Below are 140,286 nucleotides of genomic sequence, written 5' to 3'. Positions count from 1 at the left end.
AGCTGAGGCAGATCACTTGAACCCAGGAAGCAGAGGCTGTAGTGAGCCGAGATCATGTCACTGCACTCCAGTCTGGGCAACAAAGCGAGACTCCACGTCAAAAAAAAGACCAGCCTGGGCATCATAGTAAGATCCCATCTCTAAAACAAAAACATTAGCTGAGCATGGTAGTGCATGCCTGTAGGCCCAGCTGTTTGGGAGGCTGAGGTGGGAGGATCACTTGAGCCCAGGAGTTTGAGGCTGCAGTGAGCTATGATCACACCACTGCACTCCAGCCTGGCTGACAGAGACCCCATCTCTTAAAACATAAAAGAAAACAAAATAAAGAAAGCCTCCGCACCTTTCTCACTCTGGACAAAACCACTATTATGACCAGAAGGCAGCATCGCTGGGCAGCTATGACCTATATTTGAAATAAATTCTTAGAAAGGTTCCATTTGGAAGGGAGTGTAACCTGCATAGCACTTTTGGGGAGCAGCTTGGCAGACTGCATTAAAATGTGAAGTGCAGGCCGTGTACAGTGGCTCATGTCCGTAATCCCAGCACTTTGGAAGGCTGAGGCAGGTGGATCACTTGAAGTCAGGAGTTCGAGGCCAGCCTGGCCAACATGGTGAAACCCCATCTCTACTAAAAATACAAAAATTAGCCGGGCTTGGTGGTATGCGCTTGTAGTCCCAGCTACTCAGGAGGCTGAGACAGGAGAATCGCTTGAACCCGGGAGGCAGAGGTTGCAGTGAGCCAAGATTACACCACTGCACTCCAGCCTGGGCGAGGCGACAGTGTGACACTCTGTCTCAAAAAAAAAAAAAAAAAAAAGTGAAGTGCAGCCAGGTACAGTAGTTCACGCATGTAATCCCAGCACTTTGGGAGGCCAAAGTGGGAGGATTGCTTGAGCCCAAGGGTTCAAGACCAGCCTGGGCAACATAGCAAAACTCCGTCTCTACAAAAAAATATACAAAATTAGCCAAGCATGGTGGTGGTCACCTGTAGTCTTAGCTACTTGGGAGACTAAGGTGGGAGGATCCCCTGAGCCCTGGAGGTTGAGGCTGCAGGGAGCTATGATTGTACCACTGCACTCCAGCCTGGGCAACAGGGCAAGACCCTGTCTTAAAAAAAAAATAAATAAATAAATAAAGACACCAGTCATATTGGATTTAGGGCCCACCCTAATCCAATGTGACCTCACATTAACTTAACTGATTACATCTGCAAAGACCCTGTTTCCAAATAATTCGTTCAGGAGAACTGAGGGTCAGGACTTCAACATACATATATATATTTTTTTGAGACAAGAGTCGCTCTGTCACCCAGGCTGGAGTGCAGTGGCACAATCTCGTCTCACTGAAAGCTCCGTCTCCCAGGTTCACGCCATTCTCTTGCCTCAGCCTTCTGAGTAGCTGGGACTAGAGGCGCCCACCACCGCGCCTGACTAATTTTTTGTATTTTTGGTAGAGACGGGGTTTCACCGTGGTCTCAATCTCCTGACCTTGTGATCCACCCGCCTTGGCCTCCCAAAGTGCTGGGATTACAGGCATGAGCCACTGTGCCTGGCCAATATATATATTTTTTGAGACAATCGCGCTCTGTTGCCCAGGCCGGAGTGCAGTGGCATGATCTCCACTCACTGCAACCTCTGCCTCCTGGGTTCAAGTAATTCTTGTGCCTTAGCCTCCTGCACGCCACCACGCCCAGCTAATTTTTGTATTTTTGGTAGAGATGGAGTTTTACCATGTTGGCTAGGCTGGTCTCAAACTCCCGACCTCAAGCAATCTGCCCACCTCAGCCTCCCAAAATGCTGGGATTACAGGCATGAGTCACTACACTCAGCCTTCTGTTTTTTTGTTTTTTGTCTGTTTTTAATAGAGATAGGGTCTTGCTATGTTGCCCAGACCAACCTCAAACTCCTGGCCTCAAGCAATCCTCCTGCCTCAGCCTCTCGAAATTCAAATTATAGCCTGGAAACAGGCATAAGCCACCGCACCAGAATCAACATATCTTTTTTCGTTTTTTTTTTTTTTTTTTTCAAGACACAGTCTCACTCTGTCACCCAGGCTGGAGTGAAATGGTGCAATCTCAGCTCACTGCAACTTCTGCCTCCCGGGTTCAAGCGATTCTCTTGCCTCAGCCTCCTGAGTAGCTGAGACTACAGGCAAGTGCCACCACACCTGGCTAATTTTTGTATTTTTAATAGAGACGGGGTTTCGCCGCGTTGGCCAGGCTAGTCTCCAACTCCTGACCTCAGGTGATCAGCCTGCCTTGGCCTCCCAAAGTGCTGAGATTACAGGCATGAGCCACTGTGCCTGGTTGACAGCCCCATTTTACAGAGAGAAAACTGATACCCAGGTACATGGCTTCTCTGTGAGCAGATCACACAGCTGGTAAGAGGCAGAGCTGGTCTCAGTGGCTGCTGAGCCCTTACGTGTATGTGACATGAAACACAGATGGTCATTTATGTATTCCAACAACCTTGCAAGGCAGAAAATACCTTCATGTTATAGATGAGGAAACAGAGGCAAGGAGCGAGTAAGCAACTTGCCTGAGGTCAGGTGGGTGCCAGAGCAGGGACCTGAGCCTTGGGAACTGATCATGGGACCCTCTGGGGGACCACGGGCTCCATCTCCTGGGCGGTGGAGTGACGGTCTCTTTCAGCACAAATGTTCCACAGCCACAGGGAGAAACAGGGACTGCAGCCTACTCCCCCAGGACTGGGCAAGGGAGACGCCTTGACTGGTTAAGACCTTCTAGGTAGGCCAGGCGTGGTGGCTCACTCCTGTAATCCCAGCACTTTGAGAGGCTGAGGCGGGCAGATCACAAGGTCAGGAGTTCGAGACCAGCCTGGGCAACATGAGACCTCCATCTCAAAAAAAAAAGAAAAAAGACATTTCAGATGAGACTGCACATAGGCCCTGCTCTTGGCCCAGGCAGCAACTGCCATGCTCTGGGGACCTGAGTCAGCTTCTAGGTATTTCAGAGCCCGAGGATCCACCAGAGCCACTCTCACCGCACAGAGGGTTATTAATGAATGCTAATTAATATCTGTGTTCACAGAGCCAGCCAGGCCCCTTGGCCTGGAGCATCCACAGGAGGAAAGTACAAGAACCCCCGCACCCTGCCAAGCAGCAGGGACTCTTCAGACGCCCGAGGGCTGGTTTGCCCAGAGCCAGCTGGGAAGGACCATGGTGACCAGAAGGGGAAACTGAGGCACGGCTGAGCACCAACAGTCCTGGAGAGCTTTAAGAATGGTTGCCACAGTCCGGGCGCGGTGGCTCAAGCCTGTAATCCCAGCACTTTGGGAGGCCGAGACGGGTGGATCACGAGGTCAGGAGATCGAGACCATCCTGGCTAACACGGTGAAACCCCGTCTCTACTAAAAATACAAAAACTAGCCGGGCGAGGTGGCAGGCGCCTGTAGTCCCAGCTACTCGGGAGGCTGAGGCAGGAGAATGGCGTAAACCCGGGAGGCGGAGCTTGCAGTGAGCTGAGATCCGGCCACTGCACTCCAGTCCGGGCGGCAGAGCGAGACTCCACCTCAAAAAAAAAAAAAAAAAAAAAAAAAAAAGAATGGTTGCCATCTGAGGCCAGGCACAGTGGTTCACTGCCTGTAATCCCAGCACTTTGGGAGGCCAAGGCAGGCGGATCACTTGAGGTCAGGAGTTCGAGACTGTCAGGCCTCTGAGCCCAAGCTAAGACATCATATCCCCTGTGACCTGCACGTACACATCCAGATGGCCTGAAGCAACTGAAGAGCCACAAAAGAAGTGAAAATAGCCAGTTCCTGCCTTAACTGATGACATTCCACCATTGTGATTTGTTCCAGCCCAACTCTAACTGATCAATGTCTTTGTGACAATACACCCTCCCCGTCCTTGCGATAATGTACTTTGTGATATTCCCCCACCCTTATGAATGTACTTTGTACGATACACCCTCCCCACCCTTGAGAAGGTACATTGTAATATTCTCCCCGCCCACCTTGAGAATGTACTTTGTACAATCCACCCCCTGCCTGCAAAAAGATTGCTCCTGGCCCAGCACCGTGGCTCACGCCTGTAATTCCAGCACTTTGGGAGTCCGAGGCGGGTGGATCACGAGGTCAGGAGATGGAGACCATCCTGGCTAACACTGTGAAACCCCGTCTCTACCAAAAATACAAAAAATTAGGCGGGCGTGGTGGTGGGCGCCTGTAGTCCCAGCTACTCAGGAGGCTGAGGCAGGAGAATGGCGTGAACCTGGGAGGTGGAGCTTGCAGTGAGCCAAGATCACACCACTGCACTCCAGGAAAAAAAAATATTGCTCCAAACTCGACCGCCTATCCCAAACCTATAAGAACTAATGATAATCCCACCACCCTTTGCTGACTCTCTTTTCGGACTCAGCCCACCTGCACCCAGGTAATTTAAAAGCTTTATTGCTCACACAAAACTTGTTTGGTGGACTGTCTTCACATGGATGCGTGTGACAGAGACCAGCCTGGTCAACATGGTGAAACCCTGTGTCTACCAAAAATACAAAAATTAGCCAGGCATGGTGGCACACACCTCTAATCCCAGCTACTTGGGTGGCTGAGGCAGGAGAATCTCTTGAACCCGGGAGGCAGGAGGCAGAGGTTGCAGTGAGCTGAGACTGTACCACTGTACTCCAGTCTGGGCAACAGAGTGATACCCTGCTCCGTCCCCTCCCCACACAAGAACGGTTGCCATTTAAAAGGAACAAAGAAATGGGTGTTGGAGGCCCCAGAGCCATCAGCTTCCACAAGAGCTCTGGACCTCACCCCAGCCTCAGCTTCCTCATCAGTAAATGAGAACATGAATTTCTTTCCTTATATGTAGTAGGCATAAGAACTCATTAAGTATTTGTGCATGTGAAATGCTTTGCAGGTAATCAGTTTCCAATAGGTATTAACTCCCTTTCCCTGACTGTGCCTCAGTTTCCCTCTTGGGCATACAAGAAGCCGGCAGGGCTTTGAGGCTATCCTCTGGGAGGACTTCAGGCATGGTGCCTTGACTTAGACCTCGGGGCAAGTATGAAAAATCACTTCTGATTGGCCTCATTAATAACACAGTTGCTAATGTGGCAGTAACACAGTTCCTTAGCCCCTGATTAAAAACAGAAGTTTCCCCCACATTCGTGGAGACGGAGCAGAAGGGAAAACAAAGACAAGCACACTTGTGCCAGATAAATACAGATGCAAACACATGCACGGCAGATAAACACACACTGGCACACCAAATATACACACAGCCGGCTGCAGACATCCGGGTGGGCTCGCACAGCCCAAAGAGACCCCCAGGAAGAGCCGCCCCAAAAGGAAGAGAAACCGCTGTAGAGATGTCCTGCTGGACCCTGGCCACATCTGGGACCTGATCACTTCAGTATACTTGAACAGGAGACAGAAGTGGGGGAAATTAACATCCCTGGGAGTAGCCCTGAGCCAGAGATGGAATGAGTTGGTGGATAAATACCCCAGCTCCCTCCTCAGCAGATGCCTAATCCACAGTCTCCCAGAGATCCCTGGAGGGGTCAGGCTCCAGTTTTCCACAGTGACAACCTGTCTGATACCCCTTGTCATCTCTCTTCTCTCCTCCCCAGGTTTCCTGTGTTCATTTCCCAAATAAACCACTTGCCCTCCAACCCTGTATCAGGGTCTGTTTCTGACCTATATGTGTACCTCCCAGAAGTATATACAGCTATGGATCTCAATGAGGGTGACTCCGTCCCCCAGGAGACATTTGGCAATGTCTGAAGGTATTTCTGGCTGTAAAATTGGGGCAGGGGGCCGGACACAGTGACTCACACTTATAATCCCAACACTTGGGAAACTAAAGTGGGCAGATCACTTGAGGTGAGGAGTTTGAGACCAGCGTGGCCAACATGGGGAAAACCCCGTCTCTACCGAAAATACAAAAATTAACCAGGTGTGGTGGTGAGTGCCTGTAATCCCAGCTACTCTAGAGGCTGAGGTGGGGGAATCACATGAACCTGGGAGGCAGAGGTTGCAGTGAGCCAAGATCATTCCACCTCAGCCTGGGCAACAGAGTGAGACTCCATCTCAAAAAAAAAAAAAAAAAAATGGGGGCAGGGGTACTCCTGACATTTAGTAGGTCCAGTTCAGGGACGCTCAATGTCCTACAATTGAGTCCTACAATTGACTGGGCAAGGTGACTAAGGCCTGTGATCCCAGCACTTCAGGAAGTCAAGGCAGGAGGATCAGTTGAGGCCAGGAGTCCAAGGCCAGCCTGGGCAACATAGCAAGACCTCATCTCCCCTGCAAAAAAAAAAAAAAAAAAAAAATCCTACAAGGCACAGAACAGTCCACCAGAGCAAAAAATGATGTGGCCCCAAATGTCAAGAGTGCTGAGGTTGAAAAACCCTGGTCTACGGGAAGCCACTGGCCCCACGTGGAAACAGCTGAGTGCGCACACATTATTCAAATGCAGACACACAGTGGGTGCACCGGCAGCATTAGGCCACACACACCCACTGTGCACCAAGCGCTCGAACTAGGGAACCAGGATCATCCACTCCTGGTGTGTTTTCCTACCAGGATGTACAGACCACCAGAGGAGACCCCCAATTCCACCCTGCCCGGACCAGCTTTTTGTGCAACTAACTCACAGACTCCCTAGAAAGTGGTTCAATGACCATTAAACCCATTTTACAGACAACGCAACTGAGGCCCAGACAGGGGCAGTTTTTTGTTGTTGTTTTTGTTTTTGTTTTGAGACGGAGTCTTGCTCTGTTGCCCAGGCTGGAGTGCAGTGGCACCATCTCAGCTCACTGCAACCTCTGCCTCCTGGGTTGAAACGATTCTCATGCCTCAGCCTCCCAAGTAGCTATAGGCGTGTGCCACCACACCCAGCTAATTTTTGTATTTTTAGTAGAGACAGGATCACACATTTTGGCCAGGCTGTTCTCGAACTTCTGACCTTAAGTCATCCTTCCATCTCAGCCTCCCAAAGTGCTGGGATTACTGGCATGAGCCACTGTGCCCAGCCCAGACAGGAGAAGTTTATGAACCAGCTAGAAACACAGAGACCCCTGAGGCATGTGTAGACATGGTTTTGAAGGCAAAGAGGGCAGGATGAAGAGACCCTTCCCACCATCATCTCGGAGTTGAGATAAGGAGGGACAGAAAGGACTTTAGCTTCCCAGAGGAAATCCTGTATCACTTTGGGTAACTAGAAAATCCACTTTTGAAAAATGTTTTTAGGCTGGGCGAGGCAATGCTGGCCTGAAATCTCAGCACTGAATGAGCCTGAAGCAGGAGGATCTCTTGAGCCCGAGAGTTGGAGACCAGCCCGGGCAACATGGCAAGACTTCTCGTCTCTACAATAAATAAAATACAATTTTTTTGTTGTTGTTTGTTTGTTTTTTGAGACGACGTTTCACTCTTTTTGCCCAGACTGGAGTGCAATGGTGCGATCTCTGCTCACTGCAACCTCTGCCTCCCAGGTTCAAACGATTCTCCTGTCTCAGCCTCCCAAGTAACCGGGATTACAGGTACACGCCACCATGCCCAGCTAATTTTGTATTTTTAATAGAGACGGGGTTTCGCCATGTTGGTCAGGCTGGACTTGAAATTCTGACCTCCAGTAATTCACCTGCCTCAGCGTCCCAAAGTGCTGGGGTTATAGGCATGAGCCACCACGCCGGGCCAAATACAATGTTTTTTAAACATACATTGTTTTTTAAACATTGGCTGACTCTTGGCCAAGCATGGTGGCTCACGCCTGTAATCCCAGCACTTTGGGAAGCTGAGGTGGGCAGATCACTTGAGGTCAGGAGTTCAAGACCAGCCTGGTCAACATGGTGAAATGCCGTCTCTACTAAAAATACAAAAAATTAGCTGGGCATGGTGGCAGGTGCCTGTAATCCTAGCTACTCAGGAGTCTAAGGCAGGTGATCGCTTGAACCCAGGAGGCTGGAGGTTGCAGTGAGCCAAGATCTTGCCACTGTACTCCAGCCTGGGCGACAGAGCAAGACTCTGTCTCAAACAAACAAACAAAACGGGCTGACTCTGGACTCATACAGGCCTGGTGTCTCCAATCCCAGCCTTGCCATTTTCTGGCTCTATGAACCTGGGTCAGCCGCATCGCCTCCCTGAGCCTCAGTTTCCCCATCTGAAAAACGGGGATTCACCCATTCGCTGTTCTACAAATGTGCACCCAGGACCCACTGACACCAAACCCTGCGCACAGCTTTAACCTATATAAAGTTAAGGCAGAACACCAACATGCTAAGCGTGTTCACCCCTCCCCCAGGCATGGAGCTGCTGAACTAGTTTTGGGAATGGGGGAATCAGAGCATGCGTGGACAGAGGGAGGGAGCCCTAGCTGCCCGGACGCTGTAGCCCACCACCCCCACACTTCTCAGATCCCCTTCATTTGACCAAAAAAGCCCCTCTACCAGGACGTAGGACCCCAAGCAGGATCCCAGGGCTTGGCGTCCAAATCCAGGCCAGGAACTGACCTCAGCAGCCAGACAGGTGAGGGGGCTAAAGCTCGGGTTTTTCCACCTCCGCTTCCCGCCGCTGCAGCGCGGCGAGCGGGCGCCACCTGTGGGCCGCCAAGGGGAGGTGCGTGCGACTCCCGGGGAAGTGGATGGTCGCCCTCCTTTCTCCCCAGCCCGGGGGGCCCTGGAGCCCCCCAGGAGTTTCGGTAATAGCTCTCATCTCTTAAATTCTCCTCCACAACCCACTTTTCTCAGCTGCCGTTTCCCAGCTAGAACTCGTTGTCCACGTATTCATGCAACGTTTATTGAGCACCTACTCTGTATTGAGCAAACCTAGATCATTGCTCTAGGTGTAGAGTACACAGAAGACAGAATAGGGCTGGCTCAGGCCTGTAACTCCAGCCACTCAGGAATCTGAGGTGGGAGGATCATTTGAGCCCAGAAGATGGAGGCTGCAGTGAGTCATGATCGCACCATTGCACTCCAGCCTGGGCAACAGAGCAATAACCTGTCTCTAAAAGTAAAAAGAGGCCAGGCACGGTGGCTCACGCCTGTAATTCCAGCACTTTGGGAGGCCAAGGTGGGCGGATCACGAGGTCAGCAGTTCGATACCAGCATGGCCAATGGTGAAACCCCCTTTCTACTAAAAATACAAAAATTAGCCAGGCATGGTGGTGGGTGCCTGTAATCCCAGCTACTCAGGAGGCTGAGGCAGGAGAATTGCTTGAACCCAGGAGACGGAGGTTGCAGTGAGCAAAGATCATGCCACTGCACTCCAGCGTGGGCGACAGAGCAAGACTCCATCTGAAAAAGAAAAATAAAAGGAAACAAAACAGATAAACCTCCATGCGCTTCTGGAGCTTACAGTCCAAGGGAAGAGAGAAGAGAGAGGAGGAAGAGGACAACAGGCTGCAAGGTCATTGCTGATGGCAGTAAGTGTTCTGAAGGAGAAAGTATATACAGGGATGTCACTGAAGCACCCACTGTGGGTAGAGTGGGTGGAGTGGCCTCTGAGGAAGTGACGCTTGTCCTGAGGCTTGAGAAGAAAAAAGCCTCAGCCATGCCGAGTCTGGAGCCAGGATTTCTAGCAGAAGGTGCAGCCAGCGCAAAGCCCCTATGGCAGAAAGGAGCTTGGGTATTGGACAGTGGAAAAGGAGGTCACAGTAGCCAGAGACGGGAGATGGAGAAACAGGTGGGCTGCGATGTCAAGGCCTATTTTGGAGACAAATCTGACCTCTCACTCTCCCTGAGTCGTCACCTCCTAAAAGCCCGAGGGGAGAAGAAGGCTCACATTGAGCTAAAAGCCCTCCAACGCCACCAGCGGCACCGTCCTTGTGGTGTCGCCCACAGAAAGAAGCCCTGGCCCGTGCCCTGTCCCCCTGCCTACCCCGCCACTCTTCCAGGACTTTGCCTCTGACCATATTGACCCCAATTATGCAGTCAAGGTGCACGTGGTGGGCTCTGCTTGCAAAGTCCCCTTCTTACCCCCTGCCCATCTCCCTGGGAGACACAGGGAACCATACAATGTGCCTTTCAAGACCAATGCTTGCGCTGGGCGCGGTGGCTCACGCCTGTAATCCCAACACTTTGGGAGGCCGAGGTGGGCGGATCATCTGAGGTCAAGAGATCGAGACCAGCCTGGCCAACATGGTGAAACTCTATCTCTACTAAAACTACAAAAATTAGCCAGGCATGGTGGCAGGCACCTGTAATCCCAGCTACTCGGGAGGCTGAAGCAGGAGAATCGCTTGAACCCGGGGGGCACAGGTTGCAGTGAGCCGAGATTGTACCACTTCACACCAGCCTGGGTGAAAGAGCGAGACTCCGCCTCAAAAACAAACAAAGAAAAACAAAAAACAATGCTTAGCATTAGCCACCTTTATTTATTTATTTATTTATTTATTTATTTATTTATTTATTTATTTTTGAGACAGAGTCTCGCTCTGTTGCCCAGGCTGGAGTGCGGTGGCATGACCATGGCTCACTGCAGCCTCGACCACCCAGGCTGAAATTACCCACCCACCTCAGGCCAGGCGCAGTGGCTCACACCTGTAATCCCACTATTTTGGGAGGCCAAGGTGGGAGGATCACTTGAGGTCGGGAGTTCCAGACCAGCCTGGCCAACATGGAGAAACCCCATCTCTACTAAAAATACAAAAAAAATTAGCTGGGCTTGGTGGCACACACCTGTAGTCCCAGCTACTTGGGAGGTTGAGGCATTGCTTGAGAATTACTTGAACCTGGGAGGCAGAGAGTGCAGTGAGCTGAGATCATGCCACTGCACTCCAGCCTGGGTGACAGAGTGAAACTCTGTCAAAAAAAAAAAAGAAAGAAAAGAAAAGAAAAGGAAGAGGAGGGGAGGGGAAGGGAGGGGAGGGGAGTGAGGGGAGGAGGGGGAGGGATTCTCCCACCTCAGTAGCTGTGACTACAGGTGCTCACCACCATGCCTGACTAATTTAAATTTTTTTTTTTTCATAAAGACAGAGTCTCATTACGTTGCCCAGGCTGGTCTCAAACTCCTGGCCTCGAGTGATCCTCCCATCTCAGCCTCCCAAAGCACTGGGATTATAGCTCTTCAGTCTCTTGACACTAAAAGACAATAGACAGCCAAGGGTCTCCCACCCCTGTCGGCCTGGGGACTGCAGTGAGTGCCTCCACCGGAAAGTGTCCTTTGTCCTCTCTGAGCCTGCCAGTCCTCCCTGTGGTCATTCGTGAGGATAATCACATGCTTGGTATCGTCGCTTCCATTTGGAGCTGGGGGTGTCTCTACTTCAGCTCTGCCAGGCTGGAGAAAAATGGTCTTAAAGATGGACAGGGCTCGGTGACTCACACCTGTAATCCCAGCACTTTTGGGAGTCCGAGGGGGGCAGATCCCTTGAGGTTAGGAGTTCGAGACCAGCCTGGCCAACATGATGAAGCCCCAGCTCTACTAAAAATACAAAAAACAAAATTAGCTGGTCATGGTGGTGGGCACTTGTAATCCCAGCTAATTGGGAGGCTGAGGCAGGAGAATCACTTGAACCTGGGAGGTGGAGGTTGCAGTGAGCTCACATCATGCCATTGCACTCCAGCTTGGGCGACAAGAGGGAAACTCCGTCTCAAAAAAAAAAAAAAAAAAAGGTTGTTACCAGCCCCACAACAAACCCCAGCCCAGCCTGCGCCCTTTGCCTTTATACCCCCGAGAGCAAAGTCTCCCTGTGTGGCCTGACAACCCCAAAAGGGACTATGCAGGAAAGAGATCTGGTTTCTCGAACATTGCTCTTGGGATCCCTGCCTGGGGGTGGCCATGAGAGAGGCTGTGGGTCTCACTCAGCCCCAGGAGGGGAGCAGAGCCCTGTCCCCGACTCCCTGCTAGTGCAGAAGGGGTACACCCGGTCTCCACAGCCTGGCCTCAATTCTGGGGCTGCCTGGCTACTGGGGAGAGGGCAGAGTCTCTTGGAGCTTTTAATTAAGGTTTCAGAGGCACAGACTTAATTACTACTTTGTGAAGGGTTAATTACCCCTAATTGATTGGGAATCAGGCAATTTTTGTGCCTTCAGAGAATCAAAATATTTTCCCTTCCAGAAGTGCCCCCTCCATTTTGCTTTTTCTAATTTTCCTGCAAGGAGGGGCATGGTGGGCTGGGTAGGGTCTGGAGGATCGGAAACCACCAGTCTCCCCTCGGAGAACACACTTGCCAGGCCTGCCACAAGCAAGAGTGGGATTCAGAGGAGAAAGGTTCCTGGCCAGCTCAAGACAGGAAGACTTCCTGGAAGAGGTGGCCAAGGGTTGGTCTTAAGGACTCCAAGTCATCCTCCCAGGTAAGCCAAGGGCTGTTAGAATTCTGTCCCACCTAGAGGGTAGCAGGGCCTGGGGAAGCTGGAGCTGATGGTTTCGGGCATGGGAATGCTGCCTGGAGTCTCAGTTTCCTCACCTGTTAAATGGGGCCAAGGCTGCGATGAGCCAGGCAGAGTGAGCAGGAAATTGAAGGCTGCCTTTGGAGAGGAAATCCTGATGGCCACCGAGGAGACATCACTCATCTGCTGCTCATCCAGCTTGTTGCTCCTCTGCCTGGATTTGTAGTGATGTAAGCGTTAGAGCCTGTCCACTTCCCAGCCCACATCTCCCTGCCTTCCTCCTAACCACCTTGATGGGCTTTGAACAAACTGTACTGGTTCCCAACTCAGAGCCTGGAGTTCCCCCTGCCTGGGTCACTCTCCCCCTGATGATGCTGTGTCTGAGAAGCTTTTGTCCTGAAATGTCACCTCCTCCAGGGAGCATTCCCTGACCCCTGAACTACTCCTTCCTGGGAATTCTCCAGATTATCACACTTTTATCTCTCTCTTGTTCTATTTTTTTTTTTTTTTTTTTTTTTTTTTTTTTAGGTAGAGTCTTGCTCTGTCACCCAGGCTGGAGTGCAGTGGTGTGATCTAGGCTCAATGCAACCTCTGCCTCCCGGGTTCAAGTGATTCTCCCACCTCAGCCTCCCGAGTAGCTGGAATTACAGCTATGTAATTATGGTACACCACCATACCTAGCTAATTTTTTTATATTTTTAGTAGCGATGGGGGGGGGGGTTTCACCATGTTGGCCAGGCTGGTCTCGAACTCTTGACCTCAAGTGATCTGCCCACCTCGGCCTCCCAAAGTACTGGGATTACAGGCATGAGCCACTGCGCCCAGCCCTCGCTGTTTTTAGAGACAGGGTCTCACTCTGTTGCCCAGGCTGGAGTGCAGTGATGTGCTCATAGCTCACTACAGCCTTGAACTCCTGGCCTCAGGCGATCTTCCCAAGTAGCTGGGACTACAAGCATGCACCACCACATCTGATAATTTAAAAACAGTTTTTTGTAGCGATGGGGTCTTGTTATGTTACCCAGACTGGTCTCAAACTTCTGGCCTCAAAAGATCCTTCTGCCTCTGCCTCCCAAAGTACTGGGATTACAGGCATGAGCCACTGCCCCTGGCCACACTTATACCTCTCTTATGTAAATTGCCTTGTTTAGATCCTGGCTGGGTCTAAACAAGGGCCCAGTTTCCTCATCTGTGAAATGAGGGTGATGAGAACAGCCCCCTCAGAGTTTCAGACCTGACTGTGGTGGCCAGGGGTTCTGGTGAGTTGAGACCTTCTTCTACTGGCCAAGGAGTGGACTTGGGAGATTGTAGGCAAAGCTTTAAGACAGGAGGCCAGAGGCCGGAGCAGGGCAAGTAAGCAAGGCTCAGGTGATGGGTCAGTCAGAAGGGGTTAGAAGACTGATAATGGTGGCTCACGCTTGTAATCCCAGCACTTTGGGAGGCCAAGGCAGGCAGATCACTTGACGTCAGGAGTTCGAGACCAGCCCGGGCAACGTGGTGAAACTCCATCTCTACTAAAAATACGAAAATGAGAGGCTGGGCACAGTGGCTCATGCCTGTAATCCTAGCACTGCGGGAGGCTGAGGTGGGTGGATCAGGAGGTCAGCAGTTAGACCATCCTGGCCAATGTGGTAAAACCCTGTCTCTACTAAAAATACAAAAATTAGCTGGGCATGGTGGCATACACCTGTAGTCCCAGCTACTTGGGAGGCTGAGGCAGGAGAATCGCTTGAACCCAGGAGACAGAGGTTGCAGTGAACCTAGATTATGCCACTGGACTCTAAAAAGAAAAAGAAATTAGCTGGGCGTGGTGGTGGGCGCCTGTAGTCCCAGCTACTCAGGAGGCTGAGGCACAAGAATCGCATGAACCCAGGAGGTGGAGATTGCAGTGAGCAAAGATTGCACCACTGCACCCCAGCCTGGGTGACAGAGCGAGACTCTGTCTCAAAAAAAAAAAAAAAAAAAGGGCGAGGTTAGAGAGGAGGCAGACTTGGGAACAATGGGTATACTGCTATGACCTCGTTTTATAGATGGGGAAAGTGAGGCCCAGAGAGGTGAACTCACTTAGCAAGGGCACACAGCCCTCTAGTGGGGGAGCCATTATTCATTCCCACATTGGGCAGAGTCCCCCACACAGAGTGGGGGAGGGGTTAGCAGGGGAAGGCGGGGGAGGGAATGATGGTTGGAGAGCTGTTTGGCAGAAAGGTGAAATACAGTTTAAACTCAGCTGTGTTGGAGGAGATGGTGACTCTGCCAAGATAGAGTAGACATTAAATTAGAGATAGAGGCTAGGCGCGGTGGCTCACGCCTGTAATCTCAGCATTTTTGGAGGCTGAGGTGGGCCAATCACTTGAGGTCAGGAGTTTGAGACCAGCCTGGCCAACATGGCGAAACTCTGTCTCTACTAAAAATACAAAAATCAGCCAGGCATAGTGGTGGGTGCCTGTAATCCCAGCTACTCGGGAGGCTGAGGCAGGCAGATCAGTTGAGGTCAGGAGTTCGAGACCAGCCTGGCCAACATGGTGAAACCTCGTCTCTACTAAAAATACAAAAATTAGCTGGGCGTGGTGATGCACACTTGTAGTCCCAGCTTCTTGGGAGGCTGAGGCAGGAGAATGGCTTGAACCCAGGAGGTGGAGACTGTGGTGAGCTGAGGTTGTGCCACTGCACTCCAGCCTGGGTGACAGAGCAAGACTCTGTCTCAAAAAAATAAAAATAAATAAATAAATAAATAAAAATCTTCGGGAAAGGTGTTCCAGGCAGAGGGAACAGCGCATGCAAAGGCTGTGAGGCTGGACTGGGCCTGGCATATTTATTTGGGGAACAGTGAGGAAGCTGGTGTGGCTGGAGCCAAGTGAATGAGAGGAAGAGAGCTGGAGGTGACAGGGCAAATCACACAGCTAAGCCTTGTGGGCCTTGGGGAAGACTGGATTTTACTGGGGGAGGTGGGAGCCATAGAGGGTTCTGGGGGAGAGGAAGAGCTTGGTCTGAACAGATTCAGGTGTTTACAGGAAGAACAGATGGCCACACCAACAAAACAGCTGTCACAGATACAGGAAGAGATTTTATATCTCCCTGCGGTTGGTTTTGTTGCCTTTTCCCACGACTCACGGGGAGAGGCACCAGTGGGGCGAGGAGCTGGGAGGAGAGGCCACCCCAGAGTTCCCCGTCCCAGGAGTCAGGAAGCCCCCACCCCCACCATGTCCCAGGACACACTCGGGCAGGGCTGCCAGGAGTGTTGTGTTTTGCCCTCTCTAGCTGGGTGGAAATGGGGTGTGGCTGGGGTGGCCAGGAGGGAAGCTGGGTCCTGGAGAGGCAGGACCTGTGAAGGCATCAGAGAAGGGGGTGCCCCCTCTGAGAAGGCAAAAGGGTCTTGCTGTCTCCTTTCTCTATTTGAGTATCAAAGCTCTGCTCAAGCCCAAAGCTAAAGGGAAGGTCAAGGGTGTGGGGGCGTCAGGCTGTGGGTGGCTGGGTTTGGTCACAGTTGCGATTACACTGCCGATAAGGACCCTCGAGGCTGAACGTCAGCCCGGCCAGGGTTGGGCAACATCCTCTTTGGGAAGTGTCTTCTAGTTACGGTTTTCGCTTCTCCAGCCCTGCCCTGACCCTAGTGGGAGAATTACAGGCAGGGGAGCACACGCTGAATGCTCGCGTTACCAGAAACAGAAATCATCCCCTTTAAATTTTCCCAAGAATAGGATATACACATGTAAAAAATAATCATTAAAGAACTTAGACCCGGCCAGGCACGGTGGCTTATGCCTGTAAACCCAGCACTTTGCGAGGCTGAGGCGGGTGGATCACCTGAAGTCAGGAGTTCGAGACCGCCTGGCCAACATGGTGAAACGCCATCTCTACTAAAAATACAAAAAATTAGGCCGGGCGTGGTGGCTCACACCTGTAATCCTAGCACTTTGGGAGACCGAGGCAGGTGGATCACCTGAGGTCAGGAGTTCAAGACCAGCCTGGCCAACATGGCGAAACCCTGTCTCTACTAAAAATACAAAAATTAGCCAGGCGGCCGGGCGCAGTGGCTCAAGCCTGTAATCCCAGCACTTTGGGAGGCCAAGATGGGCGGATCACGAGGTCAGGAGATCGAGACCATCCTGGCTAACACAGTGAAACCCCGTCTCTACTAAAAATACAAAAAACTAGCCGGGCGAGGTGGCGGGCGCCTGTAGTCCCAGCTACTTGGGAGGCTGAGGCAGGAGAATGGCGTAAACCCGGGAGGCGGAGCTTGCAGTGAGCTGAGATCCGGCCACTGCACTCCAGTCCGGGCGACAGAGTGAGACTCCGCCTCAAAAAAAAAAAAAAAAAAAAATTAGCCAGGCTTGGTGGCGCATGCCTGTAATCCCAGCTACTTGGGAGGCTGAGGAAGGAGAATCACTTGAATGTGGGAGGCAGAGGTTGCAGTGAGCCAAGATTGAGCCACTGCACTCCACCCTGCGTGATGGGAGCAAGACTCCATCTCAAAAAAAAAAAAAAAAAAAAAAAAAAAAAAAAAAATTAGCCAGGCATAGTGGCAGGTACCTGTAATCCCAGCTACTCGGGAGGCTGAGGGAGAATCACTTAAACCCGGGAGGCAGAGGTTGCAGTGAGCCGAGGTCACATGCCATTGCACTCCAGCCTGGGCAACAAGAGCCAGACTCCATCTCACACACGCACACAAAAAAAGAACTTAGACCCTACCTCATAATCATACACAAAAAGTAACTAAATGAGGCCAGGCGAGGTGGGTCATACCTGTAATCCCAGCACTTTGAGAGACTCAGGTCGGGGGGTCACCTGAAGTCTGGAGTTTGAGACGAGCCTGGCCAACACGGCAAAACCCAGTCTTTTAGTCTCTACTAAAAATATTTTAAAAGTAGCCAGGCGTGGTGGCTCATGCCTATGATCCCAGCTACTCGGGAGGCTGAGGCCTGAGAATCAGTTTAACCGGGGAGGCAGAGGTTGCAATGAGCGGAGATTACACCACTGCACTCCAGTCTGGGCGACAGAGCAGACTCTGTCTTGGCCGGGCGCGGTGGCTCAAGCCTGTAATCCCAGCACTTTGGGAGGCCGAGACGGGCGGATCATGAGGTCAGGAGATCGAGACCATCCTGGCTAACACGGTGAAACCCCGTCTCTACTAAAAAATACAAAAAACTAGCCGGGCGAGGTGGCGGGCGCCTGTAGTCCCAGCTACTCGGGAGGCTGAGGCAGGAGAATGGCATGAACCCGAGAGGAGGAGCTTGCAGTGAGCTGAGATCCGGCCACTGCACTCCAGCCTGGGTGACAGAGCAAGACTCCGTCTCAAAAAAAAAAAAAAAAAAAACTCCGTCTCAGGAGTAAAAACAGAAAAAGAAATATTTGAGACCGTGGGTTAGGCAAAAGTTTCTTACCTATGTCACCAAAACCACAATCCGTAAAAGAAAAAAATAATGAGTGAATTGGACTTCATCAAAATGAAAACTTTTGCTCTTCAAAAAACATAAAGAAAATAAAAAGACAAGCCGCCAACTAGGAGGAAATATTTTCAAATCATTTTTCTGAAAGAATGTGTATCCAGAATATATAAAGAACTCTTAAAATAAAAACTCTTTATATAAGAATATATATGGAACTCAACAATAAGAAGGAAAAAAAATCCCAGTTTAAAAATGGGCAAAAGATTTGAACAGATGCTTCACCAAAGAGGACATTTAGATGGCAAATATGCATATGAAAAGACACTCAACATCATTAGTTGTCACAGAAATGCAAATTAAAACCACAAGGAGATACCACTTCATACATCTATTAGAAGAGCTAAGATTTATTTTTTATTTTTGAGACGGAGTCTCACTCTGTCACCCAGGCTGGAGTGCAGTGGTGCAATCATAGCTCAATGCAGCCTCCACCTCCTGGGTCAAGCAATCCTCCCACCTTAGCCTCCCAAGTCACTAGGACTACAGGTGGACACTGCCACACCTGGCTAAGTTGGGTTTTGGGGTTTCTTTTTTTTGAGACAGGGTCTATTTCTGTCGCACAGGCTGGAGTGCAATGGTGCGATCATTACTCATTGCAGCCTTGAATTCCTGGGATCAAGTGATCCTTCCGCCTCAGCCTCCCAAGTAGCTGGGAACCACAGGCATGCGCCAGTATGCCCGATTAATTTTTTGTTTGAGACAGAGTCTCGTTCTGTTGCCCAGCTGGAATGCAGTGGCACAATCTCAGCTCACTGTAACCTCAAGTGATCCTCCTGCCTCAGCCTACAGAGTAGCTGGGATTATAGGGATGTGCCACCACACCCAGCTTTTTTTTTTTTTTTTGTATTTTTAGTAGAGACTAGGTTTTGCCATGTTGGCTAGGTTGGTTGCGAGCTCCTGGCCTTAAGTGATCCGCCCATCTCAGCCTCCCAAGGTGCTGAGAATTTTTTTGTATTTTTTATAGAGATGAAGTTTTGCCATGTTGCCTAAGCTGGTCTCGAACTCCTGAGCACTTTCAAGTGATCCTCCTCCCTCAGTCACCCAAAGTGCTGGGATTACAGGCATGAGCCACCGTGCCTGGCCTCAAGTGAACTTTTTTTTGAGAGGGAGTTTCGCTCTTGTTGCCCAGGCTGGAGTGCAATGGCATGATCTCTGCTCACTGCAACCTCCGCCTCCCAGGTTCAAGCAATTCTCCTGCCTCAGCCTCCTGAGTAGCTGGGATTACAGGCATGCACCACCACGCCTGGCTAATTTTGTATTTTTAGTAGAGAAGGCATTTCTCCATGTTGGTCTGGCCGGTCTCAAACTTCCGACCTCAGGCTATCCTCCCGCCTCAGCCTCCCAGAGCACTGGGATTACAGGCATGAGCCACCATACCTGGCCCCAAGTAAAACTTTAAATCATCTTTTACGCGTAGCCTCTTCCTTTTTTTTTTTTTTTTTTTTTGAGACGGAGTCTCGCTCTGTCACCCAGGCTGGAGTGCAGTGGCACGACGTCGGCTCACTGCAAGCTCCGCCTCCCGGGTTCACGCCATTCTCCTGCCTCAGCCTCCCGAGTAGCTGAGACCACAGGCGCCCCCCACTGCGCCCGGCTAATTTTTTGTATTTTTTTTTTTTTTTTAGTAGAGATGGGGTTTCACCGTGATCTCGATCTCTTGACCTTGTGATCCGCCCGCCTCGGCCTCCCAAAGTGCTAGGATTACAGGCGTGAGCCACCGCACCCGGCCTATATGAAATTTCTAGAAAGGGCAGAGCTCTAGAGACAGAAAGCAGACCAGTGGTTACCTGGGGCTGAGGCTGGGAGTGAGGATGGATTGCGAATGTGGGGGTTGGGGGGGTAATCAAAGTGTTCTCAAACGCTGGATTGTAGTAATACTTGCACAACTAGGTGAGTTTACTAAAAGTCATCTAACTGTAGGTTTGTAATGGGCGAATTTAGGCTATATAAGTTATCCCTCAATAAGGCTATAAAAATGTTGCCTTAAAAATTCAGCTATGGGTTTGTCACCATCCAATCTATTGACTCAACAAGTCCCTACAGTGCCTGACCCTTTTCTGAGCCCTGGAGGCACAGCAGGAAATAAAACAGACAAAAATTATGGGGCTGACATTCTCATGGGGAGACAGACAGGGAGCAAGATCAATAATTAAAATCTAGCAGGGTGGGCTGCGTACGGTGCTCATGCCTGTAATCGCGGCGCTTTGGGAGGCTGAGGCAGACAGATCACTTGAGCTCAGGAGTTCATAACCAGCCTGGCCAACATGGTGAAACCCCATCTCTACTAAAAATACAAAAATTAGCTGATTGTGGTGGCTCATGCCTGTAATCCCAGCTACTTGGGAGGCTGAGGCAGGAGAATTGCTTGAACCCAGAAGGCAGAGGTTGCAGTGAGCCAAGATTGCACCACTGTACTCATCTGGTGACCGAGTGAGACTCCATCTCTTTTTTTTTTTTTTTTTTTGAGATGGAGTCTCGCTGTGTCGCCCAGGCTGGAGTGCAGTGGCGCAATCTCCAGACTGCAAGCTCCGCCTCCTGGGTTCACACCATTCTCCTGCCTCAGCCTCCCAAGTAGCTGGGACTACAGGCGCCCGCCACCTCGCCCGGCTAGTTTTTTGTATTTTTTAGTAGAGACGGGGTTTCACTGTGTTAGCCAGGAAGGTCTTGATCTCCTGACCTCGTGTTCCACCCGCCTCGGCCTCCCAAAGTGCTGGGATTACAGGCTTGAGCCACCGCGCCCGGCCGAGACTCCATCTCAAAAAAAAAAAAAAAAGAAAAGAAAAATCTAGGAGGGTGGTCAGGCGTGCTGACTCAGGCCTATAATCTCAGCACTTTGGGAAGCTGAGGCAGGATCGCTTGAGATCAGGAGTTTGTGACCAGTGTGGGCAATATAGCAAGACCTCTATCTCTACAAAAAATAAAATAAACAAAATTAGCCAAGTGTGATGGTGTGCACTTGTAGTCCCAGCTACTCGGGAGGCTGAGGCAGGAGGATCACTTGAACCCAGGAGGTTGAGGTTGCAGTGAGCCGAGATTGTACCACTGCACCCCAGCCTGAGCAACAGAGCAAGACCCTGTTTCAAAATAAAAAGAAAAAAGAGAAATAAAGAACTAATATTTACATCTCCTTAAAAGCAAACAAACAAATAAAAGATTTGGGCCAAGCACGGTGGGTCACACCTATAATCCCAGGACTTTGGGAGGCAAGGCGTGCAGATCACCTGAGGTCAGGATTTCGAGACCAGCCTGGCCAACATGGTGAAACCTCGTCTCCACTAAAAATACAAAAATTACCTGGGCGTGGTGGTGCGTGCCTGTAATCCCAGCTACTTGGGAGGCTGAGGCAGGAGAATCACTGGAAACCGAGAGGTGGAGGTTGCAGTGAGCCGAGGTTGTGCCACTGCACTCCAGCCTGGGTGACAGAGTGAGACTCCAGCTCAAAACAAAACAAACAAATAAAAAGACCTGAAGGGGGTGAGAGAAAGCCATGTGGGGATCTGGAGGAGGAGGTGGTGCCACAAGTGGAGAGGGAACTGCCCTGCAAAACCCTGAGGCAGGAGCTTGCCCAAAGGCAAGGAAGCTGGCATGGCTGAAGGGAATGAGCAAAGGGAAGAGAAGGAGGAGGTGAGGGCAGATAAGTGCTGAGCAGATCCTGCAGGACCCTGTGGGCCACAAGGAGGAATTTGGCTTTTGCACTGGGTGAGGTGGGAGCCCTGGAACGTCCTTAAGCAGAGGAGGGACGTGCCCTGACAGAAAAGCATGGAGGGGGCGAGCAAGGGCAGGAGCCAGGAGACCAGGGCAGAGGAGCCTGCACCAGGCCAAGGGGGAGTTGATGGGGCCAGACCAGGTAGGGGCCGTGGAGGAGGTGAAAAGTGGGTAGATGCTGGATAGATTTTGAAAATAGAGCCCTTGGGATTTGCTGATACGAGAGAGAGAGAGAGAGAGAAAGACAGAAAGGGACAGGGGCAGAGATAGAGGCCAGGCATGGTGGTTCACTCCTGTAATCCCAGTATTTTGCCGGGCAGAGGCAGGAGGGTCACTGAAGCCTGGGAGTTGAAGAGCAGCCTGGGCAACAAAGTGAGACCTGAGAAGGAGAAGAAAAAGAGGAAGAAAGAAAGGAAGGGAGAGAGGGAGGGAAGGGAAGAAGGAGAAAGAAAAGAAGGAGAGGCCGGGCGCGGTGGCTCAAGCCTGTAATCCCAGCACTTTGGGAGGCCTAGACGGGCGGATCACGAGGTCAGGAGATCAAGACCATCCTGACTAACACAGTGAAACCCCGTTTCTACTAAAAAAAAATACAAAAAACTAGCCGGGCGAGGTGGCGGGCGCCTGTAGTCCCAGCTACTCGGGAGGCTGAGGCAGGAGAATGGCGTTAACCTGGGAGGCGGAGCTTGCAGTGAGCTGAGATCCGGCCACTGCACTCCAGCCTGGGCGACAGAGCGAGACTCCATCTCCAAAAAAAAAAAAAAGAAAAAGAAAAGAAGGAGAGATAGAGATAGAGGAAAAAGAAAGAAGGATGTAGAAGAAAGAAAGGAGGGAGGGAAGTAAGGGAGGAAGGAGAAAGAAAGGAAGGAAGGAGAGATATAGAGGAAAGAAAGGATGGCAAAGAAAGCGAAAGCAAAAAAGGAAGGAAGGAAGGAAGACAGAGAAAGAAGAAAGAAAGACAAGAAAGAAGGAAGGAAACAGAGAGACATGGAGGACCCAAGTATTTTGCCGGAGTATCTGGGCCAATAGAAAGGAAACAAGGCTCAGAGAGGTCCAGGGAGTTGCCCTGGTGGTCCGGGGCCACAGTGGTCCTCATCCCCAGCGGAGATGTGTCCCCAGTCTAAGGCCGCTCAGAGCCAGGCACCTTCTCCCGCTGCCTCCCAATCCCCGCCCCACCCCCGGGCCCCTTTGTCCTCCTCTTGGTCTTATTTCCAGAATTTCTCCTCCCTAGGGAATCCACTCCATGTGCTTTTGATTCCTTTGTCCTGAACTCATGCGGCACGAGCACCCCCGAAGCCTTATGTGGAAAAATCTCCAGGCTCTGGGTGGGGAGGGGGTCACATTCCTCCTGGGGGTGCAGAGCAAAGTCGGCATCTCCAGGGCGCCCCAGTAGCAGGGAGGCATCCTCCCAGGCGAGGCCAGACCCGACGCTGCCCAACCAGGCTTTCTTTGGGGCTTGGCCGGCGCCCGACCGCAGCCCCGGCTCCAGCTGCCCTGCCCGCCCCAACCTCCCACACGTTTCCTCCTGGAAGCCCAGACCCGTGGGACTTGGCCTCCCCAGCGCGTTCCCTGCCTACTCAGCTCTGCAGCTCCTGTAGGCCTCCTGCCCGGGAGAGCACAGAGGGACCCGCTCACCTTAGCGGGACAGGCAGGGCATGGGCGTGGCCAGAGCCTCGGGCAGGCATCCCACGCTCGCTGGTGTCTCTCTCATCCGCTGGCCTCTGTACCCTCTCCTCTTCCCCACCCCCGCTCATGGACCCTCCTGCCTCTCCATCGCAAAGTCCCCAGAGGAGTCTCTTAATCACCTGCTTTTGACTGAATCCTGGCCACCTGGACCCTGCTCTAGCTACTGAGGAGATAAATTAACCAACACACTTAAAAGTTCACCTTCAGGCCGGGCACGGTGGCTCACGCCGGTAATTTCAGCACTCTGGGAGGCTGAGACGGACGGATCATTTGAGGTCAGGAGTTCAAGAGCAGCCTGGTCAACAAGGTGAAACCTCGTCTCTACTAAAAATACAAACAATTAGCTGGGCGTAGTGGCAGGTGCCTGTAATCCCAGCTACTGGGAGACTAAGGCAGGAGAATCGCTTGAACCTGGGAGGTGGAGATTGCAGTGAGCTGAGATTGTGCCACTGCACTCCAGCCTGGGCAACAAATAAAAATTAGCTGGGTGTGGTGGCATGTGCCTGTAGTTCCAGCTACAAGGGAGGCTGAGGTGGGAGGATTGATTGAGCCCAGGAATTCAAGGCTGCAGTGAGCCGTGACTGCACTGCTGCACTCCAGCCTGGGACTCAGCAGTAACAAAAAAGTGACAGAGCCAGGACTTGACCCCTGATCATTTTGTTCTTCAGCCTCTCATGGGAAAGACAGATGAGTTTTCGACCTTCCGGAGCCTTTGATCCAGAAGAGAGAGGCAGGAAATAGCAAATGGATAAGAATATGCCATTCGGTGACTAGGGCAATGAAGATTGCAAAAGACGGTGGCTGGGAAATGGGGCTTGTGTCGGGGGTCCCTGAGACCAACCTCAGGGTCAATGATTTGCTGAGATTGACAGATCTCAGAAAAGTGGTGTTACTCCCAGTTATGGTTTATTACAGTGAAAAGTACAGATGAAAACCAGCAAAGGGGCCAGGTGTGGTGAATCACGCCTGTAACCCCAGCACTTTGGGAGGCCCAGACAGGCGGATCATTTGACGGCACGAGTTCGAGACCAGCCTGACCAAAATGGTGAAGCCCCGTCTCTACTAAAAATACAAAAATTAACCAGGTGTGGTAGGGGGCCTGTAATTCCAGCTACTCGGGAGGCTGAGACAGGAGAATCACCTGAACCTGGGAGGCAGAGGTTGCAGCGAGCCAAGATCCTGCCATTGCACTCCAGTCGGCAACAAGACCAAAACTCCATCTCAAAAAAAAAAAAAAGAAAGAAAGAAAAATTAGAAATATTGAGGAGAAAATGTGAGACAAACAGGCTCCAAGACTCCTCCATGATTCCCACCTCCTGATGTCTGCACTCTGTGTGATATCCTGAGCTGGACCCAATAACTTGCTTCTAACAATAGACTAGGACAGTGTAGGCCAGGAGCAGTGGCTCATGCCCATAATCTCAGCACTTTGGGAGGCTGAGACAGAGGGATCACATGAGCCCAGGAGGTCGAGACCAGTTGGGGCAACATAGCAAGACCCCATCTCTATAAAAATTAAAGCACTAGCCAGGTATGGTGGTGCACACCTGTCGTTCCAGCTACTCGGGAGGCTGAGGTGGGAGGATTGGTTGTGCTCAAGAGGTCAAGGCTGCAGTGAGCTGTGACTGTGCCACTGCACTCCAGCCTGGGTGACAGAGTGAGACCTTGTCTCTTTCATATATATAGATATATGTATAATTTTTTTTGAGATGGAGTCTCACTCTATCGCCCAGGCTAGAATGCAGTGGTGTGATCTCAGCTCACTCCAACCTCTGCCTCCCAGGTTCAAGTGATTCTTGTGCCTCAGCCTCCCAAGTAGCTGGAATTACAGGCGTGCAGCATCACAACCGGCTAATTTTTTGTACTTTTAGTACAGACGGGGTTTCACCATGTTGGCCAGGCTGGTCTCGAACTCCTAGCCTCAAGCAGTCCACCTGCATTGGCTTCCCAAAGTGCTGGGATTATAGGCCTGAGCCACCGCGCCTGGCCGATGTGTGTGTGTGTGTGTGTGTGTGTGTGTGTGTGTGTGTGTGTGTGTGTGTATGTTACTATTTTATTCATCATGGTTTTGCATTAATCTTGACTTTTACAAAATATCACAATAAAATAATATTTATGAGTTCAGGACAAAGTTCTTGAGTTCTTTGACACCCCCTGAAATTTTGTTCCCAAGTCAAACATCCACCTTGCCTCATTCCAGCCCTAGAGCTTAATGATATGAGACCATCATCATGCGCAGGAGAGGACTGGATGAGTGACATCTACAGATTCTGCTGCCACATTGGACTCAAGAAAGGCTCAGTTCTACTGCAGTAACAAGCCGGGGGAAAAAATGAGCCAAGCATGGTGGCACACACCTGTAGTCCCAGCTACTTTAAGCCCCAAATCTCAAGAGCTTAAAACATCAGAGGTTTCACTTTTCACTCAGCCAGCATCTGGCATGTTGCCCGTTGCCAAGGCAGAAGAAAAAGAACATGTAGCACGCTCTGCAGCAGCTCTTCAAGCCTCTGCCCAGAAGTGACACGTGTCAAACCTGCTTACATGCCATTGGTCAGAGCAAGTCACGTGGCCACACAAGTGGGTGGAGCAATGCCTTCCTACCTTGTACCTGGAGGGAGAAAGGGCTGGAATATTGCTGAATGGCTCAGTGATCATAGCAGCGTCCCTGGGTGAGGTCCAGAGGCAGGTGGATGTCTGGAGGTAGACAGAGAGGTCCAGGTGGAGACATGTAAGAGGCTTTGGGATATAATTGGTATTGACTTCTTGGAGGGCCTGATCACCCGCTACTGTGGAGGAGACATGGGGGTCAGCTGCCAGGACCCACAGGATGGGATTCCTGCCCCAGTCTCCTCTGAGCCCTCTGGCCCTGGATTTTTTTTTTTTTTTTTTTGAGACAGGATCTCACCAAAGTACAGTGGTGTAACCATATAGTTCACTGCAGCCTCAACCTCCTGGGCTCAAGCAATCCTCCTGCCTCAGCCTCCCGAGTAGCTGAGACCATAGGCATGTGCCATCAGGCCTGGGTAATTTTTAAACATTTTTTGTAGAAACAAGGGTGGGGGCCAGTCTCGCTATGTTGCCTAGCTGGTCTCGAACTCCTGGCCTTAAGTGATCCTCCTGCCTCAGCCTGCCAAAGTGAGCCACTGTGCCTGTCCTTCAGCCTGTATAAAAGTTGTGGTGAAATGCACATGACATGAAATGTTCTGTCTTAACCATTTTAAGTGTACAGTTCAGTTACATTAAGAAAATTCTCAGGCCAGGCGTGGTGGTTCATGCCTGTAATCCCAGCATTTTGGGAGGCCAAAGTGGGCAGATTACTTGAGGTCAAGAGTTCAAGACCAGCCTGACCAATATGGTGAAACCCCGTCTCTCCTAGAAATACAAAAATTTGCCAGGCATGGTGGTGTGCGCCTGTAGTCCCAGCTACTCAGGAGGCTGAGACAGGAGAATCACTTAAACCCAGAAGACGGAGGTTGCAGTGAGCCAAGATCGAGCCACTGCACTCCGGCCTGGGCGACAAAGCAAGACTCCGTCTCAAAAAAAAAAAAAGAAAAGAAAATTCTCAGCCAGGCACAGTGGCTCATACCTGTAATCCCAGCACTTTGGGAGGCCGAGGTGGGCAGATCATCTGAGATTAGGAGTTTGAGACCAGCCTGGTCAACATAGTAAAACCCTGTCTCTACTAAAAATACAGAAATTAGCCAGGAGTGGTTGTGCGCGCCTGTAATCCCGGCTACTTGGGAGGCTGAGGCACGAGAATCGCTTGAATCCGGGAGGCGGAGGTTGCAGTGAGCAGAGATTGTGCCACTGCTCTGCAGCCTGGACAACAGAGTGAGACCCTGTCTCAAAACAAAACAAAAACCAGAAAAAACAAATTCTCATAGTTGCCACCGACACCATCATCCATCTCCAGAACTTTTTCATCTTTCAAAACTAAAAGTGTATCCATAAAACAACTCCCTGTTCCTCCTCCCTCCAGTTCCTGGAAACCACAATTCTACTTTCTGTTTCTATGAATTTGATGAGTTTAGTTACTTCCTGTAAATGTGATTGTACGGATTTGTTCTTTTGTGGCAAGCTTATTTCACTTAGCACCTCAAGGTGCATTCATGTTATATATACTAGAATTTCCTTCTTCTTTAAGGCTGAGTAATATTCCACTGCATAGATAGACCACATTTTGTTTATCCATTCATCTGTCATGGAAACTGGTTGCTTTCAACTTTTGGCTATTGTAACTAATGCTGCTGCGAACATAGGTGTGCAGATGTCTCTTTGAACCTTGCTTTCAATTCGGGTGTATATGCAGAAGTAGAATTGACAGATCATATGACAATTCTATGTTTAATTTTTTTTATCTTTTATTTTTTTGAGATGGAGTCTGGCTCTGTCACCCAGGCTGGAGTGCAGTGGTACGATCTCCACTCACTGCAACCTCCACCTCCCAGGTTCAAGTGATTCTCCTGCCTCGGCCTCCCGAACAGCTGGGACTACAGGCACCCGCCACCACGCCCGGCTAATTTTTGTATTTTTAGTGGAGATGGGGTTTCACCATGTTGGCCAGGCTGGTCTGGAACTCCTGACCTCAAATGATCCACCCACCTCAGCCTCTCAAAGTGCTGGGATTACAAGTGTGAGCCACCAGGCCTAGCCTCTATGTTTAAATTTTTTAGGACTCTCCATACTGTTTTCCACAGTGGCGGCACCATTTTACATTGTCACCACCAGCCCACAACGGTTTCAATTTTAAGGGGTTTTGTTTTGTTTTGTTTGTTTTTATTTTATTTTATTTTATTTTTTTGACAGGGTCTCACTCTGTTGCCCAGGCTGGAGTGCGATGGTACGATCATAGCTCACTGCAGCCTTGACCTTCTGGGATCAAGCGATCCTCTTGCCTTGGCCTCCCAAGTAGCTGGGACTACAGGTGCGTGCCACCATGCTCAGCTAATTTTTAAATATTTTTAGAAATGAAGTCTTCCTTTGTTGCCCAGGCTGGTCTTGAACTCCTGGGCCAAGTGATCCTCTCTCCTTGGCCTCCCAAAGCATTGGGATGACAGTTGTTAGCCACCATTCCTAACCTATTTTCTGTTTTTTGTTTTTGTTTTTGTTTTTCTTTTTTTGATAGTAGGCATCCTAATGGGTGTTAGGTACTATCTCACTGTGGTTTTTATTTGTTTATTCATTTATTTATAGAAATGGAGTCTTGCTATGTTGCCCAGGCTGGTCTCAAACTCCTGGCCTCAAGTGATCCTCCTACCTCGGCCTCCCAAAGTGCTGGAATTACAGGTGTGAACCACCGCACCTGGCCTGTGGTTTTGATTTGCATTTCCCTAATGACTGGTGACTTTGAGCATGTTTTCATAGGCCTATTGGTCATTTGTCTGGCCTGGAATTTTAACGAGTCTGTTTCAAAGGAAGCACAGAGTGTGGGTGTCAATCTTCTTGCCAATGTCAGGGCCGCCTGACCTCGTGGATGGCAGGCAGCCCTTGGGGTGCCCAGAGCTGGACAGAAGTTGGCATGAGAGGCTGTCGTGGGAGTGACAACTCCACTAGGGAAATGCCAGATTGCCACTGAACTTTGTCACTAAGACCCACACCAAAGGCCCCAGAAAGCCCCAGTGACACCTTCACCCCTAGATAGGAGGGTACCGACAGGAAATGCTCTCAGAAAAATGCTTCCTTGTACACTCAAAAATGCCTTTTGCCATCTGCCCAGAGGGGCCCCTCTCCCCCTGACTCACCGTAGCAGTGCGTGGAGGACAATTTTGGCTGCAATGACGTCACGCCCGCTGAGGGGAGTTGATCTGCAAGCCACAAACGTCATTCATTCCTCTCCACCTCCAGGATTTGGAACATCTCCCCGGACCACAGATTTTTCCTTCAATCAACTTGCTTTTCCTTTAAAAAAAAAAAAAAAAAAAAAAAAAACTTAAATGAATTTATTTGGGAAGGAACTTTTATGCCACCACCACAAAAGGAAACCAGGGCCATTTCCATAAGTAGAAAGCAACAGCAAAAGGACCTATATTGGTAGGGATGGGGGTGAAATTAAATTTGCTTCCTGCTGTCGCCTGGTTGAAGCCTCAGAGCTGGGTAGGGAGAGGGAGGTGCCCAGGTGTAAAATGTAATGAGTCGCTCACTCGCAGGACCCTGGGAGCCACAGTCTCACCCTCCCGTGAAGCTCTGGATCAAAGAGACTGCTCTTTTTGTTTTAAAAAAAATTGAAAAGACACAGAAAGGGAAAGAAATAGGCCAGGTGCAGTGGCTCACGTCTGTAATCCCAACAGTTTGGGAGGCAGAGGCGGGAGGATTGCTAGAGCTCAGGAGTCCAAGACCAGCCTGGGCAACACAATGAGACCCCCTGTCTCTATAAAAAAGTAAAGAAAAACAAAGTGGGGAAGGAAATTAAAAACCAAAAGCGACGACTGAAGTGTTTAGAGGTGTCAGAGATACAGCTGTGAAAAACTCAGACTTTTTTTTTTTTTTTTTTGAGACAGGGTTTCGCTCTGTCGCCCAAGCTGGAGAGCAGTGGCGCCGTCTTGGCTCACTGCAACCTCTCTGCCTCCCAGGTTCAAGCAATTGTCCTGCCTCAGCCTCTTGAGTAGCTGGGATTACAGGCATGCACCACCACGCCCGGCTAATTTTTGTATTTTTAGCAGAGACAGGGTTTCACCATGTTGGCCAGACTGGTCTCGAACGCCTGACCTCAAGTAACCCACCTACCTCAGCCTCCCAAAGTGCTGGGATTACAAGCATAAGCCACCATGCCTGGTCTATTTTATTTATGTATTTATTTTATTTTTTTGAGACAGAGTCTCACTGTCACCCTGGCTGCAGTGCAGTGGTGTGATTTCGGCTCACTGCCACCTCTGCTTCCCAGGCTCAAGCGATCCTTCCACCTTTACCTCCCAAGTTGCCGAGACTACAGGTGCACACTACCATGCCCAGCTAATTTTTGGAGTTTTTGTAGAGACGAGGTCTCGATATGTTGCCCAGGCCGGTCTCGAACTGCTAGACTCAAGCAATCTGCCTGCCTCGGTCTCCCAAAGTGCTGGGAATACAGGCATGAGCCACTGCACCCGGCCGTTTTTTTTTTTTTTTTTTTTTTTTTTTTTAATGGAGGTGAGGTTGACATGACATAAAATAGATCCTTTTAAAGTGCATGGTTCAGCGCCGTTTAGTATATTCACTGCATTGAGCAACCATCGCCTCTATCTAGTTCCAGAATGTTTTCAACACCGCAAAAGGAAACCCCGTCCTCATTACTAGTCATTCCTCATTCCTCCTCCCCAGCCCCTGGCAACTACCAATCTGCTTTCTGGCTATGAATTTGCCTGTTCTGGACATTTCATATAAATGGAATTGTGCCCTAGGTGACCTTCTGTGTCTGGTTTCTCTCACTCAGTATCATGTTTTCAAGGTTCATCCACGCTGTAGCCTGGATCAGAGCCTCATTCCTTTATATGGTTGAATTAAAAATCACTTTTTATGGTAATTGTGAACCTTGCTGCCATGAACATGGGTGTACAAGTATCTGTTTGAGGTCAGGCACAGTGGCTCATGCCTGGAATCCCAGCACTTTGGGAGGCTGAGGCAGGCAGATCATTTGAGGTCAGTAGTTTGAGACCAGTCTGACCAACATGGTGCAACCTTGTCTCCACTAAAATACAAAAATTAGCCGGGCATGGTGGTGGGTGCCTGTAATCCCGGCTACTCGGGAGGTTAAGGCAGGAAAATCACTTGAACCCAGGAGGTGGAGGTTGCAATGAGCTCTGAGCTCGCGCCACTGCACTCCAGCCTGGACAAGAGTGAGACTCCGTCTCAAAAAATAAAAATAAACATAAGTAGGCCGGGCGCGGTGGCTCAAGCCTGTAATCCCAGCACTTTGGGAGGCCGAGACGGGTGGATCACGAGGTCAGGAGATCGAGACCATCCTGCCTAACACCGTGAAACCCCATCTCTACTAAAAAATACAAAAAACTAGCCGGGCGAGGTGGCAGGCACCTGTAGTCTCAGCTACTCCGGAGGCTGAGGCAGGAGAATGGCGTAAACCCGGGAGGCGGAGCTTGCAGTGAGCTGAGATCCGGCCACTGCACTCCAGCCTGGGCGATAGAGCGAGACTCCATCTCAAATAAACAAACAAACAAACAAACAAACAAGTATCTGTTTGAGTGTCTGCCTTCAGTTTTCTCAGGTGTATACCCAGGAACAGAATGGCTGGATCACAGGGTCACTCTACACGTAATTTTTTGAGGAGCTGCAAACTTGAAAGAAGTGCAAGGGAGAGCTCCAGCCGAGGGACAGAGCCCTGGGGATGGACGGATTCTCACCAACGCTTTCCCGTCGCTTCTTTCCGGGACTGGCTGGGACCGGCAGCGCCATCCATGGCCCTATTTCTCGGGAACCCACAAACCCACAACAGAAGAGGCCCAGAGGCATGAGGAGGGGTTGACCCGGGTGGGCACCCGGCCTAAATAAGCCCCCTTCCTCCCCTGCCCTTCCCCACCCATCCAAAGTCAAGGGAAGGATTCTGAGACCTCCGTCCTCCCAGTGCCCCCCAGACGCCTGACCCCATCCTTATCGGGACATCGGCACCACCCAGCTCAGACGCCTTTGCAAAAGGGGAAGACACTGAGAGCTGCAAGAAAGTGACAAAAATGCCACCAAGTGTCACACAGCATTCCTAGCTGGGGCTTTTTGTTGGCTCCCACCAGTTCCCCACCCCCACAGCCACCCGCCCCCTCACCCGAGCTGTTCCCCTCCCCCACCCTACTCTCTCCTTTGCTTTCTCTAAAAGCTTCTCCTTAAAACCTTTAAACATTTTAAAATTCTTTTTTAAATATTTGTACAGAGCCTCAGGTTTATAGAATCCATGAAACAATGTAATTCTTGGGACCATGGGTCTATCCATGGTCAGCTTTATTTTACTTACTTATTTACTGAGACAGAGTCTCACTCTGTGGCCCAGGCTGGAGTGCAGTGGTGAGATCATAGCTCACTGCAACCTCAAACTCCCAGGCGCAGGAGATTCTCCCACCTCAGCCCCCTGAATAGCTGGAATTACAGGCACACGCCACAGCTCCTGGCTAATTTTTGCATTTTTTTTTTTGTAGAGACGGGGTTTTACCGTGTTGTCTAGGCTGGTCTCGAACTCCTGGGCTCAAGGGATTCTCCCGCCTCGGCCTCCCAAAGTGCTGAGATCGCAGGCATGAGCCACTCTCCCTGGCCCATTTTATCTTCCTTGATAGAAACTCTTTTCAGAATTCTGTTTTTGCTTTGGTCTCTGATAAAATCACATCTGCATATAACCACAAAACACCACATACCTGCGTTACATGACATTATGTTAAACAGCCATCATTTTGACTGGCCGCAGTGATTCATGCCCGTCTCTACTAAAAATACAAAAAAAAATTGCCTGGGCATGGTGGTGCGCGCCTGTAATCCCAGCTACTTGGGAAGCTGAGGCAGGAGAATGGCTTGAACCCGCGGGGCAGAGGTTGCAGCGAGCCGAGATTGTGCCACTGCACTCCAATCTGTTGACAGAGCAAGAGACTCTGTCTCAAAAAATAAGCCATCATTTTAGGAAACATTTACATGTGGAAACTTCTATGTGTATTGTTCACAATTTATGGGAATAAAGAATTTTACTTTGCAAAACACATATAAATTTAAAAATAAAGAGGAAGGAAGGCACATGCATGAGCCTCCCTGGTCACCAAGAACTGAGACATGACCTTGTTCCCATGCTCCCATGTTTATCTTGCTGATTACCACCACTCCAAATATTCTTTGCCCCTTGTATTCCTTTGCTCAGTTACTTAATTTTTTTTTTTTTTTTTAGACAGAGTCTTGCTCTGTCACCCAGGCTGGAGTGCAGTGGCATGATCACAGCTCACTGCTGCCTCGAATTCCTGGCCTCAAGCCATCCTCCCACTTTAGCCTCCTGAGTAGCTGGGACTACAGGTGCAAGTCACTACGCCTGGCAAATTTCTTTTTTGTATTTTTGGAGAGATAGGGGTCTCACTATGTTGCCCAGGAAGGTCTCAAACTCCTGGATTCAAGTGATCCTCCCACCTTGGCCTCCCCAAGTAGTTGGGATTATAGGCATGAGCCACTGCGCCTGGCCCAGCCTTGTTTATTTTTATTTATTTATTTTTATTTATTTATTATTTCTTTTTTTTTTTTGAGATGGAGTCTCGCTCTGTCGCTCAGGCTGGAGTGCAGTGGCGCGATCTCAGCTCACTGCAAGCTCCGCCTCCCGGATTCACGCCATTCTCCTGCCTCAGCCTCCCGAGTAGCTGGGACTACAGGTGCCCGCCACCATGCCTGGCTAATTTTTTGTATTTTTAGTAGAGACGGAGTTTCACCATGTTAGCCAGGATGGTCTCGATCTCCTGACCTCGTGATCTGCCAGTCTCGGCCTCCCAAAATGCTGGGATTACAGGCGTGAGCCACCACGCCCGGCTATTTTTTTTTTTTTTTTTGAGATGGAGTCTTGCTCTGTCATCCAGGCTGGAGTGCAGTGGTGCAACCTCAGCTCACTGCAACCTCTGCCTCCCAGGTTCAAGTGATTTTCTCACCTCAGCCTCCTAAGTAGCTGGGATTACAGGCGCCCGCCACTACACCTGGCTGATTTTTGTACTTTTAGTAGCAACGGGGTTTCACCATGTTGGCCAGGCTGGTCTTGAACTCCTGACCTCAGGTGATCCGCCCACCTCGGTCTCCCAAAGTGCTGGGATTACAGGAGTGAGCCGTGGAGCCCAGCCACCTTGTTTATTTTTCAAAGTCTTCTTGCATATGTTTGTATCCTGAAACCAAATCTCATTTTATTATCTTTGTGTCTGAGCTTTTTCACAAGGTGGCTTTTTCCTGTGGGACTTTGGAGACTTTTTCTGCTCAAGATTCTACTATGGAAACTGTCACACTGCAATTTAAGACTTTTCTTTCCCCCGACTTCATTCAGAAAGGGGCATGGCTAGGCATGGTGGTGTGTACCTGTAATCCCAGCATTTGGGGAGGCTGAGGTGGGCAGATCACTTGAAGGTCAGGAGATCGAGACCAGCCTGGCCAACATGGTGAAACCCCATCCCTACTAAAATTACAAAAATTAGCTGGATGTGGTGGCGCATGCCTGCAATCCCAGCTTCTAGGGAGGTTGAGGCAGGAGAATTGCTTGAACCCAGGAGGCGGAGGTTGCAGTGAGCCCAGATCGTGCCACTGCACTCTAGTTTGGGCAACAGAGCAAGACTCCATCCCCCCCCAAAAAAACTGCACACCCCTGGAGTTATTTTTTCACAGCTGTATAATATTCCAAGTACTTTATAAAGTTACCACTGAGGAAGTGCTAGGGTTTTATTAATGACTTAATGATCATCATGTTCATAGATTGCTTTGAAGGATTAATGATGCCCTTTTAAACATTTCACCCCTCTCTTCCTCCTTACTGCCCGAAATCTTGGTGATCTCTGGGAGGGGCCAAGACTGGGGACACTTTTGGGCCCAGCTGCCCATGAGGACCCCACTTCTGCTTTGGCCACTTCTGCTCAGCTATCCCCACGGTTGCTTATATACCGTCTATTTATAACCCCACCCCCCCACCCCACGTCACCTGCCCCCTGCCAGGGCAACCAGTGAACTCAGTGCCCATGGGGAAGGGGAAGTGGGTTACTAGGCGCTAGAGTTTGTTTGGGGTTTGGGGGTGCCTCTGCCGCTTCCTGAAGGGCTTCATTTCCTAGAAGCTGAGAACACTGAGCTGACAGATCAACCCCCCTTCCTTCCCGCAGCGAGTCATGGGGCGAAGAGGAAGAAGAAGAACCAGGTGCTAAGACCCCAAGGTGCAAACACACGCACTCCCCCTCAGCCTCGGAGTACGGGGCCTGGCTGCCTCGTCCCTCTGAGCCATCGCAGCCTCTCGCTTCTGCCCTCATTACGTTTGGGCTCCTCCTGGACTTCCCTTCGGCACCAGAGACCCCTGCAGCCCTGACCTCAGGAGACTGAGAGGCCTGGGTGGTCTCTGGGACGGCAGGGCGGGGGCGGGGGAAGGCACACATGTGCAGGACTGGCTCCTCCCCACTCTGCTCCAGGGCCGAGGCCCCAAATAGCTGGACTTCTATATTTAGAAGCTGGCTCAGCAACACCAGGGAACTATAAATACAGCCCAGATCAGTGCAGCCTCCAAAATCCCCAGGCCAGGCTGGGATGGGTAGGGAGCAACGAGTTAGGGAGATGTCAGTGGGGTCAGATGGGGTCTGCAGTGAGGGCCCCCTGAGCCAGGTGCACACTGACGGGCCAGGCTCCAGGGAACCCAGGTGTTCAGCCTGCTGGAGGAGACAAAGAGACCATAGTGGGACCTGCCCCGGGTGGGGGACCAGAGTTGGCCAGCGGGCTTCCCACCCTCTCCCCCGTTCTCTGGGGCTTCCTGGCGCAGGGACAGCTGTCTGGTCTCACAATAGCTGCGCCGCCCTCCTGGAGCCAGCTGCGGGGCTCATCCGCGTGGGGGCTGCCCGGCCCCTTCCTCTGCCATTGTCTCCCAGCCAGGGGGCATCCTGTTATGCCCCCTCCACCCGGAGACCCCATCTGACCCCCCGCCTCAGCCCAGGCTTGTGCGGGTGCTAGGCATGAGCTGGCGGCATAAGAAGCTGGGGAGTGGGGCGTTGGGGGTCTCTTGGTCTCCCTCCCCATTGCAGAGGGCAGCAAAGAGTTCACCCCGCTCTGAGATCAACCTAACCACCTCTCCTGTTGTTTACTGAGGGTCCACACCCAGCTGCACTCTACAATTCGTTCCCTCCAGTCTGGTCCTCACAGGCGCCTGGAGAAGTTCTGACCATTTCACAGATGGGGAAACTGAGGCCCAGAGAGGCCACATCACCTACCTGAGACCACGCAGCCCAAAAAGGAGCTCCGGGTGTAGTGGCTCACGCCTGTAATCCCAGCACTTTGGGAGGCTGAGGAGGCTGGATCACCTGAGGTCAGGAGTTTGAGACCAGCCTGGCCAATATGGTGAAACCCCATCTCTACTAAAAATACAAAAAAATTAGCCTGGTGCGGTGGCAGGTGCCTGTAATCCCAGCTTACCCAGGAGGTTGTGGCAGGAGCATCGCTTGAACCCGGGAGGCGGAGGTTGCGGTGAGCCGAGATGGCGCCACTGCACTCCAGCCTGGGCAACAAGAGCGAAACTCCGTCTCAAAAAAAAAAAAAGGAAAAAAAGTTAGCCAGGCATGGCAGCATGTGCCTGTAGTCCCAGCTACTTGGGAGGCTGAGGTGGGAGGGTGGCATGAGCCCAGAAGGTGCAGGCTGCCTCAAGCCGTAATTGTGCCACTGCGTTCCAGCCTGGGCAACAGAGGCCCTGTCTCTAAAATAATAATAATAAATTAGGCCAGGCACGGTGGCACACGCCTGTAATCCCAACAATTTGGGAGGCCGAGGCAGTCGGATCACCTGAGGTCGGGAGTTCGAGACCAGCCTGACCAACATGGAGAAATCCCATCTCTACTAAAAATACAAAAAAAAAAAAAAAAAAATTAGCCCAGTACGGTGGCAGGCGCCTATAATCCCAGCTTACTCAGGAGGTTGAGGCAGAAGAATTGCTTGAACCCGGGAGGTGGAGGTTGTGGTGAGCCAAGATTGCGCCATTGGACTCTAGCCTGGGCAACAAGAGCAAAACTCAGTCTCAAAAAAAAATTATACTAATATAATTATAATAATTATATTATAAATTAAAATAATTAAAATATAATAATTATATAATAATTATATTATTATTATTATTATTGGTTGGATAATCTTAGGTTGCTTCTTTTTTTTGTTTTGTTTTTAGTTGGAGTCTTGCTCTGTTGCCCAGGCTGGAGTGCAGTGGCGCGCTCTCACGATCTCAGCTCACTGCAATCTGTCTCCTGTGCTCAAGCAATTCTCCTGCCTCGGCCACCCAAGCAGCTGGGATTACAGGCAATCTTGGGTTACTTCTGAGCTGAGCAACCTGGGGCCAGTGGCCCGAAACCCCCAGGTGCCAGTTCCCCTTTTGACAGATGAGGACCATGTTCCCATCCCCCATCATTGCAGAACAAAAGTCATAAGGTTGTCCAGAAGCTGCAAAATAGGTCAGCCGGACTGAGACTTCAGGACAAAGAGAAGGTGGAGAAATATAGGCAGACACCCCGGCAGGGACTAGATCAGCAAGGCTGAAGGAGGCTTCCCTTAGCTGGGCGGCAGTGGAGTGGCAGGAGTACTAATTTGCATGGTTTACCATATGGGGCTCCACTCAGTACAGGCTCTGTGCTCCTGCTCTGCAGAGAACAAGACAAAAGTCACTCAAGGGGCTGAGAGCCTAATGCGGCTCGAGGGTAGATGGTTGCAAGGGAAGAAGGGAGAGGGTGAGAAGTACTGGAGAGACTCAAGAAAGCCTCTGGGCATGGTGACTCATGCCTGTAATCCCAGCGCTTTGGGAGGCTGAGGCGCGTGGATCATTTGAGGTCAGGAGTTCGAGACCAGCCTGGCCAACATGATGAAACTACTAAAAATACAAAAAACTATCCAGGCATGGTGGTACATGCCTGTAACCCCAGCTACTTGGGAGGCTGAGGCAGGAGAATCGCTTGAACCTGGAAGGCGGAGGCTGCAGTGAGCCAAGATCGTGCCACTGCACTCCAGCCTGGGCTACAGAGCAAGACCCTGTCTCAAAAAATAATAATAGGCCGGGCACGGTGGCTCACGCCTGTAATCCCAGCACTTTGGGAGGCCGAGATGGGCGGATCACGAGGTCAGGAGATTGAGACCATCCTGGCTAATACGGTGAAACCCCGTCTCTACTAAAAAATACAAAAAACTAGCCGGGCTAGGTGGCGGGCGCCTGTAGTCCCAGCTACTCGGGAGGCTGAGGCAGAAGAATGGCGTAAACCCGGGGGGCGGAGCTTGCAGTGAGCTGAGATCTGGCCACTGCACCCCAGCCTGGGCGAGAGAGTGAGACTCCGTCTCCAAAAATAATAATAATAATAATAATAATAATAATAATAATAATAAATAAAAATTTAAAAATGAGGACCTGGTTGTGCTCAACTGTAATCCCAGCTACTCGGGAGGCTGAGGTGGGAGGATCACTGGAGCCCAGCAGTTTGAGGCTGGAGTGAGCTATGATTATGCCATTGCACTCCAGCCTGGGCAACAGCTGTGACTCTGTCTCTAACATAAAGTACAATAAAATAAAATAATGTCAATGATCTCTATGAAGGGGTGTAGGGACAACCCCTGGCATCAGGAAGCGCCTCCTGCCTCCCTGAGATTCTGCAGACGCCAGCTGTCTGACCTACCCGTCTGACCTGCAGAGAAGGGACGTTGAGCCCTGGGGTTCTAGCTGGAGTTTCTGGCTTTCTGAGTAAAAAAAGGCAAAATCCCTCCAGAGCTGGTCTGGCCTCTCTCCTTCCAGCTTCTGCTGATGTTCATTCCCCTCCCCCACAGCCTGAGGCCACCCCCACAGGAGCCCGGGACAGGAAGGGGTAAATTCTTTTTTTTTTTTTTTGAGGAGGAGTCTCGCTCTGTCGCCCGGTCTGGAGTGCAGTGGCCAGATCTCAGCTCACTGCAAGCTCCGCCTCCCGGGTTTACGCCATTCTCCTGCCTCAGCCTCCCGAGTAGCTGGGACTACAGGCGCCCGCCACCTCACCCGGCTAGTTTTTTTTTTCGTATTTTTAGTAGAGACGGGGTTTCACCGTGTTAGCCAGGATGGTCTCGATCTCCTGACCTCGTGATCCGCCCGTCTCGGCCTCCCAAAGTGCTGGGATTACAGGCTTGAGCCACCGCGCCCGGCCAGGAAGGGGTAAATTCTAGGACTGGAGATGTTTGGTTACTCCCAGGACAATAGTTCTCTGACTTCAGTCATTAGTGACTTTTTTTTTCCCCATTGCTGCAATCTCCCCCTTTGAACAATTGAACTATATTTTCCTTAGCATTCATCACTTCTGCATCTTGAATTTATTCATGTAACAAGGAGACTTGATTTCGGCATCCTCATTGAAAATCCCTCCTCATTGCCCCAAATAGTAGGGAAACCTAAAAATAAATATGAATATAAGGAACAGAAAACCGAGTCCTTGAATTCTGGCTGGACACAGACGCCTGCTAAGCCTCAGGGCCACGGAGGCCCAAAGACATGTTAGCGCCCATAGAGACTCTCTCCTGGGCTCATCACAGGGACTCCGGGGCTGGGCTGCCCGCCTGTGGATCTTCTCAGCTGGGTCAGTCATTTGTGCCTCAGTTTCCTCCTCTGTCAAATGGGAATGACATCATTGCAGATGTTTTGAGGAGTAAATGAGTTAAAATAGATGTAAAACAACAACAACAACAAAACTTATGACCAGGTCTGGTGCAGACTAAGTGCTCTGTAAATAATAGCATTTTCGGCCGGGCGCGGTGGCTCAAGCCTGTAATCCCAGCACTTTGGGAGGCCGAGACGGGCGGATCATGAGGTCAGGAGATCGAGACCATCCTGGCTAACACAGTGAAACCCCATCTCTACTAAAAAAAAATACAAAAAACTAGCCGGGCGAGGTGGCGGGCGCCTGTAGTCCCAGCTACTCGGGAGGCTGAGGCAGGAGAATGGCATAAACCCGGGAGGCAGAGCTTGCAGTGAGCTGAGATCTGGCCACTGTGCTCCAGCCTGGGCGACAGAGCGAGACTCCATCTCCAAAAAAAAAAAAAAAAAAATAGCATTTTCTTGGCAGCATAGCAAGACCTCGTCTCAAAAAAAAAAAAAAAAAAAAAAAAACTTAAGAAAAAAACTAGCCAGGCATGATGGTGCACAGCTGTAGTCCCAGCTCCTCAGGAGGCTGAGGCAGGAGGATCCTTTGAGCCCTGGAGTTTGAGGCTGCAGTGAGCTGTGATAGTCCCACTGCACTCCAGCCTGGGTGACAGAGTAAGATCTCTTAAAAAATATATAACGTTTGTTTGTTTTTAGACATTTTCGCTCTTGTTGCCCAGGCTGGAGTGCAAGGGCAGGATCTCGGCTCACCACAACCTCCGCCTCCTGGGTTCTATCAATCCTCCTGCCTCAGCCTCCCGAGTAGCTGGGATTACAGGCATACACCACCACACCCGGCTAATTTTGTATTTTTAATAGAGACGGGGTTTCTCCATGTTGGTCGGGCTGGTCTCGAACTCCTGTCCTCAGGTGATCCGCCCACCTCAGCCTCCCAAAGTGCTGGGATTACAGGCGTGAGCCGCCACACCCAGCCAAAAAATAACATTTAAAAAAATTATTAGGTAGCTCGCGAGACAAGCTAATCATGTGATTTATCCAAAAAGGAAAGAACCTGCCTATCACATGATTCTCTGTTGATTAACGAAGTGCCCAGGGGCCTCTGAAATATAAGTTTCCCACAGGGGAAACTGACTTAGAAAGACCAGAAAGATCCGGGTGGGGGGGGGTCTGCTCTGTGCAGTGAAGCTTCTCTTCTTGGCGCTGCCTGGCATGGGAAGGGCCCTTCTTCCTTCCTGGTCTCCTCTGTGGACACTGTAATGCCTCAGTTTTCTTTCTTTCTGTCTTTTTGTTTTTGACACAGGATCTCACTCTATCACCCAAGCTGGAGTGCAGTGGCACCATCACAGCTCAAACTCCCCAGCTCAGGTGATCCTCCCTGCCGCAGCCTCCTGAGTAGTAGTAGCTGGGACCACAGATGTCTGCCACCAGCCTGGATAATTTTTTTTTTTTTTTTGTAGAAACAGAGTTTCGCCATGTTGCCCAGGCTGGTCTCAAACTCCTGAGCTCAAGCGATCCTCCTGCCTCGGCCTCCCAGAGTGCTGGGATCACAGGTGTGAGCCTCTGCACCTGGCCTGTTTCTTCATCTGGGAAATGGCAGGGGAAGGTTCTGCCAGCTGAGACACTGGCTCTGCCAACTCTGGTATGCCAAAGCGCTGGGCACAGGGCGAGCCCCACCAGCTTGGGCGCCCAGAGCTATTTCTGACAAGGCCCCTTTGCGCCTGCCCAGGGAAGAGCCAAGTGGCCCCAGGCTTGGGGCCTGCCGCCCAACCCGGCTGCCACACCTTCCCCTCCAGAGCAGCCAGCCCGAACACAGAGGCCAGAGGGTTCGTCAGAGCCACATGGTGGAAACTCCAGCGGAGGGTTTTTGAAGGCAGGTTGCACTTCATTCTTGCTGAGGGAGTGCAGTGTGTGTGTGTGTGTGTGTGTGTGTGTGTGTGTGTGTGTGTGTGTGTGTGTGTTTGCAGCGCCCCTGGGTCTGTGTTTTTATTGCACTTTCCTGCTGGTTTCCAGCTGCCCCGCCAGTTCCGGGGAGGGCTCTGGGCCAGCAGCTGTCCGCCCCACCTCCTTCATAAAGTCCTGGCCTCGGGACAGTCCGCACAGCTACCCAGGCTGAGGAGACGGGGCAGCCCGCAGAGCTGCCCAGCCTGGGGAGACAGGACAGACCTGTCCCACTCACTCTTTCCCCTGCCGCTCCTGCCGGCAGCTCGAACCATGGGAGGCCGCGTCTTTCTCGGTAAGTACTTCGGGGCCCCGCTGGGAGGGGCGAGGAAGCTCCAGCGGTACCCTTGGCTGCGTCTGAGAAACGGGAGGCGCCGCTGGTGGCTGTGGGGCCTGCGACGGAGGAAGCCACATGGTCAAGCAGGCACGCTCGGCACATGGGGAGAGGGGCTGGTTGTGCTTGGACACCCCCACACCCCGGCAGGAACTCCAGGGTGCGCTCGGAGCCTGCTACTCTGCCGGAGGTATCCTCAAGCTTTCTACTGGAGCCAATTTGGCATCTGCTCCCTAAGAGGGGAAACTGAGGCACGGGGGAAGGAAAGGGGCAAAAAGTGAGTGCTGGGACCCTGAGAGCCGCCGTGCTTAATGTAACGCATAGAAGGACATGGGCGGGGGTGGGGAAGCTAGAGGCCAGGACTTCTCCACTGCAGGGGACCCCCAATTTGTCCCTCGCAGTCTCAGCAGCAGGGGCAGCCCCAGAGTCCCCAGTTCTTGCTCCCCGCAGACCAGGCTGGGGCTCAGCTGTGGATCGAAAGAACTTTGGCTGGCTGTGGGTTTGAATTTGATTTTTGTTGTGACTTCCTGGGGACTCCCTTTCCCGCCCCACCCAAGGTGACTGTAACGGTTATCAGGGTAACTCGTTGCCTAAGCAACAGAGCAACAAAGAGAGTGAAGAAATGACATTTGGGGCAAAACCCAGAACTTCCCGGACCACAGGGACACAGCTTCCCTGGGCCAGCCCCAGGTGGCAGGTGTCAGCTCAGCACCCCGCCCTGGGCTCGAAAGCGAGAGACAAGAGCCCACCTTGGGGTTCTTGGAGGCACACCTGGTGGGGGCAGCTGCTAAGACCTGGCTTCCCAGTGGTTCCATGCCCTGGTTGTCTGTGTCACCTGGGCCAAGTCAGAGAGCCTCTGCGCCTCACTTTTCTCATCTATAAAATGGAGCACAACCCGTCTCCATCTTAGATTGTTTTAAGGGTTGAGTGAGTTAGGACACAAACTATTCCTGGTTCACAGTAAGAATCAGGTAAACAGCATTTTAAAAGTGTTGGCTGGGCACGGTGGCTCATGCCTGCAATCCCAGCACTTTGAGAGGCTGAGGTAGGTGGATCTCTTGAGCCCAGGGGTTGGAGACCAGCCTGGGCAACATATTGAGATGTTGTCTCTACCAAAAAAAAAATTTTTTTTTTTTTTGAGACAAAGTCTTGCTCTTGTCGCCCAGGCTGGAGTGCAATGGTGCAATCTCCGCTCACTGCAACCTCCGCCTCCTGGGTTTGAGCTATTCTCCTGCCTTGCGCCCCTACCCCGAGTAGCTGGGATTATAGGCACCTGCCACCATGCCCGGCTAGTTGTTTTTTTTTTTTTTTTTTTTTTTTTTCTGTATTTTTAGTAGAGACGGGGTTTCACCATGTTGGCCAGGCTGGTCTCAGACTCCTGACCTCAAGTGATGCACCCGCCTCGGCCTCCCAAAGTGCTGGGAGTACAGGCATGAGCCACCGTGCCCAGCCAAAAAAAAATGTGTTTAAATTAGTCGGGCTTGGTGGCATGTGCCTGTCCTAGTGAGCCCTAGTGGCTCAGGAGGCTGAGGTGGGAGGACCCAGACCCCTTGAGCCCAGGAGGTTGAGGCTGCAGTGAGCTATGTTTGCACCACTGCACTCCAGCCTGGGTGACAGAGCAAGATCCTATCTCGAAAAAAAATAAATAAATAAATAATAAGATCAGGTGCAATGGCTCACACCTGTAATCCCAGCACTTTGGGAGGCCAGGGCCAGCAGATCACCAGAGGTCAGGAGTTTGAGACCAGCCTGGCCAACATGGTGAAACTCTGTCTTTACTAAAAATACAAAAATTACCTGGGCATGGTGGCAGGCACCTATAATCCCAGCCAGTCGGGAGGCTGAGGCAGGAGAGTCACTTGAACCTGGGAGGTGAGGTGGAGGTTGCAGTGAGCCGAGATCACGCCACTACACTCCAGACTGGGCGACAGTGAGACCATGTCTCAAAATAAGTGAATAAAGAATAAATTATGATGATTATTAAATTATGGTAAGATGCTGGTAGGTCTGGGGAATTGTCTGGGAGTCCTTAGGAGGAAGCCTAAAGGAGGAGTGACTGCCCCGCCCCTCACCCCAGGATCTCTATGCAGGAAACTGACTGCTTAGGGCTCAGCCCAGAGAATGCAAACCAGATGAAACTCAAACCAGAACAGCAGCTTCTCTCCCGGCTTCTGTTTGGGCAACTTCCAAGGCCCCAGATGGAGGCAGCCAGGCCCTGTAGCCTCACGGTGGGAGTAGAGAACTCAGCCCATGCAGAGGGGATGGGGCACAATGGAACCCTGCCCAAGGCCCTGGGAACCTCAGTCCCTCAATTCCTCCTTCCCCAGCCTCTTCTGTTCATTGGATTCTTCCTGATCCTTTTCTGGGCTCCAGGCCTCAGTTTCTCTATCTGTGGAATGGGCATCAACACAGCCCCTGCCTCCTAGAGTGGTTTTGAGCTTTAAAGGAGTTACCTGGGGCTTTGGGAGTTGGAGATGAATCTGCCTAGATCCTGTCCTGCCAGGGGAGGTCATTTTGTGGTCTGTTCTGCAAAGAGGAACTGGGTTCTGGCTGAGGGAGGAACTAGCCAAGCCCTGTGGCCAGAGAGGAGGAAGAGGAGAATCCTGACAGAAGCGGGGAGCATGGGCTTGGGCAGCGGGGTTTAACCCAGCTGGAAGGAGTGTGGAGGTGGGAGTGGGGATCTCTGCCTTCCACCCACCTAAGGGGTACGAAATTTGAACACAGGGGCTGAGTGGTTAGGGGACCTCCAATCCGCACCCCAAACACCCGCCCTCTGAAGCTTTGCTCACAACAACAGACCCCAAAATTCCCCTGGGAGCTCCTCCAGGGTTGAATTGGGGCAAATGAGTGGTGAGTCATTCCTTCCCTTAGGCCCAGGAAGTGACTCATGCCCAGCCGTTGTCCTGGTCCCCATCCCTCTGCCCGACACCCCCCTTCAGGTCTCCCAGATTATTGGGGTCCCCAGGATTCCCAGATCGTCAGGGACTGGACGTCCCCTCCCAGCCCGCCGTGGGCCCCACCTGCTGCTCAGATCCCAACGCCCTCCCTTCCCCCCGCCCTTCCCTTCTGTTTCCATCCACCCTCCTTTCTCATGGTTTTCTCTCTTCCTTGCTGTTTCTCTCTCTGCCCCACTGTTCTCTCTGTCCCATCTCCTCCTGTTTCCTCTCCTGCTTTCTATGGGCCCCTTGTTTCTCCACCTCTCTCTTTCGCCATGTAATTTCTGTCTCTCTCCATCTCTCCGTGTCTCTGTCTCCTCTGTCTTCTCTTTCTCTAGCTGTCTTCTTGCTCCTGTGTCTCACTCTCTCTCTTTCTCCAGCTCTGTCTCCTTTCTCCTCTCTGTCCCTCTGTCTCTCTGTCTCTCTCTCTTTTTTCTTTTCTTTTTTCTTTCTTTCTTTCCTTTTTTTTTTTTCTTGAGAGTCTCTCTCTGTTGCCCAGGCGGGCATGCAGTGGCAGGATCTCAGCTCACTGCAACCTCTGCCTTCTGTGTTCAAGCGATTCTCCTGCCTCCACCTCCCCAGTAGCTGGGATTACAGGTGCGTGCCACCACGCCTGGCTAATTTTTTGTATTTTTAGTAGAGATGGGGTTTCAGTATCTCTGTTGGCCAGGCTGGTCTCACACTCCTGACCTCAGGTGATCCATCTGCCTCAGCCTCCCAAGGTACTGGGATTACAGGCGTGAACCACCATGCACAGCCCTCTCTCTCTGTCTTTCTGTCTCTCTCTCTCTCTGTGTCTCTGTCTCTCTTTCTGTGTCTCTCTTTCTTTCTGACTCTTTCTCTCCCTCTGTCTCTCTGTCTCTTTCTCTCTCCCTCTGTCTCTCTTCCTGTCTCTCTCTGTCTCTGTCTAATCTCTATTTTCTCTCCACCTCTGCTTCTTTGTCTCTATCTCTCTAATGAACAGCAAGGAGATCCCTAGGTCCCCATCTCTGAATCCCCTGGTGATCTGAGGAGGGTCCCCCAGGACATGGCTTGGGAGGGGGAACTCCCTGAGCGCTGGGAACCGCCACTCCATGTGCACCCCAACAGGCGGCCACAGTGTCTTCCTGTGGGAGGGCGCCCAGGGGGTGAAATATCACCACTGGGTCCCAGGACAGACCGCCAGGGCTGGTGGCGGTTGTGGGTGTGGTGTGTATGCACCTGTGTCCCTGGAGGAAGTGTGGAGGTCCAGGGCATCTTAGAGCCTGGGGGATCCAACGCCGTCATTTTTTTTTTTTTTTTTTTCTGAGACAGAGTCTTGCTCTGTCACACAGGCTGGAGTGCAGTGGCATGATCTCGGCTCACTGCAACCTCTCCCTCCCGGGTTCAAGTGATTCTCATGCCTCAGTCTTCCAAGTAGCTGGGATAACAGGCACCTGCCACCATGCCCAATTAATTTTTTGTATTTTTAGTAGAGAGGGGGTTTCACCATATTGGGCAGGCTGGTCTTGAACTCCCGACCTCAAGTGATCCGCCTGCCTCAGCCTCCCAAAGTGCTGGGATTACAGGCCTGAGCTACCATGCCCGACCACGTCTTCATTTTTACCAAAAGAAATGAAGATGGCAGGCCGGGCGCAGTGGCTTATGCCAGCACTTTGGCAGGCCAAGGCAGGCAGATCACGAGGTCAGGAGATGGAGACCATCCTGGTTAACATGGTGAAATCCTGTCTCTACTGAAAATACAAAAAGTTAGCTAGGCGTGGTGGCGGACGCCAGTAGTCCCAGCTACTCTGAAGGCTGAGGCAGGAGAATGGTGTGAACCCGGGAGGTGGAGCTTTCAGTGAGCTGAGATTGCACCCCTGCACTTCAGCCTGGGCGACAGAGCGAGATTCTGTCTAAAAAAACAAAAACAAAAAAGAGCCGGGCGCGGTGGCTCAAGCCTGTAATCCCAGCACTTTGGGAGGCGAAGACGGGCGGATCACAAGGTCAGGAGATCGAGACCATCCTGGCTAACATGGTGAAACCCCGTCTCTACTAAAAAAATACAAAAAAACTAGCCGGGCGAGGTGGTGGGCGCCTGTAGTCCCAGCTACTCCGGAGGCTGAGGCAGGAGAATGGCGTAAACCCTGGAGGCGGAGCTTGCAGTGAGCTGAGATCCGGCCACTGCACTCCAGCCTGGGCGACAGAGCGACACTCCGTCTCTAAAAAAAAAAAGAGGCCGGGCGCGGTGGCTCATGCCTATAATCCCAGCACTTTGGGAGGCTGAGGCCGGCAGATCACGAGGTCAGGAGATCGAGACCATCCTGGCTAACACGGTGAAACCCCGTCTCTACTAAAAATACAAAAAAATTAGCCGGGCGTGGTGGCAGGCGCCTGTAGTCCCAGCTACTCGGGAGGCTGAGACAGGAGAATGGTGTGAACCCAGGAGGCGGAGCTTGCAGTGAGCCTAGTTCCTACCACTGCACTCCAGCCTGGGCAACAGAGCAAGATTCTGTCTCAAAAAAAAAAAAAGAAAAGAAAAAAGAAATGAAGATAGCAGGCTGGGCGCGGTGGCTTACACCTGTAATCCCAGCATTTTCGGAGGCCAAGGCGGGAGGATCAGTTGAGGCCAGGAGTTCAAGACCAGCCTGGCCAACATGGTGAAACCCCATCTCTACAAAAATACAAAAAAATTAGCCAGGCTTGGTGGCGGGTGCTTGTAATCCCAGATACTCTGGAGGCTGAGGCGGAAGAATTGCTTGAACCCGGGAGGTGGAGGTTGCAGTGAGCCAGGATTGTGCCATTGCACTCCAACCTGGGAGATGGGAGACAGAGAGAGATTCTGTCTCAAAAAAAAAAAAAAAAAAAAAAAAAGAAGAAGAAGAAGAAATGAAGATGGCAGTAAATGCTCAGGCACACCAGACAGCAGTCATGTGGTTCATTCCCACACATACTACACTGGGGAGTGGGTGCCATCATCATCTCTGTTCTACAGAGGGAAACTGAGGCAGAGAGGCCCACTGTCTGGGATTTGAACTGTCTGTTTTCTTAGCCACTCCCCACACACCCCAGGTCAGAAGAGTGGCAGCTGGAGCTGAGACCCCCTCCAGGCTCATGGCCCTTCCCTACTTCTCAGTTCCTGAAACTCCACCCCCAAGCCGAGCTTGGGAGGCTGAGGTGGGAGGATTGCTTGAAGCCAGGAGTTCAAGATCAGCCTGGGCAACAGAGCAAGACTCTGTCTGTAAAATAATTTTTAAGCCGGGCGCGGTGGCTCAAGCCTGTAATCCCAGCACTTTGGGAGGCCGAGACGGGCGGATCACGAGGTCAGGAGATCGAGACCATCCTGGCTAACACGGTGAAACCCCGTCTCTACTAAAAAAAATACAAAAAACTAGCCGGGCATGGTGGCGGCGCCTGTAGTCCCAGCTACTGGGGAGGCTGAGGCAGGAGAATGGCGTAAACCCGGGAGGCGGAGCTTGCAGTGAGCCGAGATCCGGTCACTGGACTCCAGCCTGGGAGACAGTGAGACTCCACCTCAAAAAAAAAAAAAAAACTAGCCGGGCGACGAGGCGGGCGCCTGTAGTCCCAGCTACTCGGGAGGCTGAGACAGGAGAATGGCGTGAACCCGGGAGGCGGAGCTTGCAGTGAGCTGAGATCCGGCCACTGCACTCCAGCCTGGGCGGCAGAGCAAGACTCCGTCTCAAAAAAAAAAAAAATAATAATAATAATAATTTTTAAAATTATTTTTAGTCCAGGTGCGGTGGCTCATGCCTGTAATCCCAGCACTTGGGAGGCCGGGGCGGGGAGATCACAATGTCAGGGGATCAAGACCATCCTGGCTAACACAGTGAAACCCCATCTCTACTAAAAATACAAAAAATTAGCCATGTGTGGTGGTGGGTGCCTGTAGTCCCAGCTACTCGGGAGGCTGAGGCAGGAGAATGGCGTGAACCCAGGAGGTGGAGCTTGCAGTGAGCCGAGGTCATGCCACTTCACTCCAGCCTGGGCGACAGAGTGAGACTCAGTCTCAAAAAAAAAAAAAAAAAAGTATTTTTAATGTTTTGACCTGGCATGATAAATTATTTTAAAATTTTTGAGTCAGGAAATGTGGCTCATGCCTGTAATCCCAGCACTTTCAGAGGTTGAGGCAAGCAGATCACCTGAGGTCAGGAGTTTGAAACCAGCCTGGCCAATATGGTGAAACCCTGTCACTACTAAAAATACAAAAAATTGGCCAGGTGTGGTGGCGGGCACCTGTAATCCCAGCTACTTGGGAGGCTGAGGCAGGAGAATCACTTGAACCCAGGAGGTAGAGATTGCAGTGAGCCAAGGTCACACTATTGCACTTCAGCCTGGGCAACAGAGCAAGATTCTGTCTCAAAAAAAAAAAAAAAAAAAAAAATTTTTAGTGCACACCTGTGGTCCCAGCTACTTGGGAGGCTGAGGCAGGAGGATTGCTTGAGCCTAGGAATTGGAGACTGCAGTGAGCTATGATTGCACCACTGCACTCCAGCCTGGGTGACCAAGTGAGACCCTGTGTCAAAAACAAAAACAAAAACAATTAAAAAAAGCCCCTATGGGGCAGGGTGACAGACTCTTTGGCTTTGAGCATCCGAGTGGGACGTGACATCTGCCCACTCTGTTTGAACAACGGGCAGGATCTGAACCTGAGAGGGGTCAGCATCCTCCTTCCCCAAAATGCATCACCTTTACGCCTCCTTTCCCACCCTGGGATTCCCTCTGACCCCCTTTCCTTTCTCTGTTGCAGCATTCTGTGTCTGGCTGACTCTGCTGGGAGCCGAAACCCAGGACTCCAGGGGTGAGTCTGCTGGGAAGCAGAAAACACAGTCCACAGCCAGAGTCTGGGGAGGGCCCTGGACCCCCGCCCATCCCCCTTCATCCCAGAGAAAGAGAGGCCTCGTGCACGGGAAACTCAGCGCCCTGCCCCATCTCCCTCAGTGCCCCCTTTTTGTGTATCCCCTTGCCCCTCACCTTCTGACCATGCTCCCTGCTCTTGCAGACTGTGCCCGGTGGTGCCCTGAGAACTCCTCATGTGTCAGCGCCACCGCCTGTCGCTGCAATCCAGGGTTCAGCTCTTCATCTGAGATCTTCACCTCCCCCACGGAGATTTGTGACGGTACAGAGGCTTGAGGGCAGCGCAGGGTACATCCGAGATTATGAGGCATTGCCCAGTGCCAGTGGGGGACAGAGGTTGTTGTTAGGGGCCACAGCCTCACCTTCCAGACTATCATCATGGACAGAGAAAAGACAAAGAGGGCAGGCATGATGGCTCACACCTGTAATTCCAGCACTTTGGGAGGCTGAAGTGGTCAGATCGTTTGAGGCCAGGAGTTTGAGACCAGCCTGGGCAACATGGCGAGACCCTGTCTCTATGAAAAATACACAAAATAACCAGGCGTGGTGGCACACATCTGGAGTCCCAGCTACTTAGAAGACTGAGGCGGGAGGATTGTTTGAGCCCAAGGATTTGAGGCTACAGTGAGCTATGATTGCACCACTGCACTCTAGCCTGGGCAACAGAGTGAGATCCTGTCTCAGGGAAAGGAAAAGGGAGGGAGAGGGAGAGGAAGAGGGAGAGGGGAAGGGGGAGGGGTACGGGGAGGGGAAGGGAGAGGAAAGGAGGCAGGCAGGCAGGCAGGCAGGCAGGAAGGAAGGAAGGAAGGAAGGGAGGGAGATAGGCACGGCGGGGTGGCTCATGCCTATAATCCCAGCACTTTGGGAGGCCAAGGCGGGTGGATCACCTGAGGTCGGGAAGTTCGGAAGGTCGGGAGTTTGAGACCAGCCTGACCAACATGGAGAAACCTCGTCTCTACTAAAAATACAAAATTAGCCGGGCATGGTGGCACATGGGCTCATGCTTGTAATCCCAGCTACTCTGGGGGCTGAGGCAGGAGAATCGCTTGAACCCGGGAGGCAGAAGTTGCGGTGAGCCAAGATTGCACTATTGTGCTCTAGCCTGGGCAACAAGAGCGAAACTCTGTCTCAAAAAAAAAAAAAAAAAAAAGAGAAGAAAAGAAAAAGAGAGAGAGGGAGGGAGGGAAAGAAAGGGAGGGAGGGAGGAATGAAGGGGGAAATAAGGGAAAAATATGAAGGGGGAGAAGTAAGAAGTGAATAGGCATGGCTTTCTGGGGAGAGAGAAGCTGGGAGCTTAGGAAACTGGAGTCTGTGCCTCAGTTTACCCTTAAGACTGGGGAGGGGTACATTCTGGCTATGAGTTTTTTCTGCCTTTTTTTTTTTTTTTTTTTTTTTGAGACAGAGTCTCACTCTGTCTCCCAGGCTGGAGTGCAGTGACCCGATCTTGGCTCACTGCAACCTCCACCTCCCAGGTTCAAGCGATTCTCCTGGCTCAGCCTCCTGAGTAGCTGGGATTACAGGCATGTGCCACCACGCCCGGCTAATTTTGTATTTTTAGTAGAGACAGGGTTTCGCCATGTTGGCCAGGCTGGTCTCGAACTCCTGACCTCAGAGGATCCACCCACCTCAGCCTCCCAAAGTGCTGGGACTATAGGCGTGAGCCACTGCACCCGGCTGCCATGGGGTTTAAATTTCTACAAAAAGACTGGGGATGGGGATGTGGAGCTTCCTGTTCATCCCCCATCTCAGCTGTGTTCACTGTGTCCAAATCTAGGATGCCAGCCAAAGAACTGAGATCAAGGGTGGTCTTCAGGAATGGCTTGCTCCAGCTGCAGCACAGCCTGTGCAGTGCAACTTAGGATTCTTTCCAAAAGATACTAAGCAGCAGGCCCCATGCTGGGGAGTCAGGACGGGGGTCTCTGCCCTGACGGAACTCACATCTTTGGGAGGTGACTCCCTGTCCTGTTGTGTTCCAGACATCAATGAGTGTGCGTCACCGTCGAAAGTGTCTTGCGGAAAATTCTCGGACTGCAGGAACACGGAAGGGAGCTACCACTGCGTGTGCAACCCGGGGTATGAGCTTGTTTCTGGGGCAAAAACATTCAAGAATGAGAGTGAGAACACGTGTCAAGGTAAGAACCACCCCACATCCTCTGACTCTCCATCCGTGAGGTTTGGGGTCACCAGAGCCATTCTGGGAGCATCCAGTGAGCAGGGCCTTGGTTATAGGGTCAGTGCCTGGGGTCTGAGATGGGACAGGTGTGCATGTACCTACCCCACCACCCCAGAGAGGCAGAGTGATGTGAGGATTAAGGGCTGACTTTGGGACCAGCTGCCTGGGACAGATCCTGAAAACCAAGTGTATGACATTGGCCAGGATACTTATTCAGAAACTTCTGTCCACATGTGAGATGTGATAACATTATCATGCTTGTAATTCCAGTGCTTTGGGAGGCTGAGGCGGAAGGATCTCTTGAGGCCAGGAGTTCAAGACCAGCCCATAGCAATATAACAAGACCCCACCCCTATAAAAGGGGAGACCAAGGCAGGTAGATTGTTTGAGCCCAGGGGTTCCAGACCAACATAGGCAAGCAGGCGAAATCCTATCTCTACAAAAAATAACAACAAAAAAAATTAATTAATTAGCCAGGTGTAGTGGCCTGCGCCTGTAGTCCCAGCTACTCAGGAGGCTGAGGTGGGAGGGTTGCTTGAGCCTGGGAGGTCAATGCTGCAGTGAGCCATGATCAAGCCACTACACTCCAGCCTGAGTGACAGGGCAAGGTCCTGTCTCTAAAAAAAAAAAAGAAGAAAGAAAAAATCAAGCCAAAGCTTTCTTAGAGGCAGGATTTTAAAAAATTAAAAACATTCAATAAAAAAGAGGCCGGGCGCGGTGGTTCAAGCCTGTAATCCCAGCACTTCGGGAGGCCGAGACGGGCGAATCACGAGGTCAGGAGATCGAGACCATCCTGGCTAACACGGTGAAACCCCGTCTCTACTAAAAAAAAATACAAAAAACTAGCCAGGCGAGGTGGCGGGCGCCTGTAATCCCAGCTACTCGGGAGGCTGAGGCAGGAGAATGGCGTAAACCCGGGAGGCGGAGCTTTCAGTGAGCTGAGATCCGGCCACTGCACTCCAGCCTGGGTGACAGAGTGAGACTCTGTCTCAAAAAAAAAAAAAAAAAAGAACTGGCTGGGCACAGTGGCTCACGCCTGTAATCCCAACACTTTGGGAGGCTGAGGCTGGCGGATCACAAGGTCAGGAGTTTGAGACCAGCCTGACCAACATGATGAAACCCCCATCTCTACTAAAAATACAAAATTAGCCAGACGTGGTGGCGGGCACCTGTAATCCCAGCTGCCAGCTACTCGGGAGGCTGAGGCAGGAGAATCGCTTGAACTTGGGAGGCGGAGGTTGCAGTGAGCCGAGATCGTGCCACTGTACTCCAGCCTGGGCGACAGAGTGAGACTCTGTCTCAAAAAAAAAAAAAAAAAGATAGGTCAGGTGCCATGGCTCACGCCTGTAATCCCAACACTTTGGGAGGCCATGGTGGAAGGATCACTTCACTTGAGGCCAGGAGTTCAAGACCAGCCTGGGTAACATATCAAGACCCCATCTCTACAAAAACAAAAATATAGACAAGGGGAAGAAAGAGTCCTTATCTTTTATTTGTTTTGTTTGTTTGTTTTTGAGATGGAGTCTCACCCTGTCACCCAGGCTGGAGTGCAGTAGTGTGATCTTGGCTCACTGCAACCTCTGCCTCCTGGGTTCAAGTGATTCTCATGTCTTAACCTCTCAATTACCTGGGATTACAGGCGTGAGCCACCATGCCCAGGCTGAGTCCTTATCTTTTAAAGATTAAAAACAAAAGTAACTTTGACTTTTGTTAAATGTATGACCTTGGACAAGTTACTTTAACTTTGCACCTCAGTTTACCCATCTATAAAAGAGGAATAATGGGCCGGGCGCGGTGGCTCAAGCCTGTAATCCCAGCACTTTGGGAGGCCGAGACAGGTGGATCACGAGGTCAGGAGATTGAGACCATCCTGGCTAACACGGTGAAACCCCGTCTCTACTAAAAAATACAAAAAACTAGCCGGATGAGGTGGCAGGCGCCTGTAGTCCCAGCTACTTGGGAGGCTGAGGCAGAAGAATGGCGTAAACCCGGGAGGCGGAGCTTGCAGTGAGCTGAGATCCGGCCACTGCACTCCAGCCTGGGCGACAGAGCGAGACTCTGTCTCAAAAAAAAAAAAAAAAAAAAAAAAAAAGAGTAGTAATGGCATTTACTTACAAAAGTATTTAACAGGCTGGGCACAGTGGCTCACACTTGTAATCCTAGTACTCTGGGAGGCCGAGGCAGGTGGATCATCTGAGGTCTGGAGTTCAAGACCAGCCTGGCCAACATGGCGAAACCCCGTCTCTACTAAAAATACAAAAATTAGCTGGGTGTGGTGGTGCATGCCTGTAATCCCAGCTACTCAGGGGGCTAAGGCACGAGAATTGCTTGATCCTGAGAAGCAGAGGTTGCAGTGAGCCGAGGTCACAGCACTGCACTCCAGCTCAGGTGACAGAGCAAAACTCCATTTCAAAAAAAAAAAAAAATAGACTGGACGCAGTGGCTCACGCCTGTAATCCCAGCACTTTGGGAGGCTGAGGCGGGTGGATCACGAGGTCAGGAGATTGAGACCATCCTGGCTAACACAGTGAAACCCCATTTCTACTACAAATACAAAACATTAGCCGGGCGTGGTGGCGGGCGCCTGTAGTCCCAGCTACTCGGGAGGCTGAGTCAGGAGAATGACGTGAACCCAGGAGTGGAGGTTGCAGTGTGCCAATATTTTGCCACTGCACTCCAGCCTGGGCAACAGAGTGAGACTCCATCTGAAGAAAAAAAAAGCACTTAAAAGCTCCTGGCTTGCAGAATGTGCTCTATCAGCAATGGCTATTGGGGATTTTATTGTAATTCTGATCTGATGCACCCCCAGGATGGGTACTGTAGGGTGCGAGATCAGAGAGCAGCTGCAAGGCTCTAACCCTGCACAGAGACCACAGCTTTTGCTATGGTCTTGCTTGAGGCCATCGCTCAGGCCAGGAGAAACTGGAACTCCAGGCTTTGCCTCTTTTCCAGGGAAGCTGTTTGGGCAGGGGAGGGGCTTCCAGGATCCACAGGGGCAGATGGGAGCCAGCAGTGGGCAGCTGAGAGCAACAACCCATTCAAAGAGAGGGCGTTAGTGCAGGGTACCAAGATCAGGAAGAGGAGTGGCGCAGAGGTGGGAGGTGATGAGACTCAGACTGCAGAGAGAAGAAAGGGCCCGCAGCCCAGATCCCAGCTCCACCTCTCCTGCTCTACATTCAGGCAGAGTGCAGAGGGACGAATAGGGAGGTAAGGTGGGGGACAAGACAGAGATGCATGTACCTGGGACGTGAACCTGCATGGAGCCCAGCAGGAGGCTTCTGGCCACCACACTGCTAGTCCCCAGGGGCCCTTGCAAGTGGACTTCGTGTTGCCCCATATGCATGTGACTTGGCCAGAGGACAGAGTCTTCATGTGAATTGGAAAAAGATCCCCCTCTCCCAGTGGACACATTTGACAAACAAAGAGTGGACTGGTTTTCAGCCCCTGCTCATCTCACTGGCCCAATACCTTTGTGCAGTGAGCAACCTGCACAACTGTACTTGGCGATCATGGTTTCCTCCCAGGGTGCCCCGGCTAGGGGTGCTGCCCACCCGCTGCTATGAGCCCCCTGCATGGGATGGTGGTTGTGGTTATGGAGGAGGTGTGTTGCTGTGTTAGAAACAGGCCTGGGCTGAGAGAAGGGGACTCAGTCAGGCAGCTGGGCAGAGACGTGGACAGCAGGGCTGAGGTGATAGAGGGACCTCCACGGACATCAAGGCAGGTGATGGAGACAGCAACCTGCTGGTTTGGAGCAGGACCTATCACCAGAGGTTAGAAGCTCAGAGGGGCCTGAGCCCCCCCTTTAACCCTCGGCACTCCAGGCTTCACTATTGCATCTGAGGACACGTGCACCCAATGTCACAGCCCATGGGGCCTCTCACATCCGGGCCAGAGACCTGGGGTGGCTTGCTCCACTCCTCACCCCACTGTCTCCAGGCGTCTCAGGGCCATCCTAGATACCTGATCACCCATCTTTGTCCCAACCCTGAGACTCAGGAGCCTCCACAGGGGACCACATCGGAAGCTTGGAACATCCCCCTGCCCATCTGGCATCTTATTTGCATAAAACAAAAGGGGGCCGGCACTCAGGATATTTCATGGGCTCATGACATGGCGTGGGGTGGCGCATTCCAGTGCAGTATCCTTCCTTTCCGCCATCGCCGGGGACTGCCAGGATGAGACTTGCTGCCACTGGGGCTCACATGAGCTCAGCCACACCTGGAACCCCTCTGACATCCACTCCTACCATAATGAACCCCAAAACCCTGTCCAGAATCTCAGGAGGAGGGAATCTCAGCCAACAACCTTGCTTGGAGAAGATGCCTCCTGACCGTCTTCCTGGCCATGTCGCCCTCATCCATTTCCCCATTCAAGGCTCCACCTTCACCCACTCTGATAATTCCTGGGCCTAAACGCATCTCCAATGACCAAAGCTTGGGAGGATGCTGTGGCCAGGGGTGGGCAGGGTGACATGAACCCCACAAATGGATTCAGAGGGCCGGGTGCCGTGACTCATGCCTGGAATCCCAGCACTTTGGGAGGCTAAGGTGGAAGGATCACTTGAGGTCAGGAGTTCGAGAGCAGCCTGACCAACATGGTGCAACCCTGTCTCTACTAAAAATAGAAAAATTAGCTGGGCGCAGTGGTGGGCACCTGTAATCCCAGCTACTCGGGAGGCGGAGGCAGGGGAATTGCTTGAACCCGCGAGGCGGAGGTTGCAGTGAGCTGAGATCACATCACTGCACTCCAGCCTGGGCGACAGAGAGAGACACTGCCTCAAAAAAAAAAAAAAAAACAGAGGATTGGATGAAGGAAGCGGCTGCAGCCTGGACTAAATGGTAAGAGAGAGTGTCACTGGGGACCATCGCCCCAGGCCTGATCCTCTACTGAACCCAGTCCTGGTCTGGACCACTTGGGGACAGAGATGGAAGCTTGAACCCCATTCAGCAGGGCCCACAGGTCTCCGTCCCTGGTGGACTGACAAGGGATGAGAGGACAGATACATCTGCCACCCCTCACCCATTAGCACCTGTACCCTCTCCAGCCACAAGCCCCTGCTCACGGCCAGCTCTGCTCAGATATGGATTCTCACCACATCCTGCTATTTCCATACCCGTAGATCCCTTCCTGGGGATCAGAAAAAAGCATCTTTGTAGACTCCGGGCTGCTTGGCTGGACATCAGTCCCCACTGTCCACCCCAGCCTGGTGCCCACTGTCCAGGCAGCCCTAGCCTGTCCCGCACCATCTCTCACTCACCCCACCCCTGCCATTGCACTGCATCACGGGGGCCCTGGCTCAGGGAGGGGTCTTGGCCCATGCCCATGAAGCTGGGCTCTCAGAGCTAGTGTGGATGGGAGAGCACCGTCCTGCCAGGGCCACCAGGATTCTGAGAATTTGGCCAGTGAGCTGCCATCCTGGGGGAGTCAGGCCCAGAGCCACCGTTGGGAGCCAAGACGCGTCCTGTCCAGGCGCACGGCATGTCCCTTGCATTTGGTTCTCAGCAAGGCCCCACCCTGGCCTTTGCTCGGAATCCTCAGGCTGGGACACAGATGGCTGGGACACACCAGCTTGGAGCTGCCCAGAAAGGCAGAGCAGAAGGGAGGACTTGGCTGCTTCTGGCCACATCTGGACAACAGAGGGCCTGGGCCACCACCCTCACCATAGGATGCCTCTGTGTGGATTGGAAAAGGGAGGATACAGTGGTGCCTTCCAGATGCTTCCGTGCCAGGAAACATGGCGGACCCTCAGCCCTGAAAGCTACTCACAGCTATGGGCATCCTTCACCCTCTCCTTCCTCTTGCAGACGTGGACGAATGTCAGCAGAACCCAAGGCTCTGTAAAAGCTATGGCACCTGCGTCAACACCCTCGGCAGCTACACCTGCCAGTGTCTGCCTGGCTTCAAGTTCAAACCTGAGGACCCGAAGCTCTGCACAGGTAGAGGCCCCGGGAAGACGCTGTGAGGCTGGATGGGAGCTGGGGATGGAGCCGAGGCAGGTCCTGCAAAGCAGCCGAGGAGGAGGGAGAAGATCCGCAGGTTCCCACAAGGTCAAGGACCTGCTAAGCCCCTGCCTAAGGATTCACCTCCCAGGAAGTTCCCACCACACGGCAGGGAGGCGGCAGGGCCTCTGGGGCTCGGAGTGCCCTTGTGGGCCCCCAGACCTCACCCCTTCCTCGTCTGTCATGTGTGGGTGGAAGAAGGTGTCACTTCCAGTTCTGAGAAGGGGAACCTCCACTATGACCAGGGAGGGAGCTGATGAGAGGTTTTAGTTTTTAGTCATGGAAGTCCAGCTCCCATGACTCAGTTTCCCTTTTGCTTTCACCTCCTATAAACTGAGGACCATGGTCCCTGCTGTGCCCTTCTGGTAGGAAGATCATCATAAGATGCTTTGAAGGTGTAACTGAAGGTCACCAGGTGGTGACACGTGCAATAGTGGTCTTCAGTCCGGGGCAATGAAAAGACAGGGAAGTGGGTGCAGTGAGTGGAGGGCAGGCCTGGGCTGGTCAGGGACAGGGTTTGACCCTCTGGCTTTGTCCTCAGATGTGAATGAATGCACCTCCGGACAAAACCCATGCCACAGCTCCACCCACTGCCTCAACAACGTGGGCAGCTATCAGTGCCGCTGCCGCCCGGGCTGGCAACCGATTCCGGGCTCCCCCAATGGCCCAAACAATACCATCTGTGAAGGTCGAGAGCTCAGATCCCACGTTCCCAGAGACCCACAAACATCTAATCACATGTTCAACGGCACCCCACAAACCAAGCGGAACGAACGCTGGAGGCGCCCGGCTGTGCCAGGCGCTCGTTCTTCTGAGGCTAGATGAGAAAAGAGCAGGGGTCCCCGGGAAGGAGCTGGGGTACTGAGGGGGGAGGCTCAGGGGGACCCCAGGCAACAGCTGATGACTCACTGGAAGGAAGACGTTTCACCATATTCGTAACCTGCACATCTGCACGGGTCACACCTGCTATGCCCAGGCCTCTCCACGCTTCCATAACCCAGCGTCTGCCACTCCAAGGGGGGCACTAATGCCGGGAAGAACGAGCTGGGGGGACAGACAGGAGACAGGACCCTCTCTGGGCTCGGACAGGGCCTGACCCCCTTCTTCCTGTCCTCAGATGTGGACGAGTGCAGCTCCAGTCTGAATCAGTGTGACAGTTCCACCGTCTGCTTCAACACCGTGGGTTCATACACCTGCCGCTGCCGCCCAGGCTGGGAGCCCAAGCACGGAATCCAGAATAACCAAAAGGACACTGTCTGTGAAGGTACGACCTGACTCTAGAAGCTCCCCAACCCCCAACACACACACACAAACACTCTCCCGCCTAATGAGCCGCTTGTCTTGTTCCCTGCAGAGATGAATTTCCCCACCTGGACCCCGCCCCCTGGAGTCCACAGCCAGGTGAGTGGCCCCGGCAGGGACGAGGCGGCAGGAACTCCATCCACACAGCACTGCATCTGTCTCCTTGTCCTAAGCTTCCCACCCGCCGTCCAGGCTCTCTGACCCCCACATCTCTCTCTGCAGACACTTTCCCAATTCTTCAACAAAGTCCAGGACCTGGGCAGAGACTTCAAGACAAGCTCAGCCAATGTCACCATGCAGGTAAGGGCAGGACGCTGGGGGACCCTAAGATAGTGTAGAATCAGCTTGGGGAGGCTTCCATGTGGCCAGAGAGAGTGCCCAACCCAAGCAGGGGCCTCTAGTCAGAGACATACATGCGCATAAGATACACACACCACATACAGTATGTACACAAACATACGTACACCTGGACACGTGAAGACGCACGCACGCGCACACACACACACACACACCAGGTATAATGGCAACAGAGTGCAGCACTTAAGAACCTGGAGATGGGCCACAGGAGTTCAGATCCCCCCATTGCCACTTCTTGCTATGTGATCTCAGGCAAGTGAGCCGCCCTCTTTGGGCCTCGGTTTCCTCATCTGTTTTTGGGGTTGTGGTGGTTTTTTTTTGTTTTTGTTTGTTTGTGTGGTTTTTTTTTGGAGACAAGGTCTGGCTCTGTTGCCCATTCTGGAGGGCTGTGACACGATCATGGCTCCCTGCAGGCTCAATCTCCCTGGCTTAAGTGACCCTCCCACCTCAGCCTCCCAAGTAGCTGAGACCAAAGGCACGCACCACCATGCCTGGCTAATTTATTTATTTATTATTTATTTATTTAATATATTTATAGATGGGGGTCTTGCTATGTTGCCCAAGCTGGTCTCGAACCCCTGGGCTTAAGTGATCCTCCTGCCTCGGCCTCCCAACGTGCTAGGATCACAGGCATGAGCCACTGTGCGTGGCCTCATCTGCAACACAGGCATGAAAATAATGCCTCCTTCATATAGTCAGTGTGAAGGGTAAATAAACTAATAGCGGTAAGACTCAGAGAACAGTACCTGACACATGATAAGCTTTATAGAAAGGCTTTCCCGGCCAAGCACGGTGGCTCCCGCCTATAATCCCAGCACTTTGGGAGGCTGAGGCAGGCGGATCACCAAAGGTCAAGAGTTTAAGACCAGCCTGGACAACATGGTGAAACCCCATCTCTACCAAAAATACAAAAATTAGCTGGGTGTGGTGATGTGTACCTGTAATCCCAGCTACTCAGGAGGCTGAGGCAAGAGATTCGCTTAAACCTGGGATGGGAGGTTGCAGTGAGCCGAGATTGCACCACTGCACTCCAGTCAGGGCAACAAGAGTAAGACTTTGTCTTAAAAAAAAAAAAAAAAAAAGTTTTCCCATATGTGTTTAGCACCGTAGAAAAATGATGTGAGCCACCTAACATCATTTTAACTTTTCCAGTGGGTAGATTATTTATTTAGTTAGTTTTAGAGATACGGTCTTGCTTTGTCACCCAGGCTGGAGTGCAGTGGCACAATGACAGCTCACTCCATTCTCAACCTCCTGGGCTCAACCAATCCTCCCGCCTCAGTCTCCCAAGTTTTTTTTTTTTTTTTTTTTTTTTGAGACGGAGTCTCGCTCTGTCGCCCGGGCTGGAGTGCAGTGGCCGGATCTCAGCTCACTGCAAGCTCCGCCTCCCGGGTTTACGCCATTCTCCTGCCTCAGCCTCCCAAGTAGCTGGGACTACAGGCGCCCGCCACCTCGCCTGGCTAGTTTTTTGTATTTTTTAGTAGAGACGGGGTTTCACCATGTTAGCCAGGATGGTCTCGATCTCCTGACCTCGTGATCCGCCTGTCTCGGCCTCCAAAAGTGCTGGGATTACAGGCTTGAGCCACCGCGCCCGGCCAAGTCTCCCAAGTATTAAGAGCTGAGACTACAGGTGTGAGCCACTGTGCCTAATTTTTTCATTTTTTGTAGAGATGAGGGTCTTGCTCTGTTGCCCAAGCTGTTCTTGAATTCCTGGATTCAAGTGATCCTCCCACCTCAGCCTCCGAAAGTACTGGGAGTATAGGTGTGCACCACCATGCCTGTTGTCCAATAACTACACTTTATAAGGTAAAAATAAAGTTAAGATTGCAGGCCAGGCATGGTGGCTCAAGTCTGTAATCCCAGCACTTTGGGAGGCTGAGGCGGGCAGATCACCTGAGGTCAGGAGTTCAAGACCAGCCTGGCCAACATGGTGAAACTCCGTCTCTAAAATAACAAAAAAATTAGCCGGGCATGGTGGCGGGGACCTGTAGTCCCAGCTACTAGGGTGACTGAGGCAGGAGAATCACTTGAACCCGGGAGTTGGAGGTTGAAATGAGCCAAGATCGTGCCACTGCACTCCAACCTGGGAGACAGAGTGAGACTCAGTCTCAGATAAATAAACAAATAAAGTTAAGATTGCATTTAACCCAATAGATCCAACGTATTAACCACTTTAACATGGAATGATTTTTTGTTTTGTTTTGTTTTGTTTTTGAGACGGAGTTTCGCTCTGTTGCCTAGGCTGGAGTGCAGTGGCACCATCTCGGCTCACTGCAAGCTCCGCCTCCAAGGTTCATGCCATTCTCCCGCCTCAGCCTTCCAAGTAGCTGGGACTACAGGCGCCGCCCACCATGCCTGGCTACTTTTTTGTATTTTTAGTAGAGACGGGGTTTCACCATGTTAGCCAGGATGGTCTCGATCTCCTGACCTCGTGATCTGTCCGCCTCAGCCACCCCAAGTGCTGGGATTACAGGTGTGAGCCACTGCGCCCAACCAAAGTTACTGTTTTTGTTTTGCTTTGTTTTGTTTTGAGACAGAGTTTCGCTCTTGTTGCCCAGGCTGGAGTGCAATGGCATGATCTCGCCTCACGGAAACCTCCGCCTCCCGATTCAAGCAAGTCTCCTGCCTCAGCCTCCTGAGTAGCTGGAATTACAGGCATGCACCACCATGCCTGGCTAATTTTGTATTTTTAGTAGAGACGGGGTTTCTCCATGTTGGTCAGGTTGGTCTCGAACTCCCGAGCTCAGGTGATCCACCCGCCTTGGCCTCCCAAAGTGCTGGGATTACAGGTGTGAGCCACCATGCCTGGCCGGGAATTATTTTTTTTAAACCCTGAGATATTTTGTATTCTTTTTCTTAGAATAAGTCTTTGAAATCTGTTGTGTATTTTACACTTCAGAGCAGGTTCCGATGCATTAAAAGTGCTGGACAGAGTTAGAACACAGCCTGCCGGGGATGGTGGTGGCCACCTGTAATCCCAGCTACTGGGGAGGCAGGAGGATTCCTTGAGCCCAGGAGTGGAAGCCTGCAGTGAGCTAGGATTGCCCCACTGCACTCCAGACTGGGTGACACAGCAAGAGCCCATCTTTAAAAATAAAATAGGCCGGGCGCGGTGGCTCAAGCCTGTAATCCCAGCACTTTGGGAGGCCGAGACGGGCGGATCACGAGGTCAGGAGATCGAGACCATCCTGGCTAACACAGTGAAACCCCGTCTCTACTAAAAAATACAAAAAACTAGCCGGGCGTGGTGGCGGGCGCCTGTAGTCCCAGCTACTTGGGAGGCTGAGGCAGGAGAATGGCATGAACCCAGGAGGCCTAGCTTGCAGTGAGCTGATACCTGGCCACTGCACTCCAGCCTGGGCGACAGAGCAAGACTCCGTCTCAAAAAAAAAATAAATAAATAAATTAAAAATAAAAATAAAAATAAAAAATAAAATAAAAGGTTGAGTGTGGTGGCTCACGCCTGTAATTCCAACACTTTGGGAGGCCAAGGTGGGCAGATCTCTTGAGTCCAGGAGTTCGAGACCAGCCTGGGCAACATTGTGAAATCCATCTCTATAAAACAGTACAAAAATTGCCGGGCACAGTGGCTCACACCTGTACTCCCAGCACTTTGGGAGGCAGAGGCGGGTAGATCATCTGAGGTCAGGAGTTTGAGACCAGCCTGGCCAACATGGTGAAACCCCATCTCTACTAAAAATACAAAAATTAGCTGGGCATGGTGGTGGACACTTGTAATCCCCGCTACTCAGGAGGCTGAGGCAGGAGAATTGCTTGAACCCAGGAGGCGGAGGTTGCAGTGATCCGAGATCGCGCCATTACACTGCAGCCTGAGCAACAGGAGTGAAACTCCATCTCCAAAAAAAAAAAAAAAAAAATTACAAAAACTAGCCGGGTGTGGTGGCACGCTTCTGTAGTCCCAGCTACTCAGAAAGTTGAAGTGGGAGGATCGCTTGAGTCTGGGAGGCGGAGGTTGCAGTGAGCTATGATTATGCCACTGCACTCCAGCCTGGGAGACAGACCAAGACCCTGTCTCAGAAAAAGAAAAAAAAAGAACAGAAAATCAAAACAGAGCCTGGCAGGCAGGCTGTGCCCAACCAGTGTTAAGCACTGTGATTCATACATACATGGAGGCATATACTCAATCCACCACTTGTTTTCTGGTTACTGCATGAGCTCAGTGATTCCCTTGTGCCTGTGGGTCTCCAGGGTGTCCCCTGGTGGGCGGGGGGGTGAGATCCAGGTCCTTCAGGCAACTCCTGTGGTCCCATGCTCCAGCGATTCTGTCACCCGCCACCCCCTAGAACCTCATCAAATTGGTGGACGAACTGATGGAAGCTCCTGGGGACATAGAGGCCCTGGCCCCACCTGTCCGGCACCTCATAGCCACCCAACTGCTCTCAAACCTTGAAGATATCCTGAGAATCCTGGCCAAGACCCTGCCTGAAGGCCCCTTCACCTACCTTTCCCCTTCGAACACAGGTGAGACCTTGGCCTGCCCTGCCACAACCCTGGGCCCCACCTGGTACCTGGGGTCCCTAATCACTACTGCCCCTCTCCCCTCAGAGCTGACCCTGATGATCCAGAAGCAGGGGGACAAGAACGTCACTATGGGTCAGAGCAATGCACGCATGAAGCTGAATTGGGCTGTGGCAGCTGGAGCCAAGGACCCAGGTAGCAGCGGCCGTCTGGAGCGGGAGCCCGTGGGAGAGACATGGAGGAGCTGGGATGGGGCCAGGGTGAGGTTCAGAATATGGAACAACTGACTGGGCATGCCTGCAATCCCAGCATTTTGGGAGGCAGACGTGGGTAGATCGCTTGAGCTCAGAAGTTCAAGACCAGCCTGGGCAACATGGTGAAACCTGGTCTCTACAAAAAATACAAAAATAGCTGGGTGTGGTGGCCTGTGCCCGTAGTCCCAATTACTCGGGAGGCTGAAGTGAGAGGATCAATTGAGCCCGGGAAGTTAAGGCTGCTATGAGCTATGATCACGCCAAAGCATTCCAGCCTGGGCGACATAGTGAGACCTTGTCTAAAAAAAAAAAAAAAAAAAAAAAAAAAGGCCAGGCGCAGTGGCTCATGCCTGTAGTCCTAGCACTTTGGGAGGCTGAGGCAGGTGGATCACCCGAGGTCAGGAGTTCGAGACCAGCCTGGCCAAAATGGTGAAACCCTGTCTCTACTAAAAATACAAAAATTAGCTGGGCGTGGTGGCAGGTGCCTTTCATCCCAGCTACTCGGGAGGCTGAGGCAGAAGCATCGCTTGAACCTGGGGAGTGGAGGTTGCAGTAAGCTGAGATTGCGTCACTGCACTCCAGCCTGGGCGAAAGAGCGAAACTCCGTCTCAAAAAAAAAAATAAAAAAAGGAACAGCTAGAAACTGACTCATCGGGAGAGGCTCCTGGCGTCATCGTGGTGGGCTGGCTGAGCCTGAGTTGGGCCATCTTGGGAGGGAGGATAGAGCATGGGAGGAGGACAATAGGAGTAGGCAGCGAACGTGTCTGTTCCCCAGGCCCCGCCGTGGCGGGCATCCTCTCCATCCAGAACATGACGACATTGCTGGCCAATGCCTCCTTGAACCTGCATTCCAAGAAGCAAGCTGAGCTGGAGGAGATCTATGAAAGCAACATCCGTGGTGTCCGACTCAGACGCCTGTCGGCCGTCAACTCCGTCTTTCTAAGCCACAACAACACCAAGGAACTCAACTTCCCCATCCTGTTCGCCTTCTCCCACCTTGAGTCCTCCGGTGGGGAGGAGGGAAGAGACCCTCCTGCCAAGGTCTCTGCTCACTCTGCTCACTCTGCTCTTTCCTCAAAGATAACCCAGGGTCTTTGCATGTGCTGGGCCCCTCCCTGTAAAGCTCTTTCCCCATGTGACTCCGTTTTTTATGATTCCGGTCTTCTCATTTGGGCCTTCCCTGACCTCATTACTTATTTACTTATTTTATTTATTTTATTTTATTTTACTTTTTGTTTTGTTTTATTTTATTTTATTTTTTTGAGACAGAGTCTCACTCTGTCGTCCAGGCTGGAGTGCAGTGGCACGTTCTCGGCTTGCTGCAATCCCTGCCTCCCGGGTTCAAGCGATTCTCCTGCCTCAGCCTCCCGAGTAGCTGGGATTACAGGCATGTGCCACCACGCCTGGCTCATTTTGTATTTTTAGCAGAGACAGGGTTTCTGCATGTTGGTCAGTCTGGTCTCAAACTCCTGACCTCAGGTGATCCACCCGCCTCAGCCTCCCAAAGTGCTAGGATTACAGGCATGAGCCACCACGCCCGGCCTTTCTTTTCTTATTTATTTATATTTTTAGACAGGAGGGTCTCACTCTGTGGCCCAGGCTGGAGTGCAGTGGCGCGATTATAGCTCACTGCAACCTTGAACTCCTGGACTCAACCATTCCTCTGGCCTCAGAGTTTTGAGTAGCTAAGGCTACAGGCATGCACCACCACTCCCAGTTAACTTTTTTATTTTTGATAGAGACAGGGATCTCACTATGTTTCCCAGGATGGTCTAGAATTCCTGGGCTCCTCCCGCCTCAGCCTCCTGAGTAGCTGGGACTTTAAGTGTGCACTACTATGCCCAGTTAATTTAAAAAAAAAATATTTTTAATGGAGATGGAGGTCTCACTATGTTGCCAAAGCTGGTCTCGAACTCCTGGCCTCAAGCAATCCTCTCACCTTGGCCTTCCAAAGTGCTGGAATTACTTACAGGTGAGAGCCACCATGCGTGGCCACCTCCTAATGTACTATGTATGTTACTTATTCATTAGGTTTATGATATAATCTGCCTCTCCCACTTTTTTTTGTTGTTTTTGAAATGGAATTTCACTCTTGTCACCCAGGCTGGAGTGCAGTTGCTCAATCTTGGCTCACCGCAAACTCTACCTCCCAGGTTCAAGTGATTCTCCTGCCTGGGACTCCCGAGTAGCTGGGATTACAGGTGCTTGCCACCACGCGCAGCTAATTTTTGTATTTTTTAGTAAGAGACGGGGTTTTGCCATGTTGGCCAGGCTGGTCTCAAACTCCTGACCTCAGGTGATCCGCCCGCCTCGGCCTCCCAAAGTGTTGGGATTACAGGCATGAGCCACTTTGCCCGGCCACCTCTCCCACTCTTATGTCAACCTCACAAGGGTAGGTGCTTGTGTCTGCGGTGTTCACTGCGTGTCTCCAAACTGTTAGATTCAGTAGGTGCTCAGTCAATACTCATCTAGTAAACAAGCAGCCCTCTTGGGCTCAGCGCAAGCCCAGGACCTAAGAGTGAGCTCCAGGCCAACCTCTCTTGACCACCCCCGTCTGCCCACAGGACGTGATGCCTGGGCCATGGCAGGAGCTGATCTGTGCCTTCTGGAAGAGTGACAGCAACAGGGGAGGGCACTGGGCCACCGAAGGCTGCCAGGTGCTGGGCAGCAAGAACGGCAGCACCACCTGCCAATGCAGCCACCTGAGCAGCTTTGCGATCCTCATGGCTCATTATGACCTGGAGGTGAGCAGCTGGGGCCATCCTCAAGTGCCCACAGGTAACAAGGTCCAGCAGCAACCAGACAGGCAGCTAGTTCTCCATGGAGCCCTGCTGGTTGCTCAGATATGTCTGCATGGTTGCACAGCCCAGGTGTCCCCACATCATACCCCTCACATCCTCTTCCTTTGGCCTCTTCTCTACAACCCAGCAACTATACATTGGGTGCAACCAGTAGCTCCTCTGCCTGTCCATCCCGTACCAATTGTGAGATGTCAAGTAAAAGCTCCCCGTGTAGAGCATTCCAAGGGAGCACCACTTGCCCTTTTTATTTCAGACAGAGTCTTACTCTGTCATCCAGGCTGGAGTGCAGTGATGCAATCTCAGCTAGTGAGGTTCAAGGGATTCTCCTGCCTTAGCCTCCCGAGTAGCTGAGATTACAGGCGTGCACCACCATGCCTGAGTAATGTTTGTATTTTTAATAGAGACAGGGTTTCACCATGTTCCCCGGGCTAGTCTTGAACTACCGACCTCAGGTGATCCACCCGCCTTGGCCTCCCTAAGTGCTGGGATTACAGGTGTGAGCCACCATGCCGGCTTTTTACAATTTTTTTATTTTATTTTATTTTTTGAGACAGAGTCTTGCTCTGTCGCCCAGGCTGGAGTGCAGTGGTGTGATCTTGGCTCACTGCAACCTCTGCCTCCCATGTTCAAGCGATTCTCCTGCCTCAGCCTCCCAAGTAGCTGGGATTACAGGTGCACGCCACCATGCCCAGGTAATTTTTGTATTTTTAGTAGAGGCGGGGGTTTCACCATGTTGGGCAGGCTGGTCTTGAACTCCTGACCTCAGGTGATCCGCCCACCTCAGCCTCTCAAAGTGCTAGGATTACAGGCGTGAGCCACCGCACTCAGCCTGGAGCACCACTTTCTATATGTGACTTCAGTAGGATCCATAGTTAAGCTGGGCCTTGTCGAAAACTGCAATTAGGCGGAGAAGGGGGGCGCCTGTGGTCCAGGCCAAAGGCCCAGCAAGCACAAAAATGTGAAACTCCCCTGCCAGCTGGTAAGTGTGGCCAGATCTAGGAGGGACAAGGGAGGAGGTCAGAGAGGTGGGTCCGTCAGAGTGTTGGCGGAAAAGGGACCACAAAGAGGGCAGGAAGGCCTCAGGCCCTGAAGAAACCCTGAGCACCCGGTGCCACTCCTAGGACTGGAAGCTGACCCTGATCACCAGGATAGGACTGGCGCTGTCACTCTTCTGCCTGCTGCTGTGCATCCTCACCTTCCTGCTGGTGCGGCCCATCCAGGGCTCGCGCACCACCATACACCTGCATCTCTGCATCTGCCTCTTCGTGGGTTCCACCATCTTCCTGGCCGGCATCGAGAACGAAGGCGGCCAGGTGAGGTCCCACCCGGCTCCCACCTGAGCTCTGGGGTCAGGGAGGCCTGGGAGGGGTTATTCCCGCCCACTCCCGGGGCTCGGTCGGGTAGGCGGGCCCTGGAGTCATGAGGCCCCGCCCCTGCCCGGGATCTGGCCCCGCCCGCCGGGGGGGTCGGGTTCTCTTTAAAGGGTGCTGGCCTTGGAGCCGCCTGGCCATGCCCCGAGTCCCCGCTCGCTTCTATAAGCGTTGTTGGGGATGGGCCCTGGAGGGGAGCCTGGCCCGGCTCCAGACCCGCCCACCCTTCGGCTGTGGTCCCGCCCACTCTCGGGCCCTGACGTCGCCCCGCCCCTCCGTCCCCGCCCCGCAGGTGGGGCTGCGCTGCCGCCTGGTGGCCGGGCTGCTGCACTACTGCTTCCTGGCCGCCTTCTGCTGGATGAGCCTCGAGGGCCTGGAGCTCTACTTTCTTGTGGTGCGCGTCTTCCAGGGCCAGGGCCTGAGTACGCGCTGGCTCTGCCTGATCGGCTATGGCGTGCCCCTGCTCATCGTGGGCGTCTCGGCTGCCGTCTACAGCAAGGGCTACGGCCGCCCCAGATAGTGAGTGCAACGAGGTGGGGCAGGGGGAGGGCGGGGTGCTAGGCCAGGGGCTCACAAGCAGTGCCACGCACGATGTCCAGCTGCCCTCGGTTCTGCTTCTGGCTTCCTGGGGCACTGATGGGACCCCTCCCTTACCTCCCAGCTGCTGGCTGGACTTAGAGCAGGGCTTCCTCTGGAGCTTCCTGGGACCTGTGACCTTTATCATTTTGGTAAGTGCCCACTCCCCCTCCACCAAAGCCCAAGCACCATGGGCCCAGGCCCGCCTGGACCATCGCTCTTGCCCTCTAACCCACAATCTGCTCCCCGCCCAGTGCAATGCTGTCATTTTCGTGACTACCGTCTGGAAGCTCACTCAGAAGTTTTCTGAAATCAATCCAGACATGAAGAAATTAAAGAAGGCGAGGTGAGAGGAGGGGCTGGGAGGACTTGGAGGCAGGGCCGGGGTGAGGGGCATGAAGCTGGAGGTGATGTGGGGACCCACGCTGCAACCCCCCTCCCCACAGGGCACTGACCATCACGGCCATCGCGCAACTCTTCCTGTTGGGCTGCACCTGGGTCTTTGGCCTGTTCATCTTCGACAATCGGAGCTTGGTGCTGACCTATGTGTTCACCATTCTCAACTGCCTGCAGGGCGCCTTCCTCTACCTGCTGCACTGCCTGCTCAACAAGAAGGTGGGGGCCTGGGCACAGTGGCACACACCTGTCATCCTCCCACCTACTTGGGAGGCTGAGGGGGGAGGACTGCTTGAGTCCAGAAGTTCCAGACCAGCCTGGGCAACATAACCAGACGCTGTCTTTACAAAAAAATTCAAAGATAGCCAGGGTGAGGCCAGACAAGGCAGCTCACACCGGTAGTCCCAACACTTTGGGAGGCCGAGGTGGGCAGATCATCTGAGGTCAGGAGTTTAAGACCAGCCTTGGCCAACGTGGTGAAACCCCGTCTCTACTAAAAATACAAAAATTAGCCGGGCACGGTGGCACATGCCTGTAGTCCCAGCTACTTGGGAGGCTGAGGCAGGAGAATCACTTGAACTGGGAGGCGGCAGTTGCAGTGGGCCAAGATGGCACCATTGCACTCCAGCCTGGGTGACAGTGAGACTCATCTCAAAAAAAAAAGATAGCCGGGTGTGGTGGTGAATACCCATAACCTCAGCTTCTCAGGAGGCTGGGGCAAGAGGATCACTTGGGCCCAGGAGTTCAAGGTTGCAGTAAACTATGATAGTGCCACTGCACTCCAGCCCGGGAGACGGGCACCCGATCTCAAAAAAATAACCAAACAAAAAAAACACCAAGGTGGGGCTAAGGGCAGAGCATGGGGAGGAGCATGCACGGTCCCAGGGCCTGCTCCTGCCCTGACCGGGTGTCTGGGCCGGCAGGTTCGGGAGGAATACCGGAAGTGGGCCTGCCTAGTTGCCAGCGGAAGCAAGTACTCAGAATTCACCTCTACCACGTCTGGCACTGGCCACAATCAGACCCGGGTAAGGGGCTGCACCTAGGGCGGGTGTGTGGGCAGGAAGGCACCAGGGCTGGCAGTGCTCAGGCCTCACTGGGCTCTCCTCTCCAGGCCCTCAGGGCATCAGAGTCTGGCATATGAAAGCACATGGTTCATGGACGGTCCAGCAGCTCCTGTGGCTACAGCAGCTTTGTACACGAAGACCATCCATCCTCCCTTCGTCCACTGCTCTGCTCCCTCCACCCGCCCTCCCTAGGCCCCATGTGTGCCACCAGGAGGGTATGGCAGCTATAGTCTGGCACCAAAGCCCAGGACACCCAGCGGGGTGAAGCCGGAGCCACTGGTCCTGCTGCTGGCTGCCTCTCTCCTCCACCTTGTGACCCAGGGCAAGTACAGGGGCTGGCCCAGGGCTGCAGCGTGTTGCCCTGGCAGCTGGGGCCAGTACTCAGGACAGACTGAGGGCTCTTGTCCCAGCCTGGACTTTTCCTCTCATATCTGCTGCAGAACTGAAGAGACTAGGTGCTGGGGCTCAGCTTCCTTCTTAAGCTAAGACTGATGTCAGAGGCCCCATGGCAGGGCCCCTTGGGGCCACTGCCTGAGGCTCACGGTACAGAGGCCTGCCCTGCCTGCCCAGGCAGGAGGTTCTCACTGTTGTGAAGGTTGTGATGTTGTGTAATGTGTTTTTATCTGTTCAAACTTTTCAATGTTGACACTTAAAATTAAACACATGCATACAGAAGATGGCCTTGCCTGCTGGTGGTGATTCAGACGCCAGGCCCAGGGTGTCCGTCAAAGGCCGAGATGACCAAGAAACAGATGGTGTGGGAGCCAGGTTTCCGTAATAACAAGTTTATTCTCACACAATTTCTAGCTTCTCAACAGTGGCACCTGGAAAGGGGAGGTGAAGCTGCATGCGGGCGGCTCCGGGTGGGCAGCTCCGGGTGGGCGGTTCTGGACTGGCGGGGCACGTGGTGGTTACCGGCTCTGCTCAACTGTAAGACACAGGAAGCGGTGAACCGAAGGGCTGGGGTAGGAACCCTCTGCCCCAGCCCCCTGCCCTGCCCAAGGCACTTACTGTATGTGGATATGTCGATTTCCTCTGGAAGTTCTGCCACATTAACTTCAAACCGGTCCTGGACGTCATTGAGGATTTTGGCATCATTCTCGTCAGACACAAAAGTGATGGCTAGGCCTTTGGTGCCAAAGCGACCCGCCCGGGCCACCTGCAGGCAGACAGGATCAGGGTCAGGCCACAGATACCACCTCAGGACTTGAGGAAAAGCAGGGTTGGGGCCCCACCCCACCGCCAGGGGAAAGCAACATGCCCGTGAGGCCGCTCACCCGGTGCAAGTAGGTGTCCGAGTCCTCAGGCATGTCGTAGTTAAAGACGATGTTGACTCGCTCGATGTCCATCCCCCGGCCAAACAGATTGGTGGCCACCAGGATCCGCCGCTGGAAATCCTTGAACTGCTGATAGCGTGACAGGCTGGGGTGCAGGAGAAACAAGTGGAGGCCGTCAAACACTGGGCTCCTGGGTGGCGCTCCCTGCAGCCTTGGCGGGTGGCTCGCACTCACCGCTCCTCCTGGGCCATGCCCCGGTGGATGGCGATGGCCGGGAAGTTCTGCTCCACGAGGAGCTGGGCCAGGGCCATGCAGCGCTGCACTGACTTGACGAAGATTATCACCTGAGGGAAGGAGTGGCGGTCAGGGCCACATAGTCTGGCGGCCCAGCGACCTCCCGATGGTCCAGAGCCCCAGGATGGGCTGATGGAAGTGTCACCTGGTTAAACTCCAGCACGTCCAGGAGATCAAAGAGCTTGCGGTTCTTCTCACTGTCTTTGAGTTTGACGTAGTACTGCTGCAGGCCGTGCAGCGTGAGCTTGGTCTCGTCGTCCACAAACACCTCCATGGGCTGTGTGGGAAGGGAGGTGGGAGGGGCGGGCAGGGATCACCTCTGGGCATCTCGCCTGCCCAGAACCTTCCAGTGGGCGACTCCTTTGTGCGACGCTTCCCAGAGGGCCTCCTGCACTGGACCTCAGTAAACATCGCTCAAAACCTGGATGTAAGCTCTGGCCCGGCTCAGGTGTGGACCAAGCTTGACTCCCAGTTTGACAAGACCGAGGGGAGGAAAGGAGGCTCCGCCGGCTCCCAGCATCCCAGCATCCTCCGAGGCATGTGGGCTGTGCGGGTGTCCTGGGGCCCCAGGCTCCAGGCCCCTGGGGAAGGCCGAAGCTGCCACTCTCGCCTTACTCACATCCTGCATGAACTTCCTGCACACAGGCCGGATGTCCTTGCTCAGGGTGGCGCTGAACATCATGCACTGCTTCTCGTGTGGTGTCAGGCGGAAGATCTCCTGCACATCCCGCCGCATGTCTGGGTGGGGAGGGCAAGACATGTGTGGGCATGAGCGTCTGCCATGCAGGACCCCCACCCCAGACCAGACCCAGACCCCTCCCAACCTGTGCCAGGGAGCCAGTGGCACCGTGACGAGGGCAGAGTGAGCCGCGGGAGTGGCCAGTCCTGGTGCCTGAGGGGCTGGGGGGTGGCCAGCGAGCGCAGGCGCGGGAGGAGCTGCAATCCACTTACGCGCTGGCGCGGAGCAGCCGTGCCCGTGCGCCTCGAGACACGCTTCAGGGAGGGAAGCCTGAGGCAGAGACAGCCGCTGGGGTGAGAGCTGCAGCTGCCTCCCAGGACACAAGCCCATCTCCCACCGGCCCTGTCGAGGCTCACTGAGGGCAGGTGGGGCCTAGAACCAACCCAACAGGTGGCAGAAGCCTCACACTCCTAGAGGTATGTGCACGTGCCTTTACGTCCAGGAGGGACGGGGGCTTATTTGGATCCCGTGGTCCCATTTGGCTCGGGCTCAGAAACAGCACGTCCCTCTGCCGGCAGCAGAGCTTTCCCTAAGATCACCACAGGAGCCCGGCCTGCCAGCCACCCATGTGACCCACTCAAGAGTCTTCCGCCTGCTATGGGGCCCGCCTAGTTGCTGACTCTCCAGCTGAGGCTGCAAGGCAGATGACTCACCCAGCTGCTCCAGCATCTTGTCACACTCGTCCAGCACAAAGTGCTTCACATTCTTTAGGCTGAAGCTCCTGTTCCGCACGAGCGCCAGGATGCGGCCCGGGGTCCCCACCACGACATGGGGACAGTTCTTCTTCAACACTTCTTCATCCTTCTTGATGGAGAGACCCCCGAAGAACACAGACACCTACGGGGAGGAGGAGGAAGCTGCTCCATGCTGATACCCGGCCCAAGGCAGCCAACCAGCTCGGCCCCAGCAGCCCGAGGGCACCTAATACCCAACCCCAGCACCTGTGAACAGGAGGCCTCAGGAGACCAAGACAGGCCTGAGAGCCTACCGGGGCTCCACTCAAAGGAAGCCCCAGGCTGGGACCTGCACAGGCCCCTGGGAGCCATGCATAATTCATCAGGCTTTTAAGGAGCAAAAACCACCGCAAACCTCAAAGGCAGCTGCCCCTGCCAAGCTTGGTAAATGCTGGCTGGGCCAGAGCTGAGGCTAACAAAGCTGCAGAAACCAAGCGGCGCCTGACCAAGTCCAACCTGAGGGGCTCACCTTGACGCTGGGCATGTACTTGGAGAAGCGCTCATATTCCTTGCTGATCTGGAAGGCCAGCTCCCTCGTGTGGCACATGACCAGGACCGTCACCTGGGAAGTGGCACAAGAAAAGGGCCTTCAGGCAGTATCCTAAACCCCTCCCCCACCAGAGTCCACCCAACCCAGTCCGCCTCACACCACAGGCCATTTGAAGACCCAGTCCAAATGCCTCCCCTTCTCACGGCCCTTCTCTAACCCTCACTCCCTACACCCTCCCACAGTTACTGAAACCTGTCTCCCAACACCAGGACCCGCAACGAGAAACAGACAATGGCCCGCATAATGGTTAGACCTGGCCTGCCCGGGTGACGTGGGACCCAGCTCTTTAAGGATTTCCTGAATCTCCGCACTCAGGCGGCCTCAGCCCCGGTCTTCCCACCCATGCCACCAGACAGTGGACCACACCACAGCCCTCCACGGCACCTTCATCCATTAGGATGTGCTCTGAGATAACGAGGGCATGGGCGCCAATATGAGGCCCAAAGATGTGCACCCAGCCTGACTCAGGAGCAAGACACCAGAATTCACTGAAGTGTCTCCCCAGGATAGTGGCACACAGCAAGATAAAGGGAGAAGATAGCCAGGGCCTAACAGCAAGGACAGCAGTGACAGCTGGATTCAGGGCAACCCAACCTTCATAGATGGACACTCTCTAGATAGGTGGCAAAACAGCAGCAATGCCTCTGGGGCAAGGGGCAAACTGTGGGCACTTTCCAGTTATTTTGGCTTACTGGCAATTTCTGATTTTTGTTATAACTGATTACTCTATTTTTTGAGACAGAGTCTCCCTCTGTCACCCAGGCTGGAGTGCAGTGGTAGGATCATAGCACACTGCAGCCTCGACTTCCTGGCCTCAAGCGATCCCCCAGCCTCGGTTTCCCAAAGCGATGGGCTACCAAGTGTGAGCCACCTCACCTAGCCTACTCTACTTCGGCCGCCACAGGTAGGGTGGGGCTGGGAAGGGAGGAGCCCACCCACCTGTCCGTTAACAGGCTCAATCTGCTGTAGGGTGGCCAGCACGAAGACCGCCGTCTTGCCCATCCCGGACTTGGCCTGGCACAGGACGTCCATGCCCAGGATGGCCTGGGGAATGCACTCGTGCTGGACTGCAGGAGAAGCAGAGCGTGAGGGACGAGAACCTGGAGACACCCCCGTGCAGGCTGCTCACCAGTTGACCGGGGGGGCCCACAGTGAAGGCAATCAGAAGAGGCCAAGTCCGGACAAGGCCATAGACACCTGCCGGGCTAGGGTATCCGCCTGGTCAAAGCAGAGCACCCCAGGTGCTAAGAGCAGCCATAGGCCCCGCTGGGTGCAACTGATCTGAGGGGCGAGCAGGCCCCTCCCTCACCCACGTCACACTAGAGGCAGCACTGCTCCGGGCGGGCAGGGCTGGTCTTGTCTTGGTGAGGACCTGGGCAAGAGGATGACACCCAGAAGGCGTACCCTCAGATGGATGCTCAAAGCCACAGTCCACGATGGCCCGCAGGAGCTCTGGCTTCAGCAGAAAGTCCCGGAAGCCAGAGCTGTGGATGGAAACGTAGGATCCCTTGATGTCTTTCTTAGGGGGAGCTGGCGTGCTCTCTTGAGGAGCCTGGGGCTCTTCCTCTTCATCGTAATCCAAAAGATCGTTTTCCACATCCTGTTCTGCCATGATGCTGAGAAGAGAGAGAGGCAGGGTCCGGCGAGTGGGCACAGAAGGATGATGAAGCTTCATTCAAACGGCATTCTCTACCACCTCCTTCCATAAGCCAGCCCATCAGCTCCACCTGGGCTGCATCTCGTAGCTTCGCCCTGTCTTCACCTCCGCACCCCCAAGCCACCCCATCTCTCCCCCATGCCCCGCTTGCCACATCCACAGACAGAACACCCTCCACCTCCAAGGGCTTCCCATGGCTTGCAGAGTTAAAATCCCAACTCTCACCACAGGCCAGGCAATCCCCTTGGTTTGACCCCTGCCCACCTCATCCCACACCACCCTCAGCCTTGTTCAGCTGCTCAGACCCCTGGAGCTCCTGCCCCAAGCCTTTGAACCCGGTTGTCACCACCAGCAATGCTCGGCCCCCAGGTCTCTGCACAAATGCCTTCTTCTCCACACGCAAGCCTCAGCTCCAGTGAACCTCCTTGGGATACCTAGCCCAGAGAAGCCCCCTACCTATCACTCCCCAAGGAACCCACTGGGCTTGCATGGGGCAGAAGCCCAAAGACCCCAGGGTAGGCCTGCCAGGATGCTGGCGGGAACTGAGTTTGCAAGAGAGCAAGCAGTATCTGCCCAGCCCCAGCTTCTCCCCCTTTCTGTGGTCTGCACAGGGGAATAATTAAGTGCTCTCATGAAAGGCCTCCTATTGGGCCTGGGCCAATAAAAATAAAGCTGAGAAGATGGAAAATGGAATTAATACAAAGTCTGCCTACCTCTTTGCTTTATTAATCTAATGCATACCAAGTGCCTGCTAGGTGCAAGGGACCCAAACATGAGGACAATTGTCTTTCATCCTCCTCCCCTACCCCAGACTCCAGTGGGGGGTGGAGCAGAGGGCTGCAGCTGCTACAATTCTTCCTGAGGCTGGATGCTGAGGATCCTAAGCCACTTCTGGCCCCGCTGTCACTCAATCCCAGCCCAGAAACAGCAATTCCATTCTCTCAATGGCTGTTTTCTCTCTCTCAACATCCCTGTCCATGAGGCAGTGAATCCCACCCAAGTGAATCCCACCCAGAGGACCCAACTGGCCCTCTGGCCAGTTCTCACCTATGCCACCATGCTGGCCCCAATGTGCTATCACCTGTTTTTGGCGACGGAGTCTTGCTCTGTCACCCAGGCTACAGCACAGTGGCATCTCAGCTCACTGCAACCTCCGCCTCCAGGGTTCAAGAGATTCTCCTGCCTCAGCCTCCTGAGTAGCTGGGATTACAGGTGCTTGCCACCATGCCCAGATAATTTTTGTATTTTTAGTAGAGACAGGGTTTCACCATGTCAGTCAGGCTAGTCTCGAACTCCTGACCTCGTGATCCGCCCGCCTAGGCCTCCTAAAGTGCTGGGATTACAGGTGTGAGCCACTGCGCCTGGCCTTGTTATTATTTTTAATTAGAACAGCTTTACAGGCCAGGCACAGGGGCTCACGCTGTAATCTCAGCACTTTGAGAGACCAAGGTGGGCGGGTCACCTGAAGTCAGGAGTTCCAGACCAGCCTGACCAACATGGTGAAACCCCATCTCTACTAAAAATACAAAAATTTAGTCAGGTGTGGTGGCAGGCGCTTATAATCCCAGGTACTCGGGAAGCTGCTGCAGAAGAATCGCTTAAACCCGGGAGGCAGAGGTTGTGATGAGCCAAAATCATGCCACTTCACTCCAGCCTAAAAAAAAAAAAAAAAAACTTCACAGAGATATTTACATGCTATACAACTCACCACTTAAAGCAGACAATTCAGTGGTTTTTAGTGTAGAACAAACATGTGCAACTACTACCACACGTGCAATTTTAGAATACTTCATCACCTTGAAATAAAAGCTCCTGTACCCTTTACCCATCCATACCCTAAACACCCCACCCCAGCCCCGGGCAACCACTAATCTGCTTTCTGTTTCTCTGGATCTGCTTGTTGTTGTGGACGTTTCACATAAATGAAATCTTACAATGTGTGACATTCTGTGTCTGGCTTCTTCACTCAGCACAGTGTGCTCTAGCACATCATCAGCACTCCCTTTTTTTCTCCCCCTCTGAGACAAGGTCTTGCTCTGTTGCCCAGACTGGAGTGCAGTGGCCCAATCAAAGCTCACTTCAACCTCTGCCTCCTAGGCTCAATCAAGCGATCTTTCCACCTCAGCCTCCCTAGTAGCAGAAGCTACAGGCACCCGCCACCACTAATTTTTGTATTTGTAACAGAGATGGGGTTTCACCATGTTGCCCAGGCTGATCTCCAATTTCTGGGCTCAGGCAATCCACCCACCTTGGCCTTCCAAAGTGCTGGGATTACAGGTGTGAGCCACCACACCCGGCCTCATTTCTTTCCATGGTCACCTAATGTTCCATCTCATCAATATACATTTTGCTTAACCACTGTCAGCTGGACATGCAGAGGCCATCATCTCTTGGCTGAATTAAGCCAATAGCCTCCTCCCCGGTTTCCCTGTTGCCATCCCCCAGCCCCTCCCCAGAGCAGCCAGAAAGAACCTATCAAACTAAGTCACGGCCAGGCCCAGTGACTCACGCCTGTAATCCCAGCACTTTGGGAGGCCGAGGCGGGCGGATCACCTAAGGTCAGAAGTCCAGGACCAGCCTGACCAACATGGTGAAACCCCATCTCTACTAAAAATACCAAAAATTTGCCGGGTGTGGTGGCGGGCACCTGTAATTCCAGCTACCCGGGAGGCTGAGGCAGGAGAATCACTTGAACCTAGGAGGTAGAGGCTGCAGTGAGCCAAGATCACACCACTGCCCTCCAGCCTGGGTGACAGAGCAAGACTGCCTCAAAAAATAAATTTAAAAAAAAAAAAAAAAAAAAAAAGCCTGAGTACATCACTGCTCTGCTCAAAACTTTTAATGGGTTCCTTCCCACTGTGCTTAGAAAAAAACTCAAGTTTCCACACAGCCAGCCTACCAGGCACCTCCTGACCTGACTCCTCTATACTCAGACTCATCTCCCCCATTGCCCCTCACTCACCAGCCTTGCTACTGTCTCAAACACACCTCAGCACCTTTGCACTTGCTGTTCCTGCTGTCTGGGTCACAAATCCCCCACTTCTTTTGGGCCTCCTTTGCTCCAGAAAGGCATTTCCTTACAGCCCCAAATAAAACAGCACCGCTTCCAGTCAGCCCTGCCCTGTGAGAACAGCTAATAAGCACTCCATAGCATAGGCTGAATAAATGGAACTAGAATAAAGGAGTTCAGGCAGAGCTGAGCAGGTTTCTTTATCTGATCAAACAGGCAATCTGAAGGGGTCACTTCCCAGGCAGCAGGGAAAACATGAGCCAAGAAAGGTCAGTCCAAAAAGCACCAAAGCCTTTTGGGGTATGGAGAGTAGGACTAGCTGGCTGGCGTCCGGGCAGAAGAGAAAGCTGGAAGAGCTGGTCGGCCACAGGGCATGTTTTTTCTTTTTTTTCCTTTTTTTTTTTGGAGACAGGGTCTCGCTCTGTCACCCAGGCTGGAGTGCAGTGGTGCAATCATAGCTCACTGGAGCTTCGACCTCCCAGACCCAGTGAGTCTCCCACCTCAGCTTCCTGTGTAGCTGGGACTACAGGTGCATGCCACCACGCCTGGCTAATTTTTGTATTTTTAGTAGAGACAGGGTTTCACCATGTTTCCCAGGCTGGTCGTGAACTCCTGGACTCAAGCAAACCTCCTGCCTCTGCCTCCCAAAGTGCTGGGATTACAGGCATGAGCCACCCACCACGCCCAGCCTGGGCATGTGTACTTGCTAAGCAATAGGGAATTGCTAATTAGGTTGGAGCTGAGAGTCAATCAGGATCTGCCCAAGAGTACTGTAATTTACTCCACAGATGAGGGGGGAGGTTAAGACCAGCAGCAGGGAAAACCAGTCACCAAATGAAAGAGAAGTAACCAGGGTAGGGGCATGACGTAAGGAAAGAAAGGATGGGACATGCCACAAGACAGGAACATCCCCTGAGCAATCCATGGGTAAAGAAGAGCCACAGTCTATTCTGGGCTCCACATCTAGGTGGCCAAGAGATGCTGTATTTTAAGGAAATAAAGCAAAGTTGTTTTGTTGGTGGGGAAAGAAATTTGTGGCAGGCCGGGCATGGTGCTCACTTCTGTAATCCCAGCACTTTGAGAAGCCAGGGTGGGTGGATGGCTTGAGCCCAGGAGTTCGAGACCAACCTGGACAATAAGTCGAGACCCCGTCTATACAAAAACAATTTTTTAAAAAAATTAGCCGGGTGTGGTGGCATGGGCCTGTAGTCCCAGCTACTTGGAAGGCTGTGCTGGGGAGGAACGCTTGAGCCAGGAGGTCGAGGCTGCCCGTGATGGCGCCACGACATTCCAGCCTGGGTGACAGAGGAAGACCCTTTCTCAAGAAAAATAAACTTAAAAAAAGAAATTGGGGCCGGGAGTGGTGGCTCACGCTTGCAATCCCAGCACTTTGGGAGACGAAGCGGGCGTATCACTCGAGGTCAGGAATTAAGAGACAAGCCTGGCCAATATGGTGAAACCCGTCTCTACTACAAATACAAAAATTAGCCGGATGTGCTTGCTTGAACCCGGGAGACGGAGGTTGCAGTGAGCCGAGATAGTGCCACTGCACTCCAGCCTGGGCGACAGAGCGAGACTGTCTCAAAAAAAAAAAAAAAAGAGAGAGAGAAAGAGAGACAGAGAAACATAAATTGGGGCAATTTGAATCCGTTAAGACACAAAATTTTCAAGAAACCGGGCTGGACAGGATCTAAAACTCAAAACAGGATCCGGCGGGGTTTTCCCCGCCCAAAGTGGGTAGCCATGACCGCTGAGGCGCCAGAAGCGGATGAACTTGAAAGGTGACAGCAGGGAACTCACAACCCAGACACGCCACGTACACCCATTTACCCTCAAGTGTCCCCAGGCAGGCTTTCCACCCCGGAGTTTATTCCCACCTGGGGACTCCTATTTCCAAAACAAAGTCTTTTTTTTCTTTTTTTGAGGCAGAATCTCGCACTGGCACCCAGGCTGGAGTGCAGTGTCGCCATCTCGGCTCACTGTAACCTCTGCCTCCCGGGTTCAAGCGATTCTCGTGCTTCAGCCTCCCGCGTAGCTAGGACTACAGGCGCCCGCCACCACGCTCGGCTTTTTTTTTTTTGGTAGAGAAGGAGTTTCACCATGTTGGCCAGGCTTGTCTCGAACTCCTGACCTCAAGTGATCTGCCCTCCTTGGGTCTCTCCCAAAGTGCTGAGATTACAAGAGCCACCGCGCCCGGCCTTCCAAAAGAAAGTCTTATGTGCCCCAAATCTCAGAATCCCGAATCCCGTGAAAAGTAGACCAAGAAGAAAGTAAACTGGGAAAGGGGTCAAGTCCCTCGGACCCAAAGAAACCCCTGAAAACTGGAAGCTCCGACTTCTCCCACCCAGGCCCCAGACCCCAGCGTCACGCCCTCGTCCCTCTCCAAATGGCCTCAGGCCGCCGCGGGGTCTATTCGGACGGACTGACGAACTCCAAGTGGGACTCGGAGCGCCGTCGGCCATGACAGCCCCTCCCAGAAGCGGGCCCCGAGCCCCGCGCGCCAACGGCCGGCCCACCCCTAGCGCATGCGCCCCGGTCCCCAACGGCCAACACACAGCGCTCTAACACACCAACCGCCCCGCCCCCCCGGTCTCGCGACCCTTTCTCCTCCTCCCCTTAGCTCCCAACGTCTCCCCTAGTCCTCTCGCTCTCAGGTCAGACGTCCCCACACCGCTGCCCCGCGCCCGGGATCCGCCGCTCACCTGGCTCCCCGTTCTTCTCCGCGTGCTGCTAAGAGAGCCTTCTGACCGGTTTTCCGCCGGGCGCTCAGACACGAGCTGCTGCGCTTCCTGCCTCTTGCGTCGGGCTGCTGCTCTGCTCACTGGACCGCTGCCTTTTCATTCAAGAGAGGCTGAAGCAGTGATTGGGTCCTGTGGAAGGGACCGGGAGATTATTGGCGGAGACGGGAAGAAAGAGGGCCTGCCTTACGCCTCGCGTTCATTGGTCAATCTAAAAGTAGGCGCGCCCCAGTGAGCCGACAGACTGGGGCCGGCAGCGCGCGGTCTCGTGATCTGGGTGTGGTGCTCGGTGGGAGCCGCCATGTTTAGTACTGATAACTGAAGACCAGATGGTTGCCCCTTGGCGTGTGCCCCACCCTTTTCGAAGCGTGGCTTCTGCGCTGGGCGCTGAAACCGGAACTGTCCCAGTTGCTATCAATATGCGGCCTGGGGTCCTCCACAGTGGAGGCTCTGAAAAAGAATAGGGAGCGTGGAATGGTTCGAGTGGAGAGACCATTTTGCAGTATTTGGATTTCTATCACTCCATGATAGTTTTGTCTCCTTGAATTTCACATAAGTAGAAGCATGCAATAGATTGTCTTTTGTATCTGACTTTTGCTCAACAAAACTTTTTTTTTTTTTTTGAGACGGAGTCTGGCGCTGTCACCCAGGCTGGAGTGCAGTGGCGCAATCTCTGCTCACTGCAACCTCCGCCTCTCGAGTTCAAACAATTCTCCTGCCTCAGCTTCCTGAGTAGCTGGGACTGCAGGCGCCCGCCACCACACCTGGCTAATTTTCAGATTTTTAGTAGAGACGGGGTTTCGCCATATTGGCCAGGCTGGTCTCGAACTCTTGGCCTCATGTGATCTGCCCATCTCAGCCTCCCAAAGTGCTAGGATTACATCAGCCATTCTGCCTGGCCCCAACAAAGTGTTTTTGAGAATTGTCTGTGTTGTGGGGATATCAACAGCTCGTTTTTATTGCTGAGTGGTATTTCATTGTGTGGCTATACTGTAATGTAGCCAATATAGTTTCACCCACCTGTTCTTGGCTAACTGATTGTTTCCGGTCTTTGGCCACTGTTAATAAACTTGTACTGTAAGAGTATTTTGGGGAAGATAAATTTTCATTTCTTTTAAATACCTAGGAGTAGCATGGTGACATGGTCACTGAGCTTCATTAGATCCTGGCAGATTTATTTTCCTATCTTCCTCCCTCTCTCCCTCCACTTTCCTCTTTCCTGCTTCAGGGTGTGACTCTGTTACCTATCATGCCCAGCTAATTTTTAAAAATTTTGTAAAGGTAGGGTTTTGCAGGCCGAGCGTGGTGGCTGACACCTGTAATCCCAGCACTTTGGGGGGCCAAAGTGGATGGATTAGCTGAGGTCAGGAGTTTAAGACCACCCTGGCCAACATGGTGAAACCCCATCTCTACTAAAAACACAAAAATTAGCCGGGCGTGGTGGCGGGCGCCTGTAGTCCCAGTTACTTGGGAAGCTGAGGCAGGAGAATGGTGTGAACCCAGGAGGCGGAGCTTGCAGTGAGCCGAGATGGCGCCCCTGCACTCCAGCCTGGGTGACAGAGCAACACTCTGTCTCAAAAAAAAAAAAAAAAAAAAAAAAAAGCCAAGTAAAGAAAGAATCAGCCAGTTACCATGGCTCCCGCCTATAATCCCAGCACTTTGGGAGACCAAGGAGGGCAGTTCACTTGAGGTCAGGAGTTTGAGACCCGCCTAACCAATATGGAGAAACCCTGTCTGTACTGAAAATGCAAAAGTAGCCGGGCGTGGTGGCATATACCTGTAATCCCAGCTACTCGGGAGGCTGAGGCAGGAGAAATGCTTGAACCCGGGAGGTGGAGATTGCAGTGAGCCGAGATTGTGCCATTGCACTCCCGCCTGGGTGACAGAGCCAAGACTCCGTCTCAAAACAAAAAACAACAACAATAACTATTGGTTATTTGGGGCTACTCAGGAAGCTGAAGCAGAAAGATCGCTTGAGACCAGGAATTCCAGACCACCTTGGGCAACATAGCAAGACCCTATCTCAAAAAATAAAAAAAAAAAAAGATAAATTGTACGGACATTTTGTGTATCTTAAGTTTTTGCCACCCTCTTAAATTTTCCTACCAAAGGCCAGTGCGGTGACTCATGCCTGTAATCCCAGCACTTTGAGAGGCCGAGGTGGGCAGATCACCTGAGCTCAGGAGTTAGAGACCAGCATGGCCAATGTAGTGAAACCCCGTCTCTACCAAAACTACAAAAAATTAGCTGGGCATGGTGGCAGGCACCTGTAATCCCAGCTACTCGGGAGGCTGACGCAGGATAATCACTTGAACCCAGTAGGCGGAGGTTACCCTGAGCCGAGATCGCGGCCTTGCACTCCAGCCTAAGCAACAGAGTGAGACCCCATCTCAAAAAAAAAAAAAAAAAAAAAAAATTAGCCAGGCATGGTGGCACATGCCTGTAATCCCAGCTACTCTGGAAGCTGGGGCAGGAAAATCGCTTGAACCTGGGAGGTGGAGGTTGCAGTGAGCCAAGATCACGCCACTGCATTCCACCCTGGGCGACAGAGCAAGACTCAAGTTTCAAAAATGAAAAGCCGGGCGCAGTGACTCGTGCCTGTAATCCCAGCACTTTGGGAGGCCGAGGCAGGTGGATCACCTGAGGTCGGGAGTTCAAGACCAATCTGATCAACATGGAGAAACCCCTACTAAAAATACAAAATTAGCTGGGCATGGTGGCACATGCCTGTAATCCCAGCTACTCAGGAGGAGGCTGAGGCAGGAGAATCGCTTGAACCCAGGAGATGGAGGTTGAGGTGAGCTGGATCATGCCAGTGCACTCCAGCCTGGGCAACAAGAGCAAAACTCCGTCTCAAAAAATAATAATAAAAAGAAAAGAAAAGGAAAGGGAAGGGGAAGGGGAAGAAAGAAGAAAGAAGAAAGAAGGAGAAGGAGAAAAAGAAAAAATTAACCGGGTGTGGTGTTGCACACCTGTAGTTGCAGCTACTCAGTGGGGTGAGGTGGAGGGTGAGGTGGATGGATTATTTGAGCCCAGGAGCTCAAGACCACAGTTAGCTGTGATTGTGCCACTGCACTGCAGCCTGGGCAACAGAAGGAGACTCTGTCTCACACATACAAAAATAAAATAATATTAAAATTAAAAACATTTAATCCTTAAGTGAAGCGGATGACATGAGGGCATTAGCATATTTGTGGCCAGGTGTGTGAAGTAAAGCTCAGAGCACATTAATCCCAGGCCCAAGGTCACACAGCTGGCAGGGATCCAAGCCCAGGCCATCTCCCACTGTTGGAATGCACTGTGCAAAGGTGGAGAGAGAGACCAAGGCCAGGCAACTTGGAAGCCTGGGGAAAACCAGTCCCTAAGGAGAGAAGAAATGCCCCAGCAAAGCAGGTGGAGGCAATTTTGGAGTCTCATGGATTGTCTGTATTGAGTAATAGCAGAGACCATCAGGCTGCGAACAATGGCTCATGCCTGTAATCCCACCATTTTGGGAGGCTGAGGCGGGTAGATAACTTGAGGTCAGGAGTTCGAGACTAGCCTGGCCAACGTGGTGAACTCCTGTCTCTACTAAAAATATAAAAATTAACCAAGCATAGTGGCAGGCACCTGTAATCTCAGCTACTCGAGAGGCTGAGGCAGAAGAATTGCTTGAACCTGGGAGGCAGAGGTTGCAGCGAGCCGAAAGCGCGCCATCGCGCTCTAGGCTGGGCTACAGAGCAAGACTCCATCTCAAAAGTAAATAAATAAATAGAAGAGACTGTCAAACCCAGTTAAGTCCAGTTGAGAGGTCTGAGAAAACAGGAAAACACCTCCAGTTCACCTACCATCCATGGAGACAGGAGGAGCTTCTGTTTTCTTCTTCAACAAAATAAAAACAAATGTTAAATGCAGAACAGATCAGAGCCTCCTAACTTACACCCACAATCCAAGATTAACAAATGTTAACATTTGTCATATCGGCTTGATTCACTTCAGAATCGTTTAAGATATTTTTTTTAAATTATTTATTTTTTCGCTCTTTCCTGCACACGGAAAGATGTAAAAATTTTATTTTATTTTTATTATTTATTTATTTATTTTGAGATGGAATCTCACTCTGTCACCCAGGCTGGAGTGCAGTGGCACCATCTCGGCTAACTGCAACCTCCGCCTCCCAGATTCATGCAATTCTCCTGCCTCAGCCTCCTGAGTAGCTGGGACTACAGGCGAGTGCCACCATGTGCGGCTAGTTGGTTTTTTTTTTTTTTTTTTTTTGTATTTTTAGTAAGACAGGTTTTCACCATGTTGGTCAGGCTGGTCTCAAACTCCTGACCTCAGGTGATCCGCCTGCCTTGGCCTCTCAAAGTGCTGGGATTACAGGCGTGAGCTGCTGCACCCAGCCTGAAATATATTTTAAAAATTTTAAGCTTGCTTATCTGAATGTCTAAAAAGCAAAAGACTGGCCGGGCGCAGTGGCTCACGCCTGTAATCCCACAACTTTAGGAGGCTGAGGCAGGTGGATCACCTGAGATCAGGAGTTCTAGACCACTCTGGCCAAGATGGCGAAACCCTGTTTCTGCAAAAAACAAAAATTAGCTGGGCGTGGTGGTGTATGCCTGTAATCCCAGCTACTCGGGAGGCTGAGGCAGGAGAATGGTGTGAACCCGGGAGTCGGAGGTTGCAGTGAGCTGAGATCGTGCCACTGCACTCCAGCCTGGGCAACAGGGAGAGACTCTGTCTCAAAAAAAATAAATATAAAATAAAATAAAATAAATAAATAAAAATTAGCCAGGCATAGTGGTGCATGCCTGTAGTCACAGCTACTCAGAGGGCTGAGGTAGGAGGATCACTTGAGCCTGGAAAGCTGAGGCTGCAGTGAGCCATGATCTCACCTACTGCACTCCAGCTTGAAGAACAGTGAGACCCTGTCTCAAAGAAAAGAAAAGAAGAAAAACTATTGATACATGCTGGGCGCAGTGGCTCATATCTTTAATCACGGCACTTTGAGAGGCCAAGGCAGGCGGATCACCTGAGGTCAGGAGTTGGAGACCAGACTAGCCAATATGGCGAAACCCTGTCTCTACTAAAAATACAAAAATCAGTTGGGTGTGGTGGTGGATGCCAGCAGTCCCAGCTACTGGGAAGGCTGAGGCAGGAGAATCACTTGATCCTGGGAGGCGGAAGTTACAGTGAAATGAGGTCACCCCACTGCACTCCAGCCTGGATGAAAGAGTCTTGCTTGCAAGACTCCATCTCCAAAAAAAAAAATCAAGAAGGGAAAAAATTAATCTATGGTGATAGAGTCTATTTGAGGAGGTTGCCTGGGCAGGAGCAGAAGCAGTTCTGGCAAAGTGGCATGCCCCTGTAATGTCAGCCACTTGGGAGGCTGTGGCCGGAGGATCACTTAAGGCCAGGAATTCAAGACCAGCCTAGGCAACATAGTGAGACCTCATCTCTACAAAAAAGTAAAATAAAATAAAATAAAAATTAGCCAAGCACGGTGGCTGATACCTGTACTCCCAGCTACTCGGGAGGCTGAGGCAGGAGGATTGCTCAAGCCCAGGAGTTTGAGGCTCCAGTGCGCTATGATTGCACCACTGCACTCCAACCTGGGTGAAAGAGTGAGACCCAGTCTGTAAGATAAACAAATAAATAACACATGGTAATTAAAGTCAAAGTCACGGCCTAGTGTGGTGGCTCACGCCTGTAATGCGAGCACTTTGGGAGACCGAGGCAGGCAGATCACCTGAGGTTGGGAGTTTGAGACCAGCCTGACCAACATGGAGAAATCCCGTCTCTACTAAAAATAGAAAATTAGCCGGCCGTGGTGGCACATGCATGTAATCCCAGCTATTCGGGGGAGGCTGAGGCGGGAGAATCACTTGAACCCAGGAGGCGGAGGTTGCGATGAGCCACGATCATACTATTGCACTCCAGCCTGGGCAACAAGAACGAAACTCTGTCTCAAAAAAAAAAAAAAAAAAAAGGTTGAAGTCACTTGTGCTTCACTCCAATTCCTTTCCTTCCAGTACAGAAACAATGTCCTAAAGAAAAACAGTCGTACTGAGCAGTTACTGCACCCAACTTTACAAGAATTACAGTCATTGGGTCACATAATGACAGGGACATGTTGAGAAATGTCTCCTTAGGCAATCTTGTCATTGTATGAATGTCATGGAGTTTGACATAGTTTGGACGTTTGTCCCCTCCAGATCTCATGTTGAAATGTCCTTGAGCCCAGGAGGTTGGGGCTGCAGTGAGCCATGTTTGTGCCACTGCACTCCAGCCTGGGCGACAGAGTGAGACTGTCTCAAAAAAAAAAAAAAAAAAAAGGAAAGAGGCCAGGCGTGGTGGCTCACGCCTGTAATCCCAGCACTTTGGGAGGCCGAGGCGGGCGGATCACAAGGTCAGGAGATCGAGAGCATCCTGGCTGACACAGTGAAACCCTGTCTCTACTAAAAATACAAAAAATTAGCCAGGCGTGTTGGCGGGCGCCTGTAGTCCCAGCTACTCCAGAGGCTGAGGCAGGAGAATGGCGTGAATCTGGGAGGCAGAACTTGCAGTAAGCCAAGGTCGGTCACTGCACTTTAGCCTGGGCGACAGAGCAAGACTCGTTTAAAAAAAAAAAAAAGGCCGGGCGCGGCGGCTCGCGCCTGTAATCCCAGCTACTCAGGAGGCTGAGGCAGGAGAATCGCTTGAACCTGGAAGGCCGAGGCTGCAGTGAGCGGAGATCATGCCACTGCACTCCAGCCTAGGCGACAGAGCAAGACTGTCTCGAAAAAAAAAAAAAAAAAAGAAAGAGGGAAAAGAAAGAAAGAAGGAGAAGCAGGAAAGAAACAAAAGAAAGAGAAAGAAGAAAAGAAAGAATAAAAATAAAAAATAAAACCAAAAATAAAAGAAAGAAAGAAAAAAGAAAAAGAAAAAAGAATAAAACAGAAGAAAGAAAGAAAAGAAGGGAGGGAGGGAGGGAGGGAGATAGGAAGGAAAGAAGGAAGGAAGGAAAGAAAGAAGAAGGAAAGAAAGAGAAGAAGGAAGGGAGGGAGGGAGGGCAGGCGGGCCAGGCACGGTGGCTCATGCCTATAATCCCAGCACTTTGGGAGGCCGAGGTGGGCGGATCACCTGAGGTCGGGAGTTCAGGACTAGCCTGACCGACATGGAGAAACCCGGTCTCTACTAGAAAAAATACGAAATGAATGGGCGTGGTGGTGCATGACTGTAATCTCAGCTACTTGGGAGGCTGAGGAAGGAGAATCACTTCAACCCAGGGGGTGGAGGTTGCGGTGAGCCGAGATCGCGCCATTGCACTCCAACCTGGACAACAAGAGTGAAACTCTGCCTCCAAAAAAAAAAAAAGGGAGACGAAACGAAGGAAGGAAGGAACGCAGACAGGTGATCCACAGTGTTGGATGTGGGACCTAGTGGGAGGTCTTTTTGATCATGAGGGCAGATGCCTCATAAATGCCTTAGTGACATTTCCTTGATAGAGTGAGTTCTCCCTCTATTAGTTCATGAGACTCCTGATTGCTTAAAAGAGCACGGCACCGCTGTCCTCTCTCTGTCTGGCTTCCTTCTGGTCTCACCATGGAATGCCTGCTCCTCTTCCCCTTCAACTATGATTGGAAACTTTCCGAGGCCCTCCCAGAAACAAACGCTAGTGTCATGCTTCTGGTACAGTCTGCAGAACTGTGAGCCAAATGAACCTCTTTATAAATTACCCAGATTCAGGTATTCCTTTATAGCAATGCAAACTGACCTAGACAAGTGAACTTAGATAAACCTAGATGGGTCTGGGCATGGTGGTTCACTCCCAGCACTTTGGGAGGCCAAGGCGGGTGGATCACGAGGTCATGGGTTTGAGACCACCCTGGCGAATATGGTGAAACCCAGTCTCTACTAAAAATAAAAAAAATCAGCCGGGCATGGTGGTGCGCTCCTGTAATCCCAGCTACTTAGGAGGCTGAAGCAGGAGAATCACTTGAACCTGGGAGGTGGAGGTTGCAGTGAGTCGAGATCCTGCCATTGCACTCCAGCCTGGGCAACAGAGTGAGACTCCATCTAAAAAAAAAAAAAAAAAGAAGAAGAAGAAAAAAACCTAGATGGTATGGCTGCTACAATTATAGGAAGGCTACATGTGTACATGTAGGCTATGTGGTATAGCCCAGCAGTCACCAACCTTTTTGGCACCAGGGACCTGTCTGATGGAAGACAGTTTTTCCATGGACGTAAGGAGGGTGGATGGTTTTGGGATGAAACTGTTCCACCTCAGATCATCAGGCATTAGTTAGATTCTCAAAAGGAACGCGCAACCTAGATCCCTCACATGCACAGTCCACAATAGGGTTTGAGTTGCTATGAGAATCTAATGCTGTTGCTGATCTGACAGGAGGCAGAGCTCAGGCAGTAGGTAATGCTCACCCATCACTCACCTCCTGCTGTGTGGCCTGGTCCCTAACAGGGTCCCTGCACAGCATGTAACCATATGAATACTGCAGGCAATTGCAACACAATGCTAAGTATTTGTTCTGTTGTTTTTACCTTCATCTTCTTTGTGATGGTACAATGTTAGGTATTTGAATATCTATACATATCAAAACATAGAAAAGGTACTGGGTGCCGTGGCTCACACATGTAATCCCAGAACTTGGGAAGGCTGAGGCAGGAAGTTCAAGACTAGCTTGGGCAATGTGGTGAGACCTTATCTCTACCAAAAAAAAAAAAAACAAAAAAAAAAAAACAAAAAACTAAAAAGCTACTTCATATACATTTCCTTTCATTTCCTTCTTTTTTTTTTTTTTGAGACAGAGTTTCACTCTTGTTGCCCAGGTGGAGTGCAATGGCGCGATCGTGGCTGACTGCAACCACCACCTCCTGGAATCCTGAAGTGATTCTCCTGCCTCAGCCTGAGTAGCTGGGATTTCAGGCACCTGCCACCATGCCCGATTAATTTTTCTTTTTTTTTCAAACAGGGTCTGGGCTGGGCACAGCAGCTCACGCCTGTAATCCCAGCACTTTGGGAACCTGAGGAGGGTGAATCACCTGAGGTCAAGAGTTCAAGACCCGGGCCGGGCGCGGTGGCTCAAGCCTGTAATCCCAGCACTTTGGGAGGCCGAGACGGGCGGATCACAAGGTCAGGAGATCGAGACCACCCTGGCTAATACGGTGAAACCCCATCTCTACTAAAAACTACAAAAAACTAGCCGGGCGACGAGGCGGGCGCCTGTGGTCCCAGCTACTTGGGAGGCTGAGGCAGGAGAATGGTGTAAACCCGGGAGGCGGAGCTTGCAGTGAGCTGAGATCCGGCCACCGCACTCCAGCCTCGGCGACAGAGCCAGACTCTGTCTCAAAAAAAAATAAAAAAATAAAAAAAAAAATAAATAAAAGAGTTCAAGACCCGCCTGGCCAAATTGGAGAAACCCTCGTTTCTACTAAAACTACAAAAATTAGCTGGGCATGGTGGCAGGCACTTGTAATCTTAGTTACTCAGCTGTCTGAGGCAGAATAATCTTGTGAACCCGGGAGGTGGAGGCTGCAGTGAGCTGAGATCACACCACTGCACTTCAGCCTGGGCGACAGAGTGAGACTGTCTCAATAAATAAATAAATAACATAAATAAAAATTAAAAAAACAGTCTGGCTGTCACTTGGGCCATAGTGCCAGGTGAGATCTCAGCTTACTGTAATCTCCATCTCCTGGGCCCATTAATTTTTGTATATTTTGGAAGAAATGGGGTTTTGCCATGTTATCCAGGCTGGTCTGGAACTCCTGAGCTCAAGCAATCTTCCCGCCTCTGCCTCCCCAAAGTGCTAGGATTACAGGCATGAGCCACCCCGCCCAGCCTCCTTTACTTTATACATTTTTTCACTTTATATGTATATGTGTGTGTGTGTGTGTGTGTGTGTGATACAAATGGTATCAGACTGCATTATTTTGTTTCTTTCTTTCTTTTTATTAGTATTATTAAAAAATAACTAGAGGCTGGGCCCAGTGGCTCCTGCCTATAATCCCAGCACTGTGGGAGGCTGAGGCAGGTGGATCACTTGAGGTCAGGAGCTTGAGACCAGCCTGGCCAACGTGGTGAAACCCCGTCTCTACTAAAAACACAAAAAATTAGCCTGGCGTGGTGGCACACACCTGTAATCCCAGCTACTAGGGAGGCTGAGACAGGAGAATTGCTTAAACCTGGGAGGCAGAGGTTGCAATGAGCCAAGATCATGCCATTGCACTTCAGCCTGGGTGACAGAGCAAGATTTTGTCTCAACAATAATAATAATAACTAGAGATGAGATTCTCTCTATGCTGCCCGGGCTGGTCTGAACTCCTGTCCTCTGCAGTCCTCCCACCTGTGCCTCCCAAAGTACTGGGACTACAGGCCTGAGGCTTTATGCTTAGTCCTTTTTTTTTTTAAATTAATTAATTATTTATTTATTTTTTGAGACAGAGTCTTGCTCTGTCGCCCAGGCTGGAGTGCAGTAGCACTATCTCGGCTCACTGCAACCTCCACCTCCCAGGTTCAAGCAATTCTCGTGCCTCAGCCTCTCTAGCAGCTGGGACAACAGGCACCCACCACCACGCCCAACTAATTTTTATATTTTTAGTAGAGGCAGAGTTTCATCATATTGTCCAGGCTGCTCTCCAACTCCTGACATTGTGATCCTCCCATCTCAGCCTCCCAAAGTGCTGGGATTATAGGCGTGAGCCATTGTGCCTGGCCTTTTTTTTGTTTTGTATTTTTAGTAGAGACAGGGTTTCACCACGTTAGCCAGGACGATCTCAATCTCCTGGCCTCGTGATCCGCCTGCCTCAGCCTCCCAAAGTGCTGGGATTACAGGCATGAGCCACTGCGCCCAGCCCACCTTGCAACTTTCTAGCTTGTCTTTCCCAATTTGACTCCAGTACCTGCCCTTCACGGAAGCCTACACTGACTGCTTCCTCTGAAATGAGATGGCTACCCCCTCTGGCCTTTGCAGGTCTGGGATACCTTTCGCCTGATACCTCAAACTGCATCCACTCATTCCTTTCACAAAGACGGAAGTAGCACAGGCACTGTGCAATTTCAGGGAGGAGTAACATGCAAAATAATCAAACAGGGCCAAGGGCCGGAAATGACGTGGGTGTGGTCTGGGAAGATTCGCTCAGAAGATGTTACATTTAAACAGATAGCTAAATGAACAAAAGGGGCCAGCCTTGGAGAGATGTGATAGAAGGGCATTCCAGAACAGATAACAGCCTGTGCAAAGGCCATGTGGTTGGAAGTAAGGTGAGACAATTTGTTTTTGGCTTTTTTTGGAGATGGGAGGTTGTTTGCTTTTTTTGTTTCTTTGATCTTACTCTGTTGCCCAGGCTGGAATGCTGTGGCATGATTTTTTTTTTTTTTTTTTTTTTTTTTTTTTTTTGAGACGGAGTCTCGCTCTATCACCCAGGCCGGAGTGCATGGCACTATCTCGGCTCACCACAACCTCTGCCTCTCGGGTTCAAATAGTTCTCTGCCTTAGCCACCTAGGTAGCTGGGATTACAGGCACCCGCCACCATGCCCGGATAATTTTTGTATTTTTAGTAGAGATGGGGTTTCACCATCTTGGCCAGGCTGGTCTTAAACTCCTGACCTCGTGATCCACCCGCCTTGGCCTCCCAAAGTGCTGGGATAACAGGTGTCAGCCACCGCACCTGGCCTTTTTTTGTTGTTTTTTGAGATGGAGTCTCACTCTATTGCCCAGGCTGGGGTGCAATGGCATGATCTCAGCTCACTGCAACCTCTGCCTCCCAGGTTCGAGTGATTCTCCTGCCTCAGCCTCCCAAGTAGCTGGGATTACAGGTGAGACCACCACGCCCAGCTAATGTTTGTATTTTCCATAGAGACAGGGTTTCACTATGTGGGTCATGCTGATCTCGAACTCCTGACCTCATGACCCGCCTGCCTCAGCCTCCCAAAGTGCTGGGATTACAGGTGTGAGCCAATCGCTGGCCTTTTTTTTTTTTTTTTCCTGAGACAGAGTCTTGCTCTATTACCCAGACTGGAGTGCTGTGGCATGATCTCAGCTCACTGTAACCTCTGCCTCCCTAGTTCAAGTGATTCTCCTGCCTCAGCCTGCTGAGTAGCTGGCACCACGCCCAGCTAATTTTTTTTTTTTTTTACATGGAGTTTTACTCTTGTTGCCTAGGCTGGAGTGCAATGGCGCGATCTTGACTCACTGCAACCTCCATCTCCCAGGTTCAAGTGATTCTTCTGCCTTGGCCTCCCAAGTAGCTGGGATTACAGATGCCCACGACCACACCCAGCTAATTTTTTGTATTTAATAGAGATAGGTTTCACCATGTTGGTCAGGCTGGTCTTGAACTCACCTCAGGTGATCCACCTGCTTCTGCCTCTCAAAGTGCTGGGATTACAGGCACGCCCGGCCCAGTGGTGCAATCTTGGCTCACTGCAACCTCCACCTCTTGGGTTCAAGCAATTCTCGAGCCTCCGCCTCCCCAGTAGCTGGGATTATAGGCATCTGCCACCACAGCTGGCTAATTTTTTTTTTTTTTTTTTTTTTTTTGTATTTTCAGTAGAGATGGGGTTTCACCATGTTGGCCAGACTGGTCTCAAACTCCTGACCTAAGGTGATCCACCTGACCTAGCCTCCCAAAGTCCTGGGATTACAGACACGAGCCACTGCACCTGGCCAAGGTGAGACTATTTGAAGAACATAGTGAAGGCTAATGTTGCTGGATGGGGGTGAGGAGAGTGAAGTGTTTGGACAGGTAGGCAGAGAAGTCTGACAAGACCACCTTGTAGACCAGGTGAGGAGTATGAAGTTTTTCCTAAGTCCTCTAGGAAACCAGGGGCAGGCATGTTTTCTAGCAGGGAGAAGCAGGGATGGTGATGGTGTGATTTAGGATTTCCAAGGCCCCTGAGTGAATTAGAGAGGGGTAAGAACAGCTGCAAGGATGTGCCGGTGCAGTTATCATGTTTTGTTGAGATTGTACAATTAGTTTGTCTCGCCCCAACACTTTGTTTTTTTTAGTTTTGTTTTGTGTCCCAGGCTGGAGTACAGTAGCATGATCTTGGCTCATTGCAACCTCCGCCTCCTGGGTTCAAACGATCTCCTACCTCAGCCTCCTGAGTAGCTGGGATTACAGATGTGTGCCACCACACCCGGCTAATTTTTGTATTTTTAGTAGAGGCGGGGTTTTGCCATGTTGGCCAGGCTGGTCTCGAACTCCTGACCTCAGGTGATCCGCCTGCCTCGGCTTCCCAAAGTGCTGGGATTACAGGCGTGAGCCACTGTGCCTGGCAACCACCCCCCACTCCTTTTTTATTTTTAATATTTTTGAGATGGAGTCTTGCTTTGTTGCCCAGTCTGGAGTGCAGTGGTGGGATCTCGGCTCACTGCAACTTCTGCCTCCCACGTTCAAGCAATTCTGGTGCCTCAGCCTCCTTAGTAGCTGGGACTACAGGCATGAGCCACCATGCCAGGCTATGTCTCCCCACCCCCCTTTTTTTTGTTTGTTTTTTGAGACAGAGTCTCACTCTTGTTGCCCAGTCTGGAGTGCAATGGTGCAATCTTGGCTTGCTGCAACCTCTGCCTCCCAGATTCAAGTGATTCTCCTGCCTTAGCCTCCCGAGTAGCTGGGACTACAGGCGCTCACAACCATGCCTGGCTAATTTTTTTTTTTTTTTTTTTTTTTTTTTTTTTTTTTTGAGACGGAGTTTCGCTCTATTGCCCAGGCTGGAATGCAGTGGCGCAATTTCGGCTCACTGCAAGCTCCGCCTCCCGGGTTCACGCCATTCTCCTGCCTCAGCCTCCCAAGTAGCTGCGACTATAGGTGCCTGCCAACACGCCCGGCTAATTTTTTGTGTTTTAGTAGAGACAGGGTTTCACCGTGTTAGCTAGGATGGTCTCAATCTCCTGACCTCGTGATCCACCCGCCTCGGCCTCCCAAAGTGCTGGGATTACAGGCGTGAGCCACCACACCTGGCCCGGCTAATTTTTTTGTATTTTTAGTACAGATGGGGTTTCACCATGTTGGCCAGGCTGGTCTCAAACTCCTGATCTCAGGTGATCCACCCACCTTGGCCTTCCAAAGTGCTGGGATTACAGGCTTGAACCACCGCACCCGGCTACGTCTCCCCTTTTAAATTGCAAAGTGTGGCTAGATGTGGTGGCTCATACCTGTAATCCCAGCATTTTGGGAGGCCGAAGCGGGAGGATCACTTGAGGCCGGGAGCTGAAGACCATCCTGGGCAACACAATGAGACTTCATCTCTGCAAAAAAAAAAAAAAAAAAAAAAAAAAAAAAAAAAAAGAATTAGCCGGGCATGGTAGTGCATGCCTGCAGTCCCAACTACTCAGAGGACTGAGGTGGGAGGATCACTTGAACCTGGGAGGTTGAGGCTGCACTGCAGTGAGCTGTGATCTCACTCACTGCACTCCAGCCTGGGTGACAGAATGAGACTTTGTCTCAAAAAAAAAAAAAAAAAAAGCCTGAACTGCAACTTTATTTCCAGTGCCACCAAACTCCCCAGTGGGTCTCCATAAATAATCACTGAGTAAATGAATGCGCGAAGGGTGGAGCAAGAATTTGGCTGGTTTCCCCAGGTCCATCTGGGGAGGCAGCCTGGGACCTTGCAGGCGGGGAAGGGAAGGCCCATCCCTGTGCAAGGTGGTTCCAGACAACCCAATCCCTCGGCCCCCACAAAACCTCACTGGCTTGTCCTCCTCATCTGTAGAATGGGTGGGCTGGAGAACCGGAGGGAGCTACTTCGTCTCTCTTGGAAAAAGCCATAGACATCCTGGCTTGGTGATTCGAGTAAGGGGCTTCTCAGCTTACTCACTTGCAAAACTGGAGCAAGAACTAGTTTGGGCCAAGCATGATGGCTCATGCCTGTAATCCCAGCATTTCAGGAGCCCAATGCAGAATAATTGCTTGAGCCCAGGAGTTCAAGACCAGACTGGGCAATATTATGAGATCCAGTATCCACAAAGAAAAAAAAATTGAAAAAACTAACCAGACATGGTGGCGCACACCTGTGGTCCCAGCTACCTGGGAGGCTGAGGCAGGAGGATTGTTTAAGCCTGCAAGGTAGAAGCTGCAGTGAGCTGTGATGGTGCCATTGCACCCCCACCTGAGTGACGGAGTGAGACTCTGTCTCTAAATAAATAAATATCGGGCTAGGCGCGGTGGCTCGTGCCTGTAATCCCAGCACTTTGGGAGGCGGAAGTGGGCAGATCGCCTGAGGTCGGGAGTTTGAGACCAGCCTGACCAATATGGAGAAACCCCATCTCTACTAAAAATACAAAATTAGTCGGCTATGGTGGCGCATGCCTGTAATCCCAGGTACTCGGAAGGCTAAGGGTGGGAATTGCTTGAACCAGGGAGGCAGAAATTGTGGTGAGTCGAGATCATGCCATCACACTTCAGCCTGGGCAACAAGAGCGAAATTCTGTATAAATAAACAAACAAATAAATAAATATCAAATAACTAGCTTGCAAAGTTGTTTTTCTTTTTTGAGAGGGAGTCTTGCTCTGTCCCCCAGGCTGGAGTGCAGTGGCGCCATCTAGGCTCACTGCAAGCTCCGCTTTCCGGGTGCACGCCATTCTCCTGCCTCAGCCTCTGGGGTAGCTGGGACTACGGGCGCCCGCCACCACACCCGGCTAATTTTTTGTATTTTTAGTAGAGATGGGGTTTCACCATGTTAGCCAGGATGGTCCCGACCTCCTGACCTCATGATCCGCCCATCTGGGCCTCCCAAAGTGCTGGGATTACAGGCGTGAGCCACTGCACCCAGCCCGCAGAGTTCTTTTCTCTTTTCTTTTCTTCCCTTCCCTTCCCTCCCTCCCTTCCTCCGTCCCTCCCTCCGTCCCTCCCTCCCTTCCTTCCTGCCTTTCTGACAAAGTCTTGCTCTGTCACCCAGGGAGTAATGCAGTGGTGCGATCTTGGCTCACTGCAACCTCCGCCTACTGGGTTCATGCCATTCTCCTGCCTCAGCCTCCCAAGTAGCTGGGATTACAGGCACGCGCCACCACACTCAGCTAATTTTATATTTTTTAGTAGAGACAGGTTTCACCATATTGGCCAGGCTGGTCTCGAACTCCTGACCTCCAGTGATCCCCCCACCACCCACCGTGGCCTCCTAAAGGGCTAGGATTACAGGGGTGAGCCACTGCACCCACACATGTTTTTTCTTTCTTTTTTTTAGACAGGGTCTTGCTCTGTCACCCAGGCTGGAGTGCAGGAGCATCATGACTGCTCCCCACAGTGATGCATTCTCGGCCTCTTGAGCTCAAGCGATCCTCCTGCCTCAGCCTCCTGGTAGCTGGGACTACAGGCATGTGCTACCATGCCCGGCTGGATGGATTCTAGATCAGAATATTCTCCTCCTTCTCTCTTTCTGTTGTTAATATCCCCCAAAGAGTTGCTCAGAGGAAAAAATAAGAGAGAAAACATCGCGCCCTGGTTTCCGGGACGACTGAAACCACGCACAGCCACGCGTAACTAAGGTACCCACAGCCCACGGCGCTTCCTCGGGTCCCAAAGGGCGCCAATGTGCAGGCACCGCCGCCAGGGAGCGCTCCCCGCCGGAGCCCCGAAGACCAGGGTTTGGCTCCCTCGCCTGGTTTCCGAAGGAGTCAGGGTCCGACGGCAGCCACGAAGAAAGCTGCACGCTCTGCAGACCCCGGAGATCCCTAGAAATTCCGCAGAGGCCTCCACTCTCCGCTTGGGCATGATGGAGCATTTATGGAGCATTTATGGAGCGCCATCTGCATGCAGCAGCCCCGAAAAAGAAGGCGGTGCCCATTTTATTGTGGGGAAAACTGAGACTCAGAGGCCACAGGGGTTCCCAGGATGAACAGCGAGTCGGGATTCAAACCTCTTTTAATAACAATAACGATAATAGAGGTCGGGCGCGGTGGCTCAGGCCTGTGTAATCCCAGCACTTTAGGAGACCGAGGCGGGCGGATCACCTGATCAGGAGTTGGAGACCAGCCTGGCCAACATGGTGAAACCCCATCTCTACTAAAAATACAAAAATTAGCCGGGCATGATGACGGGCACCTGTAATCCTAGCTACTCAGGAGGCTGAGGCAGAAGAATCGCTTGAACCCGGGAGGCAGAGGTTGCAGTGAGCCGAGATCGCACCACTGCACTCCAGGATGGGCAACAGAGCGAAACTCCATCCAAAAACAGCAAAACAACGAACAATTACGATAAGATTAAAAGTGATAGCAGCTAACACTTATGGAGCGTCTAGTGTGTTCTCAGCTCTTGGCCTGCACTGTCTCATTGAATTTTACCAACACCTGGGAGGTGAGCGCATCATTCCCATTTCACAGATCAGGTGCCTGGAAGGATTTGGCTTCCCCAAGGCGTAAAGCGCTGGCATTTGAATGCAGATCTGCCCAGAGCTTGTCTCCAGGTAACGGGGAAACTTCCATGCCCTTGAATAGGGGACCACAGATGCAGGCGTCCCGAGCTTGCAAATGCACAGGTGTGGGGTGGGGTGGGGGGTTATTGTGTTTTTTTTTCAGGGGTCCTGGGAGGCCCAAAGGCCTCCGCCGCTCTCGGCTTGAACGCGGGGAACCGTTCTCCTCGGGTTCCCGCGCGCTCCAATGGGGGACCTCTCCGCAGCGTGCGGTCGTCGCAGGACCCGGAAAGGGGAAAGGTGGGGAGCCGATCCGGGTGCTCCGAGCTCGGGAGACTGAGGGGGCGGGCGGGCGGGACCCCGCAGCCCCGGGGGCCTCTGGGAGCCCCTCCCCCCTCGGCCCCGCCCCCTCCCCGGGCGCCGACCTCCGGGGTCACGTGACCGGGCCCGGCGGCCGCTGGGGCTGGAGGGCGCGGCGCGGGGACGCGGCGGCCTGGGCAGGCGAGGCGGGAGCCTAGCAGGCCGGAGCGGGCCGCGCGCCGGGGAGGGTCGCGCCGCGCCCGCCCCCTCCCCGCCACGCCCGGGGCGCACGCGCGCTCCTCTGGCCGCCCCTCCCTCCGCGCGGGGACCCCTGGCGGGCGGCAGGAGGACATGGCCAGCGACGCCTTGCAGGTAGGCGCACCTGCGTCTGGAGTCCCGGGGCGACCGGACGGCGCCGGGGGACCCCGCCCTCGCGCTCCCGCGGGAGCTCCCCAGCCCCCCGAACGGGACTCGGGTGGCGATGGCTAGGGCGGGGACCTCCGGAGCGCCCGGCGCCCCCTCCCTGGGCCGGGACTGTGGAGCCAGCGAGGCCCCCTTCTCGGCAGGTGGCGATGTGGACGGGGCTGGTTTGGGGGCAATCTCGGAGGCAACCCCCGCTGCACCCCCAAACTCGGCCTCTCCCGGAGAACTAGAAGGGGCGCGGCGGAGGCTCTACTTCGGGTGTCTGTGGCTGGCTGGGAGTCCCGGTGCCTCTCGTCCGCCCCCAAACTCATACCCCTCCCCAGGGCTGGGTGCCCGGCAGGTGCCGCTCCACCTGGGGCAGGTGCCTGGCGCAGTGCCGTGGGAGGGGAGGAGGCCGCCGGGCCCGGCCCGTGCCCTTCCCCCGCATAACAAAGCTCCAGCCACCCCCGCCTCTAGACAGCTTTATAGTGTTCCAGACGCCACCCAGATTGGCACCTGTTGGCGGAAGTACCCGAGTCACTGCATTAGGTCGGTGGACTGGGGACCCCCGCTCCCACCCTTGGACTGTCAGGTGGAACCTTCTCCCGGGTGGGGACTGTCTCAGTCAACAGGCCAGGGATGCTCCCATATATAGAATCCTACTTTTTTGCATGGTGCCTGGGCAGGGCTGGGTCACCCCCACCCTCCTAACACACACACGTGACTGGCACCAGCCTCCCGCCCAGCCAGATTCCCCCGTGCCACCTGGCGAGTATCACTGACCTGGACTCATCTTCTCCGTTTGTGACAAGCAGGGCCAGCGTGACTGCCAACCTTCTTTGGTTCAAGTGACCCAAATCTGAGAAATGTCTGTGCCTCGGTGCCCCCATTAGCACCTCACCATCCAGTTCATCGTCCTGTGGCTGTTGTGTAACTGGGTTCTCGTCTCCTTCTGCACCTGCCCCCTGCCCCTCTGTGTCTCCCCCGTAACCCCCGGTCCCTCCCACTTCCCCAGTCCTGCTGATGGCCTGCCGGCCTTGCCGAGGAGCTGGGCGTATCTGGTGTTGCCGATCACACAAGGTCAGACCTCAGGGCCGGGATGGGCCGGGGTCCCTGCCCCTACCCCCGGCCCAGGGAGGGCTGTGTAGGAATCCCCGGGCGCATGCATGCGCTTGGCGCGTCCCACACATGACCCAGACAGGCTGTGATTCCTGCAGTGAGGCTGGACCCACGCCCTGGTCCCCCCTTCCCATCTCCTCCTTAGTCTCTTCCCTCCTCCTGGTCATCCCTCTCTCATGGTTGCTTGGGCCTGCCGCCCTGTCCCTGTGTCTGTCCGAACGTGTGCCTGTCTGTTCTGTGTCCTGCAAACGGATGTCCTGTCCAGATTCCGGAAACGCCCAAGGCATTGAAATCTCCGGATGTGGGGGTCTAGGTCCCTGGCTGCTCTGGCAAGATGGGGATTCTGGGAGGCAGGTCCTCTGGGTCTGAGGTCTCCGCTCCATGGTGGGCAGCAGAGGAGCAGGGGTTCTCCATAGGCCAGGCCAGACCCCTGAGTCCTGGGTTTGCCTTGGTGGCCCTCAGGTGACCCCTATGCCCTGGGAAGAAGTGAGTCACTCAGGGCAGGAGAACCCAGGAGCCCAGCCTCCCTCCCTCTCTGTGTTACAGATCTCAGCTGCTGGAGGTGGGGCCGAGGGAGGCCACCTCTCCTCTCTGCCTGGACTTCCCCAGTTGAGCTGACCCTGCTCTTGGCTGTGTCCTCCCTCTGCCTGCTGGGGATAGGGTGGGGCCTGACTGAGTGAGGGTGGTATTTGGTGAGCCTGGGCTTAAATTCCGACGCTGACACTTCCTTGCTGTGTGTCCTGGGCCCAGTGCCTTCGCCTCTCTGAGCCTCGGTTCTGACCTAGGAAAAATGGGACTAAGAGGGTGTTCATGGGAGAGAGAGAGACCGAGACCTGGCCAGCACTTGGCAGGCGGGGCTGCGGTGAAGTCATTACTGGTAAGCGTCCTGGTCAGCAGCTCAGGGTGTGAATCTGTGTCCTTACTGATTGATTTACTTATTTATATTTATTTATTTTGGGGGAGACAGTCTTGCTCTGTCACCCAGGCTGGAGTGCAGCGGTGCGATCCTATCTCACTGCAGCCTTGATTTCCGATTTCTGGGACTCAAGTGATCTTCCTGCCTCAGCCTCCCGAGTAGCTGGGACAAAAGGCACAGACCAACATGCTTGGCTAATTTCCTTTTACTTTTGTAGAGACAGGGTCTCGCTCTGTTACCTAGGTTGGAATGCAATGGCGAGATTCTTGTTCACTGCAGCCTCAAACACTTGATCTGTAGGACTACAGGCATGTACCACCATACCTGGTTGATTTTTTTTTTCTTTTTTCTTTTTTTTTAAATTGAGACTGGGGTCTCACTCTGTCACCCAGGCTGGAGTCCAGAGGCATGATCTCTGCCTCCTAGACTCAAGCGGTTCTCCCACCCCAGCCTCCTGAGTAGCTGGGACTACAGGTGCACACCACCACGCCTGGATAATTTTTGTATTTTTAGTAGAGGCAGGGTTTCGCCATGTTGCCCAGGCTTGTCTTGAACTCTTGAGTTCAAAGTAACCGGCCCACCTAGGCCTCCCAAAGTGCTGGGATTACAGGTGTGAGCCACTGCACCCAGGCTTTTTTTTTTTTTTTTTTTTTTTTTTCTTTTTCTTTTTCTTTTTCTTTTCTTTTCTTTTTTTTTTTTTTTTTTTTGTGACAGGGTCTCGTTCTGTCGCCCAGGCTGGAGTGTAGCAAGCTCCACCTTCCAGGTTCACGCCATTCTCCTGCCTCAGCCTCCCAAGTAGCTGGGACTACAGGCGCCCGCCACCACGCCTGGCTAATTTTTTTTTTATTTTTAGTAGAGACGGGGTTTTACAGTGTTAGCCAGGAGGGCCTTGATACCCTGACCTCGTGATCCTCCCGCCTCGGCCTCCCAAAGTGCTGGGATTACAGGCGTGAGCCACCGCGCCAGGCCTCTTTTTTTCTTTTTTGAGACAAAGCCTGGCTCTGTTGGCCAGGCTGGAGTGCAATGGCGTGATCTCGGCTCACTGGAACCTCTGCCTCCTGGGCTCAAGTGAGCCCACCTCAGGCTCCCAAGTAGTTGAGACTACAGGCATACGCCATCACACCTGGCTAATTCTTATATTTTTTGTAGAGATTGGGTCTCACCGCTATTTCCCAGGCTGGTCTGGAACTCCTGAGCTCAAACAATTCTCCGGCCTCGGCCTCCTAAAGTGCTAGGATCACAGGCAGAGCCACCACACCTGGCCAATACTTTTTAAATTTTTTGTAGAGATTTTTGTAGGTCTTGCTATGTTGCCCAGACTGATCTCCAATTCCTGACCTCAAACACTGCTCCTCCCTCAGCCTCCCAAAGCGTTGGGATTACAGATGTGAAGCACCACACCTGTCCAAATCTATGACCCTTAACAGCAGGCTTCTCAGCCTTAGCACTACTGACATCAAGGGCTGGGTCATTCTTTGCAGTAGGGGCTGTCCTGCGCACTGCAGGGCGTTGAGCGGCATCCCTGGCCTCACCCTGATAGAAGCCACCTCCCTACCCACAGTCATGACAACCAAAAATGTCTCTGGATGTTGCCACATGTCCCTGGGTATGGGGAGAAAATCTCCCCTCCATGGAAAACTGTTACTGGCCAGGCACAGTGCCTCACACTTGTAATCCCAGCACTTTGGGAGGCTGAGGCTGGCTGATCGCTTGAGATCAGGAGTTCGAGACCAGCCTGGCCGACATGTGAAACCCCTGTCTCTACTAAAAATACAAAACATTAGCTGGGCGAGATGGCGCGTGCCTGTAGTCCCAAGTACTCAGGAGGCTGACGCAGGGGAATCGCTTGAACTCGGAAGGTAGAGATTGCAGTGAGCCGAGATCGCGCCACTGCACTCCAGCCTAGGCGAAAGAGCAAGACTCTGTCTCAAAAAACAAAACAAAACAAGACAGAACAAAACAAAACAACAAAAAAATACTACTGTTACTTCCTTGAGCCTCAGTTTCCTCATCTGTGAAGTGGTGAGATTCTTGGCAGCTACTCAGGATTAGTAGAGAGGGGTTGGGAAGATGGTGGGAGTGATACACTTGGTCTGTGGCATTCCTCCCTGGGGGCAGCTGCTCTTGAGATCCCTCACTAGCCAAGGATAACATTCCTTGTCTGTGAAATGGATGCTCCCAGCTGAAGGAGATAATGCCAGGGGGCTATTTCCTAGCCGACATTCGGAATCTGGGTGCTCTTGTTTTAAAGCAAGGCCCTGGCCACGGGGCAACGACTCACACCTGTAATCCCAGCACTTTTGGAGGCCGAGGCAGGAGGATTACTTGAGGCTAAGAGTTTGAGATCAGCCTGGGCAACATAGTGAGACCCCATGTCTGTGAAAAATATAAACATTAGCCAGGTGTGGTGGCACATGCCTGTAGTTCCAGCTGCTTGGGAGGCTGAGCTAGGAGGACTGTTTGAGCCTGGGAGGTAGACACTGCAAGGAGCCATGATCACACCACAGCACTCCAGCCTGGGTGACAGAGTAAGACCCTGTCTCAAAAAAAAAAAAGAAAAAAATTTACATGAGATATTCAACTTTATTGTAAAGTAGCTTTGTGTTAGATGTTTTTGCCCAACTGTAGGCATGGGTAAGTGCTCTGAGCACATTTAAGGTAGGCCAGGGTGAGTTATGATGTTTGGTAGGTAAGGTGTATTAAATGCATTTTTGACTTATGATATTTTCAACTTATGACAAGCTTGTCAGGAAGTAACCCCATCATAAGTTGTTCTTGAACGTTACTGTGTGCTTAGCAAGTGGTTTTGTAGGCCACTGATTTGGGGCATTCTTTGTTTATTTATTTATTTATTTATTTATTTATTTATTTTTTGAGATAGAGTCTCACTCTGTCGCCCAGGCTAGAGTGCAGTGGTGTGATCTCAACTCACTGCAACCTCCACCTCCCAGGTTCAAGCGATTCTCATGCCTCAGCCTCCCAAACAGCTGGGATTACAAGCACGTGCCACTATGCCTGGCTAATTTTCAAATTTTTAGTAGAGATGGGGTTTCATTATGTTGGCCAGGCTGGTCTCGAACTTCTGACCTCAAGTAATCTGCCTCGCTCACCCTCCCAAAGTGCTGGGATTACAGATGTGAGCTACCACGCCTGGCATGGTTTTGGAAATTCTTTTTTTTTTTTTTGAGACACAGTTTTGCTCTTGTTACCCAGGCTGAAGTGCAATGGCGTGATCCTGGCTCACCTCGACCTTGGCCTCCTGGGTTCAAGCGATCCTGCTTTAGCTTCCCGAGTAGCTGGGATTATAGGCATGCGCCACTAATTTTTTTTTTTTTTTTTTTTTTGAGACAGAGTCTCGCTGTGTTGCCCAGGCTGGAGTGTAGTGGCATGATCTCGGCTCAGTGCAAGCTCCACTTCCCGGGTTCACACCATTCTCCTGCCTCAGCCTCCCCAGTAGCTGGGACTACAGACGCCCGCCACCATGCCCGGCTAATTTTTTGTATTTTTAGTAGAGACAGGGTTTCACTTTGTTAGCCAGGATGGTCTCGATCTCCTGACCTCGTGATCCGCCCGCCTCGGCCTCCCAAAGTGCTGGGATTACAGGCGTGAGCCACCGCGCCCGGCATTTTTTTTTTTTCTTTAGTAGAGACAGGGTTTCTCCATGTTGGTCAGGCTGGTCTCGAACTCCCGACCTCAGGTGACCCACCTACCTCGGCCTCCCAAAATGCTGGGATTATAGGCATGAGGCACCGTGCCTGGCCTGGTTTTGCAAATTCTTATCCCAGTCCCCCAGTGGTGTCCCCTAATTGTGTTGGCCTGAGGGAGGTGCCGCTGGGCTGGCTGGGACCCTGGGCCTCTCATCTGTGGTCAATAACAGTTGGTGACTGGACTGAGAGGAAGCAGGAAGTTGGGACGGCCCGTCTGCAGGAAGGGGGCCTTGCCTCTGAAGAAGTGGCTGTTCTGACCCTGAAGGGGAAGCCGGGGACAAGGGGTGGCTGAGAAAGTCTGGCTGCAGGGACATATGCAGATAGTCGCAAGGCTGGAGGTCTGTGGGAGCATGGATGCGCTGCAGGGGCCTCGGGGAGCGTGCATACGTGTGTGAGCATGTGCACACGCATGAGCATGTGGGCTGTGCCCTCTCGGGCAGGTGGGAGAGTGTCTTGTATGGGTTCTAGAGTGAAACTCATAAGCACTTGTATGTGTTTGCAAATAAGTGCATATGTGGTAGGGATGGGAATGGGTACACTGTGAGCCCATTTTCCAGGCATACACCTGCAGGTGTAGAAGTGTGCATCTGTGTGTGGATCTTTGTTTCATCCACACACACAGGCATGGGAATGTGCACACGTGTGAGCCTGTGTTGCAGGCATACACCTGCAGCCATAACAATGTGCAAACACAGGCCAGGCGCGGTAGTACACTGCCTGTAATCCCAGCACTTTCGGAGGCCGAGGGGGGCGGATCACCTGAGGTCAGGAATTTGAGACCAGCCTGGCCAACATGGTGAAACCCTGTCTCTACCAAAAATACAAAAATTAGATGGGCGTGGCGGCACATGCCTGTAATCCCAGCTACTTGGGAGGCTGAGGCAAGAGAATTGCTTGAACCTGGGAGGCGGAGGTTGCAGTGAGCCAAGATCGCACCAGTGCACTCCAGCCTGGTCAACACAGGGAGACTCCATCTCAAAAAAAAAAAAAACAAAAGAAAAAGAAAGTGTGCAAACACTTGTGAGCCTGTGTTCTGTGCATATCCACATGTGTATTTGAAAGTGTTTGCACACTCAAGTCAGCCCCCAGAGCCTGCATCCCCTCATGGATACACCATGAGTGTGTGAATGTACAAACTGCCTACACTTTGGACATTCTCTAGGGACAGGAAGCAAGGACTGTCCCTGGGTTTCATCTAGAGGAGCAGGCTTGGCTCCAGAGGTGGCTGAAGGGAAGGTCCCTTAGATGCCCTGGAGTTGGCCCCGCGCGAGGGGTGCTGGGAGTTGACAGGAAAGAGGAAGTGGCGGCTGAGAGGCCCTGGTGGGGCTGAGGTTCAGGAAGAGGGCGGAGCCCTCAGCCCGGACCCAGGATGGCGGAGGCCAATACCCCCTCGGAGCAGGAGCTGGAGGTGGGGTCCGGGGTCCCTGTGGGGGCAGGCAGAAGGGGACCCCAAGTGGCATAGGCCAGTAGTCCTTCCCTGGGTACCTCTCTGTTTGGGAACAAGGAGAGGAGATGGGGCACTGGCCTCAGAGTTCTCTGTTTGGAGGATGAGACTATCCAGGGCCCTTTGGGGCTCCCAGGTTGAGGAGAGACAGGAGGAAGGAGTCCAGGCTCTGCTCTTTAGGGTCCCAGTTGTTGAAGATAGGAGAAGAGCAGATGAGGGTCTTCAAGACCCCATAGTTTGGGGGTGCAGCAGAGAGAAGACTCGGCCTGCCCTTGGGATGCCCTAGTTTTGGGGGTATAGCCAAGGAAAGATGAGGCCTGCCCTCGGGATGCCACAGTTTCAGGGTACAGGTGAGGGAAGATGGGGTCTGTCCCCAGGACCCTGTAGTTTTGGGGATACAGCAGAGAGAAGACAGGGCCTGCCCTTGGGCCCTCTTAGTTTTGGGGAGCAGCAAAGAAAAGGAATCTTCCCTTGGGACCCTCTAGTTTGGGGGAGGCAGCAGAAGGGACAGATCTTATTGAGACCCCCTTAATGTGGGGGACCCTGTGGTGGCGGGGGTGACAAGGCCCTGCTCTTGAGACCTCCCAGTTTGGGGAGGTCAGGAAGCAGTGGCAGGGTCTTGTCACCTTCCAGTTTTGAGAGTCAGAGGAGGTAGAGCAGGCCCTCTCTTGGGAGCCCCAATCCAGGGCAGAGGCGCCAGGCTGGCTGCATGTGGTCTGCACCCAGAGTCCTCCTAACCCCACTGACCCTGCTGTGTCCCCTGCAGAGTGAGCCTCGAAGCTGGTCCCTGCTAGAGCAGCTGGGCCTGGCCGGGGCAGACCTGGCGGCCCCTGGGGTACAGCAGCAGCTGGAGCTGGAGCGGGAGCGGCTTCGGCGGGAAATCCGCAAGGAGCTGAAGCTGAAGGAGGGTGCTGAGAACCTGCGGCGGGCCACCACCGACCTGGGCCGCAGCCTGGGCCCCGTGGAGCTGCTGCTGCGGGGCTCCTCGCGCCGCCTCGACCTGCTGCATCAGCAGCTGCAGGAGCTGCACGCCCATGTGGTGCTGCCCGATCCGGCGGCCACCCATGGTGAGCTGGGATGCTTCTGGGGATGCGGGACTCCAGGCAGAGGTTCCACTGCTCACTGGCTCACCCATGGTCTCCAGAGCCAGGTTAACCCATCTCCACAGACCCCCCAGGGAGACGCATGCCATGACCCACGCAGCCACCAACACCCAGAGAGGTGCATACAGCCATACCAGCACCCAGTAACACTCAAGACTGTGCACGCTGTCACATGAATATCTCTAGACACAGCCACGCCAACACCCAGGCAACATTCAAGGATGTGCACATACTCACACAAGCACCTAAAAAAACAGCCACACCAACACCCAGGCACACCCAAGGGTGCACATACTGTCACACGAATACCTCCAGACACAGCCACGCCAACACCCAGACAACACCCAAGGATGTGCACACGGTCACATGAATACCCAGAAACTCTCACAATTACATGGATGATACCCAAAGACCGTTTATTTTTGTTTTTGTTTTGAGACAGGGTCTTGCCTTGTCACCCAGACTAGAGTACGGTGGTGTGATCAAAGCTCACTACAGCCTCAATTTCCTGGGCTCAAACAATTCTCCTACCTCAGCCTTCCAAGTAGCTGGGACTATGGGCATATACCACCATGCCTGGCTAATTTAATTTTTCTTTTTCTTTTCTTTTTTTGTAGAGACAGGATCTTGGTATGTTGCCAGGGCTTGGCTAGAACTCCTGGCTTCAAGTGATCCTCCTGCTTTGGCCTCCCAAATGCTGGGAATACAGGTGTGAGCCATTGTACCCAGATTGTTTTTTAATTTAAAAAATGTTTATTGATTTTACATTTTTTTTCTTTTTTTTTTTTTTCTTTTTGAGATGGAGTCTTGCTCTGTCACCCAGGCTGGAGAGCAGTGGTGTGATCTCAGCTCACTGCAACCTCCACCTCCCAGGTTCAAGCGATTCTCCTGCCTCAGCCTCCTGAGTAGCTGGGACTACAGATGCATATGCCACCATGCCCGGCTAATGTTTGTGTTTTTAGTAGAGATGGGGTTTCACCATATTGGCCAGGCTGGTCTCAAACTCCTGACCTCAACTGATCCACCCACCTCAGGTGATCTGCCTCCCAAAATGCTGGGATTACAGTTGTGAGCCACCTCGCCCAGCAGTTTAAATTTTTTTTTGTGGGGGGAGGGGGACGGACAGAGTTTCAGTCTTGTCACCCAGGCTGAAGTGCAATAGCACGATCTCGGCTCACTGCAACCTCCACCTCCCAGGTTCAGGCGATTCTCCTGCCCCAGCCTCCCAATTGGCTGGGATTATAGGCATGAGCCACCACGCCTGGCTAATTTTTGTATTTTTAGTAGAGACGGGTTTTGCCATGTTGGCCAGGGTGGTCTTTAACTCCTGACCTCAAGCAATCCGCCTGCCTCGGCCTCCCAAAGTGCTGGGATTATAGGCGTGAACCACTGCACCCAGCCTCAGTCATTTCTGCACCCAGGGTCCCCTCGAGCATCACACCACTCTCTAGAGACTCACGCAGACACATGCATCCGGATATGCCAACACCCGGAGACTCAGTCATACCAACCTGGAGATCTGAAGTCACAGTTGTAGCAACAGTCAGAGATGTACGCAGAGCATCTCCCAACACCCACGATCTCAGTCATCCTAACACATGGCGTCTCACAGAGTTGCACTAACACCTAGGGAGACACACACTCAGCCATGCCAACACCCTGCAGCTCACAGATGGCACCACTCCCACACCCACAGGCTCACACAAGCCATGTACGTAGTTACTAACGGGCCTCCCAGATGCAGTGGACCCAGCACCAAGGACACACTAAGACACCTGGGTGCTCGCCTGCACTCATTCATCCTGAGTCCTGCCCCAGCCCCAAGGAGTTTCCCCGGGTGGGTGGGTGGGTAGACTGCTGGGCCCTGGTGTCCCCCTGCCTGCCTGTCTGCTGGCCCCCAGCTCCCCCTCCCCGTGTCTGGGCAATGCCCAGGCTGGGCTGAGGATGAAGCCTCCCAGGCAGACCGAGGTGACCATGCGTGATGACTCTCTCCCACCTGTGACCTGTAGATGGCCCCCAGTCCCCCGGTGCGGGTGGCCCCACCTGCTCGGCCACCAACCTGAGCCGCGTGGCAGGCCTGGAGAAGCAGTTGGCCATTGAGCTGAAGGTGAAGCAGGGGGCGGAGAACATGATCCAGACCTATAGCAATGGCAGCACCAAGGTGAGGCAGCACACACACACACACTGTGTGCACACACCACACCTGCGCACGTACAGTCCACCCACACGTGCACACCCACCCGCATGTGTACACATCTGTCCCCGTGTTCACATGCCCACTCGAGTGTGCACCCACACCTGTGCATGCACACCCCACACGTGCACACCCACCTGCATGTGTACACACCTGTCCGCATGTGCATACACCCACTCGAGTGTGCACCCACGCCTGTACGTGCACACACTGGCATGTACCCCCACATCTGTACATGCACACACCTACCTGCATGCATGCACGCTCACCCACATGTACATACACATTCCTCCTGCCTTGGCCTCCCAAAGTGCTGGGATTACGGACGTGAGCCACTGCGCCCCATTTATCAATTGATGGACACCACATGTGCACACACCTGCATGTGTACACACCCTTGAACGTGCACACACAGCTGCACGTGCATGCACACTTGTACACACCCACATGTGCATATACCAGCATGTGTACATACACCCCCATGTGCACACACACCTGCATATGCACACACACCTACCTGTGCACCCACACCTGCATACGCATTTGCAGTGCACACGCACATGTACACACTCACATGTACACACTCACCCACCCGTGTATCTGCACACACTGCACATGTATACAGCTGTATACATGCACAGATGTGAGCAGATCACAGGCTGGGGCATAGGGTGTAGCCTACAGCTGTCCCCATGGGAGGCTGGGAGCCTTTGGATTGGGGACATACTGGCTGATGGGTGTAACTTGGTGTCAGGACTAAGGCACAGGCAGCTCATGTGGGCATATGGGAAGCATGACTATGGGCGATGTCAGACAGACATGTGGCAGATTGTCTCCCCTCCTCCCATGGTCTCCTGCAGAGCCTCAGGCCTATCCACAGTCGGGGCAACATGCAGCCTCTCACTGCTGATGGTGTCTCCTGTTACAAGCACAGTCATGTCAATACCTTGACACACACACACACATATGCTGTCATAACATCTAGACACACACACACACGCTGTCATAACATCTAGACATACACACACACGCTGTCATAACATCTAGACACACAGTAGTAACAACATCTAACAACACATGGAGAATCCCACCACCGCCACATCTGGACACACACACACTTATATTCATACCCAGAGACTGGTGCACACGGACGCATAGACACACACATCCCCCGTCCTGCCCGTCAGTCCCAGGAACACACAGGTCCCCATCAACACCCAGAAATTCTGACACCACAAGCACAGGCCGACCTACAGCTAGAGGATTAACATCCAGACGCACAGGCTGGTGTGCGCCTGTCCTTCCAAGTGAATGTCACATGGGAGCACAGATTGCATGGATTTTTTTAATGACACTATTGTGTTTATTTTTTTGAGACAGAGTCTCACTCTGTCACCCAGGATGGAGTGCAGTGGCATGCTCTCGGCTCACTACAACCTCCGCCTCCTGGGTTCAAGCAATTCTCATGCCTAAGCATCCCAAGTACCTGGGATTACAGGCACGTGCCACCACACCCCACTAGTTTTTGTATTTTTAATAGAGATGAGGTTTTACCATATTGGCCAGGCGAGTCTCGAACTACTGACCTCAGGTGATCTGCCCACCTCAGCCTCCCAAAGTGCTGGGATAACAGATGTGAGCCACCTTGCCTGGCCTAACATTATTTTATTTATTTTATTTATTTTTTATTTTTATTGAGATAGGGGTCTGTGTTGCCCAGGCTGGACTTGAACTCCTGGGCTCAAGCATTCCTCCTGCCTTGGCCTCCCAAAGTGCTGGGATTATGGACGTGAGCCACTGAGCCCCATTTATCAATTGATGGACATTTGGTTGTTTCCACGTTTTTAGCGATTGTGAATAGTTTTGCTATGAACACCCGTGTACAAGTATTTGAACACCATTCTATGAAAATTTAAAATCTAGAACAGCCGGGCGCGGTGGCTCAAGCCTGTAATCCCAGCACTTTGGGAGGCCGAGACGGGCGGATCACGAGGTCAGGAGATCGAGACCATCCTGGCTAACACGGTGAAACCCCGTCTCTACTAAAAATACAAAAAATTAGCCGGGCGAGGTGGCGGGCGCCTGTGGTCCCAGCTACTCGGGAGGCTGAGGCAGGAGAATGGCGTGAACCTGGGAGGCGGAGCTTGCAGTGAGCTGAGATCCGGCCACTGCACTCCAGCCTGGACGACAGAGCAAGACTCCGTCTCAAAAAAAAAAAAAAAAAAAAAAAACCTAGAACAACTGTATATCTTTTTACGTGTATCTGAGCATTATACACAAAAAGAATAAGAGTTTCTCACCCCCTAAGTATTTCTGCCCCCTCGGGGGTGATACTGACCCGATGAAAATGAATAGAGTACGCCAGGTGCGGGTCCCAGCACTTTGGGAGGCTGAGGCGGGCGGATCACTTGAAGTCAGGAGTTCAAGACCAGCGTGGCCAACATGGCGAAACCCCAACTCTACTAAAAAAATACAAAAATTAGCCAGGCGTGGTGGCACATGCCTGTAGTCCCAGCTACTCGGGAGGCTGAAGCAGGAGAATCGCTTGAACCTGGGAGGCAGAGGTTGCAGTGAGCTGAGATCACACCACTACACTCTAGCCTGGGTGACAGAATGAGACTTTGTCTCAAAAAAAAAAAAAAAAAAAAAAAAAAAAAGCTGAGTGTGGTGGTGGGCGCCTGTAATCCCAGCTACTCAGGAGGCTAAGGCAAAAGAATCGTCTGAACCCAGCAGGTGGAGGCTGCAGTGAGCCGAGATTGTGCCACTGCACTCCAGCCTGGGCAACAGAGCGAGACCGTGTCTCAACCAACCAACCAATCAATCAATCAATAAAACAAATTGCAGCCGAGAGAGGTTGAATGGCTTGCTGGAGGTCACGCAGATGTTAAGTGACAGAGCCAGGATTCAAACCCCATTTACTACATCATCCCACTGTATCCAGGAGTGCATGGAAGTGCATTCATTTACTTATTTATTTATTTTGAGACAGTCTCACTCTGTTGCCCAAGCTGGAGGGTAGTGATGCAATCTCAGCTCAATGTTGCCTTTAGCCCCTGGGCTTGAGTGATCTTCCTGCCTCAGCCCCCGAGTAGCTGGGACCACAGGTGCACACCACGACGCCCAGCTAAGTTTTGCATTTTTTTTATGGAGACAAGGTCTTGCCATGTTGCCCAGGCTGGTCTTTAACTCCTGGGCTCAGCAGTCCACCCACCTTAGCCTCCCAAAGTGCTGGGATTACAGGCGTGAGCCACCGTGCCAGGCCTGCAAATGCGTGTTGTTACATCCACATGTGAACACTGCCACAGTCACCTAGGACCTGCATGGTGTGGCCAGACCGCAACCACCCAGCCTTCCTCTCTCAGACTGTCTCTGCCTCCAGGACCGGAAGCTGCTGCTGACAGCCCAGCAGATGTTGCAGGACAGTAAGACCAAGATTGACATCATCCGCATGCAACTCCGCCGGGCGCTGCAGGCAGGCCAGCTGGAAAACCAGGCAGCCCCGGATGAGACCCAAGGTGAGTCCCTTGCTTCCAGACAGCTTAGCCTGCATCTCGCCTTGCAGGGCTTAGCCTCCAGTTCCATAATGCGTCCCTTTCTGGAGCAGGGAGGTGGATCCTGTGACCCAATGTGAGACTTCAACACATTTCTGACCCTCTCTGGGCCAGAGCTTCCCATTTTGTCCCATGCAGAGTTTGGATTACATCAGGGGTTGGTAAATTACCACCTTCAGACCAAATCTCTCCATTGTCTTTTTTTTTTTTTTTTTTTGGTCAATCCATTGTGTTTTTTTGTTTTTTATCAATAAAGTTTTATTGGTACCCAGCCATGCTCATTTATTTACTATGTTTTTGACTGCCTGACTATTCTGAATAATGACCCTGGCACTTGGTCACAGAGAGTCACACTCACAGTAACACTGTGTCCACATGTGTCACTCACCTGGACACCAATAACACAGACACAGTTCCAAGGAATTTGATAGTCACAGGCATGTTGCCTTATAAACACAGTCTCAGCTGCGTGCAGTGGCTCACGCCTGTAATCCCAGCACTTTGGAAACCGAGGTGGGTGGATCATTTGAGGTCAGGAGTTCGAGATCAGTGGCCAACATGATGAAACCCTGTCTCTACTAAAAATGCAAAAATCGGCTGGGCATGGTGGCATGCACCCGTAGTCCCAGCTACTCAGGAGGCTGAGGCAGGAGAATCACTTGAACCCGGGAGGCAGAGGTTGCAGTAAGCCGAGATCGCCCCACTGCACTCCAGCCTGGGCAACAGAGTGAGACTCTGTCTCAAACACACACAAAAAAACACACAGTCTCACTGTCACCCCTAGACCTGCTGCCACAAGGCGCTTAATCAGTCACTGGGACTTTTAGGAATAAAGTCATCCAGTCACCCATCCCTGCAACAACAGCCAGAGACAAAGGAATGTGTGATCCTACCATCACACGTAGTCACTGCGCAGTCCATGCGGGTATCCACAGTGCAGGCACACAATCACGTGCACCATCGCACTGACACACACCCCAGGCCACACTTTTTTTTTTTTTTTTGAGACGGAATCTTACTCTGTCACCTAGGCTGGAGTGCAGTGGCACGATCTTGGCTCACTGCAACCTCTGCCTCCCGGGTTCATACCATTCTCCTGCCTCAGCCTCCCAAGTAGCTGGGATTGTAGGCGCCCGCCACCTCACCCGGCTAATTTTTCTTTCTTTTTTTTTTTTTGAGACGGAGTCTTGCTCTATCGCTTAGGCTGGAGTGCAGTGGCGCAATCTCGGCTCACTACAAGCTCCGCCTCCCGGGTTCATACCATTCTCCTGCCTCAGCCTTCCAAGTAGCTGGGACTACAGGCGCCTGCCACCACGCCTGGCTAATTTTTTTGTGTTTTTAGTAGAGACTGTGTTTCACCATGTTAGCTAGGATGGTCTCAATCTCCTGACCTCATGATCCGCCCACTTCAGCCTCCCAAAGTGCTGGGATTACAGGCTTGTGTCACCACACCCGGCCAATTTTTTGTATTTTTAGTAGAGATGGGGTTTCACTGTGTTAGCCAGGATGGTCTCAATCTCTTGACCTTGTGATCCTCCCGCCTCGGCCTCCCAAAGTGCTGGGATTATAGGCGTGAGCCACCGCACCCGGCCAACCCACTTTTTTTGTTTAGACAGGGTCTCGCTCTTTTACCCAGGCTGGAATGCAGCGGTGTGATCATAACTCACTGCAGGCTTGACCTTCTGGGCTCAAGCAATTCTGCTGAGTAGCTGGGACCATAGGCATGTGCCATCACACCCAGCTTATTAAAATATATATATATTTTGTAGAGACTAGGTCTTGCTGTGTTGTCCAGGCTGGTTTCAAACTCCTGGCCTCAAGTGATGCTCCTGCCTTACCCTCCCGAAGTATTGAGATTATAGGCGTGAGCCACTGTGCCTGGCCTGTGCCCCTTTTCTTGACCCTGTGCTTTGGCATACATGCATTTGTGTCTGTGACTGTGTTTCTCTGCCCCTATAGTGGTGTCCCTGTGCCCAAGATGACAGGGCCGTGTCTGTGTAACAGAATCTGACTCATGACAGTGTCTCTATGTGGCAGGGTGACTGCATCTTTGTGACAGAGTATGTGTTCCTCTGCCTGCAGGTGATAGTGTGCCTACGCTGGTGACAAAGTGGTAATGCCATGTGTCCCTGTGGGCGACCATGTGACAGTCAGTGCGACAGTGCCTGTCTTAACTCTGCTCGGGCTGCCATAACAAAGCTCCATAGGCTGAGTGACTTAAACAACAGACATTTATTTTTTTCACAGTTCCGGGACTGGCAGTCCCAGATCACGGTACCAGCGTGGTCGGTTCCTGGTGAGGGTGCCCTTCCTGGCTTACAGACGGCTCCCTTCTTACTGCACCCTCACAGGGAGAGAGAGCCTTAGTGTCTCTTCCTCTTCTTATTTTTCATTTTTAGTGTTTTCAGACAGGGTCTTGGTCTGTCACCCAGGCTGGAGTGCAGTGGTGTGATCACAGCTCACTGCAGCCTCGACTTTCTGGGCACAAGTGATCCTCCTGATTCAGCCTCCAGAATAGCTGGGACTACAGGCACATGCCACTACGCCTGGCTAATTTATTTTTTCTTTTTAGTAGAGACAAGCTCTCTCTATGGTGCCCAGACTGGTATCAAACTCCTGGCCTCAGGTGATCCTCGTGCCTTAGCCTCCCAAAGTGCTGGGGTTACAGGCATGGACCACTGCACCCAGCCTCTTCCTCCTCCGATAAGGGCACTAATCCCATCATGATAGCTCTCCCTCCATGACCTCCTCTAACCCTAATTACTTCTCAAAGGCCCCTTCTCCAAGTGCCATCCCACTGGGAATTAGGGGTTCAACATAGGAATTTGGTAGGAGACAAACATTGAGTCTCTTAACAGTGTCTTTGTGACTGACACCATCTGTGTGAGTGTAGTTGTATGTCTGTGGTTGTCCAAATGCCCATGAGTGTCACTGTACCTGGTTGTGTAACCTGGTGACTGTTCATTGGGGAATGAGGTGTGTCAACATGGGTATGACAGTATGATTTTTTTTTTTTTTTTTAAATGACATGGAGTCTCACTCTGTCACCCAGGCAGGAGAGCAATGGTGCAATCTCGGCTCACTGCAACCCCCGCCTCCTGGGTTCAAGTGATTCTCCTGCCTCAGCCGCCTGAGGAGCTGGGATTACAGGCATGCGTCACCATGCCCGGCTAATTTTTGTATTTTTAGTAGAGACGGGGTTTCACCATGTTGGCCAGGCTGGTCTCAAACCCCTGACCTCAAGTGATCCACCCACCTCGGCCTCCCAAAGTGCTGGGATTACAGGCCTGAGCCACCGTGCTTGGCCTATGATTTATGTGTTCTTGTCTCTTTGGGTGACAGCCCCTGGGTGACAGTGTCTAAATCTAGATAATGTGGCTGTCCCTGGGGGCCACAGTGTGCCTGCCTCTGTCCCTGTGCAAATCCCTGGAGGTGAAGAGGGACCGTGACAATGTGTCTGTCGGTAAGCCTGGGGTGACAGTGTGCCTGTGTGTCATTGCTCAGACTGTCCCCCGTAACAGGGTAACTTTTTCCCTAAGACTGGCCCTGTGAGTGATGGTGTTTGGATAAGAGTCTGGGTGGAAGTGTGGCTGCCTGCAGGTGACAGTGCGACAGTGTCACTGTGCCTGCCCCTTGGGTGAAGAGTGATGCATCTTCATGATGGTTTGTCTGCGGCCCGTGCCTGTTCGGGCAAATGGCTGTGTGTCTGGGACTAGGTTTGGTGGGGCGCTGCAGGCTAGCCTTACTGCCCTGTATTCCACACTCACAGGGAGTCCTGACCTGGGGGCCGTGGAGCTGCGCATCGAAGAGCTGCGGCATCACTTCCGAGTGGAGCACGCGGTGGCCGAGGGTGCCAAGAACGTACTGCGCCTACTCAGCGCTGCCAAGGCCCCGGACCGCAAGGCAGTCAGCGAGGTGAGGGGCGGAGCTTTCATTAGAGCCGGGGCTTTATCAGGGGGCGGGGCTTCAGCAAGCGGCGGGGATTTCTCCAGGAACTGCACTGGTTTGAGGGGTGGAGCCTTAAAGGGTATGTGACCTTTATATGGGGTGGGGCCTCAGCCGAGGTAGACTGCTGTGAGAAGCGGGGCATCAGCCAGAAACAGTGCCACTGTGAGGGGCGGGGTCTCTGCAGGGGGTGGGGCCTAGTTTTCCCAGGGGTGGGACCAAATTGGTTTGAGGTTTAGCCCTCTAGGGAGGAATTCAGTGCGAGACTCAGTCAGTCTGAGGAAGGGGCACAGGGCTGCACTTGGGGAGTGGCAAGCCTGGTCCCGTTCCCAGCCCCACACTTCCCACCGCAGGCCCAGGAGAAATTGACAGAATCCAACCAGAAGCTGGGGCTGCTGCGGGAGGCTCTGGAGCGGAGGCTGGGGGAGCTGCCCGCCGACCACCCCAAGGGGCGGCTGCTGCGAGAAGAGCTCGCTGCAGCCTCGTCCGCCGCCTTTAGCGCCCGCCTGGCCGGGCCCTTTCCCGCCACGCACTACAGCACCCTGTGCAAGCCCGCGCCGCTCACAGGTGGGCCTGAGACCTGCCCCACCCCCGCAGCCCTGGCCTCCGACTGCTGTGATTTCCCCATTCCTGTGACCCCCGACTTGGATCTCCACTCTCCCCAACCCTGGACTCCCATCTCACTGTCTCCTCCCCTCTCCAGTAGACAGCCCGTTGCACCCTGGACTTCTCACCCTACTTTACCCTCTGATTCTGAGCTCTTGCCCCCTCCCCACCTCTCAGTTTCTCCATCTCTCTTCACCTGGCCCAGTATTTTTTCCCAGCCCCTGTCCCCCAGCCCCACCTCAGCCTCACAACGCTCAGCCCTGAGCCTCCTATCCCCCTGCTGCAGACCAGCCAGCCCCACCTTCCACAGACCCCTCAGCTATCTACCTCTCCAGACCAACCCCACCGTAGACCCCTAGCCCATCTCAGGCCTCAGGTCGTGCAGCGAGTCCTCCCCTAGAACCCCTAGTCCTACCCTGTTCCTGCTTGCCTTGGCCCGGCCTGCACCCTGAACCTGCCTTCTGCCCCTAAACTTCCGCATCGGAGCCCCTCCCGGAAGGACTGCTTGTCTCATGTTCTATTCCAGCACGGACATCCCGGCGTCAGGCTCCGTGCTCCACCCTGGTTGTCCCTCACTGGCTCCCACTTGTACCATGGCTGCGTCTCGATGTGTCCCCTCCCCACTGTGGTCCCCTCCACTCAGCCTGCCCCAGAAGTGGCCCCCTGCTGAGCTTTCCCCTCCTGCAGGGACCCTGGAGGTACGCGTGGTGGGCTGCAGAGACCTCCCAGAGACCATCCCGTGGAACCCTACGCCCTCAGGGGGTGGACCTGGGACCCCAGACAGCCGCCCCCCATTCCTGAGCCGCCCAGCCCGGGGCCTTTACAGCCGAAGCGGAAGCCTCAGTGGCCGGAGCAGCCTCAAAGGAGAAGCCGAGAACACCAGTGAGTGGGCATCATGGGCCCTGAGAAACGAGGTCGCATGGGGGACCCAGAATGCCCCATATTTGTAAACCTTTAAAAAATAGGCCAAGGGTCGGGTGTGGTGGCTCACGCATGTAATCCCAGCACTTTGGGAAGCCAAGGCAGGCGGATCACTTGTGGTCAGGAATTTGAGACTAGCCTGGCCAACATAGTGCAATGCAGTCTCTACTTAAAAATACAACTTAGCTGGGCATGGTGGTGCACACCTGTAATCCCAGCTACTTGTGAGGCTGAGGCAGGAGAATTACTTGAACCCCGGATGTGGAAGTTGCAGTGAGCCATGATCGCGCCATTGCCCTCCAGCCTGGGTGACACAGTGAGACTCTGTCTCAAAAGAAAACAAAAACAACAAAAACAAACAAAAAAAACAGGCCAGGTGCAGCAGCTCATGCCTGTAATCCCAGCACTTTGGGAGGCTGAGACAGGAGGATCACTTGAGGCCAGGAGTTTGAGACCAGCCTGGGCAACATTGGAAGACCCTGTCTCTACAAAAAATAAAATGTAAAAATTAGCCAGATGTGGTGGCCCATACCTGTAGTCCTAGCTATTCTAGAGGTGGGAGGATCACTTGAGCCCAGGAGTTCCAGGCTGCAGTGAGCTGTCATTGAGCCATTTCACTCCAGCCTAGATGACAGAGAGACCCTGTCTCTAAATTTAAAAAAAAATTCAAGGTTATTTAGATTTAAAAGAAAAAAAAAAAAGGCCGGGCATGGTGGCTTACGCCTGTAATCCCAGCACTCAGGGAGGCCGAGGCGGGTGGATCATGAGGTCAGAAGTTCAAGGCCAGCCTGGCCAGCATGATGAAACCCCGTCTCTACTAAAAATACAAAAAAATTAACCAGGTGTGGTGGTGGGTGCCTGTAATCCCAGCTACTCAGGAGGCTGAGGCAGAGAATTGCTTGAACCCAGGAGGCGGAGGTTGCAGTGAGCCGAGATCACGCCACCATAATCCAGTCTGTGCAACAGGGCAAGACTCCATCTCAAAAAATAATAATAAATAAATAAAATTTAAAAAAAGGAAAAACTAAACAAGAAACCAATATATCATACTCATTAGGATGGCTATTTTACAAACCCAACAAAACAAACAGAAAATAACAACTGTGTTAGTGAGGATGTGGAGAGAAATCAGAACCTTTGTGCACTGTTGGTGGGAATGTAAAATGATGCAGCCCTATGGAAAATATATTGGCAAGGCCAGGCGTGGTGGCTCACACCTGTCATCCCAGCACTTTGGGAGGCTGAGCGGGGGCAGATTACATGAGGTCAGGAGTTCGAGACCAGCCTGGCCATCCTGGCAAAACCCCTTCTCTACTAAAAATACAAAAATTAGCTGGGCATGGTGGTTTGTGTCTGTAATCCCAGCTACTCAGAAGGCTGAGGCAAGAGAATCGCTTGAACCCAGGAGGCAGAAGTTGCAGCGAGCCGAGATGGAGCCACTGCACTTCAGCCTGGGCGACAGAGCGAGACTGTCTGAAAGAAAGAGAGAGAGAGAGAGAAAGAAAGAAAGAGAAATATTGGCAGTTCCTGAAACGATTAAAAACAGAGTAAGCAGGCCAGGCTCAATGGCTCACGCCTGTAATCCCAGCACTTTGGGAGGTCAAGGTGGGTGGATCACCTGAGGTCAGGAGTTCAAGACCAACCTGGCCATCATGGTGAAACCTCATTTCTACTAAAAATAAAAAGTTACTGGGAGTGGTGGTGGTGTGTGCCTGTAGTCCCAGCTACTCTGGAGGCTGAGACAAGAGAGTTGCTTGAATCCAGGAGGCAGAGGTTGGAGTGAGCAGAGATCATGCTACTGCACTCCAGCCTGGGTGACACAATGAGACTCTGTCTCAAAAAAAAAGAAAAAGAAAACAACAACCAAGAATAACCATATGATCCAAAGCTACTTCTGGGCATATCCCCAAAAGAATTAAAAACAGGGCCTCGGACGTTCCATAATGTATACATATTTCAAAACAACATGTTGTACATGATAAATATATAATTTTTATTTGTCAGTTTTAAAAATAGTGATAGAAAAATACTTTAAAAAAAAATGGTCTCAGAGATATTTGTATACCTGTGTTCATAGCAGCGCTATGAAAGCCAAAAATGGAAGCAACCCGGTGTCCACCAGTAGATGAGTGGATAAACAAAACGGGGGCCAGCCGTACAGTGGAACATTACTCAGATTTAAAAAGGAAAGAAATCCCGCCAGGCGCAGTGGCTCCTGCCTGTAATCCCAGCATTTTGGGAGGCGAGGCAGGTGGATCACTTGAGCTCAGGGGTGCGAGACCAGCCTGGGCAACGTGGTGAAACCCCATCTCTATTAAAAATACAAAAATTGGCCGGGCGTGGTGGCTCAAGCCTGTAATCCCAGCACTTTGGGAGGCCGAGACGGGCGGATCACGAGGTCAGGAGATCGTGACCATCCTGGCTAACACGGTGAAACCCTGTCTCTACTAAAAAATACAAAAAAAAAAAAAAAAACTAGCTGGGCGAGGTGGCGGGTGCCTGTAGTCCCAGCTACATGGGAGGCTGAGGCAGGAGAATGGCGTAAACCTGGGAGGCGGAGCTTGCAGTGAACTGAGATCCGGCCACTGCACTCCAGCCCGGGCGACAGAGCAAGACTCCGTCTCAAAACAATAAAAATAAAATTAAAATTAAAAAAAATACAAAAATTAGCCAGGCGTGGTGGTGCACACCTGTAATCCCAGCTACTAGGGAGGAAAATCGCTTGAGCCCAGGAGGTGGAGGTTGCAGTGAGCCAAGATCATGCTACTGCACTCCAACCTGGGTGACAGAGTGAGACTCTGTCTCAAAAAAAAAAAGAAAAAGGAAAGAAATCCTGTCTCATCCTGCAACATGGATGAACCTTGAGGACATTAGTCTAAGTGAAATAAGCCAGTCCCCAAAAGACAAATATTGTATGATTCCAGTTATATGAGGTTCCTAGAGTAGTCAGATTCATAGAGACAGAAAGTAGAATGATGGATGCCGGGGAGTAGAGGGAGGGGGAATGGGGAGTTTATTATTTAATGTGGACAGAGTTTGGGTTTTGTAAGCTGAAAGTTCTGGAGATGGATGGTGGTAATGGTTGCACAGCAATGTGAATATACTTTATGCCACCGAACTGGACACTTAAAAATTATTATGATGGTACATTTTATGTTATATGTATTTTACCATAATTTTGTTTTTTCTTGAGACAGAGTCTTGCTGTGCTGCCCAGACTGGAGCGTAGTGGCATGGTCTCAGCTCACTGCAACCTCTGCCTCCTCAGTTTGAGGATTCTCTTGCCTCAGCCACCCAAGTAGCTGGGATTACAGGCGTGTGCCACCATGCCTGGCTAATTTTCTAAATTTTGTATTTTTAGTGGAGACAGGGTTTCGCCACGTTGGCCATAATTTTTTTTTGAGACGGAGTCTTGCTCAGTCGCCCAGGCTGGAGTGCAGTGGCGCGATCTTGGCTCACTGCAAGCTCCGCCTCCTGGGTTCTTGCCATTCTCCTGCCTCAGCCTCCCGAGTAGCTGGGACTACAGGCGCCCACCACCACACCCGGCTAATTTTTTTTTTTTTGTATTTTTAGTAGAGATGGGGTTTCACCACGTTAGCCAGGATGGTCTCGATCTCCTGACCTCGTGATCCACCTGCCTCGGCCTCCTAAAGTGTTGGGATTACAGGCGTGAGCCACCGCAACTGGCCAGCCATAATTTTTTTAAAAGAAAATTTGATTCCTAATCTCGCAGCTAAAAAAAGGACAAAGAAAGATAATTAATACATATGTACAAAAAAAAAAAAAAAAAGGTAGTGTGGAGAAGAGTAACGGGAGAGCAGACACCCATGTTACCACCACCTGCATTAGGAAATAGAATGTGGCAGCCAGGGGCCACAGCTCGTGCCTGGAATCCCAGCCCTTTGGGATTTGCAGGAGGATCACTTGAACCCAGGAGTTCAAGACCAGCCTGGGCAACATAGCAAGACTTTGTCTTTACAAATAATAAAAAAATGGGACACATGTCATCAGGCCCTCCTGAGTCTGTGTCACAGAAAAAAAGAAAACTAAAGGGAAAAAAAGCAAAGACAGACCAACCAAAAATTAACCAGACGTGGGCATGGTGGCTTATGCCTGCGGTCCCAGCTACTTGGGAGGCTGAAGTGGGAGGATCACTTGAATGCAGGAGGTCAAGGCTACAGTGAGCCGTGATTGCACCACTGCATTCCAGCCTGGGCAACTGAGTGAGACCCCATCTTAAAAAAAAAAAGGGAAAAGAAATAGAATATTTCCAGCTCTCCAGAAGCTCCCTCCTGTCTCCTCCCCAATTCCAGCTTCTTCCTCTGCCATAGAGGTGACCATTGTCCCGACTTTTATCATTTCCTTGCTATAATTCGTAGTTGTAGAATTCCATGTTTGCATCTCCAAAAACTTTAATTTTGCCTGGTATTAGAACTTTATATTGATAGGCTCATACAGACTGTATTCTATCACATGGCTTTTTTCATTCAACATTGTTTCGGGGCTAGGCATAGTGGCTCAAGCCTCTAATCCCAGCACTTTGGGAGGCCGAGGTGGAGGGATTGCTTGAGCCAAGGAATTTGAGCCCAGCCTGGGCAACATGATGAAACCCCATCCTACAAAAAAATTCAAAAAAACAAAACCAAACAAACAAACAAAAAAAGCATTGTTTTGGGAGACTCATCCATTTTGTTGTGAGAAGCTATGGTTAATTCATATTTATTCCTGCTTAATAATCCATTATGTTAGACTGAGCCATATTGAATTGCCTTTTTCTGAAACCAAAAAAAAAAAATAGTTAAATATCAGCAATTTTGTACTTCAGCTACTAAGAGTGTATCGCAGTTTTAAAATATTAATTCTCCTGTTAATGGACTGTGGGATGCCTCTAGTTTGGACCGTTATATATACTTTATATAAATGTGTCTACTGATGTATACATGCATGCATTTTGCTAGGGTAATTTCTTAGGAGGGCCTGGGCACGGTGGCTCACGCCTGTAATCCCAGCATTGTGAGAGGCCAAGGCCAGTGATCACTTGAGGTCGGGAGTTCAAGACCAGCCTGGCCAACATGGCAAAACCCCATCTCTACTAAAAACACAAAAATTAGTTGGGCATGGTAGTGTGTGCCCGTAGTCTGAGCTACTTTGGAGGCTGAGGCACGAGAATTGCTTGAACCCAGGAGGTGGAAGTTGCAGTGAGCCGAGATTGTGCCACTGCACTCCTGCCTGGGTGACAGAGAGAGACTCTGGCTCAAAAAATAAATGAATAAATAAATTCTTAGGAGCATGTTGCTGGGACTTCCATAGAATAAAACTGAATTTGGATCCCTGCCTTACCTCACACCATGGTAAAAAAAATCAACTGGATTAAAGGCTTCAATGTCAAATGCAAAACTTCACAGTTAGAGAAAGGTAATGGAGAGGAGGATTTATTTTAAAAAGATAGCAGACAGCCAGGCCTGGTGGCTCATGCCTGTAATCCCAGATACTTGGGAGGCTGAGGCAGGAGAATATCACTTGAGGCCAGGAGTTTGAGACCAGCCTAGTCAACATAACAAGACTCATCTCTACCAAAAAAAAAAAAAAAAAAAGAAGAAAGAAAAAGATAATAGACCTGCCCTTTCTGCCAGCATTTTCTTTCTTTTTTTCTTTTTTTTTTTTGAGATAGAACTTCGCTCTTGTTGCCCAGGTTGGAGTGCAGTGGCGTGATCTCGGTTCACTGCAACCTCCGCCTCCTGGGTTCAAGTGATTCTCCTGCCTCAGCCTCCTGAGTAACTGGGATTATAGGCATGCACCACCACACCTGGGTAATTTTGTATTTTTAGCAGACACTGGGTTTCACCATGTTGGTCAGGCTGCTCTCAAACTTCTGACCTCAGGTGATCCACCTGCCTCAGCCTCCCAAAGTGTTGAGATTATAGGCACGAGCCACTGTGCATGGCCATTTTTCTTTTCTGTTTTCTTTCTCTCTTTCTCTCTCTTTCTTTCGTCTCACTGTGTCACCCAGGCTGGAGTGCCGTAGCATGATCTCGGCTCACTACAACCTCTACCTCCTGGGTTCAAGTGATTATCCTGCCTCAGCCTCCCGAGTAGCTGGCATTACGGGCGTGCGCCACCACACCCAGCTAATTTTTTGTATTTTTAGTAGAGATGGGGTTTTGCCATGATGGCCAGGCTGGTCTTGAACTCCTGGCCTCAATTGATCTGCCTGCCTCAACTTCGTAAAGTGCCGGGATTACAGGCATGAGCCACCTTGCCTGGCCGCTGCCAGCATTTTCTGACTGGGCCCTCTCCCCCATTTCAGATGAAGTCAGCACTGTGCTTAAGCTGGATAACACAGTGGTGGGGCAGACGTCTTGGAAGCCACGTGGCCCCAGTGCCTGGGACCAGAGCTTCACTCTGGAGCTGGAGAGGGTGAGCTGCGTTGGAGGACAACAGAGCCCAGAGGAGGAGGGGTTCCATGCCTCTGGCACCCTGAATGATGGCCCTCTTCCTCTCCCTCCAGGCACGGGAACTGGAGTTGGCTGTGTTCTGGCGGGACCAGCGGGGCCTGTGTGCCCTCAAATTCCTGAAGTTGGAGGATTTCTTGGACAATGAGAGGCATGAGGTGCAGCTGGACATGGAACCCCAGGGCTGCCTGGTGGCCGAGGTACAGCCCACCCCTGATCCTGAGAAAATGCTTCTTCTCCCTCACTCCCCCATTCCCAGTTTCCTAGAAGGGGAAAATATATTTTAGGTCTGGCTCTTCCAGAAGGGGAAGATACAATTTAGGTCAGGCTCTTCTAGAAGAGTAAAACACATTTTAGATCCAGCTCTTCTAGAAACAGGATATGTTTTAACTCTGCCTTTTCTAGAAGGAGAAGATATGTTTTAGGTCAGCCTCTTCTAGAAGGGGAAGAGATGTTTTAGATCTGCTTTTTTCTAGAAGGGAAAGATGTTTTAGATCAGGCTTTTCTAGAAAGGGAAGATCCGTTTTAGATTTGCCTTTTCTGGAAGGGGAAGGCATGTTTTAGGTAAGGCTTTTCTAAAAGGGGGAGATATGTTTTAGATCTACCTCTTCTAGAAGGGGAAAATACATTTTAAATAGATATCTTGTAGAGGGAAAGGTATGTTTTCAATCAGGCTCTTCTGGAAAGGGAAGATAGGCTTTAGATCTGCCTGTTCTAGGCTGGGTGTGGTGGCTTATGCCTGTAATCCCAGTGCTTTGAAAGGCCGAGGCAGGTGGATCACCTGAGGTCAGGGAGACCAGCCTGGCCAACATGGTGAAACCACGTCTCAACTAAAAATACAAAATTAGCTGGGTGTGGTGGCGCATGCCTTTAGTCCCGGCTACTCAGGAGGCTGACAGCAGAATCGCTTGAACCCAGGAGGTGGAGGCTGCAGTGAGCTGAAATCCCACCACTGCACTCCAGCCTGGGCAACAGAGCGAGACTCTATCTCAAAAAAAAACAAATAAAATAAAAGATCTGTCTGTTCTAGAAGGAGAAGGTACATTTTAGATCAGGCTCTTTTAGAAGCATAAGATATGTTTTAGATCTGGTTTCTCTTAGTACAGAAAGATAGTTTTAGATCAGGCTCTTTTAGAAGTGGCAGGTATGTTTTAGATCAGTGTATTCTAGAAGGGGAAGATACATTTTAGATCTGTCTCCGAACCTTGATAGAAAAGCACACCTTGGCCGGGCGCGGTGGCTGACACCTGTAATCCCAGCACTTTGGGAGGCCGAGGCGGGTGGATCACTTGAGGCCAGGAGTTCCAGACTAGCCTGGTCAACATGGTGAAACCCCATCTCTATTACAAATACAAAAATTAGCTGGGCATGGTAGTGGGCACCTGTAGTCCCAGCTACTCGGGAGGCTGAGGCAGGAGAATTGCTTGAACCCAGGAGACGGAGGTTGCAGAGAGCTGAGATCATGCCATTGCACCCCAGCCTGGGCAACAAGAGTGAGACTTTGTCTCGAAAAAAAAAAGAAGAAGAAGAAGAAGAAGAAAAGAACTTCTAATTAGCCACATCAGTGATATAACCTTAGCTGGGATTGGTTTTGTTCTGAGGCAAGATATTAAAAAAAAAAAGAAGAAGAAGCTGATTTCCAAATTTAGAAATGTTTAAAGAAAAAAGGAAATAAATTATAAAATTTCATCCAGCCGGAAAAGTGATACAAAACCTGGCAACATATCGTGGTGATTGCTATCAGAGCCACAGTCAAGAGAAAGCGATTCCTTCCATAGCCGTGTGAGGGTGAAGGTCTGAATTGAGGTGGCCTCCCCTTGGCACTGTTGACATCTGGGGCCACATCGTCCTCTGTGGTGGGGCTGTCCTGTGCACTAGAGGATGTTTAGCAGCACCTCTGCCCACTGCTTACAGGATGTCAGTAGCACCGGCTCCCCCTGAGTTTTGGCAGCCCAGAGGTCTCCACACATTGTTAAGTGCTCCCTGGCTGGGAACCCCTGGTCTGAATGACATTTCTAGCTGAGTTTCTCCTAGCATAAGCCAGGCTCTGTAGCGAGTGCTTTGGCGACGTGAACTTTTTAATTCTCACAACCAACTAGCAAAAGAGGGACTGTTATTACTCAAATTTGACAGAGGAGGAAACTAGGGGACAGAGAAGGAAAGTCACTTGACCCCTCATTTAGCCAAATTATCCTAAAAAACTCTTTTAATCTTCCGCTAACCTATATGTGTACCCCATTTTACATATATACATAATACATTACTTATATATGTATAAACACATATTATCTATTATTTACCCACCTACCTGTCCATCCATCCACTCTGTCTGTCTGTCTATGCGTTCATCCATCTTTTTTCTTTTTTTTTTGAGATGGAGTTTCATTCTGTCGCCCAGGCTGGAGTGCGGTGGTGTGATCTCGGCTCACTGCAAGCTCTGCCTCCCGGGTTTACGCCATTCTCCTGCCTCAGCCTCCCAAGTAGCTGGGTCTACAGGCGCCCGCTAACACGCCCAGCTAATTTTTTGTATTTTTAGTGGAGACAGTTTTCACCATGTTAGCCAAGATGGTCTCGATCTCCTGACCTCGTGATCTGCCCGCCTCAGCCTCCCAAAGTGCTGGGATTACAGGCGTTAACCACTGCGCCCGGCCCAGCCATCTTATCAATGCATCCTTTATCCATTGATAGATATACCTATATTATCTATCTGTCTTATCTATGTATCCATCTATATTAGATATCTATATTACCTATTTATCTAATCCATCTATCCATTTATCTATCTCTCTATATATTATCTATCAACCAATCTATTTTTCCATGCATCCGTCTCTATTATCTGTCAGTCATCTTATCCATCACTCTTATATATGCATCATCCATCCATCCATCTCTGTATATTTCTCTCTATGTATATCTACCCATTCCTCTATCTTTATCTATCCCTCTCTATATCTCTCTGTGCCTCTAATTTTTCTCTCTATTGCTAGATCTATCCATCCATCTATCTATATTATCTATCAACTAATCTATCTTTCCATTTACCCATCTGTCTATATTATCTATCCATATTATCTATCCATCTATATTATCTATCTTATCCATCCATCCATTTATCTTATCTATACTTATCCCTCTATCCATCCATCTCTGTATATTCCTCTGTCTCTATTTATATCTACCCATTCCTCTCTCTGTCTCTATCTATCCCCGTCTATATCTATCTGTTCCTCTCTCTGTTTTCTCTCGATAGCTATATCTATCTATCCATCCATCCATCCATCCTTCTTTCTATCTCTATATATCCCTGCTTCTATCAGCCTCTCTCTCTGACTCTTATCTGTAACTACCCTTCCATCCATGCCCCTCTCTATCTACCTGCATCTATATCTGTCTCTTTCTGTGTCTATTTATCCATCTCTCTATATCCATATCCCCAAGCAGAGGTTCTCCCCTGGTCTGACTATCAAGCACCACTGAAAGAAAGGGACCGGTCTGGGCACGGTGGCTCACGCCTGTAATCCCAGCACTTGGGAGGCCAAGGCGGGCAGATCACCAGGTCAGGAGTTTGAGACCAGCCTAGTCAACATGGTGAAACCCTGTCTCTACTAAAAATACAAATTAGCCGGGTGTGGTGGCAGGCGCCTGTAATCCCAGCTATTCAGGAGGCTGAGGCAGGAGAATCGCTTGAACTGAAGGCGGAGGTTGCAGTGAGCCGATATCATGCCACTGCACTCCAGCCTGGGAAACGAGTGAAACTCTGTCTCGAAAGAAAGAAAAGAGAGAGAGAGGAGAAGAGAGAGAGAGAGAGAGAGAGAGAGAGAGGAAAGGGGCGTGGAGAAAGGTTGACTCAGATGGCAGAGCTTTAAAATTGTTCTGCTATTCACAACACAGCCCAAACCAAATGGAAAGTGATGGTGGGTGACCTGGGGGACACATTCTAAGCGTTTCTCCTCGCCTTCAAGGTCTCTCTGTGGCATTCTATTTTGTTCTTATGCCTCTACAGAAGCACCATTCCATAGAACTTTCTGCCAGCTCTGGCTGAGCGCTGTGGCTCACGCCTGTAATCCCAGCACTTTGGGAGGCTGAGGCTGATGGTCATTTGAGGTCAGGAGTTTGAGACCAGCCTGGCCAAACTGGTGAAACCCCCGTCTTTACCAAAAATACAAAAATTAGGCTGGGTGTGTGTGGTGGTCACGCCTGTCATCCTAGCACTTTGGGAGGGCCAGGCAGGCACGATCACCTGAGGTCAGGAGTTCAAGACCAACCTGGCCAAACATGGAGAAACCCAGTCTCTACTAAAAATACAAAAATTAGCTGGGCGTGGTGGCACATGCCTGTAATCCCAGTTAATTGGGAGGCTGAGGCAGAGAAGAATCGCTTGAATCGGGGAGGTGGAGGTTTGCAGTGAGCCAAGATCGCACCACTGCACTCCAACCTGAGCAACAGAGTGAGACTCTGTCTCAAAAAAAAAAAAAAAAAAAAAAAAAAAAAAGCTGGGCATGGTGGTGGGCGCCTATAATCCCAGCTACTCGGGAGACTGAGGCAGGAGAATCGCCTAGTGTCTGGGAGGTGGAGGTTGTGTGGTGAGCCCAGATTGCGCCACTGCACTCCAGCCTGGGCAACAGAGTCTCAAAAAAAAAAAAAGGGGAATTTCTGCAGCTCTATTGTGATGTACCACAGTAGCTGAGTCTGTTGTAGATGGCAACTGTTCTCTATCTGAAATGCAACCCCGCGGCGACCAGGGAACCAAAGTTTTAATTTCACTGACATTTTCATATTTAAATTTTAAATCGCCACATGTGAAATCGTACCCGACACTGCAGTTCTGTGACTTCGGCATCTTCTAGAAATTGGTTGGAGTTGGGCGAATTAAACTTGACGGTGGTGACTTCCGTGGATGGCGTGGGCATCAGCGTTTGCCTGGGGACCTGGTTGATAATATTGAGTTGCTTAAGGCTGGGCGCAGTGGCTCACACCTGTAATCCCAGCACTTTGGGATGGCCACAGGGGGCAGATCACTTGAGGCCCAGGAGTTTAGGACAGCCTGGCCAACATGATGAACTCCATCTCTACAAATACAACTATTTTGCCTGGCATGGGGGTGCGCGCCTGTAGTCCCAGCTACTCAGGAGGCTGATGGTGGGAGGATCGCTCTGAGCCTGGGAGGTGGAGGCTGCAGTGAGCTGAGATTGCACTACTACACTCCATGCCTGGGCAATGGAGCAAGACCCTGTCTAAAAAAATATAGATCTCTATCTATCTATCTATCTCATATATATAACACACACACACATACACACACACACACACAGAGAGAGAGAGAGAGAGAGAGAAAAGAGCGCTTCCTCCACTCTGTGTTTCTGGCTCAGTAGGTCAAAGGAGGGGCCTGGAAAACCTGCGTTTCTAGCAAGTTCCCAGGTGTTGCTGCTACTGCAGGTCTGGGGTCTGGGAGCACATGTGGGGAATCGGGGTGTGGGTATGGCTGTGGCGTTCCGTTTGTGGTCGCTGTCTGTCAGTCTTGTTGGATCAGATGCTCTCCCCACCTCTAGAAGGGGACCCGGTTGTCTGCTTCTTTGCTTTTCCAGGATGTCCCTTCAGGAGGGGAGCCGTGGGTGGCAATGATGGCCTCTTCATTGTCACCTGGTACTCGGGTTGAATCTGATGCCACATGACCAGAACCCCCACTGGGGCGTGCACACCTGTGCTCCCTAGGGGCTTTCTTACCAAGCTGTCTGCCTGCAGGTGGGCAGGGGTTCCTCACCTTTTGGTCCCTTCCCCCAGGTCACCTTCCGCACCCTGTCATTGAGAGGATTCCTCGGCTACGACGGCAGAAGAAAATTTTTCTCCAAGCAGCAAGGTGAGAGGTGCTCCAGGCCTCCCTAGGGGAGAGGCCAGGGGTCCTGGGAGTGTCATGGAGGGTGATTGCCTGCCCCCGTCCCCCCAGGGAAGGCGTTCCAGCGTGCTAGGCAGATGAACATCGACGTCGCCACGTGGGTGCGGCTGATCCGGAGGATCATCCCCAATGCCACGGGCACAGGCACCTTCAGCCCTGGGGCTTCTCTGGGATCCGAGGGCCCGGACCACGGGGTAAGGAAGGAGGGCCCCGGGGTCCCGGCTGCCCCTTGAAGGCTGCGAGGGTCCTGGGTCCCAGACACACCCTTCCTCTCGTCTGCTGCAGTGGACATATCGGTGGAGAAGAAGCTGAACCTCGGCACTGACTCGGACAGCTCACCTCAGAAGAGCTCACGGGATCCTCCTTCCAGTCCATCGAGCCTGGTGAGGGTCCCCCCTTCTCCCCCTAGGCCTGGCCTGGGCAGCATCAGGGGTCCTGCTCCAGGCTCAGAGACCACTAGGAACTTCCCTGGAGCCACGCAGCATGTCTGTCGGCAGAACCAGGGGCCACAGATCTCTATGCTGGTTAAAACCTGTGCCCAGATCTCTATCCTGGTTAACAAATGGCTCATGCCTATAATCCCAGCATTCTGGGAGGCTGGACACGGGAGGATTGCTGGAGCCCAGGAGTTTGAGACCCGGCCCTGAGCAACACAGTGAGCCACGGTGAGCCATGATCCTGCCACTGCACTGCAGCCTGGGCAACATAGGGAAAATCTTATCTCAAAAAATAAACAGGCAGGCGCAGTGGCTCACACCTGTAATCCCAGCACTTTGAGAGGCTGAGGCCAGGAGTTCAAGACCAGCCTGGCCAACACAATGAAACCCCGTCTCTACTAAAAATACAAGAATTAGCCGGGTGCGGTGGTGGGCACCTGTAATCCCAGCTACCCAGTCAACTGGGGCAGTTGAACCTGAGAGGCAGAGGTGCAGTGAGCCAAGATCATGCCAACTGCGCTCCAACTTGGGCGACAGAGCAAGACTCCGTCTCAAAAAATAAAAATAAGAAAACTGTGAGCTCGGGGGCTGGACTGCCTGGGTTCCCATCCCTGCCCTGCCACCTCTTGGCTCTGCGCTTCACCTCTGTGTGCCTCAGTGTACCGCTTTGCAAAACGAGCATATTTAAAAACCCATGTCGATGATAGAGTGATTGAGAGAGTGCTGTGCTCTAGGCAGAGGTTACCGCAGCTGGGAGCACAAGGGGACCTGCCGGGTGATGGAAATGTTCCTCGTCTTGATCTAGGTCAGAGGTCAGCATGCATTTTCCGGAAATGGCCAGAGAGTCAATATTTTTGGCTTTGTGGGCTAGACAGTCCCTGTCTGCTTTGTAGTTTGAAAGCAGCCACAGACGATTTGTACACCATAAGCGTGTCTCTATTCCAGTAAAAACCTTATCGGTAGTTCACACGGAAGTTTGAACGTCGTAGAACTTTCATGGGCAATGAAATATTATTCCTCTTTTTGTTTTTTTTCCCCCAACAATTTAAAAATGTAAAAAATCACTTCACCTGTGGTCCCAGCTACTTGGGAGGGGCCGAGGCAGGAGGATGACTTGAGTCCAGAGTTGGAGTCCAGCCTGAACAACATGGTGAAACTCCATCTTTTTTTTTTTTTTTTCTTTTGAGATGGAGTCTCACTCTGTTGCCCAGGCTGGAGTGCAGTAGTGTGATCTGGGCTCACTGCAGCCTCCACCTCCTGGGTTCAAGGAATTCTCCTGCCTCAGCCACCCGAGTAGCTGGGACTACAAGTGTGCGCCACCACACCCCGGCTAATTTTTGTATTTTTAATAGAGATGGGGTTTCACTTTGTTGACCAGGCTAGTCTTGAACTCCTGACCTCAGGTGATCTGCCCGCCTCAGCCTCCCCAAAGTGCTGGGATTACAGGTGTGAGCCACTGCTTCCAGCCACTGCATCTCTTTAAAAAAAAAAAAAAAGGCTGGGCGCAGTGGCTCAAGCCTGTAATCCCAGCACTTTGGGAGGCCGAGACGGGCGGATCACGAGGTCAGGAGATCGAGACCATCCTGGCGAACACGGTAAAACCCCGTCTCTACTAAAAAATACAAAAAAAATCAGCCGGTCGAGGTGGCGGGTGCCTGTAGTCCCAGCTACTCGGGAGGCTGAGGCAGGAGAATGGCGTAAACCTGGGAGGCGGAGCTTGCAGTGAGCTGAATCTGGCCACTGCACTCCAGCCGTGGGCGGCAGAGCCAGACTCCATCTCAAAAAAAAAAAAAAAAAAATTAGTGAAAGCCTTTCCTAGCTCTTACAAACTTTCTAAAAACAGTTTAGCCCACCAGCCAACATTTGCCAACTCCTAGACTGACAGATGGTTTCTTGGGTGGATGCGTATGTAACCTGTTCCACTTGCCCACCCTCACTGAATGCATTTTATTTATTTATTATTTATTTATTTATTATTTATTTATTTATTTTGAGACAGAGTCTCACTCTGTTTCATTGGAATGCAGTGGCACGATCTCAGCTCACTCCAATCTCCGCTCGCTCCAATCTCTGCCTCCGGATTCAAAGGATGCCCATGCCTCAGCCTCCCGAATAGCTGGGACTACAGGCCTGTGCCAGCATGCCTGACTAATTTTTGTTTTTAGTAGAGATGGGGTTTCACCATGTCGGCCAGGCTGGTCTTGAACTCCTGACCTCAGGTGATCTCCCTGTCTCGGCCTCCTAAAGTGCTGGGATTACAGGTATGAGCCACTACACCCAGCCTGAATGCATTTTATCTTTATCTTTCTTTTTTTTTTTTTTGAGACGGGGTCTTGCTCTGCCACCCAGGCTGGAGTGCAGTTGTGCAGTCATGCCTCGCTGCAGCCTCAACCTCCTGAGCTCAGGTGATCCTCCCACTTCAGCCTCCCAAGTAGCTAGGACTACAGGCATGTACCACCACACCTGGCTAATTTTTTATATATCAATTTTTTAGAAAGTAGAAGTAATAGGCTGGGCGTGGTAGCTCATGCCTATAATCCCAGCACTTTGGGAGGCCGAGATCAGGATCATGAGGTCAGGAGGATCGAGACCATCCTGGCTAAACATGGTGAAACCTCGTCTCTAATAAAAAATACCAAAAATTAGCTGGACGTGGGTGGCAAGACACCTATAGCTTCAAGCTACTCGGGAGGCTGAGGCAGGAGAATGGCGTGAACACCGGGAGGCGGAGCTTGCAGTGAGCCGAGATCGCGCCACTGCACTCCAGCCTAGGCGACAGAGGGAGACCTCCGTCTCAAAAAAAAAGAAAAGAAAGTAGAAGTAATAATAATAAATGCTTCATGGCATTCCATTAAATGACATACCTCATTAAAGTAGATGAGTGTGCCGAAAATCCAAAAGGTTGATGACAGAATGCTGGGAGGATAGGGGGAAATGGGAACTCGGTGGAGGCGTGGGAATCGGTTCCTCTCCTCAGGCAGGCAGTTGCATATAGTGCAGGCTATAGCTGCTGAGCTAAACATGTACATTGGCAGCCCAGCACGGTGGCTCACGCCTGTAATCCCAGCACTTTGGGAGTCCAGGGTGGGCGGATCACGAGGTCAGGGGGTCGAGACCAGCCTGGCCAACAAGGTGAAACCCTGGTCTCTACTAAAAATACAAAAATTAGGTTGGGCGTGGGTGGCAGGCGCCTGTAGTCCCAAGCTACTTGGGAGGCTAAGGCAGGAGAGTTGCTTGAACCCAGGAGGCAGAGGTGCAGTGAGCCGAGATCATGCCACTGTAACACCCAACCTGGGCAACAGAGCGAGACTCCGCCTCAAAAAAAAAAAAAAAAAAAAAAAAAAGGACATTGTCGAGCCAGGCATGATGGCTTGCACTTGTAGTCCCAGCTACTCAGGAAGCTGAACAAAGAGGATTGCTTGAGGCCAGAAGTTTGGGACCAGCCTGGGCAACAGAACAAGACCCCATCTCTACAAAAATTAGGCCAGGCGTGGTGGCTGACGTTTGTAATCCCAGCACTTTGGGAGGCTGAGGTGGGTAGATCACCTGAGGTCGGGAGTTCGAGACCACCCTGACCAACATGGAGAAACCCCATCTCGACTAAAAATATAAAAAATTAGCCTAGCTTGGTGGTGCATGCCTGTAATCTCAGCTATTTGGGAGACTGAGGTAGGAGAATCACTTGAACCCGGGAGGTGGAGGTTGCAGTGAACGGAGATCGTGCCATTGTACTCCAGCCTGGGTAACAAGAATGAAACTCAGTCTCAAAAAAAAATTAGCTGGGCGTGGTGGTGCAAGCCTTTAGTCCCAGCTACTCAGGAGGTGGAGGTAGAGTTGAAGGCTACACTAAGCTATGACTGTGCCACTGCACTCCATCCTGGGCGACAGAGCAAGACTCTGTCTCTAAAAAAAAAAGAGAGAGAGAAAATTCGGGCTGGGTGTGGTGGCTCACTTCTGTAATCCCAGCAGTTTGGGAGGCCGTGGCGAGTGGATCACCTGAGGTCAAGAGTTCCAGACCAACCTGGCCAACATGGTGAAACCCCATCTCTATTAAAAGTACAAAAATTAGCCAGGCGTGGTGGTGGTGCAGGTGTGTGGCTGGAGGAGAGTGAGTGAGGGGCTGCGTGGGAGGAGAGGTGAGGACAGAGAGGTGGGGGGCAGATCTTGCAGGGCCGCAGAGGCTGTTGTGGTTATAAGGGCATCTCTGACTCCCCTACTCTGGCCTCCTCTCCGCCACAGAGCTCCCCGATCCAGGAATCCTCCATCACTCCCAAGCTGCCTTCGGAGACCCAGGAGACCCCAGGCCCCGCCCTGTGCAGGTGACACCACTCCCCGGCCCCCTGCCCACCACCCCTGCCTGCTGTCCTTGTTCTCACCAGTGGCCTCTCTCCACAGCCCTCTGAGGAAGTCACCTCTGACCCTTGAGGATTTCAAGTTCCTGGCGGTGCTGGGCCGGGGTCACTTTGGGAAGGTGAGGTGGAGGGCAGGGAATTGGGAGACCCCTGCAGGTCCCTGGCTGGCCGCTAAAACCACCCCTGCCCACTGTGGTTCCAGGTGCTGCTCTCCGAATTCCGGCCCAGTGGGGAGCTGTTTGCCATCAAGGCTCTGAAGAAAGGGGACATTGTGGCCCGAGACGAGGTGGAGAGGTGGGGACCTGCCGTGGTCTTCTGGGGACCTCTGTCTTCTCTTTTGGGAAATGACAGAGCAATTCTCTCCTTGGAGCTGCAGGGAGAGTGACTCATAGTAGTCACTAATGCCAGGCACGGTGGCTCTCGCCTGTAATCCCAGCACTCTGGGAGGCTGAGGCAGGTGGATCACTTGGGCTCAGAATTTCAAGACGAGGCTGGGCAACATGGTGACACCTCCATCTTTACAAAACATATAAAATAATTAGCTGAGTGTGGTGGTACATGCTTGTAGCCCCAGCTACTCATGAGGCTGAGATAGGAGGATCACCTGAGCCCAGTAGGTCAAGGTTGCAGTGAGCTGAGATCACACCACTGCACTCCAGCCTGGACAACAGAGTGAGACCTGTCTCAAAACAAAAAGTTACTAATACCTGCTAGCCTAATACCAAGATAATAATAGCTCTTATAAAAGTTATTCATTTGTTCCTCCATGTTGCCCTATAAGGTAAATACTGATGGCACAGAGAGGTTGAGCAATTTACCCAAGGTCACACAGCCAGTAAGCAGCAGGTCCAGGATTCAAAGCTAGAGACTCAGGTTCTGAAGCCTGTGCCCTTCGTGGTGCAAACACTGCCTCTGCTTTGGGGTCAGCATCCTGGGTTCAAATCTCACGTGTGCAGCATGGGCTTGGAGATCCTGGGGAGGTCAGTTCTCCCTTCAGAACCTCAGCCTTTTTGTCAGGCACTGTGGCTTACGCCTGTAATCCCAGCACTTTGGGAGGCCGAGGTGCATGGATCACCTGAGGTCAGGACATCGAGACCAGTATGGCCAACATGGTGAAACCCCGTCTGTACTAAAAATACAAAAATCAGCCCGGCGTGGTAGTGGGCATCTGTAGTCCCACCTACTTGGGAGGGCTGAGGCAGGAGAATCACTTGAACCCAGGAGGCAGAGGTTGCAGTGAGCCAAGATCATGCCACTGCACTCTAGCTTGACTGTCTCAAAAAAAAAAAAAAAGAACCCCTCTTGATGTGGAGAAGCGGAGTGCTGCTGCCTTCCACATACGGTTGTCAGGTGCTGTCTACACAGTGCCTAACCCCTCTAAACATTCGGTACAGGCACTGAGATTGTCCTTGGTCTTCCCAGCATTCTTTTGATAATCAGGAACCCAACTCAGAAAGGCCGAAACAAGTAAAGAAATTTATTGGTCTGCATTAGAAAAGTCCAGGAGTGTGCTGCCTTCAGGCATGGCTGTATCCAGGTGCTGAGATGACATTTCTCAGTTCTGCTTCCCTCTGTATGGGCTTTGCTTGCCGTCTGGGAGTCGGGGATAAGCGGCGGCCATGGTCTCTGACTTCTGTCCCTCACCCCTCCCCAGCCTGATGTGTGAGAAGCGGATCTTGGCGGCAGTGACCAGTGCGGGACACCCCTTCCTGGTGAACCTCTTTGGCTGTTCCAGACACCGGAGCACGTGTGCTTCGTGATGGAGTACTTCGGCCGGTGGGGACCTGATGCTTCACATCCACAGCGACGTGTTCTCTGAGCCCCGTGCCGTGTGAGCCTGGCCCCCCAGCCCGGGCCCCGCCTCCCTCCACAGCGTCTGACATTTCAGTCCCCCCGAGAGGCTGGCAGCCTGCTTCTCACCCCTCCACCCTCAGGCCTTGCTTCCCCCAGCCTCCTAGAGCTTTGGGGAGACTGGGGGGCGTTTGAGGATGTGGGAGCCGGGCTTATGTGACCCTCCCTGCTTGCAGGGTGGCCCCACCCCTCTCAGCAGCCTCTCTCTCTCTGCAGCTTTTATTCCGCCTGCGTGGTGCTGGGCCTACAGTTTCTTCATGAACACAAGATTGTCTACAGGTGTGTGTGGTGTGCGCGCATGCGTGTGCACACTGCCCATTGTGGGACAAGGCCCAGACCCCCGCTCATCCCTCTTTCCACCCCACAACCCCCAACAGGGACCTGAAGTTGACAATTTGCTTCTGGACACCGAGGGCTACGTCAAGATCACAGACTTTGGCCTCTGCAAGGAGGGTGAGGGACTGGCCTCGGGATTAGACAAAGGAGGGGGAAGGAATGGGGTCCCTAACCCTACTTGGGGTGCCCCCCACCCTGACCCTGGGACAGGGCTGGCTGTGTGGACAACCCCACATTGGGCTGAGTGACTCCTCTGGCCCCCATAACCTCACATGGCTTTGCTGTCCCCAGGGATGGCTATGGGGACCGGACCAGTACATTTTGTGGGACCCCGGAGTTCCTGGCCCCTGAGGTGCTGACGGACACTTCATACACGCGGGCTGTGGACTGGTGGGGGCTAGGTGTGCTGCTGTACGAAATGCTGGTTGGCGAGGTGAGACCCCACCCCTGTGTGTCTCGGATCTCACTGGAAACTGCGTGTGCCCTAGGGTGGGATCCAAGTCTGCCTCCACCAAGTGCTGTGTGATTGAGGGCTGCTGGCTCTGCCTCCTGGCCTCAGTTTCCGCCTCTATTAAATGGGACATTTCCCTGCCCGAGTTAGCCAGCACCCAAGAGCTGCAGCAGAGTGTAAGGCTGAGGCCGGGCTGGGTTTGGAGCAGCCAGAGGAGAGGCCTCATTCACCCCGGGCCTCCCTCTCCCCAGTCCCCATTCCCAGGGGATGACGAGGAGGAGGTCTTCGATAGCATCGTCAACGATGAGGTTCGCTACCCCCGCTTCCTGTCCGCCGAAGCCATCGGCATCATGAGAAGGGTGAGGACCCCCGATGTGGGGCAGGTCTGGGAGGGGCACTGGGCCCAGAAGGGGACAGATCCTGACACAGTGCTCCTTCCTCCAAGCTGCTGCGGAGGAACCCAGAGCGGAGGCTGGGATCTAGCGAGAGAGATGCAGAAGATGTGAAGAAACAGCCTTTCTTCAGGGTGAGGTTCCCCAAAAGGACCTCAGTGACCCCGGCCCTCCCCCGGGGCCGATTCATCACCCCACACCCGATGTCCCCCAGGCCTAGCCGCTTTGCCTCAAAGGCCTCATTGCACCTCCAGGGCAACATCACCTCCTTTGACACCCCGATTTCCCTCCTCCACTTTTGTTCCCCCAGGGACCCTCCTAATCCACATCTCCACTTTCCGCCGCCTCTTTTTTTTGTTTTTTTGTTTTTTGTTTTTTGAGCCAGGGTCTCACTGTGTTGCCCAGGCTGGAATGCGGTGGCTCAATCTTGGCCCACTGTAACCTCCGCCTTCCAGATTCATGCGATTCTCCTGCCTCAGCCTTCTGAGTAGCTGGGATTACAGGCACACACCACTCCACCACAGCTGGCTAATTTTTGTATTTTTAGTAGAGATGGAATTTTGCCACTTTGGCCAGGCTGGTCTTGAACTCCTGGCCTCAAGTGATCCTCCCACCTCAGCCTCCCAAAGTTCTGGGATTACAGATGTGAGCTACCACGCCTGGCCTCCACTGTTTCCTAATCCCGCTTCTCCCCTAGGCTATCGCAGGTGATCCCTCCTGAGCCCCAGTCCCCCCACCCCACTTTTCCCTATATGATGACTCCTCTCCGTGGTCCCCAAGCCCTAGGACTGGTCCCCACTGCAGCACGCCCCCTCCTCAGCCTCCCAGGCTGACCCTCCCCTCGGCTTCCCTCCCCTGCAGACTCTGGGCTGGGAAGCCCTGTTGGCCGGCGCCTGCCGCCGCCTTTTGTGCCCACGCTGTCTGGCCGCACCGACGTCAGCAACTTTGACGAGGAGTTCACCGGGGAGGCCCCCACGCTGAGCCCGCCCCGTGACGCGCGTCCCCTCACAGCCGCGGAGCAGGCGGCCTTCCTGGACTTCGACTTCGTGGCGGGGGGCTGCTAGCCCCCTCCCCTGCCCCTACCCCTGCCCGAGAGCTCTTAGTTTTTAAAAGGCCTTTGGGATTTGCCTGATCCATGCATCTTCCGTGTCTTCTTGTGTGCAGTCATTGGCGGTGGGGGTGTGCTTGGAGGTGTGGACGTTTGGGGGGCAGGTGGCTGGCTGGTTGGTCGTGGGAGTCTCGAGTGATGGGGGTGTCATTTGAAGAGGATCAAGGGGCAGCGTGGACTCGGAGCTGTTCTTATGGTGGGGAGCGTAGGTAAGCTGAGATGGGAGGGGGTCGGGATTGTGTTGGGAGACTCCCAGGGGCATGGGGCAAAATGGTTTGGGGACAGGGTTTTCGGGCTG

At 52.1% G+C, this 140,286-nt stretch overlaps 3 protein-coding genes and 2 long non-coding RNA genes across 11 annotated transcripts; 3 read left to right on the top strand and 2 right to left on the bottom strand.

Moving 5' to 3' along the window:
• Positions 1-25,727: 25,727 nt before the first annotated feature.
• On the bottom strand, positions 25,728-32,361 carry LOC115899205. 2 transcript variants are annotated; one of them, XR_004058904.1, is made up of 3 exons: positions 32,245-32,361; positions 28,859-29,015; positions 25,728-25,811 (listed from the first exon to the last, which is right to left on the bottom strand). It is a non-coding gene; the product is annotated as an uncharacterized LOC115899205 (long non-coding RNA). The 2 variants fall into 2 exon arrangements; XR_004058903.1 differs by lacking the exon at positions 32,245-32,361 and adding an exon at positions 29,258-29,390.
• Positions 32,362-41,409: 9,048 nt separating this feature from the next.
• Positions 41,410-70,855, top strand: ADGRE5 (adhesion G protein-coupled receptor E5). 6 transcript variants are annotated; one of them, XM_010361575.2, is made up of 20 exons: positions 41,412-41,599; positions 49,301-49,351; positions 49,553-49,669; positions 51,384-51,539; positions 57,385-57,516; positions 58,121-58,267; positions 58,697-58,843; positions 58,934-58,980; positions 59,104-59,181; positions 63,543-63,720; positions 63,805-63,915; positions 64,747-65,012; positions 66,536-66,715; positions 67,894-68,085; positions 68,435-68,661; positions 68,804-68,870; positions 68,973-69,064; positions 69,165-69,333; positions 70,038-70,139; positions 70,226-70,855. In XM_010361575.2, exons 1-20 carry the CDS (start codon positions 41,578-41,580, stop codon positions 70,253-70,255), a joined length of 2,511 nt encoding a protein of 836 aa, XP_010359877.1. In that variant the 5' UTR covers positions 41,412-41,577; the 3' UTR covers positions 70,256-70,855. The 6 variants fall into 6 exon arrangements, with proteins under 6 accessions (XP_010359879.1, XP_010359881.1, XP_010359877.1 ...); XM_010361576.2 differs by having other exon boundaries at positions 41,413-41,599; positions 63,805-63,912; XM_010361577.2 differs by lacking the exon at positions 58,121-58,267 and having other exon boundaries at positions 41,410-41,599.
• An 87-nt stretch (positions 70,856-70,942) lies between these two features.
• On the bottom strand, positions 70,943-81,297 carry DDX39A (DExD-box helicase 39A). The gene is made up of 11 exons (XM_010361572.2): positions 81,142-81,297; positions 75,177-75,388; positions 74,712-74,839; positions 73,692-73,784; positions 73,142-73,325; positions 72,369-72,487; positions 71,895-72,026; positions 71,690-71,799; positions 71,456-71,600; positions 71,190-71,337; positions 70,943-71,106 (listed from the first exon to the last, which is right to left on the bottom strand). The coding sequence occupies exons 2-11, from the start codon at positions 75,382-75,384 to the stop codon at positions 71,090-71,092; spliced, it is 1,284 nt and encodes a 427-aa protein (XP_010359874.1). The 5' UTR covers positions 75,385-75,388; positions 81,142-81,297; the 3' UTR covers positions 70,943-71,089.
• A 16,931-nt stretch (positions 81,298-98,228) lies between these two features.
• On the top strand, positions 98,229-101,070 carry LOC115899075. The gene is made up of 3 exons (XR_004058675.1): positions 98,229-98,559; positions 98,672-99,177; positions 99,372-101,070. It is a non-coding gene; the product is annotated as an uncharacterized LOC115899075 (long non-coding RNA).
• Positions 101,071-106,230: 5,160 nt separating this feature from the next.
• PKN1 (protein kinase N1) lies at positions 106,231-140,012 on the top strand. The gene is given in 27 exon segments (XM_030935385.1): positions 106,231-106,357; positions 107,160-107,460; positions 109,506-109,657; positions 113,070-113,205; positions 117,011-117,156; positions 117,540-117,753; positions 118,480-118,674; positions 125,021-125,130; positions 125,222-125,365; positions 130,950-130,959; positions 130,962-131,008; positions 131,010-131,025; positions 131,113-131,254; positions 131,348-131,444; positions 135,738-135,817; positions 135,894-135,969; positions 136,053-136,144; positions 137,505-137,578; positions 137,581-137,618; positions 137,620-137,681; positions 137,918-137,991; positions 138,089-138,159; positions 138,333-138,470; positions 138,740-138,847; positions 138,934-139,014; positions 139,742-139,763; positions 139,766-140,012. Coding segments are annotated over 27 exon segments (2,844 nt in total). The 5' UTR covers positions 106,231-106,318; the 3' UTR covers positions 139,945-140,012.
• The last annotated feature ends 274 nt before the right edge of the window (positions 140,013-140,286 follow it).

Source organism: Rhinopithecus roxellana, chromosome 8, assembly GCF_007565055.1.
Source record: "Rhinopithecus roxellana isolate Shanxi Qingling chromosome 8, ASM756505v1, whole genome shotgun sequence".
NCBI lineage: Eukaryota > Metazoa > Chordata > Mammalia > Primates > Cercopithecidae > Rhinopithecus > Rhinopithecus roxellana.
Note: the sequence above shows the minus strand (reverse complement) of the source record. Positions and strands in the feature narration are given on the sequence as shown.

Bases quoted from the DNA above. Each gene is read 5' to 3' on its own strand.
- DDX39A (XM_010361572.2), bottom strand. From the start codon at position 75,384: ATGGCAGAACAGGATGTGGAAAACGATCTTTTGGATTACGATGAAGAG. The intron at 74,840-75,176 runs GTACGCCTTCTG...CTTCTCCTGCAG, and splicing joins CTTTGAGCATCCATCTGAGG to TCCAGCACGAGTGCATTCCC. The intron at 73,785-74,711 runs GTGGGTGGGCTC...GCCACTTCCCAG, and splicing joins TTGAGCCTGTTAACGGACAG to GTGACGGTCCTGGTCATGTG.
- ADGRE5 (XM_010361575.2), top strand. From the start codon at position 41,578: ATGGGAGGCCGCGTCTTTCTCG. The intron at 59,182-63,542 runs GTAAGGGCAGGA...GCCACCCCCTAG, and splicing joins CAGCCAATGTCACCATGCAG to AACCTCATCAAATTGGTGGA. The intron at 70,140-70,225 runs GTAAGGGGCTGC...TCTCCTCTCCAG, and splicing joins CTGGCCACAATCAGACCCGG to GCCCTCAGGGCATCAGAGTC.